The 144,179-nt window shown below is 37.6% G+C and overlaps 7 protein-coding genes, 1 long non-coding RNA gene, 1 other non-coding gene and 2 pseudogenes across 10 annotated transcripts; 3 read left to right on the top strand and 8 right to left on the bottom strand.

Annotated features, from left to right (window-relative positions):
- Positions 1–10,668: 10,668 nt before the first annotated feature.
- LOC143545057 (homeobox-leucine zipper protein HAT14-like) lies at positions 10,669–13,334 on the bottom strand. Its single transcript, XM_077037007.1, has 4 exons — positions 12,905–13,334; positions 12,298–12,599; positions 11,592–11,671; positions 10,669–11,223 (listed from the first exon to the last, which is right to left on the bottom strand). The coding sequence occupies exons 1-4, from the start codon at positions 13,248–13,250 to the stop codon at positions 10,941–10,943; spliced, it is 1,011 nt and encodes a 336-aa protein (XP_076893122.1). The 5' UTR covers positions 13,251–13,334; the 3' UTR covers positions 10,669–10,940.
- Positions 13,335–48,080: 34,746 nt separating this feature from the next.
- On the bottom strand, positions 48,081–48,659 carry LOC143545056 (uncharacterized). Its single transcript, XR_013137359.1, has 3 exons — positions 48,623–48,659; positions 48,483–48,564; positions 48,081–48,442 (listed from the first exon to the last, which is right to left on the bottom strand). It is a non-coding gene; the product is annotated as an uncharacterized LOC143545056 (long non-coding RNA).
- Positions 48,660–48,956: 297 nt separating this feature from the next.
- On the bottom strand, positions 48,957–49,802 carry LOC143545034 (uncharacterized). The gene has a single exon (XM_077036990.1). The coding sequence runs from the start codon at positions 49,800–49,802 to the stop codon at positions 48,957–48,959; it is 846 nt and encodes a 281-aa protein (XP_076893105.1).
- Positions 49,803–74,700: 24,898 nt separating this feature from the next.
- Positions 74,701–77,036, bottom strand: LOC143545055 (metacaspase-6-like). The gene is made up of 2 exons (XM_077037005.1): positions 76,649–77,036; positions 74,701–75,738 (listed from the first exon to the last, which is right to left on the bottom strand). The coding sequence occupies exons 1-2, from the start codon at positions 76,992–76,994 to the stop codon at positions 74,792–74,794; spliced, it is 1,293 nt and encodes a 430-aa protein (XP_076893120.1). The 5' UTR covers positions 76,995–77,036; the 3' UTR covers positions 74,701–74,791.
- A 2,717-nt stretch (positions 77,037–79,753) lies between these two features.
- LOC143545053 (aspartic proteinase CDR1-like) lies at positions 79,754–81,473 on the top strand (annotated as a pseudogene).
- Positions 81,474–82,116: 643 nt separating this feature from the next.
- Positions 82,117–82,680, top strand: LOC143545054 (kiwellin-1-like). The gene has a single exon (XM_077037004.1). It carries the CDS (start codon positions 82,117–82,119, stop codon positions 82,678–82,680), a length of 564 nt encoding a protein of 187 aa, XP_076893119.1.
- Positions 82,681–84,039: 1,359 nt separating this feature from the next.
- Positions 84,040–99,009, bottom strand: LOC143545074 (callose synthase 2-like). The gene is made up of 43 exons (XM_077037022.1): positions 98,778–99,009; positions 97,872–98,110; positions 97,680–97,780; positions 97,448–97,566; positions 97,277–97,370; positions 97,084–97,194; positions 96,892–97,008; positions 96,550–96,642; positions 96,332–96,423; positions 96,119–96,245; positions 95,906–96,043; positions 95,750–95,826; positions 95,581–95,665; positions 95,167–95,289; positions 94,597–94,714; positions 94,180–94,514; positions 93,526–93,578; positions 93,378–93,438; positions 93,208–93,289; positions 93,052–93,101; positions 92,866–92,952; positions 92,201–92,338; positions 92,017–92,108; positions 91,838–91,922; positions 91,598–91,758; positions 91,397–91,520; positions 90,977–91,077; positions 90,773–90,896; positions 90,522–90,673; positions 89,311–89,420; positions 89,098–89,223; positions 88,943–89,011; positions 88,658–88,850; positions 88,418–88,571; positions 87,606–87,725; positions 87,419–87,534; positions 87,161–87,244; positions 86,667–86,779; positions 86,361–86,590; positions 85,484–86,278; positions 85,361–85,411; positions 84,484–84,669; positions 84,040–84,408 (listed from the first exon to the last, which is right to left on the bottom strand). The coding sequence occupies exons 2-43, from the start codon at positions 98,059–98,061 to the stop codon at positions 84,157–84,159; spliced, it is 5,829 nt and encodes a 1,942-aa protein (XP_076893137.1). The 5' UTR covers positions 98,062–98,110; positions 98,778–99,009; the 3' UTR covers positions 84,040–84,156.
- Positions 99,010–106,892: 7,883 nt separating this feature from the next.
- LOC143545075 (citrate synthase, mitochondrial-like) lies at positions 106,893–113,610 on the bottom strand. The gene is made up of 19 exons (XM_077037023.1): positions 113,436–113,610; positions 112,887–112,949; positions 111,597–111,638; positions 111,456–111,521; positions 111,300–111,365; positions 111,100–111,213; positions 110,242–110,305; positions 110,081–110,163; positions 109,909–109,958; positions 109,758–109,835; positions 109,550–109,678; positions 109,423–109,465; positions 109,218–109,304; positions 108,555–108,656; positions 108,348–108,455; positions 108,207–108,257; positions 107,993–108,066; positions 107,109–107,160; positions 106,893–107,020 (listed from the first exon to the last, which is right to left on the bottom strand). The coding sequence occupies exons 1-19, from the start codon at positions 113,484–113,486 to the stop codon at positions 106,928–106,930; spliced, it is 1,416 nt and encodes a 471-aa protein (XP_076893138.1). The 5' UTR covers positions 113,487–113,610; the 3' UTR covers positions 106,893–106,927.
- A 2,955-nt stretch (positions 113,611–116,565) lies between these two features.
- LOC143545051 (E3 ubiquitin-protein ligase RDUF2-like) lies at positions 116,566–118,137 on the bottom strand. The gene is made up of 2 exons (XM_077037003.1): positions 117,146–118,137; positions 116,566–116,845 (listed from the first exon to the last, which is right to left on the bottom strand). Exon 1 carries the CDS (start codon positions 118,063–118,065, stop codon positions 117,175–117,177), a length of 891 nt encoding a protein of 296 aa, XP_076893118.1. The 5' UTR covers positions 118,066–118,137; the 3' UTR covers positions 116,566–116,845; positions 117,146–117,174.
- A 9,919-nt stretch (positions 118,138–128,056) lies between these two features.
- LOC143545050 (protein PIN-LIKES 7-like) lies at positions 128,057–132,271 on the bottom strand (annotated as a pseudogene). The gene is made up of 10 exons (XR_013137358.1): positions 132,123–132,271; positions 131,985–132,064; positions 131,789–131,913; positions 131,605–131,726; positions 129,549–129,767; positions 129,357–129,476; positions 128,730–128,830; positions 128,584–128,636; positions 128,323–128,508; positions 128,057–128,243 (listed from the first exon to the last, which is right to left on the bottom strand). The product of XR_013137358.1 is annotated as a protein PIN-LIKES 7-like (transcript).
- A 2,275-nt stretch (positions 132,272–134,546) lies between these two features.
- On the top strand, positions 134,547–134,630 carry LOC143545079 (small nucleolar RNA snoR116). The gene has a single exon (XR_013137362.1). It is a non-coding gene; the product is annotated as a small nucleolar RNA snoR116 (small nucleolar RNA).
- The last annotated feature ends 9,549 nt before the right edge of the window (positions 134,631–144,179 follow it).

The raw sequence follows: 144,179 nt of genomic DNA, 5'->3' as shown, positions 1-144,179 counted from the left end.
TCGGGATGTTACACCACGAGAAGAGCACTTGCTGTTAGCAAAAAGAATATTAAGGTATGTGAAGGAAACCTATGATTTTGGCTTGTTATATCAGAAAGGTGTTAGAACTAAGCTGCAGGTGTACACGGATAGTGATTATGCATGAGATACAGAAGACCGAAAATGTACATCTGGGTATGCATGCATTCTTAGCGGGGCAGCCATTTGTTGGAGTTCAAAGAAACAAGATATAGTAACACTCTCGTCGACTGAGGCCGAATACGTGGCTGCAACAGCATGTGCTTGTCATACTGTTTGGTTAAAAGGTTTATTGGAAGAGTTAAGTGAGGAACATATCGGTGCAGTGGAGATTTATTGTGACAATAATTCTGCAATCAAGTTGTCAAAGAATCCGGTGTTACATCGAAGAACTAAGCATATCGATGTTCGTTTTCACTACATAAGAGATCTAGTAAATGAAGAAAAGGTGTTGCTGAAGTATTGCTCAACTGCTCAACAGGTTGCTGATGTTATGACTAAACCAGTTAAGCTTGAAGTGTTTGAAAGGATGAGGAGTTTGCTGGGAGTTCAAGTCTTGAAGTATTAAACTGATGTGCCCACTTTCAGTTTAAGGGGAAGATATGTAATGTGGCCTTTGTTCTTTTCTTTGGGTTAAATAAGGTCCAGTCCAGCTCTAAGCTTTGGGAGGTCCACTTGTTCAACTTTGTTTGTTGCATGTGCAGTGCACGGTTGCATGCACACGATTTACTTTTTCTTTGGCTTATTCCGTACTTTATGGTTTGTTTCTAATTGATAGGAGTTAGTTGTTTACGTGGGTTCATGTGACTTTATCGGTTTCTTTTGTAAGCTATTTATAGCACTTTAGTTCATGAATAACATTACCAGAAATTTGAGTGATTCAATTGTGTTCTCTAGTATACCATTACAAATACAAATCACAAATTATAACCTGTCAAAAATTAAAAAAAAATCAAAATAAATTATAACAAATAATTTAGTCTTATGTCAATCATTCATACCAAGTAGGCAGTGGACAGAAAAATTCAAGTTTTCATAAGTTCTTCAACATCTTCATCATTAGTTACACAAGTAATGATGGTGATGTTGATATTAATAAGGTTGTAACTAAATTTAACAACACATGATTCCTATTTTCTGACATGATTTAGTATCCTAGCCAATCAACATAAAAGTTGACAAGCCTTACACATGAGGATAAAACATTTCAAAACACTTTTGAAGGATTTTATATCCAACTTAATGACGGTGATGTTGATATTAATAAGGTTGTAACTAAATTTAACAACACATGATTCCTATTTTCTGACATGATTTAGTATCCTAGCCAATCAACATAAAAATTGACAAGCCTTACACATGAGGATAAAACATTTCAAAACACTTTTGAAGGATTTTATATCCAACTTACTTTTAAAGTAACCATAACTTTGTTATTAATAACAGTAAGATAGTTCTTCATAAAGAGGCGGTTTGCTTGGAGAATAAAACTCAAGGCTATAAAAAAAAAAATAGGGTTTCTTTGTAAGTGTTGGTCATTGTGTGAGCCACCATCCGAGGGGGTTCACCCGGGGCGGAAAGAAGTTATGTAATTTATGTTCGTATTTTATGAAAGTCTTAGCTTTCGATCTACTATTGTTTATCTTCATGTTTGTGATTGTCTATTTTTTATCGTTTTTTTTAATCAAATATTCAACTGAAACGAAATTTCAAATGGTGGCACTCTTAGTTTCTCTGGCAACACTCAAACAAGTTCAAATAACGACACTAGTGAAGACACTGCTTGGTGTCACGACACCACTGGCAACACTGCCAGTGACGCTATCCAATTATTCTTATAAGAAAGGTATTTTGGAGACAATTTCTTGGATGAATTTTTAGAAGACATTGCGAAGACAAGGGAAGTATTGTCAAAATAAATAAATTTGGAATAAACGTTTTTTTAATTTTTTAGTTTGTCTTCAGACACTGGCAAAGATTACTTAGGGACCGGGGTGGCCCTGCCCCCCTGTTTTTTTTACGCGGTAGTGTAAATTTACCCGTTTTCGTCCGAAATTTTTATACGTAGTGCATATTTAGCTTTTTTTGGCCGAAATCTTTTATGCGTAGTGTAAAATTTAGTCGTTTTCGGCCGAAGATTTTTATACTTAGTGTAAAATTTAGCCCTTTTCGGCCCAAAATGTTTTATACGTAGTGTAATTTTAGCCGTTTTCGACTGAAAATTTGAGTCCGGCCCACTTTGGTTGTGAATTTTTGTGTACATTTTGAGTCCGGCCCACTTTGGTTGTGAATTTTTGTGTACATTTTGAGTCCGGCCCACTTTGTTTGTGAATTTTGTGTACATTTTGAGTCCGGCCTTCCAATGTTTTGGTCCAAGTTTCGCCACCGTCTTCAGAAATGGTGGATCTGGGGGCTAATTAGTATCTTTAAAGATGGGTTTTTGTTGTTTTTAAAAGTTGGGTATTAGATTGTTATATAATGAAGTCTCATCCAAATACAAAATGATTGGATCATGTGATTTGATTTAAAGTCAGTTAGGTTTGAATTCTCATTTTATGCCGTAAAGAGGGTGTCACAATGTAGGAGAACCGGCTTGACGAAAATTAAATTTTTTGATCACAATTGAGCTTGTTTGATCAAGTTATCTTTTTTTGTGAAGAACCACTTATTTGATATTGATTAGTGGAAGTTCAAACCTTCATCTTTATCTATAAGGTAAAAAGTCACTTTGAGGGGACGAATCAAAATGAAAGACTTCAGGTTATCGGTTGATTTTCGAAGACGAAAGACAACATCAAACAAAATATGATCATACTAAGCACGTTTGACCGCATGGAGTATTAAACTTCTTGATGGTGAAGCTGGTTATTTAGTTTTAACTCTTGGTAGTTCAAACCTTTATCATATGCGTATTACAATAGTATCATCAATGGAATGATATATGAGGCGTTGACCGATAAAAAATAGGACTTACATTTAACAAGAGATCGTCAATGAAAGACATTGGGTCATCAATGAATTCATGAAGATGGCTATTAGAAATACCAAACAATCAAATACATATAAAATAACATATAATTTATTAACATTTGAGTTTCTTTTTCATAACTGCCTATTAAATTTAAACATTCATGTAAATTATCATCGAAAACTTTTAAAATAGAAATAAATTTATACAAAATTTTAGTATCTTTGTAAAACATGAAACTAATAACAAGTTTTGTTAATTACTAATGATGTTGCAAGCACTAATCCAATCCAGAAGACTCCATAGAAACTTTTAATTAAGTAATAGAAGGCGGTGGCTAAAGAGTAGTTGACTAATTAAATTTAAGCATATTTTATTTGACTTTTATTATTTTTTGTTTAATTATTCAAGCGATTATGATAAGAAGCTCATTCACGACAAAGCATAAAAGATGAAGTAGCCACCTCCAATCATTTAGTCATTTTTAATAAAGCTACAAGGGTCATGTGTCTTGTCACATGTTATTAAATCAAACCTAAAATTAAACTTTGATTTTAGTAAACCCTTAATATACACACACCGGACAATTCAAGTAATTTTTAACTTTAAATGCTAAAATATATATAAAAACGTATAAATATATGTTCTATTCGTTGAACATAATTAATGGAATCATTACAATCGCTATCTTGTTAACATAATTAATCAAATCATAATAACTGAAAATATTAAAAATACAATGATTTTTTTGTTTATGAATTGAGTTGCATGATCTTTTTCATATATGATTTATTATATGATAAAATTTGTGTGTAGGAACTTCGCTTAAACAATTTTTTTTGTAAACTATAGTTTGTGTGTATGATTTTGTTAAGTTTTGAAATACACATGTATAAGTTATATGTATTTCGATGTAGGTTTTACACACACACACATACTTATTGATGCTAAAATACACGGGCACGTAATTTGATTTTTTTTGTCTATATGCTATTTATCATGTAGGAAATACTTTTTATGTAGAATACACAGTAGATTACGCAAAAACACAAATGTTGTGTATAAAGAAATTATAGTTATGTATGATGAAATCAAGATATAGGACTAATAAATCATAAACACAATTTTTTGTTTTTTGTTTTAATATTTTGGTTATAATGGTTTGATTAATTATGTTAATCAAATAGAAAATTATTATAGTTTGATTTGTTATATTAATTGGAGAGAAAATATATATTTAATGTCACTTTAATATCATCTTTATTTATTTTAATTATTTAAAATGTTAAGAATTAAATGAATGATTTTTATTGATTTCTTGCAATTTATTTTGGTAACTTGATTTTCTCGTATATATATTACATTATTACCTCTGTTACATATGTATGATTTATATGAAAGGAAACTAAGCACGTCAACAAAAACCTATTGAAACAAAAACATATTATTCAACCTTGGTGTTCCTAGAAAACTATATTATCTTTCTAATCAGCATTGTATCCTTAGAAGGGGAAAGAGCAGATTATGATGATGATCATTATTATAATATTAAAAAAGTTATTCTGATAATTTCTTCTATTAAAATAGTTTTATTAGAAAATGATTGTCTAAGGAATGAGATGACTTGGCAAAGTAGCACCAAACCATTGGAGGACATCAGTTCTACATTGCACTCTTGAAATAAATTAATTATTTAAATTTGTCACAATACTTTATTCGTTTAGTTATACATCAGTTCTCCACCGCCATCTCTATCCATGATTAAAAAAATAAATAAACAAACTAATAAATAAACAAGAAGCAAATCGAAACTGAAATACCTTATAAAAGGAAGGTTAGATTATAGGGGTGAACAATATTTAAAGTTTGATTTAAACTTTCATGATCACTTCAATAATGTTTTGATTTTTTTTTTGGTCTTTTTAGTGTTTTATTCTTAAATTTTTTAAGCATAATCCAAGGAGTTAAAATAATGTGTAAAATGTTAGATGTTTGATGAAATTTAAGAATAAGCTTTTTGTTCTACATTAAATACAAGTTGTGTGGAAAATGTGCTTTACCTCTTCTGGCGTTGGAATGTAAAATGAGAATTAGGTTGGAAACCGGAATGTCTTAACTTTGAATCTGATACTATTGGGTTTGACCACAATTGGCCTTCAGGCAACGAGTTTTTCTAGGAAGAGGAGATGTTGAGCCACTCAACGTTGTCTGCAGTCACGGATGTACAGTGTCACCTTTTGTCATTGAAAAAAAAAATAAAAAAAATACAAATAGTGTGTGGCGGGCAGGTTTTATAACAACGATGCACCAAATCTTTAGAACTCATTATTTCTTCGTGAATCATTTTAGCACATTATATTCTGATGCATTGATTTTAGAACTCGGATGCATCAAAATTTTACACAAATCTATAGTGAGTATAACTAACAAACATAATTTAAGTACTAGAAAACATGGGTATCACCAACGAACGTATTCATTAGCAATCCGTTGATGACTGGGATTATAGACAAGATTCCTCAGACACCTGATTAATTTCATTGAAAGTTTACAGACAGAAACTTTACCAACGGACTATCGACGCTAAGGTTTAACCACCTAGGCACCTATTATGGGATAGATATCAGTGCTTCGTTAGCAAGTACGTTTTATAAAAAATAAAATTATGAAATTTATATTGTTTTAATTTGCTGCAATAATATTGTAAATAAATACAAAATTTTATATTTTTAATTTGCGCGCAATAAGACTGCAAATAAATCTGCACCTTACATAGATTTACTCGAATCAATTTGGTGCCTTGGTGGCTAGCCGGCTGTACTAGAGTTTTTGACATGGTTATGTTCAAACTTTTGTGGTGCCTACAACCTCCCTGTCTAGTATCGACTTGGGTTTTCCTTCTAAAGCAAACATTCACAAACATCAAACATTATACAAATAATATATATTTTTTGATGATTAAAATTAATAACCTCGTATGAAAACACATTTACGCAAAAAGATTGGTCCAAAACTTGAATAGGTGTCCATTCTTCCAACCTCTAAGGCTCCAACACCCTTCCCATAAATAGTTCAGATTCTATGCCATATTTCTCACTTTAGTGGGATGATAAGGTGATTAGGATACATAATAGGAGATCAAGATTTAATGGATTGTAACATTTAGCCGGTAAAAAAAGTAGTCCTATCACTTGTCTTAAGAGTCAACATGTCTCTTAAGATAAAGACAATTATCCACTTGTTTGCCCAACATGAGTGAAAACTCATACAAACTAATGTTATGGTCTTATGGGTAACATTGAAAATGTAACATAAGTTACAAAAGTTATAGTCAATCTCGCCTTTGAGTTAGGACTCCGGAGGATCTTAGAGATGTGTAAAAACCTCCCCTTCTCGATGCCTCCTTTGTGTAGCGGGTCCTCCCAATTACCATTAAAAAAGTGGGGGAACATCCAAATGCCTCATTCAAATAAATACAAATGCCAGACCAACTTAAGAAAACTTTTAGTTGTAGTCGATGTTGTGAAACGCTAATATATGTCGTGGTGTGCCTCCCTTGACAATACCACCTTACAGGCGGTTGCCTAATTGGCCACCGAAAAATCTAGAAACGGGTGTATAAAGACCTAAAAAGGGCTGATGATTATCAATATTTGGTTAAGACTAGTTTTTTTTAAACACTTAGGTGAATTATGAAAATATTTATCTAAGCGAAAGTATGGGTTGTGTGTGAACAATTCAGTTTCGCCCAAAAGGTTTGTTTCACGTCAATACTTTCATCTGGTTTGCTAAGTTGTTTAATTCATTCAAGGGTATAAATAGATGTGTGTTCATGTAATAGATATCAATTATCACATTTCCAAACTTGTATGAATACTTTCATGAATGAATTAGCACTATTTATATTTACTTTGATAATATTCTTGCTTGTTCATCTCTCTATTATCGAGTCTATCAAATTGAAGTTATACCTGCTCAATTTACTTGGTTTTGTCACGTTAATTGAGTTTACGTATCTAACATTCCTTGTTTGATCCTAAACAAGGACCTTACAAGTGGTATCAGAGAACATTTAAGCTCAATTGTGAAAGTTCGCTCAGTTTCAAAAGGGTTTGGTTCAAATTATGATGAATCAACATCAGTTTTCTTTGATTTGATTCGGTTTTGATATATGAATATTGTGGATTGATTTTGTGTTGAAATCGGTAATTCATTATTAATTGCTTAAATTTGGTGATTTTGTGCTTCGTTTTTGTCAGAGTAAATCGTGCTGTGATTAGGTGAATCGAAGTTCTATTTTGGTGTAAGATCAAAATTATACCCAGGGTTTGTTTGTGAAGTGATTATTGTTCGATTGCATCATAATTATTATAATTTAATAAGGAATTATGATGGAATTGGATTGATTAAGGCGAGCGTGTGTTTCATCATAGGTAATAGTTTCAACATAGATTTATATGTTGATCTAATGACTTGTCGTATGCTTAATGTGATGTGACTTGTTAGAGTAGGAGGAATGTGATGTGACTCTTCAAGAGTCTGGGGATGTTTGGCATGATCGTGTAAATAGGGTTGCGTGATGTGAGGCGTACATTGTTTTGAGATGACCTAATTCTTACATCCACAGGGGACGGTGCTATGTGAGGATAGCCATAAGTCCAACGATGACGTAATAGTCGTGACTACTGTTTGAATGATGGATACCTGTTCTTGATCACGTCTTTGTGATGTGATCAAGTATGTGTTAGAAATCTAATTATGTGCAAATAATAACACTGAGTTATTGCGCGTTTAATGATGTGTATCGTGTTGAGTACTGTATGTACGGTCTTATTTGCTTAAAGATACTTGTGCTAATCTTAGAAGTGTAATCAGTCTAGCGGGTGAAAGTGTTGGGAATTATGTGTTACCGGTCTTGGTAGGAACACATATGTCAAAAAACTGGTTGGTTGTCTGTGGGCTGGTTAGGGTGGTCTTTCCCTAAACATTGATGTCTCCTAATTAAAAGGGTTTTGCTTAAACTGAATGCTTTAATGATGTAAACGACTAATGAAATTAAAATACCTTTTTAAAAGATACTGATAAAACTCACTAAGCGCGGTTGACTTTTACATGTATTTTTGACTGTATGCAAGTCAGTGTTTGAAGGTTGGGAAGCTCTTGGCTTAGGCGGAGGATCTCGTGGGTATGGCATGAACGTTTGTTTGTAAAGATGATGATACGTGTAATTTAACGTATGTTTTAGAAAATAATGATGAGCTTATGTAATGTATTTTGTTACATGTTTGAATGAAATAAATCGTGTTTTTAAGTATAATCGATGTGACGATAACTTGCTTAGGGCGCATGCTTTAAGGCCTTACAATTAATCTTGATGAGAAGATATATTCTTACATGAAGCCAAAGAACAGAAATACTTTCTTTAGAATGTGATTGCCTTCAACAATATCAAGGTGCACAACATAATCAAGATATTGAGAATGTTGATGATGTAGGTGGAGCTGAAGAGAATGATGAAGAAGAAGCAGAAATTACTGATCTATAAATATCTTGAGTAGTGACATATTTCATTACAATATTTCTTTGTTCATTTGCCAATTACTGACGGATTGAGTATTTACCGTAAAACAAATATTTCTGTTTTATTTAGGTCCTCATTAGAAATTGGCAGTGACTCTCGTGGATTATTGGCATGTTTTTTTAAACTAAAGCCTTTTTTGCATATGTTTTCTATTATTGTAGTAGAGTGAGTATTATACAAATAGTTTTTTAGAAGAATATCATCATTTCACACATTGACTTTTTATATAGGAAATTATAAAGGGTTAATTTGATTATAGAAAACTCATATCACACATTTCTTGATTTTGAGAAGGACAAAGGGATCAAGTTGGACATGAAGATGCATGTGAACTTGAATATTGACTTTGAAATGCAGTTGGACGCATGGAAAAATTTTCAAATTTTACCAAGAAAGAAAAAGTCGGCAGAAAAGGGGGATCGATACTTATGGTATGACCATGATCAATTTTTAATTTATATGGATTATGGACATATCTATCTAAATGTTTACCAAAAAAATAATATATAGTCACTTTTTGGCTGTTTATCACCCTCTCTCAAGCCATAAGATTAGTTGATTTGTGATTTGAGTTTTCTCATGCATTTGACCCGAATTCACGGGTATGAGTTTCATCAAACCCGGATAGTTCTTAAATGTGTTATAACATCTCACTTATTTAAGCAACAATTTCATAATAATAATATTTTTCACAGGTGACGGTCTCACCAAACCCGGATAACCATTAAATGAGTTATAACATCTCATTTATTTGTTAAATAACCCTAACTCATCAAACAATAATTTTCACGGGTTATGAGTCTCACCAAACCCGGATAGCCCATAAACGAGTTATAACATCTCATTTATTTGTAAAGATCTTTCATTATCAAACCCTAATTTAACTGTTCACCTCTACAATTCTTCGTCGCCGGTCTATCCTCTCAATCACCGGTTAACTTTCGATTACCAACCGCCATCATCAACCTACCCTCTCATGTCTCAACCACCATCGTCACCTACATTTACCGCCTCCTTTTCATAAGACAAATATTTGTGTTCATGTTTATTTGTTTGAAAAAAATTAGCATGTTCGTGTTCGTTTAGTTTCGTTCGTTAATGGTATAAAATCCATTATCTTATTTTCAATGTGAACTCAAAGATTGTGTACTTAGTATATAAAATTTAAATATCAAAACTTTTCTTAAAAATCACGTTTTAAAGCAAATCTTAATTAGAATAGTTTAGGGATTATGAATAAAATAAAAACATGATAAATGATAAAACTACATATTTATAGATAAACTAAAATAGAAATATGAACATGGAACTTGTGACAAAAAATAAAAATGAATGCCGAAGGGTTAGTCTCGTGAGAGGCAACGTGACAAAGAAAGGTTAAAATTGGAAATAATGAAGTGTTTGTACTTTCCTTGTGTGTCCTCATAATTGGTGGTCCTCGTAGGGTACCACCTTTACCAGACATTTTTCATAAATTTGACATTCTTGTCCCTACCTTCTCTTTCACACACCAAAACACATTTCAACTATGTGTTCTTGTTGAAATCATTAAACAAATAAGATGGTCGCCACCATCCCCCTCTTTTCTTAAAGCAAACCCAAGCATGCCTTAAAACAATAAAACATGCTTCTACACCTATAAAAATATATTTCCACACTCAGAAAAATAATATAAACTTCTAGAAAATAATATTATATATATATAAAGTTTTCAAAAATATAAAGACAAGATTTTCTAAATTTAATAAAATGATTAATTAATTTACCAAAACTTTTGAAAAATAATAATATATTTGTCTAATTTTTAACTATTATCAAACTATTTTGAACAAATTAATCTATATTTTTAGTAGCTATATGAAAAAAAAACAGAGCATTAGTAAAAGTATTATCAAACTATTTTGAATTTCTTTATTTTACTTTAATTAATATTTAATCACGTACGTTAGTATCGTTATAATTAGATGACAAAAGAACAATTATATATGATAAAAAGAAGATATTATAAAAACCAAATATATAAATAAAAGTGAAAAGAGAAAAATTAAAAACTAACAAGTATATGATTACTTGCAAAAAACAAGATTATAATTTTGTCCCTTAGTACAAATTCTATATTGCACCAAAATAAATTCATATAAAGAAAAAAAAAATCATCTTTTTTTCCTTAAAAATCTTATATAAAATCATCCTAGTCCACATTATACTTTTTTCTTCTTTTTGTATCTTTAAATATCTATATCACCAATATCACCAAATTAAATCAACAAGATTCACATCACAAAATTTAAAGCTTGGAGCGTATGTACATAAATTGATATCTACTGTCTCTCTCTTATTCATGAGGGTGCAGCAGGCTGGTGGTGAGAGTTACTAGACGGTGGCGCGTGTGACACCGGGAACATTCTTTGAGTTTTGTTCCACTGGCTTGGTGGAGGTTGGCGAAGGGATAGCAGCGGAGGTGGTTGCTACACGCTCACATGACGGACACATGGTCAGGGTTGTGGCTGGAAGTTGCATGTAAAATGGATTGGAACTAGTCTTTAATGCTCTTAGTTCTTGAAGCTCTTTGTGTAGCCTTCTGTTTTCATCTGTTAGGGTTTCACAACACCTCTTCAAGTACTCAAAGTCCACCTCAGTTTGCTTCAGTTTCGTCCTATATTTATATAAGTCGGTTTTCAGAACAAATAATATGTTGAAAAAGATTTATAAACTTTGTTAAGCTATATAATGCATAAAAGTTCAGTATATAAAAGATACAACACATTAATTTGTTGTTTTTATGGTTCGCAACATATTATTATTGGTTGTGAAATTAATATTTGTCTCTATATATGTATCATACATGCAATATATAGAAAACGTTTATTTCTAAACCAATAATATGTTAAGAACCAAATAAAGTGCATAACTTTTTCTAAACTACTTTGAATGTGAAATGTTAGACGAGTCTTCATAATTTGTGTCTATCAATAGTAAATCTGATAACATTAAACAAGTGTATTATATTACATATGGTTATACCTTGCTCTTCTATTCTGAAACCAGACTTCTACTTGTCTAGGTCTAAGATGAAGCTGTTCTGCAAGTGCAAGCTTCTGTTTCTGCTCCAACAAAAAGTAAATTAGAAGAATAAAACAAATAATATTTCAGTTTCAATGATGTCTATGTACATAGTTTATAAATCTTTAATTATTCGTCAAAACATTAAAGTAACTTTTGCTAAAGACAAATTCTGTATTTTTACGGACCCAGAATAAATATAACAGATATGAATATTAAACTTTTACAAAGATCTGTAAAATCTAAATGGATATCGTCATAATAAGCTTTCAATGAGTGGGTCAGTAGGAAAAGCATATGAAAATAGTTTTTTACAATAAGTTCAAAATACAATAAACAAATATTAAAATGAAAAAGAAAATATTCTTATATAAAAGAGCAATATTATATTTTAGGTAAAAATCTATTGGAAAAGATGACTTGTTCATGCCCACAAAATTAGTTAAGTTCTAACATAAATTCACCAAAAAAGAAATATATATACTGTGTAAATATTGCATGTAATACATATATATAGTTACATAAATTATAGCCCTCATGGTTAGAATTATTGTAAATTATTTGAAATATAAATAACAAAACACTTTGATGATTTAAACACACTTGTCAGGAAAACAAACACAAGACCACACTTGTCACAAACACACACATGAAGATATTAACTTACTAGATTTAAGGTATTATGTTCTTTGAAGCTTTCTTCTAAATAAGCAGATTGTTCCTTAGACAATCTCAATTTCTTTCTTGACAATCCATGGTGATCATCTTCATCACTTGCCCTAGAAGAAGCTCGTTCCACCGCAACGGCATCGTTTCCTATCTCAAAGCCACCCCTCTTATGATTCCCACTTCCAGTCCTTCCGCCGTAACTCATGAACTCCAACCGAAATGATGACGTTGCTTCCTCCGTCCCCACCATCCGCTTCACACCGCCTGCCGCATTTCCTGAAGAACCACCCTCTGAACTCCCTGATCAGCCATGACCAATATTAATTTTTTTTTATTTTTATATAAAGATTGCAACTTAATATACCCTTCTCATATTTTATGTCAACAAACATACATATTGTGTTTTTGTGCATGTATAGGGCCACGGAGGACCCTGATATGCACACAGTCTTACCCTACACTTTATGCAGGAACATATTTCCTAAGGCTTGAACGCATGACTAATGACTATGGTAAAATAAAAAGCAACCTTACCAGTTGCTCCTAGACTAGCTAGCCCTTTTGCATAGATACATATATATAAGACAGAGAGAGATAGATCGAACCGTTAGGAGACCATGGAAAAGATGTATGAAGACGAAGAACCGGTGCCGAAGGAAGTAGATCAAGTTGAACCGGTGGATTCATCAAAGAAAGTCTTTGACTACTAACAGTTACATCTTGGAACCGTTTATTTTCTTTCAATATATGTTCATCATGATGTTCTTCATCAATATTATTATCATCATCATCGTCATCATATTTATCACCATCATCATTATCATCATCATCATCATGAGGGTTCATCCCTAGGGCCATGCAAGACCCTAGACTCTTATTTACTCCTTCGGTGGTAGTAACGGCTGCAGCGGTGGTGGTGGTGGCATCACCTAAGCTCAAACTCAATTCCATATCTCATGAAATTTATTGTTTACAAATTGAGAGAGAAAAAGAAAAGAGAGAAGAAATGAAAAGTTAAAAAACTAAAGATTTAGAATTGAAAGCACTAGAAAGAGTCTTGAATGGAGACTTTAAACCACGCTTGTTTAAATTATTAATTCTTGATATAATAAAATGAGAAGAATGTTATTTAAATAAGGTTTCATATTTCTTTTTTGTAATAAGCTGTTTGTAAAATAATAATATTCAGTTGGACGAATTGGTATAAGTCCACGGCAATAATTAATAAAAAGAAATGTTGATCGAGTAGTAGGGGAAGGGGTGGACCAACCGTTCGTCTTGTTGGAACTAGTGAATATTTATACCAATAAATACTTTTCTATTTTTGAGAGACTATACCAATAAATACTACGTGCCATCTATGGAGAGAGATTAAACATATTAGGTTTAATTAAACATATTAAATTTAAATCGGTGCTTCTCTAGTTTACCCGTGTATTATTTTTCCCTATTCAAAGTCCCGAGTAAAGTGGTAGAAAATTTAGAAAGAATTATGAAGAGATTCTTATTCACTACAAGAAAAGTGCGTATTAGCGGCGACACCTTTAGCGGCGACACCTCCGGATCCGTGCCAAGATTTATCCTGGCCGTCGATATGAGATGAATCTAACGAGCAGGGTTTCATCATACATAATATTTCCCTCCATCTCCTCCTTAACTTTTCATTTATCCCTCCAATTACACTCTCCAAATCGACGACCTCACACCACCGTATACACTCTCCAAATCGACGCAGCCGGTACACCAAGGTGGGCTCAATATTGAGGGAGGGGGGTCGAGTAATATTAGGAAGATTCATTAGGTTGCTTGGGAGAAAGTGACAATCCCGAAAAAAAAAGGTGGGCTCGGTATCTCGAGCCTTAAAGACATCAACTACTCTTTATTGGCTAAATGGGGCTGGAGACTTAAAACGCATGAAGATGGGTTGTAGAAACGTATTATCTTGGCTGTAAGGGCTCCAGTTGGGAGGCAGTTCCTTTTAAAAGTGGAAACGTTGGGGTGTGGATGAATATAGCTAAAGCAGTGAATAAGCTAAGGTTTAATGGTAGCAATACGGGTGATTTGATAAAAGGAAACTTGGGAGATGGTAAGAAACTTAGTTTCTGGACCGATAATAGGGTCGGGAATTCGAGTTTAAAGGAGGTGTGTCCTAACTTATTTAAACTTGAAAAAAAACAAGTTTTGTTAAGTTACTGATCGGTTTTGGAGGCAAGGGTGTGGGCTATTAGCTAGAGGTGGGAATGGTCGAGAAATCTAATGTCGGAGCAAGAAATAGAAGAATGGGAGAAATGCTTCAAATTGTTAAGTGCAACATATAGGAAGGGGGTTCGGATTATTGGGAATGGTTGGGAGATAAGGATGGTGAGTTCTCGGTAAAGTTGGTTATCACACCCCCATCTTGGGCCTAGGCGTGTGACTCGCAGTTGATACCGTTTTTGTAATAAATCAGAGTTATGGTTAATTAGCGGAAATATTGGCGTGGATTAAAATATTAATATATAAAATATGGGATTATAAAATATCCGTTTAATGTTTACAAAAGATTACTTATTCATTAAACCATCATTTACGTATTTATTATTTAACAAAATGATCTGAGCCATCAGATCGCCTAGTGGTCACTTCGATTCTTCAAGCTCATATTCTTCATTACCTGTCTCGATTTAACAAGTTATAAAAGTTTGAGACGTATTCACCTTTAAAATTGATCATCTTCACTTCACTATTTAAGTTGTCTTTTCTTGTTATCTCGGACCTATAGTACGAGTATAACAATTTGTTATTACTAGATCAATGATCTAGCTTTAAACCTTTAGTCTATTTTGTATAATCTTTACCTCGATTATATTTTCTTTTCGAACATTTAGTTCAAAATGTCTTTTCTTTATTTAATAAGTTCGACTTGTTTACTTTTCTAACACTATGTTTCTTCTTCTCGAAGAAACGCATATTTAATTTCTTTACTTATTATTTAAGAATCTTAAATAATATTTTCAAAACAAATAATTACTTTTTTTCTTTTATTTATTTAATAAACTTAAATAATATTTTTATTAATAAAGAGTTACTTTATTAATTTATGCTTTTATTTGTTTATTCTTGAGATATTGAGTATACCTCGACTAGGATCTAAGCATATTTTAATATTATAATAATAATATTTTACTTGGGCATAACCCCTACCTTGTTTGGATTATAATTTGCTAGATTTTTAGGTAGCACTTTCACGCTTGCACGTTTATCGATGAAATCTTTATCAATACTTTTCTTGCACGAAAATTGAGACATGGCGGTCCTCGAGCTTTGTTGGCAAGCACTTCGAGGCGGAACTTCGATTCGTATTGTGATGGCATGTACTTCGAGGAAACGTCAAGTCGGTATACGCTTTACGAGGTATGAGTGTCGGGTCGGTGGCACGCTTTACAAGGTAGAGAGAGTGAGATGAGTGTGATGTAAATGGAATGACTGGCTGACCTATTTATAGGTGTTGCACAGTTGACCCATCGCGATACGCGATGGGTCTTTGAAAGGATCCATCGCGTATCGCAATGGATCTCCGACCACTTTAATATTATTATACCCCATCGCAATACGTGATGGAGTTTCAGGGTGTTCATCGCGTTCGCGATGCCGCCCAGTAGCCGTGAATCATCACCACTAGCTTTTCCACATGGCGTGACACACATCATCACTTGTCAGACCACGTTATCGCGATATGTAATGACGAGTTGGCTTTGGTGGATCGCGTATCGCGACGCCGCCTATTTTGGGTTTCTATGACATACCCATCGCGATACGCGATGGGTTGTCTTCTGATCCATCTACTTATTGTGTTTTAGTCATTGTGCTCAACATTCATTTAATTTGAGAAAAATAGTATTATGTTCATTGTGTATTACGTTCAAGTCATTGTATAATATGTAGATTCTATTGTGTTTTACGTTTCAGGTTATTGTGTTATATGTATTTATCATTGTGTCTTACGTTTCAAACCATTGTGTTATATGTATTTATTATTGTGTTTTACGTTTTAGGTTGTTATGTAATATGTAATCATCATTACGTTTTATGTATTAGATAACTTGTTGGTATTTTTCATTATATTCACATATTATTACACAACGGTGTTATTGGTATTTAGAAAAAAACACAATGATCAGTTGACACACAATGGCGAAAAAAACGCATTGACAAACAGGAAGACACAATGACGAAAAAAGACACAATGATGTAATTTTTTTTATTTTTATATAACAAAATCATACTCATATTAAAGATAAAAAACGCTTGTTATTATGATGAATTTTATTTTAAATAAAAATATCAAATGAAAAAGTTATAGACGTTTACAACTGATTGGGGAATTAACATGTGACTTGCATGTAGAAAGACAATATGTGCATTATTACTTTTATATCATTTTTTCTTCCGGCTCTACTTGGCACATGTCAATTAATTATGGTTTCTCACACTTCTTATTTTTATTGGCATTTGTATAATAACTCAACCTTATAAATATAAAAAATATTTTTCTATAACGATATTATTTAAAAGCACCTTTTTGGAGTATGCAAAACTAAAGTTGCAAAAGGTTACAATTTGGTGAATAACGTATTCCACTTTTAGTTAGTATGGTTGGGCGGTTTTTTTTTATCTGAAATGGAAATAAAGATGTTAGGTCACACCCTCATTGCTTTGGGTAATTACGATCAATCGGTCCTAGAATAATGTAACTCTTTGTTATAGAACAATCGAATGTGTTTCATACCTAAGAGCATCTGTAACAAATTCAAATCCCCTCGTCCAGACGAGATGGATTTGGGCTGACAAGCATGGCTTGAACCAAGCTTGAGATGGAGCTCAAGTCCGCAGAAAAGATCTTCAAACGGATATGGTGAGGCCATGAGCATTAACCGGCTTCTTTTTTTAAAAAGAAAAATTATTAAAAATACAAAAAGCTTTTAACTATCAGTTGTCTTTTCAAAAATTATAAATAACTAACTTATATCAAATAATAAAATCTATATGTTAACATTTGTACACTTCATAATTCACACCATCAAATCTACTGTTAGTCTAAAACACAAACACTTTCAACCAAATAAAATGGATAATAAAACTATGTTTCAACGATTTGTACACGATGCTACAAATCCAAACCTCAGACAAAACCATTTTAGAAGTCATCTAGGGATTTTGGTCAATTTCAACACACCACTTATCTACCATTCCAACACCTGAACTAAATGCTGCAAAGTTATCAAAGCGTCCAAAATCTTCAACAAGTTCAATTTCTACCACAGTTTCATTCTATCTTTACACATTGTGTCCATCATCTTCGTCTACTCAATCATCAGGAGCATCGTCCCCATCCCTGGTTGCTCTTGTTATTAGAAAGGAAAAGGAGAACCCCACTGCCAAGTCATCTTCTAAGCCAAGAGTTATAATGCATGTATGGAGTGTTGATGAAGAAGTACTTCTAGCATGTGTGTACATTGGCAATACTTCTCATAGTAGCTATCTGGAACTGGTTATACTCATGGAGTGGTGTTTTTCACTCATATCCGGTTAACAAGTGTCAGACCTTCTTCCCATGCTTGAAACTAAATGGTACATCAAAGCTTAAAAAAGTCATACCAAGACTAGGCGTGCCTTAATCTATACGGTTATCTGGTTGATTTTGAAAGCAATGAACGTGCAAGTCTTTAGAAAGGATACTTGTTTCCTTTTGAATATTGCAGATGAAATTAAATTTCTTCATTTAACATGACTAAAAAAAGGGATTAAACAAATAGGTTGACTTGGTTTGACTGGTGTGGTACACCGTTTTCTTTATCAAATTGTAATTTTTATTGAGTTTGCTAGCTTTTTTCTAGTTTGTTTTTGTTTCATGCTAGAGCGATTGTTTAACGTAAGTTGACTAACACATGTTTAAACAAACATCCCTAGAGAATGTTGCAAAACGCTTATACCTCATGTGGTGGTCACGCCCATAGCGTCCCCACCTTTCCTCTCAGTGGTAGGGACAAATACAAAAAACATATGGGTGATATGGTGATAACGGTGTTCCGGGCACCGTAGGGGCGTTATGAGATGGAAATGCCCCACTATCAAGTCTGAGGACAATGTTGACACAATTAGAGAGCCACGACATAATTATGTGAAGGAAATAGGACAATAGAAAAACTCGGTTTATGATTCAAATTTTAAAATTAAGGAACATCCATTGTCAAGTTATATTCCTCTTCAATTTCACTTCAGATAATTTAAGTGTGTATTAAACTCAAGTTTGAAATTCCTATAAATTACACTTGTAGTCTTGAATTGTTTGACCTAAGGCTATCCAAGACTACCACCTTTTTAATTATTATTTTATATACATTAGTTATTATTTATTAATACATATTAATAAATCAATTTCAATGTTATCATGCCTTTGGTATGCTATTTTGGGGTTTTTCTATAAGAGGTTTTCTATTTGAGAGGTCCTAGGTTGAATAATTGATGGTTGAAATTTGTTCTCATGACTTGAACTAGAGAATTGGTACGTGATTGGTAGGCTTAATAGCTTACCCCGGAATCGAAACAATAAAAAATGAACGGTTAAAATTATTTTTGACTACCAAAAGTATGGTTTTTGATAAACATGTCGTATTAATCAAGATTAATTCAACAATGATTTTGTGAATTGGAAGGCGAAATGTTCACAATAGTTTTATCTTTTAGTTGAACTTATCACTGAAATCTTTATGTTGAATCTGAACTATATATTTTGAAGGTTTTAGAAACAAATGGTCCGGTCAATTTTAAACTTAGCACTTTAAGCTTAAATATACTCTTGGTTGTTCAAACACGACCAAATAAATATCAACATTTGATTTTGAGCAATTAGATTTGCATTTTGACGGAATAAAACATTCTTATTAATATTCAGATGAACTTATACAAAGAAAATTAACCTAACATGATATGCACCAAAATGTCTACTTTAAGTATATGTGTAAATATTTTTATGTAAGGTTATGTGTAGTGGAGGGGCTACAAATTGGGTGAATTGCGACACGTGGCGTCCAGTCAGCAAATGGTAGAAATTTGTTTTTTGGGTGTAATGGTGTTGTAGCCCCTCCAGTACCACGTTACCATTTTTATTATTTTCTTTTAATAATTAAACAAAATAAATAAAAACCCATTAAATTAAATAATTAAATAAAAATACATAAAAAAATAAAAAAAAGAAACATTAAAAAATACATAACAAAAAAAAATTCATATCCATTGCATGTTTACGTCCAGTTGGTTTTGCGAACCATGGAATTGACCGAAAGGAGAGAATGGGTGGTTCGGTTGGTTCGGGTTGTTTCTAGGATTCATTTTTGTTGTAGTTTTGAAGAATTTGGTTATGTGTAGGGTATGAAATGGATATGAGTTTGTAGAAGAAGGGGTGTTTGTATATATATATATATATATATATATATATATATATATATATATTGTTTAAATTAATTTTGTTTGTTTTTTTAGTTTGACCATTAATTCAACGGTTATATTTATTATTATATTATTATTTTCTGAACCACAACGGCGATAAATACCCCCCCCCCCCTATCTCCTCTAAATTCGCCGGAGGGGGGTTCTCGCCCGTCTTCGCCCATCATCGCCCAACCCTTGCGCCTACTACAAGTGGCCTAAGTGATCAGTCTGGTAGTTTAGTAGGGTGGTAAAGATCATTATATATATGGATAAAGATCAAATGTTGGTGCTATAACTTTTTTTTTTGAAATCTATTGTTTTAGATTTATAATTTTAGTTTCATTATTGAAACAAGTTTGGTAGTGATAGTGTGTTGGCTAAAGTATGTCTTGCTAACTTTCTTTGTGGTGAGTTGCTTGGGTTTAAACCTTGGCTCCTTCATATGAATGATTTTGTTTATAACTTTCTATACTTATTGTTATAATTTTGGTGGGCTATAACATCACTTTTTTTGCCTTTCAATTTATATAAATTTTTTTTAAAAAAAAATTAAGTACAATAATTTGAGGGAATTTTGTTTTAGATTTAACTTCGGTATCGTAACAAATTTAAGCGCTGCAAACTAAAAACACAATGTCTCGTATAAGATAAATATTGAACGATTGTGCCATGAAATTTACCTTTGCAATCTTACATGCACTTAAAATGCAATAATACCTTACCTAAAACAATGACAGATCGCTTATACTGATGGTTATTGCTATTAAAGATAAACATTACCTATTCGGTATAGTAACGAACATAACTAAACCAACCGAATTCGCGTCACAACTCCCGGTTTTACCGACCAAATTACCCTTGTTTCAAGTATGTTTATTTATGGTTTTTTTTCAGTATCATAACGAACATAACAAAAAACAATGACCAATGAATCATAAGTTTTTTAAATTTTGTAAATTTAGTGCTCTTGGTATTTAGATTTTTTAGTAAGTTAATGTCCTTTTGCTTTATATATGTAAAAATTTTATCTTTCTTTTCATTTTAGTTCCGGCGCCGTAACAAAAAAAAGAATTAAACGACCTAATTTGTGTTATCTCGCCGTCACCAAACACGGGTTTTACCGCTCGAATAAATATCGTTTTAAATATGTTATTATTTTGTATCAAAAGTTATACGAGTATCATGGTCGTTTACTAACTTAATTTTTAGGTTTAGTGTCAGTACTATAACGAAGCAAACCGATACAAACTGAATTGTATCTTTGATCATAATTGTACGTGTGACGATACTGTTTTGGGCGCACACAGATGTAATTTTGGATTTATTGTTGTTGCCTTTACGAACTTAAATGATACCAACCGAACTTCTAAAATTGTTCGGTCGTCGCAACGCGGCGGTACTCAACTAGTTTGTTTTAATTGAATGTAGCATAATCACAAGGTACTTACAATAAAGACTTCTAAAATAAAAAAGTTAATTGAAAGGTATATGATTCTTTTAATTTGAAACTTATTTTCCTGAAGTTGTGATTGAGACGACTAAAACATCATCGAAATAAGGACCCAGTTTCACAAGTAAAATCATTAACCCGCACCAACTTGACAAATTAACATGTCTACAAAATGAAAGTTTCCTCGGTTGATGCAAAATAACCCAAAACTTTAACCTCATTTAAAAAACTTGCCGCAAAGGCTAGAATTCCATTGAAAACTAATATTTAATCGTTTTACCCTTACCAAGTTAATCCCATACTAATACTTCACAAATATTTTTGTAATAACGTAAAGTGTAAAAGAAGGTAGTGTAAGCGGTAATTCTAATGGCTTGTTAGTGTAGATGAAAAACTAGGAATAAGTTGACTTTCAACAATAATGGATCTCATCTCCGTGTAGAGAATGAAGGAGCACATAAGAAATTTTAGCTTCCTTCGGGCTTCGGGTGAAAATTAGAGATAGCATAGCCAGATTACAAATTTTGCTATATGAAGAAACACTAATCGACCCCGGGCAGATTACGGATAATCTGGGGGTTAAATAGATGTTTCTCACGAGGGGTTAGATCCGGCAAAGATGGTTCTTCTGATAACCTGCAAAACAGACACCGTGAGCTCGTCACTGAGAAGGGGGGGGGGTACCTCCTTGTGACCACCCTCCGGCGTGAGAATCAGACTAGATTGCTCTTGAATATAAATGTATATTAAGAGATTGCTAGAGCAGATATCAGGTATATGATATAAGATATCAGATACAAGATAATATAAGATGATCATACCATTTGGGGTATTTATAGCCGAAGGTAGGTTTCAAAGAAGGTATAGCCGGCTGAATAGTATTCCTGTTCTACCAACTGTGGCCTACGCACGTGCCAAGCTGGTAGTTGGTGGGTAGGCAGCGGCTGACAGTGACCAGGCCTGATGTGTACTATTCCTTTTCCACAAACTGCAGGCTATGCACGTGGTATGACAGGAGTTGGTGAGTAGGCAGCGGCTAATAGTGACATACAGTACAAGAGCATGCTGCTCGCCATACTGTTGTCAATGAGCTGTCGTATCTCTGGTCAGATCTTTTGCCCATACCTCGTCAGGTACAGTACAAAAGATCCTCCGGTATCGTACGGACTGGCTCATTTGGGCGGGAGTATTCCCCCTCCCGCCTTTGTGCGGGATTGTTCCCGGCTTTGCTCATTCCTTCTTCAGGTGACATTACTGAATTATTTTGAGAGCTAAGTGCCTTGTGCGTGTAGCCTTGCTGCGCGGGTGGCCTTCCCTGATGGCTTGTATCCGCAGCTGCGGGAACAGGCGGAGTACTTCACCATTGGGAGGCATTTCCTGCGGGAACAGCTTGCGTATTGCGCGTAAGGACGTCACGTCTCTGAGCATGGTGGGTCCTGCGGATCCAGTTGGTTTCCGCGCAGACGTCTCTCTTCAAGGTGAGTCCTGCGGGTCCAACTGGGCTCTGCTGGGACCTACCTCTTCAAAACCTGATATCTTATGATCATCTTATCTTATCTTGTATCTGATATCTTATATCATATACCTGATATCTCCTCTAGCAATCTCTTAATATACACTTATATTCAAAAGCAATCTAGTCTGATTCTCACGCCGGAGGGTGGTCACAAGGAGGTACCCCCCCTTCTCAGTGACGAGCTCACGGTGTCTGTTTTGCAGGTTATCAGAAGAACCATCTTTGCCGGATCTAACCCCTCGTGGGAAACACCTATTTAACCCCCAGATTATCCGTAATCTGCCCGGGGTCGATTAGTGTTTCTTCATTGGCGCAATCCGTGCATAAAAGCTAGAACTTAATTCTTTTTCAGTTTTCTCAAAACTTCTGGAAAGATGGTTAAAGAAACCCCGGTAACCACAACCCCAGCTACTGGGGGGAATACCGGCGACTACACAGTTTTTACGAACACTACCCCGGTTACCCAAGCCGGGGCAAGTGCAGTAAATTTTACGAACACTACCCCAATTACCCGAGTTGGGGCAAGTGCAGTAAATAATCGCTCACTGGGATTCACCGATACCCAGTTAGAGAGACAACGAACGAGGCTCCCCCGCCAAACACTCGATGAAGTTAAAGCGTGGGCGGAAGCACGTCAAAAAGAATTCCAAGCTGAGTTGGATGAACGCTTACGTTCACTCCAACAGGCTGATGAATTCGTAGAGTACTCGGACGATGATTCGGAGGAATCCGATAGTGACGCAAACCCTCGTCATAGGGCGAAAGGGAAGCGTAAAGAAACGGACTCCCAACCGAGAAGGCATTTTGGAGAAACCTTCAAACCAAAAAACGCGGGTGGAAACCCACGTGACTTCTCCAAAGCATTTAGACCAACTGCGGCAAATGCGGGAACGTCCAAATTTGCAAGGGACATTGCGGAAGCAATCGCCCCGAAAAGTGCCAAACAGATGTCCAACATCGGCACTTACGATGGTATATCTGATCCGGACGATCATTTGAACAGATTCATAGCGGGGGCAACCGTCAGTAATTGGACGGAACCTACGTGGTGTTATATGTTCCAAATGTCGCTTGTTGGGCCAGCTAGAGCGTGGTTCGATCTTCTACCGGTCAACCACATCTACGATTGGGCAGACTTCCAACAGAAGTTTAGCCAACACTTCAGCCAACAAAGAAAGTATACCGAAGAGCAATGGACAATCCTCAATTGCATTCGAGAAAAAGATGAATCTTTGCCAGACTTCATCACTCGCTTCAACTCAAATAAGCTAAGTTTGGGTAATATTAGCGAAGATCTTGTTCGCGCTGCTTTTATCCAGGGCGCGAACGACCCAGAGCTCATCCGCACCTTAACGGGTAAAGATGGCATGCTATCCACATGGGATGCCATCATGACAGCAGCTAAACGCTTTGCGGAAACGGAGAAGCAACTGGGTAGCGATCTCCCCCAGAGCACAAACCTCTACACCCAGAAAACAAGAGAAGACAACGTCCTTACCGCCCGACTAAACAAAAAGCGGAAGCTAGGCATTTGGCAGTCATGGGTAAACTTTGACACCTCATCCGGCTTGCAACATCGGTTAGGCGGAAGGGATAACGTACAGTCGAACCAGAACTCCAGATGGACGCCACTCACCAAAAGCGTTACCGAGATATTCGCCACTGAGGAGCTCCCATGGCCAAAGGCTCCAATAATCCGACATCGTCACAATGCTGATCGGAGCAAATACTGTGACTTTCACAGGACAAAAGGCCACAACACTGAAGAATGCACAGACGTGAAGGACATTGTCGAAGCATTTGTTAGAGATGGGACGCTCGCGCACCTCGTGGCGTAACGAACGCTGAGCAGGCTGATGCGTGTAGAATCCCAGTTTGGGAAAACACGAATAAAACTGTAGCTTCAATGTTGGAGACTACATACTGCGTAAACGAGATCCCGAACCAGGTGCATATCGGCTCGATGGCACTCCCATCCCAACAACATGGAAGGGAGCTCAATTACACAGTGCATGTAGATCAATTCAAAACTTGTAAAGAAAAGGCCCAGAGCCACTTCTAATGGAAATGATTCTCCTTAGAACATCGATGCTGATGATCTTACATTTATACTTATGAACTTTCCACACTGATATGCCGGTCTTCACCGCATACATAAGTGGGGAAGTCGTTGCTTGTGGAAGGCGGCAAAACCCGCATAAACACAAAAAACGGCAAACCTTCACGCAGGTCAGTCATAGGTAAAGTTGGGTCATCCCACTAAATGAAAGTGCCGGTCCTAACCGCACAAATCATGATGGAGGAAACCGAACTAACCTATTGACAACCGCGCGTCGAACGGTTAATTTATTCAGAACACTGATGCCGGTTTTCACCGCATAAATAAGTGTAAAGAAATCGTTGCTTGTGGAAGGCGGCAAAACCCGCATAAAAACAAAAAACGGCAAACCTTCACGCAGGTCAGTCATAGGTAAAGTTTGGTGATCCCACTAAATGAAAGTGCCGGTCTTAACCGCACAAATCATGATAGAAGAAACCGAACTAACCTATTGACAACCACGCGTCGAACGGTTACCCTATTCAAAATACTTAGAAAATTTCTAACAGAAGGATGAGGAAAACCTCCACGCAGGTCAGATATAGGTGAAGTTTAGCCATCCTACCAAGTGCAAGTGACGGTTTCACCCGCACAATCACGAAGGGGGAAGCAAAACTTCAACCTATTATCTACCACGTTCAAAGGTTAACTTATTCTAAACACTTAGAAAATTTCTAACAAAAAGATGAGGAAAACCTCCACGCAGGTCAGATATAGGTAAAGTTTAGTCATCCTACTAAGTGCAAGTGACGGTCCTACCCGCACAATCACGAAGGAGGAAGCAAAACTTCAACCTATTATCTACCGCGTTCAAAGGTTAACTTATTCTAAACACTTGGAAAATTGCTAATTTAAACTAAAGTATGCATGAGCAAGTCATATAACGTTTATAAAGCAAGTCATCCAGTGAAAGTAGCGGTCTTACCCGCACAAAGATTTATATTTCATAATAATTCATTACAAGAATGGCCGGGTAACTACCCGCCTACAAGAATATAAATCTATAGAAGCTAAACCTATCCTAACAGTGGGAAGGGATCTTAAGGTTCAAGCTTCAGGACCACTCCCTCCAAACCCACTTGTACCCGCACCATCAGTTGGCTGTGGCGGTTCAAGGAAGGTCTTTAGAATGGCTAGCCCATCATCAGCAGCAGCAACTTCGTTCACCTTCTCCACCACCGGATGCGGGAAGGCGGCATACTGATTCACTGCTTGGTCATATACAGCTTCAGTATCAACATCATATAAAGGGAAGTTGGAAGGCGGGATGCCTTTCTCAACGAACCCTAGACCAAGCAGGAAGCCGGCCTTTTCCCCATCCTCGTGAGAAGCGTTGAGGGCTGCGCTCATGGCATCGTCGTATGATGTGTCCGTGAAGACTCGATACACAACCTACAAGAAAAAATACAAGTATCAAAACCTTTTCTATTTACAAAGAAAAGCGTGAAGACATTATGAAGCTAAGCTTACCTGCGACAACGCTTCTCGAAGAAGCCATTCCTTGGTAACCAGAGCTTCCTGGAGGGCAGCTTGAGCTTGGTTACGGGCGCGTTCGGCATCACTTTTGTTGAGGTTGGCAAGCAACACTTCTTTAGCCGCAGCCTCTTCAACGCCCTTTAGCTTCCGCTCAGTGTGGTCAAGCACCCCCCTCTGGTCCAAGATCTCTTGGAGCTTCTTGGCGTCTTCCATCGCCAAGGCATCATGAGCCTGTTGGAGCGCCTCTAGTTTGGCTTTAAGTTTCTCATTCTCGAGGCGTAGAGGCTCAGCAACAGCTTCAGCCTTGGTGGCCCTCTCAGTTGCGTTCCGTGCAGTTTCCTTAGCCAGCCGAAGCTGTTCGTTAACAGCTTGGGCAGCCTTGGAACGGGCCTCGAGCCGGGCCTGAACTTCAACCTCGAGGGCCTTGAAGGCCTTCTCCTTTTCCGCAGCCACTGCGGTAAGCCTCTTGTTCTCCTCCCGGACAGCCCGCGGCTGAGCTACTTCTTGAATACGAGCTGCTTTTAACTTGTCGTTTTCACGACAGAGCAGCTCGACGCGCGGCTGCATCCGGGCCAGGAGAATCCGAAGCTCGTTGGTTAGCCTACCCTCCTGGTAGCTAGCCATTGCTTCCCCCAACGCACCACTGGGAGCTGCGTGACGAGCCCACTCCACGCACTCCACAGGCGTGCGAAGGGTTGTTCCTCGGCGGATGTTCCATCGTGGAACATACACTTCATTGGAATCCGACACTGCAAAAAACAAAAAGCAGTTAGGAAAAGATAATATATATATAAAAAAAAGGCCAAAAGAACCCTACGCACCTGTAGGGTCGACAACAGGCCGATAGCCGCCAAACCCATCACCTGAACCCAAGGGAAATCCATCCAAGAGGTCAGGCAGATGGGAAGGAGGCAGAGGTTGGCGAGAAGCCCCAAGCATACCTGAAGGATCGGCCGTAGCTGCCGACGTCGGAGGAAGCATGGAGGCCGCCGCGGTAGAAACCAACGGAGGTGAACTCACCAGAGGTGAACTCACAACCGTGGTCGCCGCTGCGGAAGTACCCGCAGAAATAGTCACCGCCGGCTCAGTGAAAGATTCAGTAAATATTGCACTGACAGCCGGCGGAGATGTCATCACAGTTGGAACAGTTGGCTCAACTGGGTGAGCAACTGAACCAACAACTGAAGCAGGCGCAGCCGCCTGGGTCATCGCCTCAGGTAGGTTGACCAAGCCTACCATCATGGGTCCGGAGGTGCTCCTCCCCGCTCCACCCTGGAATGCGGTAGCATCCACGCTTGCACAAAGAAGATATAAGTATAATGGCGGAAAGATATGAAGTTAAAAAGTAAAGGAAGTTTGTACTTACGGGTTTTCTTGAGCCTAAAAGTGCGAACAGGCGGGGATGAACCCGATGGAGCCGGCCTCTTCACGTCGCTCACCGTCGTTGTCCTGGGCTGCTCGGAGGTGACGGTCGTCTCAGCCTCCGGAGCAGTGGTCTTATCACCACCAGGGTTCCCCGCCACCTCCTCGCTTTCGGTCTCTGAATCAGACCGATGCATCGGATCGGCAGTGGAGGCAACCTTCGCCTTCCCCTTCCCGTCGGCAGCCTTCTTTTTCCGCACCAACGGAGGACCATCTGCGGATTCCTCAGAAGACAAGATTAGAGGAATTCCAGCAGAGGTTTCAGCATTGAGAGGTCGAGTGTTGAATAACTCCTTACCTGGCCACCTGGCGCTCAGGATCTCGTGGCCTGGCGGGTAGACCTCCACGAACTGATCCGCCGACTGTTCAAGGATGGGCAACTCGTTCTCATCTAGAGCACGAGTACCCATCCGAGCGGGACCATCACTCTCCCGCGGCTGCAGGAGAGACTGCAAGTCGTTCCCCTCTGAAATAAAAAAGAAACAGTTAGAAGAAAAACCTATATCAACAAAGAAAACAGAGCATACCGTAAGGGACAGAGTTCAAACCGTATTCGAGGACGATGGGAATCTGGGATGCCTCCTTCCACACCCGGCTCATCCCAAGCATCACCATCCCAGACTCCGCAAAGCGGTACACCGGAGTCTGGATCCGGGAGATCTTGGCGAACCATTCCGCCTCCTGGTAGTTTGGGGCGTGAAGGGCGGGGAGTGCTCTCCCATTCTTAAACGTCATCGCTATCGGGACGACGCGAGCGGAGATATAAAAGAACTTCCGCTTCCACGAACGAAGACTGCGCTCGTGTAACATCCCGAAATTTCAAGATAATATTAATTATATTACTTAATAATAGAGGGAAAGTTTACTCGGGTTATCAGGAAATAAATAAAAGAGTAGGAGTTGGTATGGGTCGGGCTAGTGTCGGGTAATGGACGTTGGTTATGGATTTGGATTAATTGAGATGGGTTAAATGAGAATGGGATTTCAGAGATATAAATACCCCCCAAAATCCCAAGATATCTTTCATTTTACATCTATTTCTTCACACACTCAAAACACACACATTCTAACCGATCAAGATTCGAAGCCGAGACCCGAGATTTTGTTGATAGATCTGAGTTGGTAAGGTAAGAACAAATCCAACAAAGCTAATATTACTGAAAATGGTTAGGATTGGATGGGTTAACCGGACCCGAAACCCAAACTGCCCAAATCGGACCCCTAAAACGTCGATTTTAGGCCGATTTGATGGTTGGGATTTGTAGGCGCCGATCATACGATTCCGTGGGTACCAAAATCGAGTTATTTGGCTAAGAAACGAAGGATTTATGGGCAAACAGATCTGCAGCGCGATAACTTCGCCTGCAAGATTAAGTTCGCCTGATGAACTTCGCCTTCAAGCGTAACTTCGCCTTCAAGCGTAACTTCGCCTAAGGATAACTTCGCCTGAAGCCAAGTTCGCCTAAGGATAACTTCGCCTGAAGCCAAGTTCGCCTAAGGATAACTTCGCCTGAAGCCAAGTTCGCCTAAGGATAACTTCGCCTGAAGCCAAGTTCGCCTAAGGTTTAACTTCGCCTGAAGCCAAGTTCGCCTAAGGATAACTTCGCCTGAAGCCAAGTTCGCCTAAGGTTTAACTTCGCCTGAAGCCAAGTTCGCCCGAGGTTTAACTTCGCCTGAAGCCAGCTCGACCCCAGCCAGGGGCTCTGCCCCTTGGACCCTGCTAGGGGCTGCCGCCCCTAGACCCCGCTGCCAGGGGCGCTGCCCCCGGACCCCCGTTCGTTGTGGGTCATATAAAGATAGAAATACATTATGAGAGGTGATAGTTAATTGATACGTGTAACTTGTTCAGTCAGCCGAGCTCAATTAAAGAAGGGATTTACAGCTATCAGAAAAAGAAGCAGAATTCAGGTGAGTTTCTAGCCCCACTTATGTGTTACGTTTTCGGGGCTGTGTGCATACTCAATGTGATAGTTAATACACTTACCTTAAATGCTAAGTGTATGCCGTGTATGATATATGTGATAGATATGATTGATTGCATGACGGTACGTGAACGATCTTCGGATATTGCACGTACTGTCAGGATGTAAATAAAGATATTAATATTGTATGTAATGTGAGGATGATGTATAAACATTATGAATGGAAGCTTGTCGGTACGTGAACGATCTTCGGATATTGCACGTATCGTCAAAGGAAGTGATTAGCTCCTTACATGGATATTAAATAATAACTTATAGATAGTGTTCCTTATATGGATATATATAGAGTTCCTTCTATGGAAAGTATAGTGTTCCTTCTATGGAAAGTATAGTGTTCCTTCTATGGAAAGTATAATGTTCCTTCTATGGAAAGTATAATGTTCCTTCTATGGAAAGTATAGTTTTCCTTCTATGGAAAGTATAGTGTTCCTTCTATGGAAAGTATAATGTTCCTTCTATGGAAAGTATAGTGTTCATTCTATGGAAAGTATAGGGTTCCTCCTATGGAAAGTATAGGGTTCCTTCTATGGATAGTAAAGTGTTCCTTCTATGGAAAGTATACAGAGTGTTCCTCCTATGGAAATTCTATATAGTATGGTAATGGTAAAGGTTCTTTTAATAGATATTACGTGATGATCCTCCTATGGATATTTATACGAGGTTAAGGTAGAAATATGTGTCTTCGGATACGTTAAGAAATATATGAGAATAAAATTGTATGTTGCCTGATTAACTAGAACTCACTCAGCGTAGCTGACTTTTAGTATGCACGCAGGTGAGCTGATTATAGAGTTAGCATGAGGATGACACACGGCATGGATTGAAAGGCTGGCATCTGAAGAAAGAAGTAAAGATGTTTTAAATATAAAGTTTTGTGTTATGGTATCAAAGAAAAGATTTAATGTTTTGTAACAAATGATTGATGTTTTATATTCCGCGAAAAGTTTTAATAAACTCTGATTTGAAGAACTGTGTTTATGAGTAAATCCGACGCTAAAGTAGGGTCACCGGGTTCGGGGCCTTACAGCTCGGTTGCGCAGATCTTCAACCCCTTGATCCGATTGACCAAGGTATACCACCCCTGGATGCACCTCCAAGAATAGAAGGTCATCAGGCGGTCAACATGGGGCTCCACGCCCAGAATGAGGCACACCCACTCAAAGTGGCGGATCTTGGCGATCGCCATCGGGTGTACCTCCGTCAGATGCACACCGTGCCTCTCCAAGACACGGTATACAAACTTCGTCAATGGGAACCTGAGATTCCCATAAACGAAGAATGCAGCGTACACCCCTATCTTGCCCTTCGGGGCATTGTACACCGTCTGGTGTGGCTCCGGAAACTCAGGCTCGAACGGCTCGAGCATGAACTTCTGGACGATGTACTGAAAAAGCTCGGCAGGAAGAGCGCACTGGCACTCGCCAGCAGTGCTCTTGTTGTCCTTATCAGAAGTGGACGACGGATTCTCGACGAACACGTCAGACTCCTCAGCAAAAGAAGACATGTTTGGATGAACAGAAACGATTTCAGAAGAATGCTCGACGGAATAGTGAGTATTCGCCGGAAATCGTTTAGAAGATGAAGAGAGAAGTGAAAGTGTGGATTGCAAAGGACCCTCTCCCCCTTTATATACTCATCGCAATTAATGCGATGAATTTAATGCGGAAGAGAGAGAAATCGCAGGTGCAATGAAACTATGACACGTGGCAAAGAGCAAGCTGACAACAGCTGTTGAAAGGACACGTGCCATTAATTTCGCGGCCACGCGCCCAAAAAATCGCGCCCACGCGCCTAAAAAAGCGTCTGGAATGACCATGTACTGTCACGTCACCATAACTTCCTGCACGTCCTGACACAGTCAGAAGAAACCGTCGGACGACGTTTCAACAGTTTGGACTGTTCTTATCCTTTCACCAACTCTTCGAATTTCAAAATTTCAAAAAGATTCAAAAGAAAGCGGGAATATACCCCTTACCTTGGCAACCAAGTAACTATAAGACAGGTGCGAGTACAGTGTTAAGGCAAAACCCTTCACATACTTAGCACCTGCAGGGAATTGAAGCCAATAATACCTCGGCAACCAAGTAACTATAAGACAGGTGCGAGTACAGTGTTAAGGCAAAACCTTTCACATACTTAGCACCTGCAGGGAATTGGAGCCAATAATACCTCGGCAACCAAGTAACTATAAGACAGGTGCGAGTACAGTGTTAAGGCAAAACCTTTCACATACTTAGCACCTGCAGGGAATTGAAGCCAATAATACCTCGGCAACCAAGTAACCATAAGACGGGTGCGGGTACAGTGTCAAGGCAAAACCCTTCACATAATGAGCACCCGCAGGGAATTGACGCCAGGAATACCTTGGAAGTAAAGTAACCGTAAGACGAGTGCGGGTACAGTGTCAAGGCAAAACCCTTCACATACCTAGCGCTCCGCAGGGAATTGAAACCAAGAAGGATCTTCTGGGCCATGCTTGCGGAAACGGGAATAACATCCCCGCATAGCGGGAACGTCGAGAACTACATTGTTTGAAGCTCCAAGATGGAATTGGTGGTTTTAACATAATTGATCACTATGTTCAAAACTACCAAAACCTCATGGAGAATCTACACAAGTGGGACTCAACGTTCCTGACTTGCGAGTAGGTTACAGACCTACCCGCATCATACCCAAAGATCAAGCAGGAAAGTCGGGAATTTCTGCAAGTGACATTAGGACTTCCGCGGAAGAATCCCCATGGAAAACCTTAAAACTAAACCCTTTTCAAAACCCTTTGCTTAAGTCCAAAAGTTCACCTCACTTATTAAACATTCATGAGAAGAACATTGGACTGGGGGGACTTGAAGAGGTAGGTCCCAGCAGAGCCCAGTTGGACCCGCAGGACTCACCTTGAAGAGAGACGTCTGAGCGGAAACCAACTGGATCAGCAGGACCCACCATGCTCAGAGACGTGACGTCCTTACGCGCAGTACGCAAGCTGTTCCCGCAGGAAATGCCTCCCAATGGTGAAGTACTCCGCCTGTTCCCGCAGCTGCGGATACAAGCCATCAGGGAAGGCCACCCGCGCAGCAAGGCTACACGCACAAGGCACTTAGCTCTCAAAATAATTCAGTAATGTCACCTGAAGAAGGAATGAGCAAAGCCGGGAACAATCCCGCACAAAGGCGGGAGGGGGAATACTCCCGCCCAAATGAGCCAGTCCGTACGATACTGGAGGATCTTTTGTACTGTACCTGACGAGGTATGGGCAAAAGATCTGACCAGAGATACGACAGCTCATTGACAACAGTATGGCGAGCAGCATGCTCTTGTACTGTATGTCACTATTAGCCGCGCCTGTTTTTCTGCGGAAGAAAAACTGGTTGGTTGCAACCTGGACCATACAGAGTTCTGCTTGCCTCTCTTTTCTTTGCTGCGCGGTGACTCAGCTTGATGCGCTCTTTCTCTTGCCCTATCTTGGGCAATTTGTTTTTCATTTCTCGCGAAGAGTCGCGAGGCTTCCATTAACTTGGCCCACGTGGTGGGCATGCCCTCTCTGCTTACGAGAGCTCGGCGTAGTTGATCACTGCGCGCGCCTTGTATAAAGGCCACGCGCAAAAGTTGCTCAGTGATCCCTCCGATTGCTAGAGACTCCTGATTGAAACGAGTGATGTAGTCTTCAATCGTTTCATCATTCCTGCGCACGCAGTGCATGATGTCATCAGGGTCGCGCGTGTGTCTGCTCTGCTGTACGAAGTGGGCTTGGAACTTTTCCAAAAGTTCCTCGAACCCATCGATTTGCCCAGTCGGCAAGCTCTCGAACCATACACGTGCCGCGCCCGTGAGGCAGCGAGCAAACATGTGACACCATGTTGGCATCGTCCAGCTCTCTAGGTTTCCCGTGTTGTAAAAACCTTGCAAGAAATTGTCTGGATCTGTTGTGCCGTCATATTTACCCAAACCACTTGGCATCTTGGTTTTGTGCTGGATGGGAGCCTGCGCGATGCGCGCAGTGAACTTTGAATGTTTCACCAAGATGGCTGGTCTATACGGTGTGGTTACGTCCACTTGCCCTCTGACTGGTGGGCTGTACGGCATGTGCAGATCCAGATCGGCTCTGGCTCCAGGCGCCATGTTCACAGGCGCGCGGAGCTGTGAGCCTCCTGCATGAGTATCTCGCGTCTTCCTCATGCTATGCACTTCTTCATCACTGAACTCAGTATGTGCAGTGTGAACAGAATGTCCTTCTTCCGGCGCGCGCGGCCTTTTTGTTCCATGAACAGTTTGCTTATCAAGCGCTTGCCTTTGTGTTAAGTCGGCTAGCTTTTTCTGCTTGACCATCTCATTATACTTGTCCATTAGACGCCGTTGCTCGTTTATGAGCCATTCTTTAGGATCATTTGTTTCCTCTTCTGGACCCATTGGTCCTTTTGTTTCGCGCCGGCAAGATTTTGTAACGTAAGATCGTCTGGAGGAGTTTCAGTCTGGCCGTGGGGAGTTGTGATGAAGGGACGGTTACTGGTGGTGCGCGTAGAATCACGCGGCACCCTCAGAAACTGTTGTCCCTCATTAACATCCTCACGTTCAATATCCTCCAGAACTTGATCAACGTTATGAACGCCAGAAACCATGGTGATTTTTTTTTTATATATAGATCTGATGAGATCTGATTGCCGTTGTAACAGCGGATGGCGCCTATGAAGAGACGTGGATCGACTCACTGGTAGACGATCTACTTTCCTCGGGTGTGATTATACTATTTCACCGATGGTTTCTCTTGGATCTGGGTTCTTCCACCTACAAAATGAACAGCACCGTCAACTTACCCCTCAGAAAGGGACAGAGGGGTCCTCTTTGGGGTAACCCTCCGGTGTGAGAATAAGTATTTGTGGAGAAGATAATAATATGAGAGTAAGGAAATCTCGGGAGTATTGCTTGATAGCTGAATACTCTGTGATTGTATGTTATCAGGTGATATGTGATGATGTTTCCTTGTGGAGTTGATGCTGTATTTATAGTGCTAGGGTTTCCACTGATTGGGCTCAGACCCAATTAGGGTTTTGCTGGCCTCCTCCAATTGCTCTGCGCCACGTGTCCTCTGGGACACCTGGTGCTTTCTCATTGGTTGTAATCACGTGGTAGCACATGTGTCATGCTGAGTTGTCCACCTTTCATTTGGCAGCTGTCAACATCAGCATATTCTTATTCCTTAAAAAGATACCTTCTGGAAGGTTGTCTGACGTGCACAATCACGGTTGCCCTAATCCTGATTTGGATAAGGACGAAGTTGATTATGTGCATGTGTGATATGCGCCAATCCTGAGGATGCGCGAGGTCTTCTCTTTATTCTCACGCGCAGATGTGATATGCGCCGCGCGCTGATGCGCCACGCGCATATGTGTGCCTGGGCATATGATGCCTGAGCATGTGTGGTGCCTGGGCATGTGGTGCCTGGGCATGTGATGCCTGAGCATGCGTGGTGCTTGGGCATATGATGCCTGAGCATGTGTGGTGCCTGGGCATATGATGCCTGAGCATATATGATATGCGCCATGCGCATAGGTTTTGGCTTTGTGCCTTTATAATGTCTTGATTTCAAGCCTGTTGTCTATATCTTGTGGGTTGACCCGCCTTGCTCCGTGTTGAGGCGGGTACATACCTCTTCAAGCCCCCCCAGTCTAATGTGTGTCTTGTCTCGCGCGAGCGAGGTAAGATAGATGTTAGACTAAATAGTTTGTTCTTTTGGTAGGGGTTTTGTCTTTTTCTTCTTATTATTCCTCATTGCGCGAAATTCTATCCTTTTGGTTGAAAACGAATCGTCTATGTACGTGATGGTTGCTGACGTAGGTCAGTGATGGAGACGTGTCAGGCCTTTCGTGTGCTCGAGGTGCTACAGTTGCCTTTCGTGTCCCCTCACATGCTGTCAGGGACACGTGTCGCGCTCGCGTTGGTCCGTTCCTGCGAGTGGCGGCGCGTGAACTCTGGCAGCAGCCGTATTGTTTCCTTTCATGTCCCCTCTCACAGTGTCAGGGACACGTGTCGCGCTCGCAGTGGCTTAATCCTGCGAGTGGGGGCGCGTGAAGTCCGTTCAGCACCAAAATTTCTCTCTCCTGGGCCTATAAAAGCCAGCCCTTGGATTTTTTTTTTTTTTATCCTTCATCTTCTTGTTCATTCTTCTGAGCTTTTCTTTCTTTGTCTTCTGATTACCGTTTTTCTGCTTCCAGCTATCTGTTGTTCAGAAGTTTCCCTTGCTTGATTTTACAGTTGTATGTCTGATAGTTCAGACAATACAATCTCCTCCATCCATTGCCGTAGAAAATCGTTAGTAATGTCTACATTGAAGAAGACCGGCAAGGGGAAGAAGGCTGCTGAGGGCTCATCGGAGGAGGTAAGGAGGACCAAGGTGGTGAAGAGGTGGAATGAAATCCCCTGCAAATTGAGGCAGGCTGATCTTGACAGCCTTATCGCCTCTCAGGGGTTTCCCACCCTGTTTGGCTGCATGTTGCCTGGGGCCGGGCAAACGGCGGCGAACCCGCCTACCGGCTATATTTCCCTATATAGCCATTTTTTCACCCACTGCAACCTTCGTCTCCCGATGACAAGGTTTGTGGGTGCACTGCTTCAGTTTTATGGGATTTATATATCCCAAGTCCATCCGTTTGGACTTGTGCGCATGACTCACTTTGAGTTCATGTGCAAATCCCAGCGCGAGGAGCCCACCCCTCGGCGCTTTCAGTTTTTTTACAAGCCCAAGATCCAAGACAATTGGTTCTCTTTTATTCCTCGCAGTCAGAAGGTGAAGTGCTCCACTGTTTCCTTCAAGAGCCTTCATGACTGGTCTGAGAGGTTCTTTTACATAAGGGCTGGTGTGATCCCCATCCGCATGACCATGCGCGCGATTTCTTCTGCGCCTGCGGATGTGGGTGTCCTCAAGAACCCAACTGGCGCCTGGGTTAATAAGCTGGCCGCTGAACCATCCCCCGCCAAGAACATTTGTGAGGAGGCGCTGGTGGGGGTTGGTATGAGCAAGAGGTGGGCGGACAGCGCGCTTGAGCCCGTTATCCAAGTCGACGGGTTATGTAAGTTTTATCTTATTGCTTTACTTCTGCGCGAATATAATTCTTTTTGCTGAACTCATTTGACTTGATTTGTGCAGTCACCAAGGAGTATATCCATGCTGCCTATGATGAGCACATGGAGGGTGGCTCCGTCGCGCTTGGCGCTGGGGAGGTTGGTTTCCCGGATCGCTTTGATGACATGTTCATCCCTGTTGATCTGGGATTTGTCTTCGACAGCGATGCGCCTGGTAAGCCTTTGTACTTATGCATTTTCCTTTACAATACCAAATTTTGCTAACACTTCTGTTGCATGTATTGTAGATGCGCTCGAAAACTACGAGCTGGAGCTCGCGGAAGAGGAGGAGGAGGAGGAGGCGCCCCAACTAAAGCGTAAAGCTAAGGGGAAAACTGGCGCAGGGGCCAGTAAGAAACAGAAAAAAGATGCTGCCCCTGTTGTTCAGGACCCTCCTACTCAGGCGGGGGGATTTGGGAAAACCCAGGAGTTTACTACCAAGGTTTCCTTGTCTTCCCTGCCTATAAAAGTGGGCAGACCTCCTGTCCACCTGAGGCATGGTGCCACTACCTCTTCCCTTCGCGCGGCGGAAACGCCCGCGACAGGTAAACTTTGCTTTATCCTTTATGGTTCTATGAGCGCGATTCTGGTTGAAGTACTAATGAATCTTGCTCACTCAAATGTTTGTAGAGCCGGCGACAGCGCAAGAAGATACCGAGGCTGCGCCGGCGGTCGCATCGAAGTCCCCTGTTTTACCCTCAAAGAAGGGTAGAATGGACTTCATGGCGATGTTTGCTTCGCGAACGGAGTTGCGCCAAGGTACGTATTGCGCTCTTGTTTTCTGACTTTCTTTTAGATCAAGTCCTTAACCATTTCTTTTTGTTGATATTTTCACAGAAGCCGTAGCTGGCGCACAAGCTTCTGGCGGCACTCCTGGCGCCGTTGCCAGCGCCGTTGGCTCTGCTCCTGCTCCTGCAAGCGATGAATCTCCACTCATCGGGATTACTAAGGAGCAGGAGGCCGTTTTGCGCGCCGACCTTGCGGCGCCGAGACCTACCTCACCTCCTCCTGCGCACAGTCCTCCTCGCGAGACCGATTTTGATTCTAGGTCGCAGGAGAAGAGGCCTATTTCAGAGGAGGATGAGGAGGTTCATGCTGAAGACTCCTACGACGCCCGCGCCAGCCTTACAGCGCCACGAGGTTTCGCGGCGGAACCATCTCATGGGGCTGGCGCTGACTTTTCTGCTTCGTCCCCGCAGGTATAGTTTCTTTTTTGCTCCGCTGCGCGGACCTCCATCTTAATGTATTAATGACTTAGATAATTTCTTTGTTTTTGCAGGAAGCCGATCACACTTACCGCCCGAGATGGAATATTACTGAAGATAGCACATTTCAGTCCATGGGGGTGTGTGCGGAATTCTGGGCTCATGCTGTGCCTCCATCTGAAAGGAGGTTCCAGGAGGACCGCGCTCGCGACGACCTGCTCAACGACCATATGTTTGCTGGGTCGGCCTTCTTTGCTGCCTCCCAAGAGCTTCGCTCTGATTACGTAAAAGTACGTGATGCTCTTGCGGAAGCCAAGCAAGAGGCTAAGGTGTCTGCTTGGCATCTTTCTGATGCTCGCGAAAGAGCTAATAAGCTCCAAGCAGAGCTCAGTGAGAACCGAGCCAGTGCCAACAGCGCCTTCGTGAAGCGCGGGCATGAGCTCCAGGCGGCGCAGGAGAAGCTGCAGGCTGCGGAGGCGGATGCTGCCAAGTTCGCGCGCAGGGCGCGCGACTTGGAGCTCGAGGCGGAGGCGCGTGACCAGGCTCTTGTCCAGTCTGTCACTGAAAAATCTTCACTGGTGAGTGAGGTTGCGCGCCTGAAGAGGGAGCTGGCGGCCGCGCAGGCCGATAAATATGAAGCCCAGGCGACGGCTGCGTCTAGCCAGGAAGCACTTGATGCTGCGCGAGCGGAGAAAGAAGAAATCTTGGCGGCAGCAGCGTCTGACAAAGAGGAGCTGAAAAAGACTAAGGAAACTGTTGAGTTATTAAACTCTCAGGTTCCTTCCCTCGAGACGTCTGTTGCTAGCCTCGCGCAGGATCGCCACTGGCTCATCTCACAGGGCATGACTCGTTGCGCTTTCGCGATGAAATATTCAGACGAGTTTCAGGCCCTTGTGATGGACTGCAATGCTGCCGCGCGCTTGGTGGGCCGAGCTGAAGGGTTCACGGATGGTTACGAATATGGCATGTTAAAGAAGAACCCATCCGAGTACCCTTATCAGAGCAACGCTGCCTGCGCGGAAATGGCCGCGATGGGGGAGAAATATATGAACACTCCCATTCCCATCCTTGCGCAAGTATTTTAACTTTAATGAGATTACCTTGACTTATTTTCTAAGTCTTTTTGTACTCATGTTTTTGCTTATGATTTGCAGATATCCGCGCTTGCTGACCAGCCCGATCTCGTCGCGCTAAAGAAATTACTTGACGAGTGCGAGGGGGCTGGCGGCGGCGATGATGGCGCGGCGAATGCTGGCGTTGCTAGCGGCTCTGGCGTGGCCAAAGGATCCGCTCCTGACACTGTCATGATAGAAGACTCCATTCAAGATGAAGAACTTGACTATGGTCAGTTTGGAGACGACGAGGAGCAGGCTGCGCCAGATGCCGAGGGCGAGGATGAGGATGATGAAGAGGCTGATGTCAACGTGGAGACTTGAGAAGCCCTTCATGTTTTTTTTTTTTTTTTTTTTTTGTAGTTTGTATCTCATCTTGTAAACTTGTAAATTTCAATGCTTTTGAATGAAATTCTGTTTTTCCCTTCTTCGCATCTTGCTCATTCCCATTCATCTCTTTATATCGCATGTTTGCTTGTTGAATATAAGATATGCTTGCGCGTTGGAATAAGAACAAGGTTGTAAGGAATTTATTATACTTAACCCTTGTCATATTGTAAGTGATTCTGCCATATCTTGATTATGTTGACACGTGTCTTGGCGCTTTCATTATTCCTCTTTTGCGCGACGTTATCGTGCGTTTATGGAATTATGAGTTTTTTAGCCTTACGCGTCAGTGTGTTACTCAGATATCCATTACAATTTTATGCGCGACCTCGACCTGAGACCTTAACAACTATGTTTTGGCGCTTGCTCTGCCTTAGTTGTGTTTAGGTATTTTATGGTCAGGCTGCGCAGCATGCAGGATGGATGTTGTGAGTTGTTTGAGCTAAGACTCACATTTTTGGGCTAAGGCCCTGACGTTTTAGAGTTAAGACTCTTTAACGCGTTTGAGCTTGAAGCTCGCGCATGTATGTTTTACTTCGTTTTATTTCATTTTGATGTCAATACAATGTTATCATATTGCTCAAAATTAATAAAGGGAAGTGTGAAACATGTATGCAAAAGATAATAGAATTGGGCTAAGGCCCTGACGTTTTAGAGTTAAGACTCGTTAACGCGTTTGTTGCTCGCGCATGTATGTTTTACTTCGTCTTATTTTGTTTTGATGTCAATACGATGTTGTCATATTGCTCAAAAGTAATAAAGGGAAGTGTGAAACATGTATGCAAAAGGGGTAATAGAATCCACATTAAGAGAAGATAACGCATATCATTATTCATAATGGCTTAAAAAGCCTTGATTACAAACTTGACATTTACATGAAACATTTTCTAAGCTGTGCTGCGTTCCATGCGCGCGGGATCTTCTTTCCATTCAAATCTTTTAAAGCATATGCGCCTTTCCCCAATTCTTCTGAGATTTGATAAGGTCCCTCCCAATTGGGGGACATTTTTCCCGGGGGTATCGCGCGGCTAGCTTCGTTGTTTCGAAGGACAAAATCATTTTTCTTGAAGTGGCATTCTTTCACACGCTGGTTGTAGTATTTTTCCAGTTTTTTCTTGTACTTGGCTTCACTGATGATAGCTGCCTCTCTGCGCCCTTCAAGTAAGTTGAGATCCAACCTTCGTTCGCGCTCGTTATCAATCTTCCTCATCATGAGCACTCTATGGGATGGGCATCCAATTTCCGCTGGAATCATTGCCTCTGTTCCATAGGTTAGGCTGAACGGGGATTCGCCGTTGCTGGTTTTACTTAATGTCCTGTGTGCCCACAGGACATTAGGTAGCTCTTCAACCCAAGAATGGGATTCTCCCTCTAACCTTTTCTTCAGCCCATTCAGCAAGCTTTGATTAGCGCGTTCCACTTGTCCATTCCCCTGAGGGTGATAAACTGAAGTGAAAATTTGGTTGATGCGCAATTCCTTGAGCCAGCTGGATATCTTCTTGTCAGTGAATTGCTTGCCATTATCGCTCACAATTTCCATGGGCAAGCCAAAACGGCATATGATGTGGCTCCAGATAAACTGCTTCATCACTTCGGCTGTGATTTTTGCTAGTGGTTTGGCTTCAACCCATTTTGTGAAATAGTCTATTGCCACTACCAAAAATTTTACTCGCCCAGGCGCTTGCGGTAGGGGACCCACAATATCGATTGCCCATTTGTGGAAAGGCCATGCTGAGGTTACTGGAATCAAGTTGTTCTTTGGCCGCATGGTGTTCGGCGCATAGCTCTGACATGCTTTGCATTTTTGGAACTCCTTTAGAGCGTCCAAGTACATGCCAGGCCAATAGTAACCTGCGCTCATTGCCTTGGCAACCACCATGCGCGGGCCAGCATGTATTCCACAGATTCCTTCATGTATCTCTCTGATCACATAGCTTGCCTCCTCAGCATCTAGGCATTTCATGAGCGGCCCAAGATAAGAGCGTCGGTATAATGTACCATCAAGCAGCTCATAGTTCTGCGCCTTGTGTCTTATCTTCCTTGCTTGTGCGCGATCATCTGGTACCTTTCCCTCCTTCAAGAATTCCATTATTGGAGTTATCCATGATGAAGGGGTTGTATGAGTTACCAGGACAGATTTCGCAACCACCGACGGGTTGCTCATAACTTCTACCCTGACATCTTTGCCAAAGTGATCAAAACTGGTTGATGCCATCTTACTCAGCGCGTCTGCAGATTTGTTTTCACTGCGCGGAATATGAATGATTCTGAAGCAGTCAAATTGCTCGATGAGCTTTTTCGCCTGCTCTAGATATAGAGGCATGGTGTTCTCCTTGGCATCATAAAGGCCATTGACCCGTGATGCTACCAAGTATGAATCAACATGGGCCTCTAGCTTTTTAACCCCGAATTTGTGCGCGATGCGCAGGCCTGCCAGCAGGGCTTCATACTCAGCCTCATTGTTGGTGCTCTTGAAGTCCAACCTGATGGCGTAAGTATATTCATGATTCTCTGGATCCACCAGTTTGAGCCTTGCGCCGGACCCTTCATTGTTTGAAGTTCCGTCAGTGAACAATCTCCAAACATTTTCTTCATCATTGGCTCGCGGAGGGTCTACCTCGCGCTGAGCCTCTTCAACTCTTCCTTCGGGGACCTCAGCTATGAAATCAGCCAAGACTTGTCCCTTTATTGCTGGACGGGGCTTATAGGCGATCGTGTGCTCGCCTAATTCCAGCGCCCACTTTGTCAGTCTTCCTGAGAGCGCGGGGCGCCGCAAAACTTGTTGGATGTTGTAACCAGTCAGAACTTCAATGGGATGACCATTGAAATATCTATGAAGCTTGCGCGACGCGTGTGTTAGTGATAAAACTAACTTTTCCATGATGGAGTACCGCGTCTCAGGATCTGTCAGCACCCGACTCACATAGTATATTGGCGTTTGGATTCCCTTGCGATCCACCAATAATACTGCGCAGATGGCTCGCTCTCCTGCTGATAGGTATAATGTCAAAGTTTCACCAGGAAGTGGAGCTGTGAGCGCGGGCAGATTTATCAAACATTCTTTAATCTCACTGAAAGCTTGCTCGGCCTCAGGAGTCCATTTGAACTGACTTTTCTTTAAGCAGTTTCTCAATGTGTTGACAAATGGGGTAGATTTGGTTGCATGGTTCGCTAGGAACCTGTTGATTGAGACCAATCTACCATTCAGCTTATGTACTTCCTTCATGGTGGATGGCGAGGGCATGTCAAGGATGGCTTCCACCTTCTCAGGGTTCACCTTGAAACCATCCTTGGTGACCATTACACCTAGAAATTTTCCCTCTAGTACGCCGAAAGTACATTTGCTCGGATTGAGCTTCATGTTAACTTCCTTTAGGCGCCCAAGGGTTTCTTCGATGTCTTTGAGCATTTGCTTTTCCTCCCTGCTCTTGATCACCAAATCATCCACATAGACTTCTAGGTTTCTTCCGATTTGCTCGCTGAAAACGGCATCCATAAGTCTTTGATAGGTGGCGCCCGCATTCTTCAAACCAAAGGGCATTTTTGTGTAGCAAAAAACACCCTTGTCGGTTCTAAATGCGGTTTTGTCCTCATCTTGTGGTGCCATTTGAATCTGGTGATAGCCTTTGTAGGCATCCAGGAAACATTTGAGCTTGAATGGCGCCACGGAGTCCACCTTTGCGTCGATGTTTGGGAGAGGGTAACAATCTTTTGGGCACGCTTTGTTGAGGTCCTTGAAGTCAATGCACATCCTCCACGACCCGTTACTTTTCTTTACCATCACAGGATTGGCTACCCATGTCTGGTATCGTATCGGGCGGATGATGTTTGCGCGCAATAGATCCTCAACCTGCTCATTCATGGCCCTCGCTTTCTCATCCCCCATGACTCTCTTCTTTTGAGCAATTGGCTCTACAGACTTGAACGTGTTGAGGGCGTGTTGTGCCAGGTCTCGCGGAACCCCAGTCATATCAGAGTGTTGCCACGCGAAGACCGACATGTTTGCTGTGAGCAATCTTTTCATTCTCACCCTCGTGTCGTCTGATAACGTAGCGCCAATTGTGATCTTCTGCTCCGGGAATTTTGGGTTGAGAATCCATTCCTCTGGCGCGTTGTCTGCCATTGGAAGTTTCATTCTCCCCTCCCGCGGAGTACTTGCCACTGCGCACAAATGATCTCGGTATACAAAAGTTACACCTGTTGGTGTTGGGAACCCCAATGCGCCGTGCGCTGGCGACGGTATGGCGTTGAATTGGGCAATCGTTTCCCTACCCAAGATCATGTTGTGGCAAGAAGTGGTGGGCAAGACCAAGAAGTTGACAACTTCGGCTCGCTTGTGTTTCTCATCCCCCATAGTTAGCTCAAATTGTATTTGACCTAGGGGATGAATGATTTCATTGGAAACACCAGAGATCGGTGCATTCACAATTTCAAGCCTTGCTTGGTCTGCCGGATCCAGTTTCCTGAAACACTGCTCATACATTATGTCTGACTCGCTGCCAGTGTCCACCAGGACTTTTGACACTTCGTAATGAGCAATGTGTGTAGTGATAACAAGAGGACTGCTGATGGAAGGGCCTCCCCTGATTCTTGGGAAGATGACTTGCTGCTCGCGCCAATCTCCTTGGATTTGCGCGCTTCTCTTTCTTGAGGTCTGCCCTTGCCTTCCTCCCTCGGCTACACAGATTCTTTTGTACTTTTTGCTGGCTGAGGCTCCTGATTGTTCATCTTCTGGTCTTGAATTTTTCACCAGGTGAGCCAGCTTGCCTGATTTCACGTCCTTTTCAATTGCATCCTTCAAGTGGTGGCATGCATCAGTGTTGTGCCCTGTGGACTTGTGAAATTCACAGTACTTGCCACTGTCTGATGGTCCCTTGTAGTGTAGTGGCTTGGGGCTCTTGAATTGGACATTCTCAGTGCTTAACACCTGTGAAGGAGTTTTAGTGAGGGGAGTCCATATTCTTGGCAGAGGTCTGCTAGGATCTCTGCCGCCCTCCCTCTTGTCACCCTCCCCGCGATTACGAACATCTTTTTGGGGCTGGGGTGAGCTTGGTTGCGCCTGTTTTTCTGCGGAAGAAAAACTGGTTGGTTGCAACCTGGACCATACAGAGTTCTGCTTGCCTCTCTTTTCTTTGTTGCGCGGTGACTCAGCTTGATGCGCTCTTTCTCTTGCCCTATCTTGGGCAATTTGTTTTTCATTTCTCGCGAAGACTCGCGAGGCTTCCATTAACTTGGCCCACGTGGTGGGCATGCCCTCTCTGCTTACGAGAGCTCGGCGTAGTTGATCACTGCGCGCGCCTTGTATAAAGGCCACGCGCAAAAGTTGCTCAGTGATCCCTCCGATTGCCAGAGACTCCTGGTTGAAACGAGTGATGTAGTCTTCAATCGTTTCATCATTCCTGCGCACGCAGTGCATGATGTCATCAGGGTCGCGCGTGTGTCTGCGCTGCTGTACGAAGTGGGCTTGGAACTTTTCCAAAAGTTCCTCGAACCCATCGATTTGCCCAGTCGGCAAGCTCTCGAACCATACACGCGCCGCGCCCGTGAGGCAGCGAGCAAACATGTGACACCATGTTGGCATCGTCCAGCTCTCTAGGTTTCCCGTGTTGTAAAAACCTTGCAAGAAATCGTCTGGATCTGTTGTGCCGTCATATTTACCCAAACCACTTGGCATCTTGGTTTTGTGCTGGATGGGAGCCTGCGCGATGCGCGCAGTGAACTTTGAATGTTTCACCAAGATGGCTGGTCTATACGGTGTGGTTACGTCCACTTGCCCTCTGACTGGTGGGCTGTACGGCATGTGCAGATCCAGATCGGCTCTGGCTCCAGGCGCCATGTTCACAGGTGCGCGGAGCTGTGAGCCTCCTGCATGAGTATCTCGCGCCTTCCTCATGCTATGCACTTCTTCATCACTGAACTCAGTATGTGCAGTGTGAACAGAATGTCCTTCTTCCGGCGCGCGCGGCCTTTTTGTTCCATGAACAGTTTGCTTATCAAGCGCTTGCCTTTGTGTTAAGTCGGCTAGCTTTTTCTGCTTGACCATCTCATTATACTTGTCCATTAGACGCCGTTGCTCGTTTATGAGCCATTCTTTAGGATCATTTGTTTCCTCTTCTGGACCCATTGGTCCTTTTTGTTTCGCGCCGGCAAGATTTTGTAACGTAAGATCGTCTGGAGGAGTTTCAGTCTGGCCGTGGGGAGTTGTGATGAAGGGACGGTTACTGGTGGTGCGCGTAGAATCACGCGGCACCCTCAGAAACTGTTGTCCCTCATTAACATCCTCACGTTCAATATCCTCCAGAACTTGATCAACGTTATGAACGCCAGAAACCATGGTGATTTTTTTTTTATATATAGATCTGATGAGATCTGATTGCCGTTGTAACAGCGGATGGCGCCTATGAAGAGACGTGGATCGACTCACTGGTAGACGATCTACTTTCCTCGGGTGTGATTATACTATTTCACCGATGGTTTCTCTTGGATCTGGGTTCTTCCACCTACAAAATGAACAGCACCGTCAACTTACCCCTCAGAAAGGGACAGAGGGGTCCTCTTTGGGGTAACCCTCCGGTGTGAGAATAAGTATTTGTGGAGAAGATAATAATATGAGAGTAAGGAAATCTCGGGAGTATTGCTTGATAGCTGAATACTCTGTGATTGTATGTTATCAGGTGATATGTGATGATGTTTCCTTGTGGAGTTGATGCTGTATTTATAGTGCTAGGGTTTCCACTGATTGGGCTCAGACCCAATTAGGGTTTTGCTGGCCTCCTCCAATTGCTCTGCGCCACGTGTCCTCTGGGACACCTGGTGCTTTCTCATTGGTTGTAATCACGTGGTAGCACATGTGTCATGCTGAGTTGTCCACCTTTCATTTGGCAGCTGTCAACATCAGCATATTCTTATTCCTTAAAAAGATACCTTCTGGAAGGTTGTCTGACGTGCACAATCACGGTTGCCCTAATCCTGATTTGGATAAGGACGAAGTTGATTATGTGCATGTGTGATATGCGCCAATCCTGAGGATGCGCGAGGTCTTCTCTTTATTCTCACGCGCAGATGTGATATGCGCCGCGCGCTGATGCGCCACACGCATATGTGTGCCTGGGCATATGATGCCTGAGCATGTGTGGTGCCTGGGCATGTGATGCCTGAGCATGCGTGGTGCTTGGGCATATGATGCCTGAGCATGTGTGGTGCCTGGGCATATGATGCCTGAGCATATATGATATGCGCCATGCGCATAGGTTTTGGCTTTGTGCCTTTATAATGTCTTGATTTCAAGCCTGTTGTCTATATCTTGTGGGTTGACCCGCCTTGCTCCGTGTTGAGGCGGGTACATACCTCTTCAGAAAGTAAAACATTAAAGGAGTGAATAGTACTAAAATTTAAAGCTAATGAGCTTTAGCTCAACTAATATTTGAGGGGAAATGAAGATTTGGATTGGAGGCTGCAATGCTTTAAGTTTGAATTCGTTTTTTAACAAGATCTATTGAAGTGGGCCTTCAAGTGACGGGCTTTTTCAGAAATAGCAGATGATGGGTTTGGCTACCCAACATTGTTTTTTGTTGTGAACGTATAAGATCGTTTTTTTTTGTCATTGAGTTATCTGGTAGCCGGGTTTTTATTCAAAGAATAAAATTTGAAAGCAATTTCAACGTACAATGAATGAACCTAGTAAACACTTGTCACGGATTCAGGGGAATTGCAATTTTTGGGGGGAAGAACTTGAATTAAATGATACGTTATTGAGGTGGTTGAAACATATGACTATAATTATGGCCTTTGACCGTTGGAAACATTTTATTTCATTTCTATTTTTCAACAAGCGACGGAGAAACTCATCCAAGATCACAAATTCCACGTTTGACCAGTCGGGGGCACCACTTTGTTAGTTGAACCGGTTTATTGTTTATTAAAATATTAAGTAAATTGACTATATATAAGATGAATGGGTGACTTTAATTATAAGGCAGGGGCCCATAAATTTTTCATTGGGCTTAACTTTGAATATCTATACGACTATGCATGGAAAACCTAGCAGAATTGTAATCAATTTTCATCTTTTCTCGTTTACACTCTTTATTTTTGTAACGGAAACTTTCATTAAAAAATTAGCGAGAGTAAGAAAAACAAACAAAACAAAGTGAAAGTTAAAACAAAAAGTTACACCAATCTTTTCGTAACACACTCTTCCAGAGTTCCAGGAGATAAGAATATGATCACTTGTTACTTATGCTCGCTACATGTCCTACATAACAATGATCCCACATCAACATTTCTTTTACCAAGAGCCGATAACATAGACAACCTATCCATTTTCGCCTTCCAAACAAAAATGTTAGTTTTCTTTTTTGGAACCTAACTATTCCAATTCACAACGAAAAGAGAACGATAATTAGAAGCATTGAACAAGATCTTTCTATGGAGGCAACCTATAAACTAAAGACCCGGCTTATTTTTTAGCCAAACCCATGTATAGATCCTGTTGATGGTTTAAAGAGACGTTCCAACAAAATTAAACAATAAACTAACATCGTTTCTCGTAACAAGACCACACCAAACAACGTTTCTCCTTTTCTACGAGGCAAAGACTTGGAAAAGACAACCGCAAATGTTCATGAAAAATCCACCGGACGATCCAAAAATGGGTTTTGTCTCCACTACACATTCCCCTTTAATATGGCTCGGCAACTCAAGATTGGCTTGCTAAAAAACTCGAATGATTGGCTTGCTAAAAAACTCGAATTCAGCCAACATGAGCTACTGATGATTGGCTTGCTAAAGAACTCGAATTCAGCCAAACCAAGACGGGCTCGAGCCCAAGCTTGAGCCTTTATTGAAGCTCACTTATTTAACAAGCTTGACCCCATGCTTCACTTTTGAGCTTTACTAGGCTCGCGGCTAAACTGTTATTAATATAGAATATGATAAATAATCATATAACACATGATCAATGACTGAAAGAGCCCTAATTGAGTGGCGACGAAGTCGAACAGTGGTGAGAGGTGGTATTCTCGATGTTCTTAAACTAAACGACTTAATAAGTATACTAATAACAATAGCATACAAATATATGCATGCCATACTTACATATATCAAAAGGTACTACTCGAAAACCTCCATATAAGCTCCCCTAATGGAGACTACGAATCATGTTTCAGGTCAATATATGCGCGCTAATGCAGCACGAATCATCCTGAATGTCGCATAAAATCACTTCAACTATGCATCTATGCGACAATCTAGTAAACCAACAAGGCAACAACCAGACATTCCAACCTTCAATGCTCAAAATCATATCATTAAAAACCAAAAAACAAATAGACCTTCTATGTCAATGAAATATATATCATTCTCATAATCTAAAATCCAGTTCAGATTCTACTTATACGCATCCATATTAACACTACAGCATCAACATCACCTTAATCGACGTCTCCTCCTCCCGGTGCTAGTCACAGCCATGTCCATCTCAACCGAACCAGCATATCTTTCATCCCGCGGTTGAATATTAACACTAGCATGAACAACCGAATTCGCATCTCTATTCCTCAAATTAATCCTAAGGTTTCTAATCGCGTCCGCCACTGGACTAATACTATTATCCAAACATCGCGGTTCCACACTCTCCACTCTGCGCGCCTTCGGTCTAGGCGGAATTATCACTCCGAAATCAGACTCCAACCCCTCCAAACTCCTCCCATTCCCATTCCCATTCCCATTCCCGTAAACGGGTATAACATTAGCATCGGTAACTTCCCCGTTGCAAACCGGACACTCTTTCGAAAGCGAATCAACATACGGAACATTATAAAAACACCCCCAACAAAACAAGTGACCACAACATGTCAAAATCGGATCTTTAGCCATCCCCAAACATATATTACAATCAAAGAAACCACCTTTATGCTCACCATCACTCTTATTATTATCATCAACATCCATTTCCAACGCTTTCGCCAACCGGGTTTTATCCCTTTTGCAATTCCATAAGCTCTCACCATCAACACCCACAATTGGATTATCTAATTGCATAATATTTAACGCCGTTGATTGGGGTTGTCTTAAACTCGCGCAAATTGCAAGTCTAATTCGATCTTCAATTGGGCGACGTGGGTTTTGATGCTCATCGAAAAAAGACTCAAACCCAGGTGGCGATTGTGACGGCGGTGACGGTGGCGGTGGTGATTGGTTCAAATCAAGATTCATGAGCGAATCACCGATATGGGTTAATTCTTGATTGGATGGGGTGAATTGAAACTGCATTGGATAGAATTGAAAACCCTAGTTAAGATTACAGAAAGCCCAAACTGGATTATCCCCAAATGTAACGAGTCTTGGTTGTGTATTTAGTTATGAAACCAAGTATCAATGAGTTTACATTCACCGTACGAGATTAGATTTTCTTTTTAAAACGTGTTTGAAGTTGAGAAAATGATTTAATAAATTTTCGAGTGTATTGCATAAATGGTACCAATGTTTGATCCTATTGCAAGTTTAGTTTTCAGGTTTTAAAATGTGTAAACTTAGTCTAAATGTTTGTGAAAGAGTGGCACGTTTAGTCCTTACAGTTACTCGTGGTACTTTTTTAATGAAAAAGTGATGGTGTGAGTATTTTGTGTAAGGGCAATTGTGTTTTTCCTTTCCAGATTTGGATCTCACTAAAAATATAGTTTTCTCAAACCTTAAAACTCGTACGTTGACTTATCAATACAAAATCAAAGGTTCGGTGTGTAATTAAAGGTGATGATGTTGACCCTATAAGTTCTAGAGTTTGAAAAAAAGTATTTTATTGGGATTCTAGATTTGAAAAATTACAATTAACCTCATTTGGATGACAAGTGGTATTACTTTTCGTTAAACTGATTGGGATAGACGGTGTCACGGTGAGGACTAAACATGTAACCTTCCCACAATTTGTTTGGATTAAGTTTGCACCTTTTTAGAATATGGGGATCAAACTTATAATATATTCAAACCAAAAGGACCTTTTGTGCAATTATACGTAAAACTTTTAACTGTATTAGTTTTTATTTGTATAGATATTTTTTTTTCGAACGATTAACTTTTATAAACACAAACACAGACAAAAAACCCATCGGGAGCCCCCACAACCCGGAGGACAGCCGCAAAAAGAAAATGAGTTACATGAAATCGAAATTACACCAACTCAACCAATCTATAGTTCTTTGCTTACACCTATATTTATACCAAAGGAAGCCCTTTGCCTTAATATCCCCCATGATCTCTTTCAAATTAATCTCCTTTCCTTCAAAAACTTTTGCGTTTCTCGCCTTCCAAAGTCTCCAACAAGTGATTATGATAATTCCATGGAACACCTCTTTTTTATTAGCTCAAAGGTTACTGTTATTATGAAGCTCTAAAAGGTCTCTGACCGAGAAACCAAAAATAGGCGGAACCTTGCACCAACGACTTGTATGGTTCCACACCACCGAAATAGCTCCACACTCTGTCAAAATATGTTCCACTGTCTCCTCCCCTATATCACATAAAGGGCACACAATATCATTCACCCGGATATTCCTTCGAAGGAGGGCTCTTCGGGTTGGAATTCTATCCATTTCCGCTCTCCACGCGTGAATATTGCACTTGTTCGTAACCCATTTACTCCACTTCATTATGTAATTATTTCCATCAGTTTTATCTCTCATGTTTAACCTTTTAACCGAAATAACGGAGAACACACCATCTTTTTCCGCTAACCATTTCCACCGATCTGGCCCATTAACCCAAACTGCTGCATTCATAAGTTGGAAGCACTTTTCCCATTCTTCTAATTCAACACCTGCTTTTGGTCTTCTTTTCCAGCACCAAGTCCACCCAAACTCACCTCCTGATCTCCAAAACCTCTCATTAACTTTGCATCTTTTGTGTTTTATCCAACTTAAAAAGAGAAGGGCAACAATCCTTAAGACTGTTAGGATCCCCCCAATTATCCAACCAAATACTCAGCTTCCTACCATCACCAACTGACCCTTTTATTAAATCGACTAATTTGCCACTTTCCCACTTGAGCTTATTTATAGTTTTAGCCAGGTTGGCCCAAACACCAGAAATACCTTTTTTTAACCAGAACCACCTCACGATCTTTTGGATGGTTATGAATAGAGTCAATTACCCTTTTCCACAGCCCAGACTCCCCCGTTTTGTATCTCCAGCCCCATTTTGAAAGCAAAGCGTTATTGACATCTTTTATTCTCGAGATCCCCTAGCCCACCCTTATTTTTCGGCATCGTGACCCTCTCCCAAGCCACCCAATGAGTCTTCCGGGACTCACTTATCCCTCCCCATAGGAAGCTCTTCATAATCCTTTCAAGACTCTCTGCCACTTTGCTCGGAACTTTGAACAAAGACAAATAATATACCGGTAAACTTTCCAACACCGCTTTAATAAGAACTACCCTACTAGCAATCGATAAAGAGTGGGCTCTCCAATTCGCCAATCTTTTTTCAAAAATATCCATTATTCCATTCCAATTATTAATCTTATTCATGTTAGCTCCGACCGGAATACCTAGATGCGAGAAGGGCAATATCCCCGGTTTACACCCAAACACACTTGCCATCTCATCGATCTCAGCTGCATTAACGTTGCACCCAAACAGGCTGTATTTATTGAAATTAATCTTTAGGCCCGAGCACAAATGATACCATCTTAGTATTCTATTCACATTTTCCGCATTCCTTTTAGTCCATTCTCCTATAAACATTGCATCGTCGGCATATAAGAGATAGGACACAGTCGAACCCTGATTTGGATTTTGGAACCCCTTTATAATGCCTGCTTCTTCAGCCAAACTAACCACTTGAGAGAGCCTCATAACCACCAAAAATAAAAATGGAGATATAGGATCGCCTTGTCGCATACCTTTGAAACACTGAAACTCGAACGTAGGAGACCCATTTACGAGCACCGAGGATCTAGCTGAAGAAAGAATCCCAAAAATCCACTCGCACCAAACCGAAGGGAAACCCATTTGAGCCAAAACCGACACAAGGAAGTTCCAGTTAACATTATCGTAGGCTTTCTCGAAATCAATTTTCAAAAGGAAAGCTTGATATTTAGCTTTATTAGCCCAGGCGAAGAGCTCATTCACAATCAAAGGACCATCAAGAATCACCTTACCACCTAGAAATGCCGATTGGGAATCGGAGATGACAGTCCCCAACACCTTTTTTAGCCGGTTGGCCAAAACCTTTGAGATCACTTTATTTATAACCCCCACTAAATTTATAGGCCTGTAATCATTTAAGCTTACCGGGTTAAATAGGCCTGTAATTTATAGGTCTGTATAGATATTTGAATTTAGAATGCAAAGAAAAATAAATAATTAGGGTGTGCGTAGTGCAGTTCGGTGCGATTTTTAGGTAAAACCAAAAATTCGATTTTTGGAGTCTTTAAACCGTTTGGTTTCGGTTATTGCCATTTGAGCTTGAAAATTTTAGGCTATAAAAAACTTGTCAAAAAATAATGAATTTAGTTATAAATTACTTTATATAAAATATAAAAAAGTAAAATTTTAGAAATTCGGTTCGGTTTTTCAGTTTTTATTATATGCAAAACCAAAACCGAACAGTTAGTCCGGTTTTTACAAAAACATAAAACCAAACTATCGGTTTTTGTTTCGGTTCGAATTTTTCAGTTTTTTCGGTTTTAGATCGGTATTTTCGGTTTCTTGCACACCCCTATAAATAATAAAAGGAATTCTAAGCTTAAGAAATAGTTATATAAATATAAATGTTATATACCAATTTTATGACAAGGAAAGGAATAAAATCATTCATTTGTGAAGGTGTTTATGACTATCATTAATTACTTGAACTCAGAGGTGAAGGACCCCTTTACGCTAGTCTGTCTGAAGACACATGTTTTCAACTGTCTATCATGTTTTTCTCTCAATTCTCTCTAACTAAGATCGACTTCCTCCTGACTCTCGTTAAACAACTTATGGCCGTGAACCACAACCTTTCTCTCTCGTAGACACATCTTCAACAATCATGTCATGTCTCTTCTGCGTTTGTCTTCCGTGAAGCTTAAAAACCTCAACTGCATATGGTATAAGAATAATAAGATTGCGTAAGTATCATTAGCAAAAGGTATATGGAGAAGTTCGCTTTGATGACGAAGCTTCTAAATCAGTGGGTGTGGGCGACTTGGAGCAATCTAAAGAAGGGTTGCTTCTGAACAAACAGAAATGATACACTCATACACTTGAAAACAAAAGTCATTTATGCTTTAGAAGTTAGAAGAAAAGGGATGCTCATATAAACATTTTATGCCTATAAACTTTAGAGTTTAATGGAGAGAAGGTTATGATGAAAATCTAACATTTGTGCTCATGATGGAATGCGACTATGCCATCTAAATCTGAAACTCTTTTTTGGTGGGGCGTTGTCCACTATATCAAAATTGGGATATCAATATTTTTTGTAAACTCTACATGTAACATTATTCATTAAATTATAAACATTTCACAAAAACGTGAACAATTTTAAAGAATTTACCTTTACACTAATCTTGCTAGTTGTTCATATCTATAATTTTCTTATCAGAACACTGTGAAAACTATGACCAAAACATGGTCTAAAAAATCTTATTAAATAAGTAAATACAAAACATGAGCCTTGATATCTAAATTGATACATTACAACGCAGTTTAAACTTTCCATGTATTGTGGTGTACCTTACTTGCAAATATACACAATAAACATATTAGCAGAACTAAATAAATACATATGATGTTAGACTAAAAATCAAAGAGAACATACTTGAGAACAAAACATTACGATGACAACCGAGAGAAACGGCTGTGTGAAATGTGGTTGTATAGGCGTGCAATTTTTTTGTGAAAAATTAAGGTATTTCAGTAAACACATGGCTGTGTGAAATTCATTGACATAACCGTAAGACTTTCTTGTGATATTCTGATTCCTGAACGAGAAAATCAGCTATACAAAATAAGTTTTGCATAGTTATGTGTCATCCTGTTAGCTATAGAGTATAGCCAAATATCATTTTTACAAAAATGCAAGTTTGGTTCCCAAACTTAATTGCCTAATGCGCATATATATGTTAAGATCATTAAAATGCGTTAAACAAATTCAAAGCACGTAACTCGTTAGAAAGCTCAAAGTACAATAATTGACTAACAAAACTGTGCATTTGTTAGGCACACCATTATTAAATAGTTATATTTAATCCATCCATATTGTGTCATTGTTCACAATGAAAAACAATGAGGACAGACGTCCTCGATCAATCGTTATCTTACATTGAGGATACAAAATTTAATGCAACAACAAATTTTTTCTTCAAAAAAAATTACATAGAATTTCTTGTCACGTACCAATAACTGATTTTTGTGAAGCCTATTCTCTGAATAATGCTTAAACCATCCGTAATGGCTCGTTATCGCCGGCGTTTTGGAGCATAACGCCGGGGGCACACGCCCCTCCCTCCCCCGACGTTTTGGGGTTTTTATTTTTTTGAGCGTTTTGTATATAACGCAAGGATATGGCTCAAAAATCAAAAAAACTATCCGTTAGGGGGGGGGGGGGGGGGTTGTTACCGTTGGGAGCCATTGACACCGGCGGTGAGTAACTCCGGCGGCGGAGGTGGAAGGAGACCTTATTTTCTGATTTGGCTTCGAGCTTGCGGTGGAAGGAGACCTTGTTTTCTGATTTGGCATCGGGCTTGCGGCGGAGGAGGAGCGGCTGCGGCAGTAGAATTTTGGTGGGTGTTGGGTTGGTGTGTGTTCCCAGGAGGAGGATGCTTCATATGGTTAATGTTAGGTCACGATTTTTATACTGAAGATCCTTTATCCTTGACTGTCTTATGGATAGTTTATCCTTGAAATATATATTAGGATATAAAGGATCGACGATCCTCGGTATTGTTTGTTTACTAATGATTGCGTTTAGTATGGTGATGTGTTAGACAGGTATATCAACTTTAAGACGAACTTGCATCAATTATCCTCATGGGACATCCTATAGCTGGAACATGGATCTAGGATCCTAATTCGACATAGCTGATTATGGACGAACTCTCTAGAAGATTGACGTTTAAACAATAACAACGGTATCTAGACCTGGTCTACCGCTTTGTTCGCTAGTGAGTGGCTATCAGCACGTGGTCAAAGAGCACGTTGGTGAGGAATGGAAGACTAGCGGATTTATAGGATGAAGTTGTTAAGTTTGTTAATTACTTTTTCCTTATATATTTGGGTATGATCGAATAGGAAAACACATGTACTTACACACACACTAGAGCAGAAATTAATACTCTCTACACACTAGCATACTCTGTAACCTCGATCGTATTCTCCACTACATTTGTAACCACCTTTCGTTCTATTAATATAATCGACGGTGATAGTTTTCACCGTTCGGGGGGTTTTTTGTGCCGAAGACCACGATAATCATATACTCATCGACCAAAGGTTACCTTGTTGATCATTGACTAAAGTAATCCGACCAAAAATTATCTTATTAATTCTTGACCAGAGTTATTTTACCAAAGATTACCTTGATAAATTTTGACCGAAGTAAGACTATTTTGGTTAAGGGCTTTTTCCCTCGTGATCAAACCTTTGTGTTCACTAATATTCTAATTACACACTAGTCATTATCAAGTTAGCACCTTACATCACTTAACAGATTTGGATACTTGATCCTTAATAGATTTTTATCCAAAACAATTTGGCGCCCACCGTGGGGCAGTTGGTGCTATAATCCATATTATTCTTATCATTCTCAACTTTTTTATACCCATATCACTATCAATGGCCTCTCAATCAACCTCTGCTTCATCAACCATTCCGACTACGGTTCCTCTCTCATCGAGGACTTTGCCACCGATGCCTCCGCCAATCACGGGAACGCAACGGCCTGCTGCTGCTGGAAGCAAGACGCAATTACCAGTCTTCCAGAGCTCAAAAAATGCTGCTGCCCCGGTGGTTAATACTAACAGTGATGTTTCATCTATGTTTTCGCAGGTTAAAGCATACATGGAGCAGCAGAACAAGACCAACCAGGGGATCCTTCGTGAGATAGAAGATCTCAAGAAGAACAAGAGGCCAGCAGAGGATCTCACCCCCCTGATGCCAAAGATGCTGGATTTCACCAGTCCAGAATCCATGGCTTAGTTCTCTCAAGGATCATCTATCCTTCAACAGGGGTCCATGGGTCAACAGACTCAAGGATCCTCGCTATTTCAGCCAGGATCATCTATCCTTCAACAAGGATCCATGGGTCAGCAGAATCAAGGATCCTCATATTATCGGCAAGGATCGGTCATCCTTCCACAAGGATCCTAAAGTACCCAACCTCAAGGATCCTTCACCCCGAATCAAGGATCCTTCTTTCCGAATCAAGGATCCTTGGGCTTCCAACATCAACGATCCTCTGAAGTCCATGAAGGAGATATAATCCCCATGCAGACCATAGCTTCTGGGGGACCTACTCCGATTGCTAACTCCTCTTATCCCAGATACTCGTATGGAATACCAAACTCCACCCAGCAGAGAGGTAACTGGTACGATCCTATATCTTTAGATACTAACCATGTTCCAATGCAGGATTCAGGTATCAACCAGGCCATGGCCAGAGAATTACAGAAGCTAAAGGATATGATATACAGTGTCCCGGGAGTGATACGTCCAATCCCTGAAATACCGGAGGGGAGTCACAAATTATCCAGATTCGCTCCACCCATATGTGATGCTGAAATCCCGAAGCGATTTCAAACTCCCAACATGAAGACGTATGATGGGAGCACCGATCCTGAGGAACATGTAGCCCAATATCGGGAGAGAATGGAAATTAATCTTGTTCCTGAGAGACTCAAAGAGGCTTGCCTTTGTAAAGGATTTGGAGCCACACTAACGGGAGCTGCACTAAAATGGTTGCTAAGTCTTCCCCCTTTCTCGGTTACATCTTTCTCTCATTTAGTTAATTTGTTTAACACTCAATTTTCCTGTAGTCGGAAATTTAAGAGGTTAACCAGTGATTTATATCGTGTTATCCAGCCTAGTGATGAATCCCTTAGGGATTTCGTTGCCAGGTTCGGAAAGGAAACTCTTGAAATCCCAAACTTTGATATGACTACTGCTGTTGAAGCATTCAAGATGGGAATTCAAAAGAGCTCCCCCTTTTTTGATGATTTAATGATGACTCCATGCAGGACATTAGATGAAGTCAGAAGCTGGGCATTAAGATACATCCGCTTAGAAGAAGATAAAAAGATCCAGGATCCTCGACAAGACAAGCCAGATATGCGAGCAGTTAACTTCATCTCGAGAGGTTCAGACATATGTGGAACTTCCTTCTCTGCCGCAAAAAGATTCTCCAAGGAGATCAAGATGGATAACGGAGATCGTCCAATAGTGTCAACCACATTAACAACAGACAAGAGAATCTTCTTCGATGAGGAAGACAAGCTGAACATTCAGGATCCTCATCATGACGGTTTGATTATTACTTTATTTATCTCTAACCATTATGTACGCAGGATCCTAGTAGACGGCGGCAGCTCGGTCAACATTATCCAACATGATGTCCTTAAGAAAATGAATATCTCGGATTCAGAAATCATCCCCAGAACATCGGTGCTAGTTGGCTTCAGTGGCGAAACCAAGAAGACACTGGGGGACATCAACCTCCCAATTTTTATCGAAGGGTTAAATTCATACCAAAAATTTTGTGTTATAGATAACCTTTCCTGTTGCAATGTTATTTTAGGTAGGCCGTGGCTCCATGGAATGGAGGTTGTAGCCTAAACTTATCACCAGTGCATCAAGCTACCTACTCATTGGGGAGTTGTAAAGATAGTAGGTGACCAAGAGGAGGCCAATAACTATTATTCATCATCGATGAAGCCAACAGCCAAGCCAACCATAGAATATCAACTACAACAACATCCTAGGGACGTGATGGAAGCTCGGGAGAAAGACCTTAAAGAAGTATCATTGGACCCCGAGGATCCTGAAATAAAAGTGTTCCTAGGATCCAGTATCCCAAGTAAGATTGAGAAGGATATAATATCCTTCTTAGGGCGAAGAAGATCTACCTTTGCCTTCAAGCACTCGGACATGACAGGTATTTCAAAAGAGGTAATCACTCATAAACTCGGCCTTGATTTATCTGTTAAACCCGTCCATCAGAAGCGAAGAAAATTCGCTCCTGAGAGGAACAAGATCATACAAGAAGAAGTTGACAAACTTCTTAAGGCCGGTATGATCAGAGAGGTTCAATATCCTCGATGGCTAGATAATGTGGTCGTTGTTTCAAAAAAGAATGGAAAGTGGAGGGTGTGTGTCGATTTTACTGATTTAAACAAGGCATGCCCCAAGGATCCTTTCCCATTACCATATATAGATTCCATGGTGGATGCAACGGCAGGACATGAAATGCTTACCTTTATGGATGCTTCCTCTGGATTTCAACAAATTCAGATGTAACCATCTAATCAAGAGGATACAACATTCATGACTCCTACCGGCATATATTGTTATACTGCTATGTCGTTCGGACTAAGAAATGCAGGGGCAACATACCAAAGATTAGTCAACATGATGTTCAAGGATCAGTTGGGTAAGACTATAGAGGTCTACATAGATGATATGGTGGTGAAATCAAAGAAAGCTGAGGATCACCTTAGAGACCTCTAGGAAGCATTCAATATCCTCGACCAATATAACATGAAATTGAATCCATCAAAATGCCACTTTGGTGTTAAGGCTGGAAAATTTCTGGGATATATGGTGACTAAGAGAGGAATTGAAGCAAGCCCCGAACAAATTGAAGCCATCCTCAATTTGAAATCTTCTGCAAACACAAAGGATGTCCAAAGGCTTACAGGAAGAATAGCTGCTCTCAACCGATTCATCTCAAGATCCTCCAAGAAATGCAAAGACTTCTACGATATTCTTAGAAAGAATAAGAAGTTTGAATGGACAGAAAAGCATGAGGCAGCACTTAAGTCGTTGAAGGATTACTTATCCTCAGCACCATCCTTAATAAAGCCTGTAGATGGAGAATCCTTATATTTATACCTAGCAGTTTCAGGTAATGCAGTAAGTGTTGTTCTCGTTAAGGATCATGAAGGTGAAAAACACCCCGTATATTATGTAAGTAAGAGTCTGTTAGATGCAGAAGTCAGGTACTCTCATCTTGAAAAATTAATTCTTGCTTTAATTATGGCTTCTACTAAATTGAGACATTATTTTGAAACTCGCCCTATTATTTTGAGAACTAATTATCCTGTGAAGAATGTTCTTAGAAAACCAGAGTTATCAGGTAGAATGGCCAAGTGGGCTGTGAAATTAAGTGCATTTGATATCCAATATGAGCCAAGAACAGCAATCAAATCTCAAGCATTAGCAGACTTTGTGGCTGATTTCACTAGTGATCTACAAAAAGAAGCTGACTTAGAGGTCCAACAACTGGAAAAGACCAAGGATCCTTGGATACTCTTCACAGATGGAGCATCCAACGTAAGGGGAACAGGATTAGGGATCCTACTGAAATCGCCACAGGGGGACATAATACCCCAATCCATATCTTGTGAGTTCCAAGCAACAAACAATGAAGCAGAGTATGAGGCTCTGATCGCAGGTTTGCAATTAGCCAAAAGCATGGAGATCAGGTATCTTCAAGTTTATGTAGATTCTTTATTGATAACTAACCACTTTAATGGCTCGTATGCTGTTAAAGGTGAGAAACTAAATATTTAGATGTTGTGAAGGAGTTATCGAAATCCTTCGAAATATTTAGTATTACACAGGTACCGAGGGAAGAAAACGCTGGGGCAGACGCCTTGGCAAACTTAGCCTCATCTCTGAAGATTCCTGAGGATTTGAAAATCCCAATAATCCACATACTCTCGCCAGCAATAGGAGAGCAAGAAGTTGGGGAAATAACAAATGATAAGCAGATTGTGCTTTGGGATCCACTATCCTTGGACAATCAAGGATCCTGGATCTTCCCGATCAAAAAGTACATACAAACAGGAGAAATTCCAACAACAGAGAATCCCAAATCCTTCAAACTCAAGGTATCACAGTACATTTTATTAAATGATATACTATATAGAAAATCTCTTGCAGGTCCATATTTGAGATGCATTGAGGATCCTGAGATCAAAGAAGTACTAAAGGATTTTCATGAAGGAGATTGCGGCAATCACACGGGTGGAAGAGCATTATTTTCTAGAATACTTAGAACCGGATTCTTCTGGCCAACAATGAAGAAGGATGCAGTGGAGTATTCATGGAAATGTGATGCTTGTCAAAGACATGCAAACATCCATCATCAGCCAGCGGAGCCTTTATATCCTATATCCTCCTCATGGCCTTTCATGAAATGGGGTATGGATATTGTAGGCAAGTTACCAAAAGCACCCGGTGGAAAAGTCTTTATGCTTGCCATGACTGACTACTTCTCCAAATGGATTGAGGCAGAAGCATTTGTACAAGTCCGAGAAAGGGAAGTAATATCTTTTATTAAACGAAATATTATAACTAGATTTGGTATTCCTGCTGAAATTATTTGTGACAATGGTTCCCAGTTTATCGGGAATAGAACCACTAAATTTTGTGACAGTTGGGGCATCAAAATGATTACTTCCACTCCGGTTCATCCTCAAGCCAATGGTCAAGCTGAGTCTAGCAACAAGATCATCATCAACAATCTAAAGAAGAAGCTAGGATCCAAGAAGGGAAAATGGGCTGAAGAACTTCCTTACGTTCTTTGGGCAGACAGGACAACTCCAAATAATGAAACAGGTCAAACATTCTTTTCACTGGTGTTTGGATCCGAAGCAGTAATTCCCACAGAAATGGTGGTTCCTACTGTGAGAACGAGTATCCGTGATCCTCAAGCCAATGAGGATATCCTTCTTGAAGACTTGGATACTATAGAAGAACTCAGAGACCTAGCAAAGATCAGAATGACAGCTTATCAACAAAGGGTAGCTGGGGCATACAACAAAAATATCAGAATCAGAAGATTTCAATAAGGAGATTTGGTGTTAAGGAAAGCCTTCCAAAACACAACGAATCCGGCTGATGGGAAGCTAGCGCCCAAATGGGAAGGACCTTATCAGATTGAGTCGGAAGCAGGAAAGGGGGCATATCATTTGCTTACAATGGAAGGCAATAGACTACCAAGAGCATGGAATGATATCCACCTAAAGAAATATTGTTTTCTAATTAGGATCCAATATCCTGAGAGGATATATTATCCTTAAAGGATCAAGGATCCTAAAATCTAATATCTATCTGATTACTTATTCATTTTGTATTCTTGTTATTCTAAGGATAATATATTTTTAACGTTTATCTCTTCCAAGATTTTAAGTAACAATGCAGATTCTAATGAGAAGTTCAATGTCTAGGAGGTTGGCCACCTCTCCTTTACATATAAGGTACTTTACTATTTCTCTTGGCTTTGCCCACGATTGGGTATGACCCCCGATGGTCATACCCCCCTAAGGTTTAAAGGTTTTCACCTTTCTCACGATCGCCAGTTGCGCACGATATCCGATGTATAGTCCGGGGCAGCGGGACCAGTACACGTTTAGTGGCTGATAATTTCGTTGTTGCCGGCTATATGGAGGATCCTACGATATATGGTAGACGTACCATTTCCTAAGGTTTAAGGGGTTTTCACCTCTTCTCAAGGGCCATGTCGCCAGTTTAATCCTAAGGTTTAAGGGGTTTCCACCTCTTCTCAAGGGCCATGTCGCCAGTTAACACCAGTTTATTGGGTTTGTCCCCAGAATATTTGTTGGGCTTGTCACCAGTTTATTGGGCTTGTCCCCAGAATATTTGTTGGGCTTGTCTCCAGTTTATTGGGCTTGTCCCCAGAATATTTGTTGGGCTTGTCCCCAGAATATTTGTTGGGCTTATCCCCAGTTTATTTTATGGGTTTGTCCCCAGTTGCACGGGCGTGTCCCCAGAATATTTGTTGGGCTTGTTCCCATTTTATTTTATCAGCTTGTCCCCAGCTTAACGGCTTTGATCCCAATTAATAATATGAATTATTTGCAGCGAATTTTCTAAGTTATTGCTGAAGATCGAGAAACTAAGGATCCCGGATCCTAAAACTACTCTTGTAAGGAACATTAAGAGTTCAATACTTCTGGTAACTTAGGTCTATCTAGACCTTCTGGTATGATCTTTATCGTTAAACTTAGACTTGTTATTCATTGCGATAAATTTGGATATTCCGATTGGAAAGACTATTTTCTTAAAGTTATTTGAATACTAAAAATTTGTCTATCTTAAGGATACTTTATCCTAAAATTTATGATTTAAGGATATTCTTTTCTAAATATTTTCTTCTTTAAGGATATTTTATTCTAAACAACTTTTAAGGATCTTTTATCCTAAAAAGCTTTTACTTAAGAATATTTGTCAAATTATTAATAATGCTAAAAGTTATATCTAACAAATTTTTGAAGATAAATAATATGTAAATAGTCAAAAGATTTATATATTAATTAAGATAAGCCCCGAGGACTTATCCAAAATTACCTAACCCGGACTTCACCATACGAAAAGATGGACCATCCATCGGGGTTAAGTGAAAGTTGCTAATTGTTCATAAAGTGCAGGAAATTAAAAACAGGGGCAACAAAGGCTTCATCCCCACAAACAGAGGATCCCTCCACCTTTGTCACCCCCGTCGATTGTCTTAAGGATTATAGATCCTTTACCCTAAATACTATTGTTTAATACAGACCATAATACTTGTTCATAAAAACATCTTAAAAGCAAAATAAAACAGGCCGGGCCTTATCTTTTGTATCCTTCATTGCCCATCTTTGCCTCATTTCTACCTTCAGTTTCATCCAGACCCTTCACCCCGCTGGTTCCTGCTTCACCCACATCAACCATCACAACCTCGGTTTCCTCCTCGCCTCCACCTAAGTCGATCAAGGCCTGCTTCCATTCTTTGATTTCCCATGAAGACTTATCAAAGGATGGATCATTGGCTTCGGTAACTTATTTGATTCTAGCCTCTAAGATCGACTTAGCTGCCCATACCTTCGCCTCTTCGGCTACCCGGTTGATTTTGTCCTGCATCGGCCAGGGCAGCAGTGTGACACTCGTCAATTTCAGGTTAACTCCGTTAACTCAAACTCCGTCAATTCAAACTTAAGATCACTGGATCTATAACGCACATCTCATTACATTTAAACTAAGGTTTTAAATGACGCTTGACAACTACTACATGTGTAGTCTTTCGGGAATTGCACCGAAACGCAAACGAGTTGACGCAAACCATTGGTGAATAAACGAAAAACATCAAAACAATAATTATGTGATAATTATGTGTTAGACTTATGTGTTATGTGATAACATTGTATGAAACGTTAACTCAAGGTGCAAACAAGTTAATTTAAGCTAGAAAAATAATATTTAGAAGTTGAGGGGCCTTGATGTAACATGTTATTATTAATAATATCAAAACCCTAACTCTTTCCCTCTCCCCACACAACCCGATCGGCCTCCCTTCTCCCTCCCCTTGCTCTTGGCTGCCGTCAATCACACACACACATACACACAAGATCTTTCAAGTTTGGTTGAAGATTAAGGTGCTAGGAAGGTATAAACAACTATCCTATGTATTTTACATGTTTAATTTTGATCTTGAATGGGTTAATCTAAAACCCTAGGTCACAAAAATTATGAATAAGTGTTCTTATGTTTGATTTATGCTAGATAATGATTGATTATGTGTTAGTTATTGATATTGATGATCATATGTGATTTTGAACGGTGAAAGATCATTGAATCATTGATTGTTTGTAAACCCTAGGGGGTTACTACTGATTTCTATGATTAATTATGTGTATTACATGCTTTGAGTTATGTCGTATGCTTAGGATGCATGTTAGATGATTGTTTATGCTTGCTGAGTTTTGACAGCAGTAATTGTTAAACTTGAACGACATGTAACTTGTTAAATATAAAAGAAAACTGAGCTAATTATGAGTCTACAAGGTAGTACTCTGAGTCTAGTTTTCAGAAAGTCCAACCACGCCTAATTTGGAGGTGTTTTGGTTGGTCAAACGATTTAAATGTGATTAAAGGTCAAAACTGGTACTGGACAGATTGTAAGTTATGTTTAGACAACTGTAACTATTGTTAATGTGGAAATTGGTTGAGGTTGTTAACACTACAGGGTGCTATGTTGAGTCTAGTTTCTATAAAGTCCAAGTTTGTAATTTTTGGACGAGTAAAAGTTAATCTTTATGATTTTACAAAACTGAAGTGCAAATCTGAATTGTGAGACCTGCTGTTAATTTGTTTTATAAATATCATATCTCATGAACCACGAGACCAAATGGGTTGGTTCCACTTCTGGAAGTTAACTTGTTGAGATAAGAACCTAACCCAATTGGTCTTGCATTAATTAGATTTTTCATTTAACGAGACTAACAAATAACATTCTGTTGCGCATGAATTTGACTGTTGTGAGTTTGCTGTAATGTTTTGATCATTGTGAGAAATCTATGTGGAATAAAAATACAATAAAATATGTTCTGGAAACCTAACACATGTGTGCTTTTGTGACGATTTTTGGTGAATTAATTGAGATACTATGATCTGTTGAATAGAGTAGTCTTTCAAGTAGAATTCTGTCGTGATGAAACTAGCTGCTGAACTTTGTGAAAATACATGAAACGTGCTTGTTGCTAGATAATTGTTATGTTTTGACCAAATTGCCCTTGCGGGGAATAATTACTAGATAATTGTTATGTTTTGACCAAATTGCCCTTGCGGGGAATAATTGTTAGTAATGTACACTATTAACACGTGACACGTAGATAGTTCTTCACAAGATGTAACGTATCACAAATGTGCTTGTTAAGTCACACACGATTCACAAACGAAACACGAAACGTATTTTGTGCATAGGTGTTATGTGCCGAGTCTAGAGACTCGATAATAGTTCCGACACTTAGAAAATCTCCTTGTTGTTTTAGAACGCTAGTGAGAGTTTTCTGCGACGCGCATCACTTGGGTGACTTGTTTTTGGAATTCTTCGCAAACAGTGAGTTTCACGTTCCCCTTTTAACTCTTTTAAACGCTTTTCACTTGGGGGAGAATACATACTCCGAAACGCTTTTAGATTTTGTTATGAAATTATATATCACTTGTAAAGGCTAAGTGGCAAACGAAACAACTGAAGTCCTACACATCGAACCGTTTAGTATTGGATAATAGCGAGTCATTGTTGAGTAGTACTACTGAGTTTGACAAACCCCACCCAACGCTAAGCTCGACTGGAGGTCGAGTGGGTGTGATTTTGGCTAACACATTACCATGGTCGGGATAGACCTGGTGGCAAGGCACATGATAAACAGTCAGCTTCGGTGTCGAACACTTAGTAATACTTGCTTTATAGGCTAGCTACCAATAGATATATAATCGATTTAACACTATCTGGTAATGCTAAACGCAAAATGCTAAACGCAAAACGCTAAACGCTTTATTTTATATAAACTTGTGAACTCACCAACCTCGTGTTGACACTTTTAGTATGTTATTCTTAGGTAGCCGAGGCGGGCGCGCGGTATAGGATCATGCATTATTTGATACGCTATTGTTTATGCAAACTTGTTTTAAACTGTTATCAATTGGGTTTTAAGTCGTCCTGCGTGACGCAACGCTTGGCTTATGGTTTTTACGCTTCCGCATTTATTTACACTTAAACGTTTTCGTGGCTTGAAAAACTTTATTTATGGTTGATTATAACTAATGATTCCGATCCTGTTAGTTCACACCCTCTGACGGTAAAACTCCGTTAGTGGATTTTGAGGGTGTTACAAGCAGCATGCGCCTCTATTTCTCTTTTCTCTTTGGTCATCTTAGCGAGGGTCTTCTCATTAGCAGCAGCTGTTAATCTCAGTATAGCGAGGGTCTTATCGTGTTCTGCGACAGTCTTCTCATAATGATGTCGGGCAGAATCAATGGCCTATAAATGAAAGCAGAATAAGCCTAGGAAAAAAGTTTGAGATAATGCAAATTGGTAAAGATAAAGGATCCTTACAGAAGAAAGCATGTCCAGGATCTGCTTTTCGACATCAAAGGGGTTCTCTGTGTCTGAGCTTTTCTTTCTCTTGGACCCAGACTTTGTTTGGGTTGTGATTGGATGAGGCTCGGAAGTTGGAGTCGAGTTCGAAGTCTTTTTCTTGTTAAGCATGCAGTCGATATCCTTAAGGGAGAACTTGGAAGCAGACTTTCCTGATTTTGGGGCACCAATGAATAGCAGATAGCAGATAAGTTTTCAACTTTTAACACTTTTTATTGAAAATTATTATTCTTACTTGACATGGTTGATTCTGGCTTTGGTCTTTGAAAGGCTTCAACAGTCTTTGTCTGAAAAGTTTTGATTGCAGGATCCAATGACAAAAACCTCCTTACTATGTCTTCAACTCCAGGAAGATCTGTCAGCAGATCAAAATTTTCAACTACACAAATAATAGAAGTGGTTAGCGAAAGAAGAAAGTATCCTATTTATGTTATCTAAGGATCCTGGATCCTACCCTTTGGTATCCACTTTTTGGGAAGATTAGTTCCACCCGGGATAGAGTCTCGTCTTACGAAGAAAAATTGATTTTTCCAGAGGGTACTCTTAAGGGTGACTTTAAAAATGGGGTTCTCTTGATTTGGTTTCGATTTAAAGATGACACGTTTGGAACCATGGGTAATGATGTGCTTGAAGTATTCAAATAATTATTAACTAAAAATAAGCTAATCTAGACACTAAGTAATAATTCTAGACTCTTAAACTTAACTTAAACTACTAACCGGCAAGTGTACCGGTCGACTCTAGTACAGCTAAGTAAGTCCGGATATCGAACCCACAAGACTCTATAAATTACGTATACTAGCTAATTAGACTCAACTACAAGACGTGACTATTTAATAATAATGTTTGAAGGGGGGTTTTAAACTAATTATTAATTAACTAAACCTAAACCTAATTAAATAAAATATAATAAACTATTAAAACACTTAAATTAACTCAGATGATGAAAATAACTACCTAGGCTAGAATCCCCGATGTCACGACAATCAATCAAATGAGAAACTTAAGTTATGAAACTGGGATCGTAAAATAGACCCTTGACAGAAAACCCGAACAGGACCCTTGACCTTCAAGAAGACACCTATGGATTTCTAACAAGTTTTAAGACTCACCAGTTTTATGAATTAAACTTCCTTACGGTTATTTAATAATTTATGTCTAAGTATCTTTATGACGAAATCCTACCTTACAGCGCGGAAATCAAAGATAGTTAAGAAGACTCGATTGACTTAATAGACTAAGCTGACAATCAAACCTAGACGGACTCCTTACGAAGAACTAAATCTAGCAATCCTGACCAACAAAGATCTATCAATAACCTATCACCTTACAGCTTTCTAGGCTAGCAGCTCACTTTTATCTATTTAATTGATTTTATTGTTTCTATGATTTTAATGCATATCAATCATAAACTAGTCAAGAACACACAGTAAATGACCTAACAAAACCCTATCCTATGAAACAATCACCAAGGGTAATGTGAAACAATAAATCCAAGTAAATAAAACCAAGCAATCATACGCATCAATTAATTCAAACTCAACACTTTACTTAGAACATAAAATCCATAACGAAAAGAAATCCCAATCAAAATCAAACCGAACAAAGGTTCATCAGGACCTAGGTAGTTTATGAATTTTAGCCTAGCATCATATAATCTAAATCAAACAAAGCAAATAAAACTGAAAACATGGTGAAATAATGAGAAACAAAAGATTAAAGGCGATAAAACCCGTAGTCTTCGATCTTGAACGTAAAGCTCTTCACCGGCTGTTCTCGTGCCTTCAAAATCACCACAAGACTCGAAAGTATGCTCCAAGAAACTCTAAAATCGTCTGGTGGCTTCCAGGTTGTGTCAGGTTTAAGTTAAAGGTGTTTAAATAGCGAAAACAAGGCCCGACAATAAGCAAAAACGAAATAATTTTAGCCCAGTTGTGCCTAGGCGCCGCGCCTAGGCCTTTTTGCCTTCCCCTAGGCGCAGCGCCGCGTGCTCCACCAAGGGGGGCGGTCAGACCGGCCAGACCGGCCCCGGTCTGACCGGTTCTCTGTCCGGTCCCTTCCTGATGCGTTCCGGATCTCCGTTTCGGCTCGTTGTAGCTCGTTTTTCACCCTTTTTAATCACGATCAAATCCCGGAACCTACGAAACATAAAAACGTTAGTAGTATACAAATCTCGACTAAAAACGAACAAAAACTATTAAAATATTAATTAAAATATACACGGAAAACATAAATATTTAGCATTATATCAGGTAACAAGGTTGTACAGGTATGCTAATTCCGCTAAGCCAAACTCGATTCCTTCCTCCACGGTAATCCTTTCTATGGTATGAAGTACTCTCCACAACATTGGCATGGCCTGAATGTAAAAAATTCCCGCCAAGTTGAAAAACCTTTGAGTAAAATTGGGGAATGGATACTTATAACCTATGAGAAACGGTTGGGCTGGAAAGCAAACCCAGGTTTTCGAGATGCTGTCACTACGAGCTGTGGAATCGAAAGGTCGGAAAACCGTATTGATTGGAAAACATGATCTAATTTCATCAATTTCCGAGTCTGTGAATTTACAGACTTCGGAAGAAGGTGATTGAAGGATATTTTGTGAGTAAAGTTCATCATGAAGGAAAAAAGAGGAGGAATAAGATGTGGAAACAGTAGACATATCGGATAAAGATGAATAAAAAAGATGAAAGAATACCTGAGAGACGCTTAGATGTGTGATTATAAAAGGATTATAATTATCACATATATAGGCGACTTGTAATTATGGTTTGTGAATATCAACCGCCCGGCACACGTCTAATCATCTACTATTTTGCAGGATTTTGAAATTCAAAATGACAGTTGTGCTCCACTGTCACCCGCCATTTTGGGGGCAATTGTTAGGTCACGATTTTTATACTGAGGATCCTTTATCCTTGACTGTCTTATGGATAGTTTATCCTTGAAATATACATCAGGATATAAAGGATCGACGATCCTCGGTATTGTTTGTTTACTAATGATTGCGTTTAGTATGGTGATGTGTTAGACAGGTATATCAACTTTAAGACGAACTTGCATCAATTATCCTCATGGGACATCCTATAGCTGGAACATGGATCTAGGATCCTAATTCAACATAGCTGATTATGGACGAACTCTCTAGAAGATTGACGTTTAAACAATAAAAACGGTATCTAGACCTGGTCTACCGCTTTGTTCGCTAGTGAGTGGCTATCAGCACGTGGTCAAAGAGCACGTTGGTGAGGAATGGAAGACTAGCGGATTTATAGGATGAAGTTGTTAAGTTTGTTAGTTACTTTTTCCTTATATATTTGAGTATGATCGAGTAGGAAAACACATGTACTTACACACACACTAGAGCATAAATTAATACTCTCTACACACTAGCATACTCTGTAACCTCGATCGTATTCTCCACTACATTTGTAACCACCTTTCGTTCTATTAATATAATCGACGGTGACAGTTTTCACCGTCCGGGGTTTTTTGTGCCGGAGACCACGATAATCATATACTCATCGACCAAAGGTTACCTTGTTGATCATTGACTAAAGTAATCCGACCAAAGATTATCTTATTAATCCTTGACCGGAGTTATTTTACCAAATATTACCTTTATAAGTTTTGACCGAAGTAAGACTATTTTGGTTAAGGGCTTTTTCCCTCGTGATCAAACATTTGTGTTCACTAATATTCCGATTACACACTTGTCATTATCAAGTTAGCACCTTACCTCACTTAACATATTTGGATACTTGATCCTTAACAGATTTTTATCCAAAACAGTTAATATTTGGGTGGGGTGGGTGTTGGGTTTGTGTCTTGGTGGGTGTTGGGTTGGTGTCTTGGTGGTTAACGAAAACCCGATCGAATGTCAATTTTGTTTTTGTTTCGATACCGTAACAAACGTGTCAGAGACCAATCAAATGCCAATTTTGCTTCTGTTTTGTTTTGTTTTAGTTTCGGTACCGCAATGAAACCTATTGAGTTGAATAGACTCACCATCTTGACGCTCAGTTGAAACCGATTGTTTTTATTTGTGAGTTTAATGTATTTTTTTAATTTTATATTTAATTATGTAAATGAATTATTATTTAAAAAAACAAATAAAATTAATAGTGACTGGACGTCACGTGGCGCATAATGCCTGGGGCGGGGCTTTATGACTACACCCTGTTTTTGTAAAAAGTAAAAAAACTATAACTCTGATTGGGCGTCACGTAGCGCATAATGTCTGGTGCACGGGCTTTATGACTACTCATGATTTTAGTCTGTAAATGTTTATGGAGGGTAACTCCGTCACCCCTTTCTTTTGAGGGTTTTATTTACATGAAAAATGAATTTAAACTTTCATTGTTTAATTATTACGTGTATATAATTTTTTATCTGAAAACCTCGTGCAATATACAAGTCTCACCATAAGGTATATAATAAAGTAAAATATGTCAAAGGTCAACTAGAGGTGCTTATACGTTTTGTGAACGGTCAACATTTAACTTCACTAAATATGGCCGCTACACTCGAACGTGAAACCCCTAGGAGGACGGAACGGCCACAGACCATGACGCCTAATGCATATTTAATTATTCAACTAGTATTATTCAATTATGATACTACTCAAATATCAATAGATCCTCGTGACAATTCTTCATATAAAGGATAGCCACTAAAAGTCATTTTTTACGGATTCAGTCTATAATTTGTAATAGTTTAGAAAACAACAATTATAATTTAATTTAAACAATCAAATCGTTAGTCATTTTTCAAGTTTAAGAAGCCCGATTTTGTTTTTTAAATAAGCCTAGCTATGTTACTAACCAAAAAGTTCATTATGTTATTTTCCCAGTTGTTATAAGAATATGTTGATTGCATTATTGAACTTGATCAGCGAGCGAACTCAGATCTGTGACCTTCGTTTATGTCATTTTACTATAACATTGTTCTTTTATTAAAGTGTGTCTTTTATCTTATGATCCTACCCGCATCAAAAATTTTGATATCTAGTTATTAGAAATTCAAGCACCGTAAATTCTAAAATTATAGGGAAATTATCCTAGTTGCGCCACCAACAGAGATATTCTCTATGACGTCTTCTACAAATTGGGGTTTAATAAGTAATTTACGTAAGATATTAACATAAACTTTAAAGATTAATAATCAAATTTTGTAGCATATATATATTTATTTTTTAAATAAACTTTTTTGTCACGTGTCGGTCTTCATATTTTTCTTACCATTTTCCCCCGGTACTCTATCTTGTTAAATAAACCACTTTTTATATCTTTTTTTTTTTATTTTTAACAAAATAATAATTATTTTAGTAAAGCACATTTTTTTTTAAATTATCCAAGCTTTCCTTTTTTTTCAGGCTTCGTCACTACGCATAATACCGGGTTTTTCAAGCTAGTTTAGTTGATATTCAAAATATAAATAACCGACCTTCTACTTTCATTAGCTAAGAGAGGACCGGCTCGGCCACTCAGCTATTGACGCCCTGACCCGCAATTAAGTTAGACTGTGGGTAGTGGCTCGCGAAGGACGGGGCGTGGTCCAGGTGGCCAATGATGTGGTTCGCGAACAAATGTAATGGTGAATATGAATACTATGTAAATTTGTGACATAAATTTCCCTGTAACAAAATGTGTATATGTCTAAAAGTTGATGATACGCTTGTTTGGGTATATAATTATAATAAAATCATTTGTTTAATCATAAATCATTATCACAAATGAAATTATTTGGTTTGGTCTATTATGGACATTATCTAGCTATTCTTCGCATAATCTAAACGCACCATCTGTGTTGTGTGTTAATCATGTCTACAATCAAGAATCCGTGGACCACTTAGTTGTTACATATGTTTCCATAACCTCATGTATCATGTGCTTGTATACTATAGTTACACTTTGGCGTTCTAGACAAATACATTAAACAACTAGAACATCTTTTAGTTCATATGTTACATCATACATGTTCCTATCTACACCACATGATGCTTTTTCCTTTGATATATACACGCGACACACACTTATCACATTAGTTTTATGCATTGGTTTGAAGTGCTCGATGGTCTTTTAGGCCCCCACTTGTCTTTGGCTCTATCATACAACTCTTAAGGATAAGCTTATTGTTTAAACCATCGTCTAAATTTTGTTCTAAAAATAATTTTTTGTTTCTTATTGTTAGTCTGAAACCAAACGAAAGAAAAGGGGTTTGTAATAAATTTGAGATAAAGCCCCGTATTTTATTTTAATTTGGGATCTTAAAATCGTTGAGCGCTAATACTTGTCTGTCTCGATTTAGACCGAATAATGGGGGATGTTTGTTGGTAATTCCGGACCGTATTCACAAGTCGGTGAATATATATGGAAGAATCTAAGTTGACAAGTTTGTCAAGTTGGTTTAGTTTCCTAATTGTAATATGATTATTATGATAATGTCAACTTGGTCACCAAGTTAGGGTTATATTATAAAATATAAATATATGGCTTGATTAGAAGCTTTAGATGTGTGATCAATAGAGAATTGTTGTAACAAGTTTTTGATTAATTTTTTTATTACAATAATAAAGTGTTTGATCGATCATATGCTTTAGACGTTTGTTATTAAAACTTGATTACTATTAAGTGAATTTAAGTTTCATTTTAGACCAAAGGACACTTTGGGCCGTTTCTGATTATGCCATGATAAAATGATCTAAAGGCTAATATTTGTTGGATGGTCACAATGTTTTGGTTATTCTTTTCTAAACTAGAGAATGCTATGGAAAGTTAAGTTTGGTTTAAGTTATGGCAGCCTTTTTTGTTATAACGCCGGGGGCACACCGCCCCCCCTGGCGTTTTTGGGTTTTTTTTCCGGCGTTTTCTACAAAACGCTTGAATGGCACGCATATCAACAAATCTGACCGGTTTCTATATAACCGTTTGAGAGTTGGCTGTCTATGCTGAAGGTACCGGATGATTTGGTGAGTGGATTGGAGGTACAGATCGGAGAAGAAGGAGTTACATATCAGTTTATTTTTATGATCGGTGGTGGTGGTGGGTGAGTTATGGTGGTGGTGGTGGTGGTTTATTGTTATGGTGGTGGTGGTGGTGGTGGTGAGTGGGTGGGTTACAGAGAAGAAGGAGGAGTTAGAAGGAGTTACAGAGAAAGGAGTTAGATGGGTGTACCTAAATATACTTAAATCAATACCATACTTATATCAAATATTCATTGTAAAAATAATAAAAATATTAGATTGTGAAGCAATAAAGATTAAAAAAACAAAAAAATAAAAAAGTAAAAGTCATTGGGCGTTACGTGGCGCATAACACCTAGGGGTAGAAAGTTATGACTACACCCTCTTTTTACAAAAAATCATAACTCTGACTGGGTGTTACGTGACACATAATGTCTAAAGAAGGAACATTATGACTAGACATGGTCTTTATCTCTTTGAAAGCTTGTTTGAGCAAAGTGTTTTGACCGTTGACTCTTCAACATGCTTTCCCATGTCAATTCTTAAGCTTCACACATATTATTTTGACCTTTCTATTTTGTTGAATTAAATGTACCGAGGAATACAAAGCACTTGGAGACCAGCACAACATATTTGACCTACCATAGAATTCCACAAAGCTAATTTCTTGGGTCATAGTGTGAAACGGTTTCCTTGAACCAACATGCATATATGCACTTCCCATGCCATTAACCACATTGCTAAAAATATCAAACACGAGATCTATGGAGTAAGCGGTTCATATTTCGCTGATTCACAAGACATTGATTACAAGAAGGGAACGAGAACTAGAATCCTATCACGGAGAAGATCGAGATGGGAAATTAGAGGACACAACCATCGATTCTTGCTTATAATCCCGAACGTTTGACTTGTTTAGGCTTGTACTAACTCTTGGAGGGCTCTTCGGTTGGACCCATTGGGTTAGATTAATAGTGATCATAACAAATAGTCTTTAATTATTTGAACATAACATGCCATCATTGTATACATATAATGCCATCATTGTATATATATAATTTGATTAATTTCCTTTCAAAAATTACCAAAAGTAGTTAGAAACAACCTCAACATAAACAACAAAATCAGAAACAACAACATTGTATCACATGAACAATAACCTTAGTTAGCAGATAAAAGGAGAATCAACATGTTTATCCTCACAATAAAGCCCTGGTTGCTGCTTAAACCCTTCTTTCTTTAACATACTCCTAGCCTTCAAAACAATCTCCTTATTACTTATACTCTTCCCATCCAACTCCTCAATAATACCCTGAATCGCATGGCTAAGAGCCCCATAAGATACATCCGACTTAGTTGCATCAGCGGATGTCTGGTCCGTCTGACATCCACTAATCAAAATCCCATTTTCAGGCAACTTCTTTTGCTTTGAACCCGCATATACATCCCGCTTCTCACCAACCTCCGTTTCCAAGGCGGGTTTCCCATAATCCGCGTTAGTCTCCAGCTTGTGCTTCAAAAATTGTTGACCCAAACCATTAACCATCCCCATAAAACCACCACTATTATTATTATTATTATTATTATTATTATTATTATTATTATTATTATTATTATTATTATTATCACCACCATCATTACCATCACCACCAACATCGCCACCGGTGTCACCACCACCGTCGCCGCCAATGCTTTTGAAGCTATTCAAAAGGACCTTCATAAACTTCTTGACTTTAGGAGTTGAGTCTTCACCAAACAGGTCAAACAAAGTTGGTCTAACATTGCCTACACTAATATCATTATTGCCGGTTTTTTGCTTTAGGATATTCACTAGGGTGTCAAGAGACAATGCTCGGTTTCCGATGGTGGTGTCTTCAACCTTGTTGTCGTCATCATCGCGGTTGAATGCAGACTTTAGTGCGTCTCCGGTTTTTTGCATGATGTTTCCGACGAAACCTGGTTCGGTACTCTCCTTGTTTCCGGGGTCTTCATAGCTCTCACCGATTTGCTCTTTAGCTTGATCAATGAGTCCGCCGCTGTGGCATGAATCGGATACGATTGTTATTGTGCAACCTTCAGGTACTTTGTCCACTAGCTCCCTAAAATCATCATCTGGAAACATACAACATGAGTGTGTCACTAAAAATTGGCATTTGCAATCGAAATTTGCCTCTCAAAAACAACAGTTGGTATTTTCGTAAAATATATGGTTGCAAGTTTTGCAATTGTTATTTGCATTGCCAATTTAGTTTCAAAATCATAAAAATAAAAATTTAATCAAACTTAAATTATAATTACTTGTCAGATGCGGTTTAAGAACTGTTTGGAAAACATTATATATATAATTATATGTGGGGTTTGGATCAAATACAAATGAAATTAACGTGGGAATCAAGCAGAGTAAGTATATAATTACTCTACTTGTATATATAATTACTCTGCTTGATTCTTACGTTTAGCATGTTAATTTCGTTTATACGCTAACCTTCCACTAATATGTGTTATATATAGTATTATTTTGTTTGTAAATTAGAAAAATAAGTAAATAAAAAAAGGAAATAGGTTTTGTTGGAAAGTTGTATGAACTTTGAAACAACACTTTGTAGCAATATTGTAGGAAAAGTTAATTGTTGGAAAATAATGATATTTTCAACATGTGTTTTTTCCACACAGCTTTTTTAGGAAAATTCAAAATCGTTAGAAAATTGGTTTCCTGTCAAATTTTTCAACGAAAACCGTCGTAAGAAAATGAGTCATTTTTTAGTAGTAATATTCCGATTGAAAGAAGTCCCAAATGCGTAGTTTTCTAGCATTGGTTGCAAGAGGATATATTATTGAACAAAAACCAAATAAAGAAAATGAGAAAGAAACATGATCGAAGAGGTGCATTTGCTATGCATCGAATAGAAATGAACCAAATGCATGATTAATTTTACAAATTGTACATTTAGATCCTAAACTCGTACCAATTTAAAATCACCAAGATATATAACCTATAAATAAAAATATATCAATAGCGTACCCGTAATAAGATTCATATCACAAGGGACAATGCACTCATCATAACCGGTATCATCATTTTCACCGGTCTCAGCCGGAAGCCGGGTGCCATGGCCACTATAATGCACAAAAAGGATGTCCCCTGAGTCCGCCGAGCCGATAAGATCAGCAATCGCTTTGCGGATGTTCTTGCCGGTGGGCTGAGTATACGACTCGTCCGCATCAATAAGGACCTTAATATCACCTTCTGCAAAACCATAACGATCGATTAAAGAACGATGAATTCTCTTGACATCGTTGACACATCCTTTGAGTTCCGCCTTTGTTCCTGTGTAATTACATCCGATCAACACTGCCTTCTTCCCCATTGTTTTTGAGGATTGAAAACGTTGGATTATTGTGTGTAGGTCCGATCACCTTGGTCAAATGTTGTGAACAAACAACGTTGTTTTGAGGTTGGTAATTAACTGTATTGGTTGTTACCATATTTGGATGATGAGTACCGATTATATCTGTGTTTGAAAATGTCTAATGTCCGAATTTACTCTTGTTAAAATAATATAGTTATTCTTAGATTGGATAAAACTGTATGCAATCGCTAGTGTATAATGTATAGGATAACCTTTTGACATTATATTACCCTCATAGCTTGTATTTATTCGTTAGTCGTTAAAAATATTAAATTGTTGGATAATAAAACTAGCTAGTGTTATATTATACGCGTTGGTTATTTAAGAAGTGGCACATTAACTTATGAACCAATGATTTCTTTAGTCCACGGCTGATATGGGATCGATTTGCCTAAGATGTAAAAAGACACGAGATTTATTCCCGTTATCATCTTTCTACTTGGATCCACCATCTTCATCCTTTTTCTTCCTCTTTAAGTTTGATTTTCTTTTTAAGCTTGGATAAAGGATAAAGATGGTTCTTGTGTAGATCCTTTAAGGATATAGGTTTATATCATCATTTTCTTCAAAACATCCCTAGCAACTCCTTTATCTGACCTTTAGTCATCTTGTCTAGGTCATGTTCATCATCTCTCTCTCTAGCAAGGAATTTCTTGGACTCATTAGTTAGTTTATCTGTGAGTTCAAACTTAGTTTCTTTCACCGTCTTCTTCTTTTTCAGGTTTTACAGACTTCTTTTCAGGTTTCTTGGTTTCTGATTCGTCATTCTTTTCAACCTTGTCTTTAGTACCTTTTTTGAGTTAGGCATTCTATTTTTTGCTTGTAAATACTAAAATCTTTACCAAACTTCTTGTTTTCCTTGATTTTAAAAGGTTTCTCATTCTTATACCAACATCTATCAGTATGATGCTCATAAATTCCACAACCTTGATTCATGTTTAGATGGTAGACGTAAAACATGCACCCCCCCCCCCCCCTTTTTGGAAATGGCTTCCTTCATGTTGAGTTCATACAAGTTCCCATTTCTTGGTGCTGTCATCATGATCAAATCAGTTTTTAATCACAAATTCATGCTTCAAGATGTAACTATTGTTGTCATCAAATGCAACCTTGTAGCTCATGTTATATACTTCAAAAACACTTAGTAAGTTATATTGGAGTCCTTCATTGTGCCTTTTGACATCCATTTGTGCCTGTTAGGCTTCGTTTGTGCCTTTTGGACCCCATATATGCTTTATGACAACCATTTATGCGTTTTGATTTCTATTTGTGCTTGCCAGGCTCCAATTGTGTCTTTTGGGCTTTGTTCTGTCTTTTAGGCTCCATTTGTGCCTTTTGACATCCATTTGTGCCTTTTGGGGTCCAATAGTGCCTTTTGGGCTCCGTTCATGCCTTTTGGGTTTCGTTTGTGCCTTTTGGGCTCCCTTGTGCTTGTTGACATCGTTTATGCCTTTTGGGCCCCATTTATTTCTTTTGAGTTCCATTTGTGCCTTTTGGGCTTTGTTTGTGCCTTTTGACGTTGGTTTGTTTTTGTGCATTTTGGTTTTAATTTGTGCCTTTGGGTTTCGTTTGTGCCTTTTTGGCTCCATGATTGCCTTTTGGGCTCCGTTTGTGTCTTTTAACGTCTGTTTGTGCTTTGTGGGCATTGTCTGTGCCTTTTGGTGTCCCTTTTGTGCATTTTAGGCTCTGTTTGTGCATTTTGACATTCATTTGTGTCTTTTGAGCTCCGTTTGTGCTTTTTTACTACCATTTGTATGTTTTGATTTCCATTTGTGCCTTTTAAGCTTCAATTGTGCCTTTTCGGCTTCGCTGTACATTTTAAGCTCCATTTGTGCCTTTTGACGTCCATTTATGCATTTTGGGCTTCGTTTATGCCTTTTGGGATCCGTTAGTGCATTTTGGGCTTCGTTTATGTTTGGGCTTTTGGCATATGTTGTTATATTAAAAATGCATCAAAAAATATAATTATTATTAAATTTGTAAGTATATTATATGTCAAAATTAGGAGCGTATATTTTGATTTTGAAATTTAAAATAAGATAGTTGTAAAGCAGTTATCAACCCCTAATCCTAATAACCATCACTTGATTATACGAAATAACTTCTGGTTCATCCTACTCTCTCAAAAATCCATACTCAATTTCTTGCTCAATCAATCTGAGTTTTATCCCATCAAAACATTCGAGAACCACAAATATTTTTTATCTGAAAGTGTAAATCACGATTTTAAGATTTCCTAAGATATACGATTTGCAAAATCCACACCCCTATATCTCCCCAAACTCGAGAGACTGCTCAACATTCTTAGATCGGGCCCTAAAGCCCACCCATAGAGAAGTCATGTTTGTTGGTCTTAATTACCGAAAGTTTCCCATTCTTAATCATGAAAAGAAAGTTTGTGTTTGTTAAGTACTACTCCGACGGTGACAAAAACACTCTTAAAACCAATATATAGTTACTTCACACATACACACTAGAAACACTTAAGTTGTTTTACCGACCAAGATTCATTCATGAAACATAAGACCAATCGTGAGTTTTGCTTGGTAGTTTGGTATTTAAATAAAAATAAATAAATAATTCAGTGAAAGAAGGAAAGAAAAGTAGTTCAACAATAAACAATGTCTCTATAATAATATATATATTTATATGTATTATGTATATATAATATCCAACATCGTTGGAATCAAATATCCTAGATTTGTCATAACAAAAACATGAAAACAAATATGTTATCCAACACACATATCTTAGCAGATTTGATAATACATTTATTATATATCTCAAGTTTGATTATCCTTGTAAACCTGATCCATCGTGACTCACCAATATCTCCTTTCTATGATCCTTCTCTTACCCTTTCACTGCGGGTGGTTGCCGCCATGAACCGCTCTTTTGATCGCACTAGGGTTTTTAGTTCCATGCGGTCCGGTGTGACAAATATCTTTCCAAACCCGCAATTAGCTAACTATCTTATGAAGATATCGATCGGCACTCCCCCTCAAGACATCATAGGCGTTGCTGACACGGGGAGTGACATAATATGGACACAATGTTAACCGTGTTCATATTGTTTTAACCAAACGCGTCCTGTTTATAAGCCAAGGGTTTCCTCGACCTATAACACGACGACATGTGGTTCCACAACGTGTATGTTGGTTCCCTTGAGATCCTGCACAACGTCCGACAAAACTTGTTTGTATCTGGTCCAGTATGGAGACCTGTCGTACAGTTCTGGAGAACTTGTGACAGAGACAGTTACAGTGGATTCCACTACAACTGGCGCCTCGTTTGCCTTTACAAATGTGGTTTTTGGATGTGGGCATAGAAATGCTGGCATGTTTACCGAAGATCAAAGTGGCATAATATGGCTTGGAGGCGGGCCGTTCTCGCTCGTTACACAAATGGGGTCATCGATTAACGGAAGGTTTTCATATTGCCTAGTTCAAATGTTTTCACATACAGAAAGGTCAAGTAAAATGTACTTTGGTGATGCTGCCAGGGTTTATGGAGACAGGGTTGTTTCAACCACGTTATTTTCTGGAAACCCCGACACCTTTTACTATCTAAATTTTCAAGGGATCACCGTGGGTCGTAAACGTGTGGACTTTTACACTACAAAACCTACATTGGTCGAGGGTAATATTATCATCGACTCGGGAACATCGTTAACACTGCTTCCTGAAAGCTTCTATAATCGAGTTCAATTGGCGGTGAGACGTTCAATGCAAGATACTGTACCTATTCGTCCTGACCCACAAAATAACCTACGATTGTGTTACAACCCGTTAGAAGTGATGGATCTTCCGGTTATGGTGGCCCACTTCAACGGCGCTGATTTGGAGTTGGACCCGATGAATGTTGGACTTAATTTCCGTCCTCGAGTCAATGAGGCCGGTTGGGCCGACTCATCGAGCCTATGATGAGTTGGTGTCTTGTTTATCAAGTTGAGCACATGACTTGGTTTATATGGAATAAATTACTTGGTGAACAAGTCGAGCAAATGACTTGGACAACAAGGAATTTATTTATTAATTATTGTTTAAATATGTTTTTACTAATTAGTGTTTGAGTATGATAAGGAGTTTGTATTCTAGTCTAATTAGGTTTTCATGTTTAAACTAGTATATATACCCGAGCTTGTGGGTTATATCGATAAGAGAGTTAAGAGATTTTAGTATTGTAATTTTCGAGCTAATGAGAATTACAAAGATCGAGCTTATGATCTAAACTATTGTCTTTGTGTTTATCGATCCTGGCCACCAAACTTCAATGAATACCTTTGTTCGATTGGGTAATGATTCGATTTGCTTGGCCTTTGCTCCCGTAGATGGGGTGGTGATCTTTGGAAATCTAGCACAAATGAACTTCTTAGTTGGTTATGACCTTAATAAAAAGACAGTTTCATTTAAACGAACAGACTGTATGAAGTTATGATCTCATATAAAACAAATAACTTATATTAATTTCTAGCTAGCAAATTGGCATTTTGTGAAATGATGAATAAAATCGGATATTTTCTGGCAGTTGTATAATTTTTAACATTACAATTATTATTACTATATATGAAGACATGATTTTGGCGTCGCAAAGCCCTAATTCGAAATCCATTTTCATGAGATGTAAAAAACATGAAAAAGTAAAGTTGGGATGTTGTGAGGATTCAAACCTACATCCCCAAGAGAAAACGTAGAGTTCGTACGGGTATACTAGCATTATATTTTGGTTTATAACTTTTAAAGTGAACCTAATATACATTAAATACGTATTTATATATTTTTAAAATGGGGGCCTTATTCAAGTGGAGGCCTAAAACCATAGTTTGTTTATAGTGGCCCTTGAGCCGGCCCTGTTAATAAATAAATGCGTTGCAGAATTACAGAAAAGATGGTCCTAGTTTCTGGATGAATGAATACGTTGTAAAAAAGTCATCATATCATAATCACAAATTAATGTCTCTGGATGAATGAACACGTTGTAGAAAAATCATCATCACAATTCACACACATGCCATTTTTCCACAAGACAAGACCTATAATTATATACTACTCATTTTCCATGATACTAAATAAAACAAAATATGAACATCTTTAGCATTAGTGCAATCCTTGTTGCATTGTTGGTTCTTGTTGCATGCTCCCAACATACTGATGCTCAAACCTGCAAGCCAAGTGGCAGCCTAAGGGGACGAAAACCCCCACCGGGACAATGCAACACCGAAAATGACTCGGAGTGTTGTGTCCAAGGTAAGTATTACACAACCTACAAATGTTCACCACCAGTTTCCGCTAGAACAAAGGCGACCTTAACATTGAACAGTTTCGAAGAAGGAGGTGATGGAGGTGGTCCATCCGAATGTGACAACAGTTACCACTCGGATGACACGCCGGTAGTAGCACTATCAACAGGATGGTACAAAGGAGGTAGTAGGTGTAATAAGTATATTACCATCAATGGTAATGGACGAAGCGTAAGAGCCATGGTTGTAGACGAGTGTGACTCGACGGTGGGCTGTGATGCGGAGCATGACTATCAACCACCATGTCCTAATAACATTGTTGATGGCTCTAAAGCTGTTTGGGAGGCCTTGGGTGTATCAGAGGATAACTGGGGAGATTTGAATATTACTTGGTCAGATATATAGTTGATCTATATATGGTCAACCATGTCTTGTTGTTCTTGACTTATGTAATATATGCTGATCTATCATCATCAGAATAAAATAGGAGAGTGCTTATGTTTAAAAATGTAATGGTTGCACTAATAATGTATTGTATGAAAAACTAGCCAAGTACTAATATCAACAAGGTATAAAATCTATTATTGGTTGTCTATGTGTAGATGTGCTAGTACTTTTGTTTGATGGCTTTTCTACTTCTAAATACAAATGTCTACAACAACATTATGTTTTAACTTTTAACTTAAGGCATATAAAATAGTCAGGATCACATAAAAATGCATTTTATTTAACTTGTATATGTAAATAAACGAGTCAATGTGTGAACCCACCCGCCATGTTAACCCGGACCCGTCTCTATAACTTGCATTGCGCCAAAATAGAGAATAACTGAAAACGAAAAAAGTATTATTCTTCTAAGATATAGAGCTGTAACTTGTGGATTCAGTTATTTTTAAGATATTTTATTTTACTGAATGCGTTTGAAAATAATACGATTAAATTATTTTACTGAAATAGTCGTTTATCAATGAGAAACGGCTATATACCTCAAATCCCACTCACAGCCACAACGTGATCCAAGGGTCACTGTTTTTCGCTCATGAGTCAACCAATGGTGAGCCCACTCACAGCCACCCGTGTGTCGTCCTGCGCCCTGGTGCATAGGTGCCCCCTCTTTACACAATAAAAGACATAATAATCTAATTGATCAACTCACAACCACACATGTACGTGTATGGTCAAATAAAACTACTTAGGCCATTCATAAAGTTAAATACTTTAAATGCTCAAAGGTTGTCATTACTCAGCTTTAATGATATTATAATGTATTATTAAATAACACCAAACATAATTTAAACAAGTCACATGCTTGCCTCTCTGTCTTCTCTTGATCATTAATTAAAAGCCAAGATAAAAGATGTCCGATGTATTTAAAAATGTGTAATAATTGTTCTAATGTAAACGTTAGTTACACCTATGTTAAAAGTCAATTCAATGTGGAACGTAATGTAATATATGGAAAATAAGTTTTAAAAAGAATTTTGTTGCATTGAGTTCTTTCAACTTCTTAAAATTCAAAGTGGTTCTCAAATCTAAATAAGATTTTGTGATGATAGAGAGGAGATGATGCTCGTAACTTGTCTACGACTGCACAATTCATGGAAACCTTAACACATATTTAAGCGTCGGTGTTACGCTTCTAGAGCTAACATGTCCAAAACGTCTCAACTTTCAAGATGTGTTTTGGTTGTTGGATGAGAATCGCAATGCAAAACGTTCAAATTTCAAGATGTGTTTTGTGCTATGATAGCTTAAAAGAGTTAAGATTACTATGAAGAAAAATTTATAATTACATACTATTCACATGTGTATCCAAGCATTTTACATACACATGGCAACATAATAATCAAGTATAAACACCATGAGGTCTGAGATAGAACATCACTCTTTGCTATTGGAAGACTTGTCTTTCTTTTGTCCACCACCAAGAATACGCGATATTTGCAGACCTCTACTAAACGCCTGGTTAAACAACATACGCGTTTGGAATTCTGAAACAAATGGGAACCAAGCAAGAAATGCAACCGGTGTGAACAAAAGTAATCCCATAATTATTTCATAGTATTGCGCCAAGGTTCTGATCGATGACCACATTCCAGATTTCTTCAGAAACGGCCTCAAAGCTTGTGCAATCTAAAAAAACATAAAATAACACTCGTTAACATTGATATCAACATTAACTAATGTTGTTGACAAATGATGACTCACCAGAAGTAGTCCCCATCCGGTCGGGAGGAACGCGAGAATGCATACGATTATATCCTTTAATGTCATATGTGGCAGTGCAATTAATGTTATTAAAGTCGAGGCGAAAGCAACGACAATAAATCCATTAATTAATCTGAAAAAAAGCTGAAAATCAGCACTTAGTGTTTTCCTCCAATATGACATGACCTGGAATCAAGCAGCAAAACTCAAATTGATTAGATATAATTATGAGTCATGGAATTTATATTAAATATTGTACTTTAGGATTGAGCCCATAAATCTCACCAAAAAAGAAAATCATCTTTAAAGATTTTTAATAGTCTATTCTAGACTAATACTGATACTTATAAATATAAATATTTGAAAGTTGTGATTACAATGGAGGGGGAAACCTCAGTAAGCCAGCAGGACAAAACCAACATTCAGTGAACAGTCCGTGAACCGTTCGGTGGGAAGTATGTTTACGCTCGTTAACTTAATAAACAAACGAACATAAACACATGTCTCGTTCGTTCATCTATGTTCGTGAAAGTTTGTTCATTTACATTCGTTTATGTTCGTATTTGTTCGTGAGTTTACTTTGTTTAAGATCGTGAGTTTACTTTCGTTAATTATATTCATTTAAAGTTTTTGGCCCACTATAATTTAGTCTAGCTTTACAACTTTTTAAGCCATACAGATTACTTTTAACTAGTTTTAGCTTAATTATATTCGTTCACATACGTTCAATTATGTTTGTTCGTCTACATCCGTGAACTGTTCATTTATACCGTGAAATGAACAAACATAAACGAACATGAAATCTTCATTTTCTTAACAAACGAACATGAACAAGAGGAACCTAAATATTAATGTTACTCTAACCAATGTAACGCACCTTCATTACAAGAAGTGCACCAATGATAACAAGCCATGAAATTCCATAAACCTGCAACCAGAAGGCAAATATTATTACATCTAAAAGTCAAAAAGTCAAACCCGTACAACACACGAAACGTACCAGAAAACTTTTGCTCTCGGTTAAGCTAAGATGATACACAAGTCCAAACTGATAAATAAAAAACCGAAGAGCCAAAACAATCTCTGTAATAGTACCACGTACACCAGAAGATATAAGATGCTCCTGTTCTTTTTCCCACCACGACTCCCAACTTTTATCAACGGCAACACCGATCCCACCTCGATTACTTATCCACTTACTCCAATCAGTCCAATCATCAACAATCTTTTGCCACTCAAAACCCGAGGGGTTAAACAGAAAGGGAGCAAAAAGCCATGATCCCACCATAAACCACATTGATACAGTAATTAATATGTATGCAATTGAACCTCTATAAGATTGACCAAATATTTCATACACAACAAGTAGTATCAAAAGTTCAAGCCCCTTAACAAAGTGACTTCGCGAGTAAAGTCGGTAATTATCAGCAAACTTGGCGTGAAACACGACGAACCCACGGCCCGTGGCTCGATACTGTGCACCACCGTGAAGCAAAGTTCTTCCATAATAATGTGTTTTTGTCCCGAGTGAAAATGTGAAGAATACAGAAGCTAGTTGCAGTTGCATGAGGACAAAATCTGTAAACGCTTTATGAAACCCACGTTCGAGACCAATTTCCATCATCATTGGTAATGCCATTAAAAACCCGATTTGGAAAATGGATTGTGAAGCGAGAGCAACTTGAAGCGGTTTGTTGTTAACGACTGCTCGGTTTGTGGTCAGCTCTCGTTCCAGTCCACTGAGGACGAGATAAAGTCGGCCGTAGAGGAAGACATATACGATAAGCACTGTCAGCTGTTGTAAAACAAGAAGTGTTGGTCAAAAAGTCAAAGGTGTTGAGAATTGAAACTTGGAAGAAAATGTTTAAACATCTTACGAGTGTGTTGAAGTAGAATCCAACAGTGGTGAAGTAGCAAGAAAGCATACGGAAGAAGTCGAAACGGTGTCCAAGTCGGTATATGTCACGGCTCATTGTTTGTTCACCGTTACCGTTGGCAATTTTGGCCTCGAATAGTGAGATTTGGTTGAGACCGACATCTCTTCCTTTACCGACTTGTATGTATTCGTGATGAGTAACGTTTCCTCCGCGTAATGTGGAATTGAAACCTGAGAATTTGAAATTGTAAATAGAAGACAAGCAAGCAATAGAGATAATTATGATATACACATAGCAAATACTTGCCTGCAAATATATCCTCACTCAGGTTAACAATTTTAGAAGCCTTGCTGACACCGCCTCTGGTTAAATGAAACAGTCTTTCAAACACATCTGGATGCCCATAATGAAATCTGACTCTGAATGAGCAAAGGGTATAGGAACAAGATAATGAGTTCAGAGATAACAAAAAAAAAAGACAAACAAAATATATGTTAATTTGCCAATATATAATGAGAAGCTTCACTTCATGCAGTTTTCTACTATATATTGATGTTTCTATTCAAATAGCCATCATCTTAAACACCGTTACCTGTAGATTTTTTTTTCTTTTTAATAGCAAAACTGTGTTGAGCATTATTTTAAAGATGCAAAGAAGATAATCATATGATATAAAGAGCGCCAATACACACGAAAACATAAATTAATTATTCTGGAAGATGATAAAATCTCTCTGACATGAGCCAAAACCATATAATAATAGATGAATATTTACAATACGACAATATCATAAAACTTACTTCAACGGATTGGCCAACAATCTTTGCCCAATGGTTACAAAACTTGTCTCCTGATTTGACATGAACCATGCAAGAGAAGAAACACTGAAACCAGAAATCATATACAAAGAAATGCTATTAACCACAAAGAGGAGTATTGCAAAAACATGTTCAAACAATTAAGAAAGGATAACTTAGACGCTTGTATAATCTTCACCATTCTTAGAAAACTATATGTAAAATGAAAAAACAATAAAAAGAAACGGGTTGTTGGTGTACCTGCCAGTGAATATATGCTCTCTAAGCCCTAATATGGTTGGGGTCCGCACGCCATGCGTGACAAGAAACTCTTGAAGTAAATTCCTCATTTTAAAAGCTTCTTCCATGTAGTTATCCTGTTGATTTCACAATAAACATACTAAAACACTGTATTTAATAAACTTTAAGGTGTAAAACACAAATATACCTGGTTCATATCTATTGTTTGTAGGCCCTCCCCACGTGTAAAAATTATTGCATGATTTTGGTTTTCTGGCTTTCCCTCTCCCAATTTGGCAGGCCCGGGAAGTTTTATACGATATATAACCTGGACAATTAAATTGTATAAGTATTATTAACATGCTTTTCTACAAGAATAATAATAACGGTCAAAAATAATACTCTGTTTACAACTTCAAAGAATGATGCATGTTACCTTTATAATAGTTCATTTACCTTCAGAAATAGTTAATTTATTTCTTCTATAACAAGAATAACTACCAAATACATTTTACACCAACATGTTCATTGTTAGGATTAAACTCACATGAACAGAGCATGAAAGCAATAAACGAACACGGGGATTTAGGTTCGGTCTAAACTGACCTACGACCACGGGTGGCAACTAGGTATTCTTTGTTTCAGTAATGAATGATTACAAGTACGTAAGATATATTTACAGATGCAGAAGCTTGATGGGGCATACTAGACAGTTTATACTTTGAACACACGTACAAGGATATAAGTCTTTTTGTATATTGTTTGTTATGGTTGCTATAGAGTTGTTAGTAACTTAGGACCACTTGTATCTATCATTCCTTGAGGCTCCATATATACATGGAGGCCTAATATTGTATCTATTGAGTAAATGCATTAGATTTTATTACCTCATAATTTCTTTTCAGATACACTAATTACTCTAATAAATATAAAAGTGGACTCCGCCCATTTGACCCACGACCCAAATAAATCTTTGAATATGAACTGATTGAGTTTCTACAATATAACTGAAAGTTGTACCTGATCTTCATTTTGAACCGGGCCAGGGTCACTGGACCTTGGTACAGCTTTCACAAGAACCGAATAATAAGAAACACGATCAACCACTTTTTTTAGTTTGTCTTCACTAGTTTCTTCAACTTCATCAATATATGCAACACGAAGAGAAGGATACCTGCTCATGAATAAAAAAGAGGGCATTTTAGTGAATACAATAACAAACTTCACGCAAAACCAAACACTCTATATTACAAGTCATACGTTGTCATGAGCCTTAGAATATCATGAGCACATGGATCAGCTGATCGTTTTTGAATACCATATTGTTGGCAAGATACAATAAATGAAAACTTCATATCCACCACTGCGTGACATTGTGTCATTAACGATCGATCATCGTTGTTTAGTAACTCTTCGGTATTAGATGAAGCAGCCTTATAACCTTTCATCAACTCTGCAACAAGAATATAGATTATATAAAATGTTAATGTTATATATCACAAAAAAGTTAAATAAAAGGGTGATACTATATGTATATATGCATACCATCATCTTTTGCCATGTCAAGGAAAGCCTGAAGTACCAATGCTTGTCGATAATACATCATGCCGCGTACTAGTTTACAAACAATATAGAATTGTTTATAAAATATAAAAATAAGTTAATAATATAAACATCTTGATTACAAATTAATCACGCACCGGTTTTAGTCAATGTTTGACCTCTATATGATGCCCAATGTCGAAGATGATCTTCATAGCCTGGAAGATTTTTCAGTTCATCTTCGTTTTTGCACTTCACCCGTTGAAGAAAATTTTCCCATTCGTCTATATAATACATTATATATCACATATATGTATATAATTTGTGTTATATATGTTTAGAAAAGGAAAAACCTATGAAAACAAACTGACCAGGGTAGATTTTCTGCAAGTAAAAGAGGATGGAAACCCCATCTTCATTTGGCTTTTCTAAAGCATCCATAGAGAAAAGGACATCCTCATTGAAGTAAGGTGTAAGAACCCTTAACAAGTAATATAAAAATCAATATCAAGTGTTAAAATGGATTTTTAATGATGTTAAGTTTTCTATGCCATCATTTACAATAAAACCAGCACTATCTGCCCATATCAACATTATCCTCACACTATCTAGGGCCCACAAATGATCAGGACCATAGTTATCAAATAACTGCACTTAAATAAAAAATTAAAAATATATTATATATATGAAAAATAATACTGTTCTTCAAATAAAATAAATAAAAGCTATTATATAGTATCTAATTACTAATTAGTACCAAAAGTTCTAAACTAGTCAAGATTCAAATGTAATTCCTAAACTTGAATAACAAAATCTATCAATATAATGCCTTTGACTTCTCCTTTATCTAACATCCCTTGCAGTTCTTTTGCTCGGCTTTTATGTTCTCATGTTCTTGGCATAGATAATGCCGAAGTGCTCGCCTATAAACTAGAAGCGCATTTATTGAGACTCGCTTGAAAAATGGGCCTGGGCGCTAGAGGCGAGGGTTTTTAATAACTATGATTCAGGACATGAAACTTTTAAATAAAATGTTATTCTTTAAATAAATGTCATAAAAAGTGTAGGCCTGTAAACAGACCGGGTGTTTAATGAATAGTCCGTGAACCGCTTGGTGAAATATTCATTTATGTTCTCATTTATTTAATAAACGAACAAACATGAACACGTGTGTCGTACATTCATTCACGTCCGTGAACGTTCCTTCAATTAAATTCGTTTATGTTTGTCATCTATATCCGTTAGTTTACATTCCTTAATATATTCATTTAAAATTTTTGGGTTCATTACAACTGAATCTGGTTTTAATAACCTTTTAAGCCCAACACATTGTGTTTCACATTAAATTTAACTAGTTTTAGCTCATTTATGTTTGTTCATCTATGTTCAGTTATGTTCGTCCGTGAACCATTCGTTTATACTATTAACGAACGAAGATAAACAAACACAAAAAAAAACCCGTTTGTTCAATTGTACATGTTCGATCATTTGTTTGGTTAAAGTTAAACGAACCAACACGCTTTGTTCATGTTCGTGTTCGTTTACAAGCCTAAAGAAGTGTGTAAAAATGATGCAAACTTACGAGAACGATATCATGTTTCTAACTTTAGGTGCTGCAGGCATTTCCATAAACAATGAATTTGAGAAAAAAGATATACGCCTTCTGGCTTCTATGTTTGATGGCACATCCATTGCAGATTCTTTTTCAGTCAGCAAAAGATGAAGCCTTGTTATCTAAAAACAAAAAGAATCATGATTTAACTACTCAAAACAAGTTTAAAAAATATAGTCATAATAAAATTAAGATTGGGAGTCAAAAGACCATGAACTTACTTTCTCTCTCCAAGCTTCTTCATCTATTGTAACGGGAAAATTAAGAACTGCAAAGAATTTATATCGTTTATCAAGTGGTGCTTCATCGTTTCCATAAGCACCACCATGAGTTGATTCCATCAAACTGTATGTGTGAAGCAAAAAGAAATCAATTAGAGAATGTTAATTAAGAAATCAATAATACTAATCCATATTTCATTGTACCTAGAAATTGACTCGTCTATTATTATGTCTCGTGTCACCACCTCCAACATGTTAAGTAACACAATCACAACATCATCCTTGTCACTTTCTTCATTCTTCATCTGTAAGAAACAAAAATCATGAAATTAGTTTGAGAAGTGTTAAAAGGTCAAACTACTTGCTTTAAAATGTAGGCTTGTAGACAAACCGGATGTTCAGTGAACCGTTCGTTTATGTTCATTTATTTAATAAACGAATGAACATGAACACAATATTTCATTAATGTTCGTGAACATCGTTCGTTTGCATTCATTTATGTTCGTTACTTTTAATTGGTTTTAAAACGAGCAAGAAAACTCTGTTTAAGGGTTAAGGTTTGTGTTCGATCGTTTGTTCAGTTTACAAGCCAATTAAATTGGTTTGAAAGAAAATAATATTTACCAAGAACTCAATAAGTTTAACAAACTGATCAGTGAGGCTAGGAAGTTCACTCATATTAAGCTTGGATAACACAGTTTTCTCCTCTATGTGTTTGTCCACTATATCAAATATCTCGCTCAAAACACTGAAAAAAAGTTGTTCACATAATATAAATATATGAATTATGAAACGACTCAGATTATTAAAAATTAAATTGCATACGCCTTCTCTCGATCACCCGAAACCAAGAAATTCATAATATTTCTGCATGAAGCATAGCATTCGCGAACTGCGTAGACCATATACGCGTCTGAATCCAGCCTCTTTTTCAGTTCAGAATCCCTTCCAGTACTATCTTTTGCCATATCCAATGCTATAGGAAGCTAAAGTTTGATCATCAAAAAGTCAACATATATGTACAGGTAAAATTCAAGAAAGAATATCATTCAGGATGTAAGAAACCTTGCTAGCAAGTAAAAAAGGAGGCCACTGAATGAGATCCAAATCCAGATCAGCAGAGTATGGCATGAGTAATAGGTCCATTTCCCTGGTAAAGATAAAAAAAACCAGTACATAATAAAATCAATGGTGCATTTTTTAACGATATGTGCGCGTAAAAATATAAAATCATCTTCAAGCACCTGTTAGTAATCAAATCTTCATCTCTGAAACTTGTGATTATTCTATTCCACATCTGGGCGAACCTTGCTGCTTCCTCTTTCTTAGCAGAGACCTGAAATAGATATAAACCGAATAATTAATTATAATAAAATGAGACAAAACTTTGTACTGTGTAGTTAGTAATGACAATAATAATATTAAAACCTTAGGACTGTATCTACTTGATAGAGTGGCCTTGAGTCCCTTTTTAGTCCTTTCGCTTCTTTCTGCTGGAATTAAGCAACTATTAAAAGCAATTGGCAGTTGCTCAAATCGGCTTCTCAACATTTCCAGCGTTCGTATCTGAAAAACAGAAATATTTGAGAATAAAATTAATAATAATAATAATAATAATCACTGCAACAATAATAGCTATAAAAATAATAAGAACAATAACAATAATAGTGAGAGTTCTATGCACAGGTGCGCCCTGTGGATTCAGCAAAGTAACAGGTTTCAATGGCAAAGCTTGGACAAATACCCTTGAACATTAGAAAACAAAAAAAGTAAACAGTAAAACTCAGTGGTTGGTAGTTGCGTAAAGCACAGGTGTTGACACAAAGGGAAAGCGTATGAGTTTTACTTTTTATACTCTGTTTTTTAAATGTTCAAGGGTATTGTGGTCATTTTATCTACACTTTACAGAAATTAACTAAAGTTGGCTTTAATACCCAAAATGGTTACAAAATTAGAATCGCGAACCCCAAACACCACATTTCAAAGTTAGTACCCACACCTGCTACTTTGCTGAAACCACATGGACCATCTGTGTAATTAACTCTTGTAATAGTAACAATTATAATAAAAAAATCATACTGGAGAGAACCAACCTCTCCAAGACGCCGAAACGCACCATAAAAGCCACCAAATATTGTGGAGAAAATGGCATACCAAATTTGAGTATCCATGAAATACACCTATAGAAAACAAAGAAAGAAATCCAACTTACAAACCAACTTAAAGGGAATGAAATGTGGTATATAGAATAAAAAGAAATCAGATAAAAAAACACATACAAGAATAATAGGAGCCCAGATTGCAATGACAACACCAAGATTGTTGCTAGCTGAAATAACAAAATAAAAATGTGAAATCAATTTCATTTTTGGTGTAACTTATGTACTTGTGTTTATGGGTAGAAATAACTGAATACAACTACTAAACTTGATTACCTTGGGGGAAGAACTCATGCCATTGGTAACGTGTAATGTGAATTCTCATTATTGTTTTTGTAGGACCCACTAGAGGCTTTATCTGCAATATTAGATGTAATGACTGTTATGTTAAGATTTGGTATGCAAATATTTGTTACAAGAAAAAAGATAAAGAATAAAAATAACACCTCTAAGTAGTAACTGAAAGCTAACTTTGCTACTATGAGGACAACCCAGAAGAATGTGTACCTAGAAAAGAACATTTATGGCTACACATAAAGCAAAAGATAACTAATTTAATCGATACACACATGTGTTTCTAACAGAATGTCTTACTTAATTAGGGAAAGTGGGTCCTCGTGCATTCCCCTCCCGACGTACAGTGGAAGCTGCAAATGTTCATTAATTATCAAAAATAAACTCTAAATGACAATTCAAAAACCTTAAAAAGACTTCTTAATATGAAGATTTCTGCAAATTTTCCCATATTACCCCTGATAAAAACTGCTATCACAAAACTGAAAGAGCACATTTTTATATATAACTTGTAATTAGTTACACTTTTCATGAACGGTATGTTTTTCCCATTTTACCCCCAATGAAAACTACCATCACAAAACTCAAAGAGAGCGTTCTTAAATAAAACTTGAAATAGGCTACGCTCCTTGATCGGTATGTTTTTCCCATTTTACACCTGATGAAAACTATTATCACAAAACTCAGAGAGAGCATTTTAAAATAAAAACTTGTAACAAGTTACACTTTTCTTGAAATCTATGTTTTTCCCATACTACCCTTGATGAAGCTACTATCACAAATCTCAAAGAAAGCATTTTCAAATAAAAATTGCAATAAATTACACTATTTTTGAACAGTGTGTTTTTCCCATATTACCCCTGATGAAAACTACTATCACAAAATTATAATATTCTAAAAATATATTAAAGTTTTGGCATGTAATGACTTAAGAGGTTTCATGTACCAATGTACCTGTGACCACCACATGATGAACCGCACAATTCTGTAATCGGATCTCTCCAAATACCGGCGGACAAACGGAAACAGAAACAACAATGCAGAAAGCATGTTTGGAGACAAATAAACAACAATCGCCAAAATGAACAAAGATGGTGAACCTGATCCACTACCAAACCAATTTTTCATAGTTTCTCCAAATCCAGAAGGATTATCCAAACTATAAGAATATGTTACTGGTAAAACAATAACCCAAACTGCTGCTGAAACAGCCTTCAAAACATATCGAAGCTTGACATGAAATGACATGCTAAATCTTGCTTTCCACATCATCACAAGATCAATGACAGCTGAAAAAGAAGCAGTAATCGGATTGGTGGAAACTATTAACATTTAAGCTTTGACAAACAAAAGTCAAAAGTAAATGTTCACCTTGTGCGAGTTTCAAAATAGCTGCTGTAATGAAGATGCTCAAAACTCGCTTGAACACTTTTCCCTCAAAGATGGAACTTAGATTGCCAGATCCGTTCCATGCTATGATAATCATTGCCTAGAGTCAGCTGTTAATGTTAGTACTTACAATAATATAAACAAAAAAACAAAGCTAAAAAAATTAGAAAGAAGATTTTATGTTTTTGTAAAAACCGAACTGTCGGTTCGATTTCAGTTTTGCATGTATTTAATACCGAATCAAATATATGAATTTTCATTTTTAAATTATGGATGTTAAGTATTGTATAAAAACTTTATAAATAGTGTAACCCAAATATATTAGCCCAAATGATAGTAATCAATTAATTATTAATTAACAAAAAAAATTACCCCAAATTCATTATATTGGGACAATTATTTTTGGCCAAAAATTTACAAGCCCAAATGGCAAAACTCTGAACCGAAAAACTGAAACAGAATGATTTTGAAAAACTCAAAACCCGAAATTTCGGTTTTCTGTTCGGTTTGAGCCCAAAACCGACCCACGCACACCCCTAAAGAAAATATTACCTGTAAACATAAGATGAAAAAGCTCCACATCCTATCAAAACTCCTAAATATATGCCAATATGAATCTATTTCAACGAAATTAATCTTCCCGACCCAACGACCCCTCGTGGCAGGTTTTTCAACCTGAAAATAGAGAACAAACATATTAACTATTTAAATGTTACATGTATTCTCATACACAATGAGTACTATGAACACTCTGAGTCTCTGACTTGCAAATAATATTGAAATTTCCAAAATTTGGATAACTATTTTCATATATCAATATGCTAACTAGTAACTACGATATGTGAATACCAATCAAGCTGATGGGATGTAATGCTTCTTCACATATGCATGTAGTCAAACATGAAGATTCCCAAAAAAGTCGAAAAGTAGAGAACTTGTAGGAATGAAGAATCATAAAATACTCACGTCATTATCTCTGTGTTCTTCAGGCACGTGAAAGAAATCAGCATCAGCACGCATCGGCCATCCAATACGGAAACAGTCAACTGACCTACAATTTTATACATAATGCATTAGATATGATTACAAGAACAATAATATTGTTAAAATTACAACACAAATCTTTGAATAATACCAGAAGTACTCATTTAGATCGTCATAATTTCTCCATTGAGAATGCTTTGTCTTTCCTCCTTTGCTTTTTTGAGCTTCCTGTAAAAAACAACAATCAAATTATGAAAAAAAAAATACAAAAAAGAGTTGCAAAACATATCCGTTTTATTAACTACACCTTTGCAATTGTGTTATATATAGGTGTCACAACTTTCCTCAAAAACGCCTCCTTTTCACCCCCGTAAGCAGGCTTAACATTTTCACCAGTCACAGAATTCACGCTACCAGCCAGCATACCATAAAGTTCAAATGCCATCTGGCAAGCATATATTTATTCAAAACCCGCATTATAATATAAGTGAAAGGGTTGAAAATATGTCATAATACATACATGGTGATAGATATAGCAAAGGCATTCTGGCATAAATCTCAAGTTTGCAGCTTCGCCCCATATGAGAAGATACAAACCCATATATAGCAGTTTTCTTTGTTGAACTTCTTTTTGAATATTTGGGAACCTGTAAATGATAATTATCAGACTCAATACATTGCAACTACATTTTTCATCAAAAATATTTTATACAAATTTAAGGAGGACACTCACCAAAGACTATGCTTGCGACCCAAATACTCGCACCACTTCTGATAATTTTTGAACATTTTGTTCATAACTTCATCAACAGCACCGTCATCCAACTACAAAAGATTAATATCCAAGAATTTCATCACCAAGATTTATGTTTATGCGCACATTAAGACTAGTCCAAATAGGTGTATATATGAACAACAGGAACTATTTTACGGCACAAAATAGTATAATACCTTAGGTTGTTGACCAGGCTTTGGGAATTGTCGAATATGAATATTTGCCAATAACAAGATCAAGTGCTCCCTTTGATTCGAAACATTATCTTTCTGCAATTTACATATTATTAGATGTAGCAATTTCAACAAATTTTGTTAAAATGAAACAGGTGATAACTCCCATAAGTGAACTTTTAATGCCTAAGAGTGACTCAAAAACTAAATTATTATCAAAACAGTACAATTTTTGTAATCATACTTGACACATCAACCACTTATAAACTTTTGGAAAAACGTGTTTCGGGTCAACTGTACCGGATATTATCCAGTTTGACTTGTTATCATGCCACCTCAGCATACCTGAAAACCAAACATAGCTTGTAGCCAATCCAAAATGTCTTCATCCACTTTCTTCTTGTGACCTTTTGGCCAAGGTAAACCTCTGGTGTTACGAAGAGCTGAGACTGAAGCTTGTATCTAAATATAAACAAGTGAAAGTGTCAAAATACCACACTATATGAAAAACTGGCATGCAAAAGTTCTTTAACAAACCTCTGGATATTGCATAATTGCTTGATTTGAACTATCAGAATCAAGTGGAAGTATGTTATAAGGAGCATACATTTCTGTCTTCTCAGCAACCTTCTTGTGTACTTCCACATCCTATGAAAACATGTCTGTTAATAACTCATCAATTTACAGACATTTAAATGATTTTTAAAAGAAAAAAAGGTCAAGCATTTACCTCATCTGCCACCTCAACAGCTTCATGGAGATTGACAGCCCTCAATACCTCAAACAGAACAGCAGCTGTTTGATAAGCTTTTGTAAGACGTGTACTGATATTGAAGACAAATTTGTATCAGAAAATGAAAAAAAAAATGATGCCAAAAAGACTAGAAGAAAAGATGATAACCGGTCAGCTTTATCAGCATTTTGCAAAGCTTTAATGTATTTTCCATAATAATCTCGATAAAAGCTCTGCATTTCACGAGCATCACTCTTTTTTCGGCCTGCTAATGTTGTTTGATCTTCCTGTATATAGTAAAAAGTTGCAGTTCATATGACAAGTAAAAGAAAGCAATTAATGTAGTTACATGAAACTTTAATAATAAAATACTGTCATTTGCATTGAAACAAACGCATACCCTTTCTAGGCGTTGAAGTAGGGCAGTTTTGAATTGACGAACCCCACGACCACTTGATGTTGGATCGAGTCTGTGAGCTTTCTCAAACGCATAGAACCGACCTAATTATGCAAACAATAAATATGGATTACCGATGATAACAAGCAATTAAACCAATAGCTCCAAAAACCAAAACAGAAACACCAGACTTACAAAGATAAGCAACCCTTGGATTACTAGGTTCAACTTCATTAGCAACACGAAGAATAGGTGCAATTTCAACTAGAGATGAAGGCACCACTTCACTATCCATCATAGCCTCCCCACCCAAATTACCAGCTGTTTGAGTCCGCAGCAGCCTGCCAGGTGGCGGCTGATTGGACCCTCTTCGATTGTACGCCATTGTTTCTTCAGATTCTAATCCACAAAAGCTTCAGCTCACTATAAATCTCCTGCTGGTACACATAATCAGCACCTTATATAACAATATTATAATATCCTAAAAGCAAGATCACTTTATCAACAATCAAACAGTGAAACAAATTCTTCAATTATTCAAATCCTCTGCGTTATCTGTCGCCATTTCACGAAATTAATCAAAACACCATGATTACATAATCCATAAAACATCTCAAATCAGTAAAAACCCCAAAATTCAACTCGATTTAATCGAAACAAGTTGAAATTCAAAAGACTGAAAACCTTGCGATCGCTTCACCTCAATCGAACAGTGAATATACATAACATAACTATACGATCATTCAAACAGATGCCGATGATGACCTTACCTACCTGCTGGCATACATAATCAGCACCTTATGTAGTAATAATATTATTACATGATAAAAGTAAGATCAACAATCAAACAGTGAACCAAACACTTCAAATTCTCACAATTATCATAAACAAAAGCTACAATATATCGCTATTTCACGTAATTAACTAACAAGTGATAAAAACCTAATTCATAAAACATCTCAAATAAGCAAAACCCCTAAAATAACTAACAAGCTGAAATTGAAAAACCTGAGCCCTTGCGATCAGTTCAGCACGATGAAACAGTGAATAATCATAAGATAAGTAGAGGATCATAGAAATATAAGCTTATTATGAAGTTACCGAGTGAGTTATTACTGATCAACGTTTCATTTTGCGGAGGAGTTGAAATTAAACTCTGATCGGTATACTGATTAATATTATTATTATTATTATTGGTTGGTTAATTGATTCCGAGTGGATAAGGAAACAATTGATTGATCGAAGCAGAAAGAAAAGAAAAAAAAGAGTGATGATTGGATTGAAGACGGAACTAAAAAGCTTCAGTGACAAGTGAAAGAGAGAGAGAGAGAGAGAAAGAGAGAGAGACAGCTTTACTGCTTTACTTTAGTTTACAATAATAATATTATTATATTATTATTATTCACGACTTCACTTCCCTAATGCGACGCTCAATTGTGTGAGTGACAGACAGAGTATCCACAAGTATTTGCACTTTGGGGATGTTTGGCATAGCTTTTTTAACCAAGCTTATAGCTTTTTTAGCATTTTTTTATAAAATAAGCTTAATAAATGTTTGGTTTAGCTTTTTAAGCTTATGCTTATGAGCTTATATAAGTTCATTTAAAGAAGCTTATGTCAAGATGGTTTTTTAGCTTATTTAAAGAAACTTATTTGTTTAAGGTTGTATGTTACTCATTTTCCCTTCAAATGGTGATGGATTAGTAATTATTGAAGCAACTTATTACTCTTAACAAATTAAAGAATGGTGGTTTAACAACTTATTAAGACACGTAATTAACTTGTAGAATATAAGCTAATCCAAACACTTAAAAGTAGCTTATCAAATAATAGAAAATAAGCTATAAGCTACTTTAAAATATAAGCATAAGCCAAAATAAAAAAGCTAGGCCAAACACCCCCTTAAATGAGTGAATATGAACAGAGGTTGTTGTGTTCCTAAACATTCAGTAATGTATTTATTTTTGTTTGCTAGTAATATTCTTTTTTGTGATAATCAATCTAACATTTGAATTTTATAATTTTATTGTTTATGTTCACTTAATTTCGTTAATGGATTGTTTTATAAGATTCTGTTCGTTTATGTCTGTTTACAACGTTGCTTCTTTTGTTTATATATGCAGTAATTCTTTTTTTAATAGCTAAATATTACATTCTACAGGGCTTGAACCCTTAAGATCCTATGCTACACCTAACTATCTTACCACCACATTCTAAACGTACATGATGTCGTGTGTTAACCTGACAATATTATTATTTTTATTTATTTTTCTGTAAATACGGTTAGAGGTGTTACTAATCTTAATCAATACGGAGATAATTTTGTAGTTGGTTTAACATATGATTGGGTGATTTGTTTAATAATAAGTTATACGGTGTTCATCGTTTGAACGACCGAACCATTGAAACTGTATCAAGTGTCGATTTGAGATCCAAATGGTTTGTTTTTTATGGTTTTAACTTTTTAGTTTGGTTTGTAACTTGGAACTGGTCATGTAAACCGAACCGAGACCATTATCTTTATTATCAGAGAAAAATCAGTTGTACACCTAATTACCCATGCATTCACATCAAATGAAATTTCATTGAAACCTACAATATATAAATACCTAGTCTTTATCAACGTAATTTCATTGAAAAATAAAACCGAAAAAATATATTTATATTATTTTTAAGGTAAACGTCAACGTTAAAATAATATTTTGAAGACAGAATTACATAAATTGTTTTTTATGTTTACATCAAATTTCAGTGGTTATCCTTTATCTTTAAAAATAATATAAATTGTCCTTTACATTTCCAAATGTTACACCGTTTGTCCTTTAGCCCTAACTCAGTTAGTTTTTATCGTTAAATCTGGTCATGTGCCTTAATTGGTCATTTTACCCGCTTATTAAAAAAACATTTTAAAAAATAAAAGAATGCATCTCTCTCTCTTCCATTCATACACCACCACCAACCCATCACCACCACCACCATCTTCTCCGGTGAACCACCCCTACCATCTTCTCCGGCGAGCAACCACAACTACCAACCAACCCACCGTTTTTTCTCTCTCTTTCTCTCTCTAAAAACATTAAACATAGCACTTTCTCTTTCTTTGAAACTCTCTCTCTCTTTCCCTCTTTATCCATACCTGCAAATCATCAACCACCAACAAAACCGTGACACATCCTTCGCAGCAAAATCAAACGGAATCCTCGATCTCTTTTAGTTTTCTTTATGGAAATCGGAAGTTGGAAGCTTTAGGTTGTTGAAATTGGGGTCGGGTAATCGAAGCTCCAATTGAATCGAAAACGAACTGTCTATTCAATAAGGTGTTGATGTTGTTGTGAAGGTGGGATTTGTTACTGTTCCCCTATGTTACCAGAGAACATATTAAGCGAATTAAAGACGGGATTTGGTACCACCTGCCATGCCATCTGCTTCCCTTATGTGACCAGAGCCGCCGCCAGATCTGCTGACACAAACCCTAGAATTTGGGGGTTTGTTTTGAGATTACTTATTCGAGGCTCCGGCGAACGTGCCGGAGCTGTGGGCTTGCGACTAGCTGCAATGTGGCGCCCGAGGTTGGTGGTGGCAGAGGTGGTGTGAGGTGATAGGCGTGGTGGTGGTGTTTATAGGCGGTTATGGAGGTTGCTGGAGGTCGATGGTGGCCGGCGGTTATGGCGACGTGGGTTTGTGGCAGAAAGATAGAGAGAGAGAGAGAGAGAGAGAGAGAGAGAGAGAAAGATATATCTTATATATATATTATTTTAGTTTATTTATTAATTTTGTTAAGTAAATAGGTTGATTGACAATTTTGCCCTCATGTGCAAGACACGTTACTTGAATTAACGAGAAATACTAACTGGGTTAGGGCTAGAGGACAAACGGTGTAACATTTGAAAACGTAAAGAACAATTTATGTTACTTTTAAAGATAAAGGATAACCACTGAAATTTGGTGTAAAAATAATAGACAATTTTTGTAATTCTGTCTGGAAGGACAAAACCAAAAAGTTGCAAAACATTATGTTGAGTAAATTAATAGCAACACACATGCCACCCACTCCAATTGTATTGTCATTTATTAATGCGTTACACATTTTATATTGACTATGATTTACTAATTTCGACATCGCCTTTGGTCGTGAGTTATTTTTTTATTATATCACTAACTCTCATGATTTTCAAAGTTTAATTCAATATAATTATTTTGGTCACATCTCACATGCATGTAATTTAATAATACACATCTACTTTTTGGATTTAACTGAATTATACATATAGATAAAGATGGTGTCACAAGTTTTTTTAAAAAAATCCGCTATTTTAATATATGTTATTTTAGTTTAACTTCTGGACAAATTTATTAGCAACTAGTTTAAGTCCCGTGTAATACACGGAGAATTGATGAAAATTATAAACTTTAAACGTTAACCAAAATACAATTAACAACACAGTTATCATATATTGTTAATACAATTACAAATTATATTGAAATTACAAAACAAACATTACACAAAAATTTTACAAATAAGCAAAAAAATTCATTGTGCACGACATTTGTGGTTGTATTGGTCAAACAAAACCTAAATGTTATTTTGTTGTCTGTTGGATTCAATGGTGTTCTATGGATCAAAACCTTAAAGTAGAATTCAAAACATTGATCCGCATCACTAACTTGGTTTATAAAGAAATAAACTATTCATACTCTTTTTTTAGTAACCACCAAAAGGGAAATACAAAAGTTAAGGATGTATGACAGGTTCTATCCAAGCTTCGTCGTCTCGCACCTTCTAGGCATGATATTTATCTAAAAGAAAACCAACATAAATGTTAGTATAATGGCTATACATTAACATACTTAAAACATTCTTGAAACACCATTCAAATTTAACTATTTTGATCTCGAGCACCCCAAACGTGTATTTTAACGTTCTTAATCATCAAATTATATTTTTCTCACGAACGTGAGGCCATTTTAATGCGCAAGACATATTTATAAATCCTCTGAATCGAATCGAAAGAAATTTGAAATCCCAGGCATTGTTCATGGAAAGTCACTTTTCTATGTCAAATACCCAACATGCCCAACTTAATTGAATCACTTCATGGAAAGTCATCATGTTTAGTTTTAAGATCCACACCAATCCTTGTGTTTGTTTCAAAATTAAACATTCTAATTTCACATCTTTAAAAGTTGCATACTTCTCAGTATTGATTCAAATCCTTTTCATAATCGAATCAAATCCTTATTGTAATCAAATAAAAATCTTTTCAGAATTGAATCAAAATCTCTTTTGGGAGTTTGTACATCTGTTAGATGCACTATGCTTTGGTAAATTCTTTTTCATTCACTATACGTTCATATGAACTTATGGCCCGTTATGATAATAAATATCAATAAATAATCTCAATTTTCTCATATCTTCATCTAGCAAATGGGCTACTAAATGTAAACTAAAGGATATATACACTCCCCTTTACTCGGAACGTGCTTGGTGTCTTTGGTTACTTGGTCCTTTTGTTGTCCTCCTGACCATCAAACATAGACCAAGTACAATTCTATTTACCATCAAATCTTTAAACATAATGCATATTTGTTGGACAAAACTTTGCAAATAATAGCATTACCACGTTATAGTAATCATGGCGACTCATTTGATCATACACAAATCTATACAGACCATGAAACTTATACATATTAGTTTTACTCGCTATATGAATTATCCTAAACTTTCGTGTATTCGTTGGTTTTTTCATAAAAATTTAGTTGAGACATTTCATCGAGCACCTTATGTGCATGTAATCTAAGACATCTAATGTTACTGGTAAAAACACAGGTTTAATCCTCCAAACTCAATTCTTTCAATCCATGTAATACAAGTATGTTCTCAAAATAATAAGGTAACTAAATTCACATAAATCGTCAATTTCACAAAACCAAATCAAAAGACCTATATATTAAACAGATTTTTGTAATGAAAAAAATAATTAAATGAAGCTAACTACTAACCATGATGTGCTGGAATTATCTAAATCAGCAGCAGGCGTGTAATCGGGTTCTGCAACAAAGATGACGACCTAGGGCTTGTAATAGGTGACATGTTGATCCAAATCTGCAGTGGCGGTGGGAATGACACGTAATGATCTAAGGCTGAGGGGTGTGGGGGGCGCGAGAGGGGGCGCGAGTGGGGGCTCCAGCCAATAATATTGTGACGTGTGGCAGAGAGAGAAACTTGATAAGATGGGTGTTGGTTGTGGTGCTTGCGCCCCGGGCCCTGGTGTGGAGGGCGCGAGAGGGGGCGCGAGCGGTTTTTTTTTTATTTTTTTATAAATGTATTAAAAAAACGTATTATTAAAAAAACTCATAAATTATTTAAAAAAACACACATTAATTAAAAAAACACATTAATATCTAAAAAAAAATTAAAGTACTAAAAAAAAACATTATTCTTATTCTTCGGCTTGGTCTTCTTCGATCAACCTCTTCCGGATACGTTCCTTTTGTTTTTCCATCAGCATTTGGTCGACCGGATTTAGGTTACTGAAGTCTCTTGTAAGGAAGTCCAAATCTCTCATTCTTTATTTTTTCCTTTTTGTCATTAGAGACCACCTCCATGGAAGATGGGGTGATTTTGGGTTTTGGGTGTGGTATGTGATATTGGTATGTGATATTGGTTTTGGGTGGTATGTGATATTGGTTTTATAGAGAAAAAAAATTTTTTTTTTAATAAAAATAAAGAGCCAACGGCTCTATTTCTAAGCCCCAACGGCTCTTCACGCATTCCCAGGCCAACTTTACGCCCATTTTCACCCGCCAGCCCTCTTGCGCCTGCCTTGGTCTGCGTGCTCGCGCCCCTCTCGCGCCTCTCTCGCGCCTCGGTGGTGTGGTGCTCGCGCCCCGGATGGGCTCACGCGCCCCCTCTCGCGCTCCACACCCCTCAGCCTAAGCAAGACAAATCGAATGAATGTGAAGGATGATGATGCCTTGTAAACGTTCAGAGAGAGAGTGCGCTAGGGTTATGACCATTAACATTTGGGCTGTTGATCTTATTTGGGTCGGGTAAAGACCAAGTCAGGATCCGATAACATATTGAAAACGGGTAAATTTATGAGAAGCTCTAGGAGAGTGACACGTGACTAAAGATGGTATTCTTTTATTATAGAGTAGATTATAAGTTGGTCAAAGTTAGTTTTGCTAAATTCTTTGTGATCACGTTCACGTTCACGTTCACGTTCACGTAGCCTGGGTTTAAGTCTTTGCAGTTTATAAGAATCACTTTTTTATCTAATACAGGCCCGGCTTCAAGAAAGCAAAAAAAGTATTGGACCGAAGGCGAAATTTTTTTTGTGCCTTAATTTAAAAGGTGTATTTTATTGGTTTAAACAATTAAATTTTTATATGGGTTTACTTGGTTATAATTTAGGTTGTGTAAAATTTTTTTGTATAAAATTAGAATTAAGAATATCTCAAATGAGACTAGAACTCACAAACTTTTGGTTAGGGGTGTTCACAGTCCGGTTTGGCCAGTTTTTAGGTCAAACCGTGAACCAAACCATTAGTAACGGTTTTTGATAATTAGAAACCGAAACCGAACCGTTGTTATGTAAAACCGAACCGTTACCAACGGTTTGGTTCCACGGTTTGAGTTTTTGTAGTAGACCGCTTTAAAACAATGACTAGCATCTAATATACATCGAGTTGTTTATGTCTTTCCTTGGTAAAAGTTGATTTGCCATTCAAATTTGATATTCCCTTCGTCCCATTATAAGTGTCCATATTTCTATTTTTGTTTGTCCCATTATATGTTCAACTTTTAAAGTTTATTAGACAATTTCCAAATTTACTCGTAAACACGCATAACTAACATTAATAAATAATATTGATGGACCCCCTTTTCAAGGGCATATTGTCATTTAATAAGAAAAAAAAATAACCATTTAATTCACCTTAAACTTTGTGTTTTTCAAACCATGACACTTGTAATGGGACGGAGGGAGTATTAATTTGCTTATGTTTATATCACAGGAGTAAAACTTCATTTTTACAAATAACATATATATTGCAGAAAAAATAAAATTTAATAAAACAGTAACATATAACATATTGAGAAAATGAGAAGAACCTTATGTTGTGAAACTAAGAACTACAAGTCATTTCAAAAACCTTCTCATTATACACACAAAACATTTAAAAATTCTGAATAGCACAATCTTACGGTTCGGTCCGGTTTTATACGGCCGGTTCTCTGGTGTAAACCGCAAACCAAACCGTTCACTACGGTTTTAAATTTTTGAAACCGACCAACCGATAGCTGAAAGGAAAAACCAACCGCGAAACCAAACCGATGACTTGTTTGGGCGGTTTCACGGTTTTAAACCGAACCGTGAACACCCCTACTTTTGGTTGAGAGTGATACCCCTTTACCACTAGACCAAGTTAGTGGTCATGTAATTGAGTTTAAACATTAAATATACATGATTTTTTTAATATAAAAAAATATAATTTTTTTTAACAAAAATAATTTGGGCCTAACGGGGTGTCAGGTCTTTGGCCGTCGACCACCCCGCCACCCCTATGGGTCGGCCCTGATCTATTAATTATTGTTTTAATTTTGTGGGTTTATGACATCACATTACTAAAGGTCTTTGAATTTATTTTTATTTTTAAAGATTTTTTCTTTATAAGTATAATAGTTTGAGGAAATTATGTTATAGATTTAGCTTTGGTATCGTAACAAACTTAAACGATACCAAGTTATTACCAACTAAATATGCAACACCCGTGTTTTTGTTTATTTAGTTTTAGTACCGTAACGAACCTAGCCAATAACGAAATTATTTTTTATGTTTACTTCTATTATGATAACAAACCGTTACTGCAACGCCAAAGTGTTGTTTGTTTTAAATATTATTATTTTACTTTAGATAAAATGATTTAGAACATTGTAAGCATTTTAAATCATATTAAACCACTTTCAAGTCTTCTAATTTGTTCAACCATAAACACAAGAATGCCAGAATCCAGCCTCGCCAAAATGGAACATTCCAAAACAAAACCAATAATCAACCGATCACACAAACAGTAAAACACATAACCAGCCACGTAACCAAAACAATTGTCAAATACACAAACTCGCTGGCTGCTCTGTCCAAATTCTAGTGCCACTGCTTTTCATACGACTACCGCGTATCTACAAGCCATTATTATTACTTAACTTTTTGTAAAAAAATTGAAAATTTGGATCTTTTGTGTTTATAAAGTTATGCAGACTTCTTGCAGTGTTGTTCAAGCCATTCCATTGTAACACTTTTTGGCCTCTCCAATGGTAACCCGAGAGCTCGATCCCATATGAGCTGAAATAAAAATTGATGGCAAAAATTTTATTTAAGACATTTGCATATAATATATAAAAACTAAATACATTAAAATTAATTGGCTAACCTGAGAACAGATTCCAATTGCCCTCGACACACCAAAGAGAACGGTGAAATATCTGAAACGTGTGAAAAGTTCAAATAATCAAAATGTTATAAAATATTATTCTTGTATTAAAAAATTATAAAATAATCATTTACTTGGATATGTTATACATGTGTATATACAAAATGTCATAAACAAATCACTCATTTAGCCAATAGATGCAAGACTAAGAATATCACGTGTAATACCACCAATAGGCCTCTAAAAGAACCGAACATTAAGTGAACAGTTCATAAACCGTTTGGCGCGAAGTTCGCTTATTTAATGCACGAATGAACATGAACAAAACTTTTTGCTCATATAGTTAACGTACGAAGATGAACATATTCTTTCTTTTACATACGTTAATATATTCATTTAATGTTTTTAGACCCATTACAACTTAGTCTAGTTTTAAAAATTAAAATATTACCCAATAAAATTTAGTTTTAAACTTTTAATATTAGCTCAATTATGTTTGCTCATGAACCATTCATTTATGTTATTAACAAGCGAACATGAACATGCTGGTAATAGGAACGAACACAGACAAGAAAACTCTGTCCATTTAAGTTCATGTTCGATCGTTTATTCTGTTAAAGTTAAACGAATGAACACGGCCGTTCATTTTCGTTTGGATCGTTTACATGCCTACCCACCAGTAATGACTTAAACCAGTTGAATAGGATTTAGGAAAGTAAAGGCCAATATGCGACCAAAGGTTCATGTAGTTTCATGGCTATATGCGTGAAACTGTTTTGACATGGTCTTAATGTTTTCAACACATTCACAAAAATAGTTACTTTCGTGATTTCTTTTCATTAGAAATCCACAATTAATATTTAATAAGAATATATAATGCATACCTTGCTTCGGTCAAACCATAGTAGTTGAGCAACACACCGCTATGAGCATCAACATTAGGCCAAGGGTTTTTCACCTACAAGAACAATTCCAAATAAAAATTAATGGAACTCAAGTTTTAGTTAATGGCATTTATAATAAATTATTTTACATTAAAAGAGGTCATGTCATTGACCATAAATTTGCGAGATCAGAAATAATATAAAAACAACTTACCTTTCCAAGTTCTGTTAGTATTGGAGGCACCACATCATAAAGCTTTGAAACCTAAAAAATAACAAAAAACAAAAAGAATAAACAGTCAGAGAAACGTAGCCTAGAAATAATAATAAGAACGAAAAGTTGTTATGCACTAACCAGCTGGAACAGAGGATCGTTAGGCAAATGTTTCAATGCAAATTCGCGTTGACACATATATCTGGGATCGGTTTTTCGTAGAACACCGTGTCCAAATCCAGGAACAACCTGCGTTTCAGAATTGATGAAAATTTATAAACATATGTTAATATGAACAGAAATATTGGCGCAATTAAAGAAAAAAATACTTATAATTTATAACATTACCTTGCCACTATTTAAGGTTTTCCAGACATACTCCTTCAGTTGATCTGTGGTTATGTTCTCTCCGCATTCATCAACCACCGACTTTATCCACAACAGAACTTCCTGCACAGTACAAAAATTTACATAAAGAAATTTAATTATACAAGTTAAAAAAAAGTAATTTACAGTTTTAGTCCTTGTGGTTTGCCCAAAAATAACCCTTTTAAAACAATAAGTTCATGAACCATTCAGTGGAAAGTTCATTTATTTAAATAAACGAACGAATATAAACAAAAAAGTTTTGTTTATTTAATTTAACGAACGAACTTGAACACATGTCTTTGCTCATTTATGTTCTTGAATGTTCATTAATTTTAATTTGTTTATGTTTGTTTGTTTACATATATTTATGTTCGTTGGGTTACGTTGGTTAAGTTCGTTCGTAAACATTTAATAACTTTTTAGGCCCAACACATTGTTCTTCACATTGCTTTAACTAGTTTTATCCCAGTAATCTATGTTTAAATATGTTCGTTTGTTTAGATTCGTGAACCGTTCGATCGTTTCTTCGGTTAAAGTTTCATGTCCGTTCGATCCGTTTACAAGCCTAGTCATTCTGGCCAAACGACAGGGACTAAAGTGTTATTTACTCATAAAAAAAAGTTAGTGACAGCAAAAGTACACCTGATTAGCCAGCCCATGAAGCGGTCCAGCTAGACCATTTAACGCAGCAGCAAATGAAAGATATGGATCCGAAAGTGCGCTAGCAACCTAAACAAGCCATAAAAAATAGTTATATAATATATATAAACAAGAACTTAAATAATAATAATAATAATAATAATAATAATAATAATAATAAAAGTGAGGAAGGGGTTTAAAAGCTTACAAGATGACCAGTATGTGCACTGACATTTCCACCTTCGTGGTCACTGCAACAATTCATAAACCAGGTAAAAAAATATTTTAAATTTTGTTTAAACGTACGCTCAAATATTACAAACACATAATCTCACCTGTGGATGGTGACATAAAGCCTCATAAGCTCTTGCATTTCAGGACCATCAAATCCAAGCATGTGTGCAAAATTTGCACCATAATCTAGTGAGTCATCCATTGGTATTCTTTCTCCATTTTTATACATCCTATAAAATATAATTGAAGTGAATTCAGACTTGGTACAGAACAGCATGAATATTTAACTAAAAACAAAGATATGGATACCTGCGGTAGACGTATGCAGCAACAGCTGGCACTTGAGCAATCAATGAAAGTGAGTCCTCGTATGTCGGCTCCCAGTATCTATAATAAGTAAAGTCAACATTTCAATTATTCAAAAATATAACTTATAAATTGATATCCCAAAAATACTCACTTGGATTTATGGATTCCTTTCTCATAGGCTTTTGAAAATTCACTTTGTACCTGAAACAAGAAAGAGTAGTTAAAAATGTTAAGTGGGTTCCATAGATAACCGTATTATGTTAAACGATTGATCATAATTCTCTGAACAACTTGCAATTTAACAGGTAAAGTTTCAAATGAACCTGAAGAGCCATAACACCAGTTGTAAACCGAGTCATTGGATGAGCTGTAACAGGTAAGGCGTCGATTGCTTTGTACACATGATCTGCAACAACAAATGAAAAAAAAAATACACCTGGTTATAGTAAATGCTAAATAGGTTTAAACTAGGACTGAAGTTGACCTGGAATAGTGGCGCGACTGCGAAGGTCCTTTGATAAAGCATCCACTTGTTCTTTAGTTGGTACCTTATTTTGAGAAAAATGGTCATAAAGAAAATTAGGTCAAAGCATAAATAAAAATGGTCTGTATATGCATATACATAAACAGATATACATATATAGGATTAGGATCATTTCAGAACTTCCCGATTATTCAAGAACTTTAAGAACTCTTAACAACCAATAATTTATTGAATATATTTAATGTCATTTGATGGTAGTTTGTCATTTATTATATGTAACTTTATGATTACATAAATTTCAATCAATCATACCCAGTGAAGTCCCACCAATAGCATAGCTATAAGTAGGGTCTGGGGAGGGTGGGATGTAGGCACACCTTACCTCTATCCACATGGATAAAGAGGTGGCTTCCAGAGAGACCCTCAGCTCTAAAATATGTGAACTTATGTGAACTTGTGATTACATATGTGTAATTACAAAATTACATATAATAAACGACAAAACTACCCTCAAATTATATTACATGCACATATATATACATATATATAATAAAGAGATACAATGATTAGTTGTTAGGAGCTCTTGAAGTCCTTAGATCTTTTGGAGTTTTCAAGAGATCCGAATTCCAAACCCTGCATATGCATACGCATATATGTATATGTACACAGACAAATACATATACATGCACATATATATACATGCATGCATGCATGCATACATATACATATATAGCTAGCAGTTAGCAAACACAAAAAGTTACCACAGAATCCGGATCTCCACAAACATTTAATGATAATAAAAATATTACTAACAATAATAATAATAATAATAAGGATAATATATGGATAGCTGTCTACCTTTCCGGTCAAAAGAAGCCAAAGAAGACCCTCAGGCAATGGCTCACCACCAGGCTTTGCTGCTGGTAATACCTTCTGGCATTCGGGTATAGATAGACCCCGGAAGCGAATTCCCTAATTAATAAAAAAAAGAAACCCATTATATATATTTTGCATTTTAAAAAGTTGCAGCAATTCCCACACTGGACCTGAGTTTATACCTCATCTGGGTCAAGTAACGACGTTTCCCAAAGCAGACCTGTCATCCCTCGCATGCCACCAATTACCTTCAAAGGTGTAACAAAAGCATAAAAGCATAAGTAAATATTGAAAACAACCAAAAACTGGAAAAAAAAACACAAAAGAAGTTTATTTACCATATCAACAGTAATGTTACCCAACTGAACTTTTCCATATTCTGATTTGATCTTTTTTAGGCGCTCCTGCACAAGATTGAAATCGTTAATAACAAATATAATCAAGATTGACACCAATAAGCATATATGTGGGAAATGTACCTGCTGTTCTGGAATCAATTCCTTAAGCTGAGAATGAAGATCCTACATTGAACTAAACGTATTAAGGCATCGAAACCAAATTCTCAAATTGAAGAATTAAGAATAGAATATAAATATAACATGTGCGTATCAATGTGCTTGATAAATCTCTATTGGACAAGTTGGAGTATACACTAGCAGGGCAATGAATCTTCAGTTGTAAGTGAATACATAAAATGAAAACTAGAAAGGAAATAGTATTCTGCACATAGGTTAATTCTTTGGCATTTTAAGCATAGTTATTTATTTGTTTCTTTCTTTTTTTGTTTCATAGGTACTCGATATTGCAGTCATATCATATAGTCAACAAAAATTGCTTTTTAAAGGAACATTAACTTGCATAAATGTTAGATTATAGCCTCTTATGCAATGGCTTTTTCAAACTAGTGTTGCGTTATTCTTTTCACTGTCCCATGTTTTCTGTGTAAACCACGTAAAGAAGTAAAAAAAAAGTTTGTGCTCTATACTCTATAGGCTACCACCTGTAACAAGCCTCGTCAGCATGTCAAAAAGTTTTGGAAATCTAAATATAAAAAAAAAAGATATTAACTTTTGAGTTAGAACAACACATCTAGCAATTTATACGCTATCAAAGGAAAGCCCTTATATATACCATCACATCTCATATATCAGTTTCCACTTTCCAGAATATGAGCACATGCCAGGTATACAATATGCTACATGAGTTTTTTACTTGTTAAACCAGAAGCATGCTAAATTTACTGTAACGGACTACATTTCTGCTTCAGTTCGAAGGTGCTATATAAATGCTTAAACATTTACAGTTAAACCAGAAAAAGGTTTTTTTTTAATTATCCTCTAACATGCTTTCCATGACCACATCCAACATGTATGGTGCATAGGTGATTATATATGTCTGGTCGTCAATTGACTAATGCAGTAACTTAATTTGTAGACTTTCTTTATTGCTTGAAGAAAACAGTTTCTAGAACATAATCAACTATCAACATAAGAACATACACTCATGCATGTCCACTTTTATTACACATGGCATCTTATAGAAAAAGTTATCAAGCATTATTGACCCACTTAAAGTTGTATACTCAAACACTATGAAATCTTAGTCTATTGGTTTTTTTTAGCAAATAGCCAGGATTTGGCTTTTGTGGTCAATAAGCCTGAACTAAAAAGTCCATAAATCCAGCAATTAAAACTTTGTAACCTTTGCTGTATACATAAGGTTAATAGTATTTTATAATTTCATAGAATGGTATAACTAAGACAACTTACAAGGTCAGAGGAGGTCTGGATTTGCAGCCACCTTACTGAACTGGTCAAACTAGGCTGTTGAACCTGTTACAAAAACACAAACATAAATCATCAAACCATAACATATTTATCAGCCACCAAATTAATACCCTAACTAAATGCCTAAAAACAATCATTCACTAAATAACGTGCTACCGCTCACAATTGCACACTGTATATCTAACATATAATCAATCCTCATTACAAATTGCAGTGGATTCTAAACTATTTAAAATCATAAGATACATATCAGCCACAAATTAGTACTTACTAAATAACCTGCTACTACTGCTCTCAATAAACTGCATACTATATTTTTTTTAAAGGCCAATTTAAAAAAACTGAAATCAAATAAATAACTTCTCAGTAGTTTATTAATCAAATGATTTGAAATCAAAACTACATTGTGTACCATTTCAATTCCTGTATCAACCATCAATCAATACCTAATTACCTAAAATCAACTACTATCAATCAATATAACAACTACAAGTGCGAAATTAAAAATCAAATCAGATAACAATAACTTACAACGCGATTTCTAAGCTTCGAAAGAAGCGAAACGCTCCTGTAGAACACCATCGCTGTAAAACAAAACAAATTTCACTGCAAAATTAACAAAATCAGTCGTCAAATAGGCGCCAAAATACAGATCTGACGACTCAAAATCATAAGAAATGAATCGATCGATCGATTGATTGATTCCGGTGTGTGTGGATAGGAAATTGAGATTGATTGAAAATGATTGATTGATTTGAAGTGTGTGTGTGTGTGTACCTGAATGATGAGAGAATACTGGAATGAATGAGAGATGAGTGTGTTTGTTAAACGTGAATGAATAATAATAAAAATTATAAGTCGTCAAGGGTAGAATGGTCAATCGGCAGCCACCTTTGACCGTTTTTTGGGTTCAACCGGGGTGATATTGTTCTAGAATTTGGAAAATTATTAGGGTTTTAAATTAAGATCGAATGTTTAGTCAAATCATTTTAGATGGGGATAAAAACTAGCCGCTTAGAGTATAAATGAGCCAAGCTGTTAACGAGTTATTCGAGCTCGCTCAAAAAAATTTGTTTTGCTATTGAGCTTGTAGGTTAGTTCGTATACTTTGAGATTTGTACGGTTTGACAGTTTAGTTCAATTGATGGTACGAGCTTTAAACCAACCATGTAAATTGTGGTTATTCACGTTGATATTTGGAGGTCATGATGAGAGGAGGTCATCGAATGTTATGGTGAAACTAAAAGTTTTTCGTTTGAGGTCTAAGATTTTTTTATGTCCGTTTCAACTATTATGTTGATGAACTTTTGTATAGTCGAGCTAAAAAAAAGGTTCAAGCTGGATGTTGGTGTTTAGGATAATTTGGCTTATCAAGGGTCGACATACACCGGCTCCTTAGGTTTCACTGATAAGGTTTATGATAATTGCTTTGAAATAACAAGAAAAATAACAAAAACAAGTAAATAATATATAAATATTCAATTTACAATTTTCCTTTGTAGAAAATGCCTCTAGTCATATCTATTAAAAAAGTAACTCGAGAAAAAGGTGTTGCGATTTGCTATACTATCACTTTTAGAAAAGAATTAAATAATCACTAAAAGCTAATTAAAAATCGTCATTCGACGCCTCTTTCCCATGGGGGAGCGGTGAGCCCATCAGATTATTATTTGTTTGTACTAGTTTCTATTTTTTATCATTACAAAAATACGAATACTCTAAGAGGTTTTGACATTTAAAATTTATTAAAAAAAAAAATACTTGGGAGACATTATTTTTATTTTGGGTCACAATAAATTATAAGCCGTAAATTATGAACCATCATTTTGGTTAGGGTTATTTTGGGTTTAGTGAGTAACTAGGTTATTGTCCCGCGTGCGTCACGAGTGGAAATATAGAAATAGTTGAATAAGCATATAACATTTGAAACTACAAAATATATTATATAATATGTTACTGACCCGCATACGACACATGCGAAAAATATAGAAATCAAGTAAAAACATATATAATTTCAAACGAAAAGTTATTTTTAATATATTTTTTATATATCAACATGATTTTTAATTGCAATTCGTATTCACATGCAAACAAAGTATTGAAATACATAAACTTACAAAAAAAAATGACTTTACATGGCATAATGTAGAAAATTTAAAATTTTAAAACATAAACTTGATAAACTTTAAAAAATAATATTAATAACAATATTAATATAAAGACAAAATGACAAAACTAGTCCTTTATGTTTGCACGTTTTTTCAATGGTTGTCATTTAGCAAACTTAATGACAGAAAACATCATTTATATTCAAAAAACGTTGCACGGTTCGTCCTTTTCACTAACGAGGGTTAGTTTTTCTCGTTAAATCCAGTCATGTGCACCTCATGTGAGGGCAATTTAGTTTTTTTACCCCCTCAAGGGTTATTTGTGTAATTGACTTAATATTTTGAACTTTAAATAAATAAAAATATTTTTTTCTTTTTAACCATATCTTCTTCCCCAAACACCATTAAGACCATAACCAAACACCAGTGACCAGCCACCACTCATCATCATCATCATCATCATCATCATCTCAGATCCGACCCTTTTCAAAACCAAACCCGATGACGGAAGGTAGATTCGATGACGGCGGCGACATGGGTTTCCGGCGCCGGCGGTTTGAAGGTAGATCCGATGACGGTATCTCAACCCCACCCCACTGTCGTCGCCGTCGGTGAAAATGAAAGCGGAATTAAAGGACGACGGTTCGCTAAAGGAGGGAATCTCAACCCCACCCCACCATATAATGATTGATGATTGTTAGTGATCTAGATCATTCGGATCCATCAATTACGCTGTGAAATTGCTGGTCGCAACAGCAGGTGATGGGTGGTGATGGCGGCGAAAAATGATGGTGCTGGCGATGGTGGTGGTGGTTGGTTGGTGATGGTGGTAGTTCTATGTTAGAGTGAGAGAGAAAGAGAGAGGATGTGAAGATTATGAATGTTAAAGAGAGAGAGAGAGAGATTGAAGATGGCGGGTGAAAAGATAATTGTTTTTTAATAAATAGATAAAAATGACCAAATTACCCTCATGTGCAAGGTACATGACCAGATTTAACAAGAAAAATTAACTCTGTTAGTGACAAAGAACGTAACATGATAGGGATTTGAAACTTAAAGATGTTCTTTGTCATTAAGTTTGCTAAAGGACGACCATTGAAAAAACGTGCAAACATAAAGGACTAGTATTGCCATTTTATCTAATATAAAACAAACAAACTTCAGTAACATTAGTTGGGAAAGCAAGCAAATCAGAAATGAATATTAATATAAAATGCGTTAAGTGGTTCTTTTCATGTTTTCCTTTCCTATATGTTGCTTCTGCTTGATATACATAATTACATTGTCAGCTATTTAGAACATCTTTGAATGAATATATACACACAAACTACAAATATGCTCCAAGACTTAAGAGTGTTCATTTAGTTCATGGTTCTCATTTAAACATCTCTCTATACATAGCCATATAGCAAGTCATGAATCACCTCATCCAATCCATGATCAAAGCGTTCTTTTTTGTTCCTTAAATATTTGTAGTTGTATATGTATATATATAATGTAAAGTACCAACACTGGATATGTAGTTGCACCAGCATTCCAGGAAACCCCCACAATTCACAATGATAACAATAACACCAACAAAACTACTACTGCATCAAATGTTATTTGCAAACTCAACACAGGAAAACATAGGCCCATCATTAAAACAGAAACCAAAAATGTAAAAAGATAAAATCGGCATAACAGTATCATGGGCCACTGAATCTTTATTAGGGTTTAGGATCTAGGATATAGGCGCAGAAGGTAAAACATAATACCCGCAACCAATTTACACTTGGTTAAATTTGCAGGCTCGGGAGGTACCTTGTAACCATAAGAACCACTATACATCATCTGCATACAAATAAAAAGATCCAATTAGGTTATTTAAAATTATTAAATTACACAGTTAAATGGGCTAAATGAACATAAACAAGCGAACTTAAACAAACGAACAAAACATAGTTTCATGTTTGTTTGTTTGTTTAATTAAACGAACATAAACGAACTTCCTACTGAACTAATTCAACGAACGTTCGGTTCATTTACATGCCTAACAAAAAAAACAAATATGTGTTTCATATGCTACGCAATCACAATCATCAAATGCTGGTAACCGGAATCAACAAACAATCAAACACACCTTCAAATTACCTGTAACCGAGTCCTCATCCGCAAAATTATCAAGACATGACAACATCATCATCATCATTAACTCTAGTATCAATTGCACCCCCATCAACGGGCCAGCTCGGCCAACTCGACACCGTCTCAACACTATTCGTCCGTCCCGAACCCGTCACCACATCCATATCCACCTGCACCTCCTCCCCAATCTGAGTCGGCGAAAACAAACCCTCCGCCCCACCGCGCTGATCCCTACCCGGAAACACCAACCGATGCCTCCGCGCAAGGTGCCTCAATCCAAACCCCAACAACTCCCCATCATCCTCCTCATCAACCAAATCCCCCAATCTCAATACCCGAGACCTCGACCGGCGTCTAATCTTCGAATCACCGTCTACGGGGTCAATCGGGAGCTGAAACCGGCACACGGGGCACGAATTACGCTGCGAAAGCCACGGGAGGATGCAATCCGAGTGGTATAAGTGTTTACACGGTAACTCTTTCGTTAAATCATCGATCACAAACTGGTCTTTGCACACGGCACATATGACAATTGGGTCAATTTGAAGAAACCCGGGTGTGATTTTGACAGATGGGATTGATTCAATTGCTGATTTGGACGCCGGAGAGTGGTGGCGGGAGGTGGTCGGATTGTGGTGGTCGGAGTTGAAGAGGTGGGTGATTACACGGTGGAAAAATGGGTTACCGGCTTCCGGAATTGATGGGTCGTCGAGAAATGAAGGAAACAGTAATTGATTGTTATTATTAATATTATTATTAGGGTTTGTATTGTTGAAGGTAATTGGGGAATCTAATTCTTCAATGAAATCGGAGTTGCAGTGAGGACAGAGGGAGGTGGTGGGGATGAGGGTGATGCTCATGTCACACTCGTGGCACCAGTAGGTACGTCGGTCCATGACGGTGGTGGTGGTGGTGGTGGCGGACATTATTATGGGTTAATGGAAGGTGTTGGTTGGTGTGAGAGGGGTTGGATATTATTGTGTGGATGAGAGTGTGTTTGTGTGAGTGGGTGGGACAAGATTGGTTGGTTAGGTTAGGTGCTGTTTGTTTTTGCAGACATAAACTGTCTGCAAGCTGATTTCATCTGTTTTCATGTCTGCAACTGAAGATGTGGTCTGAAGATCTGCAAGCTGAAAATATAAGACTGTTTGTTTTTATAAGCTGATACTGTCTGCATAACTGTCAAACTTATCTCACAAGATAGAAGTCATTTATTCAAGTTACATCTAGTTTTTAGTCTTTGCTTGCCATGCCGATTTGGTTTTGGTGGGTGGTGGAAGGTGGTGGTGGTGGATGGTGGTAGTGGCGGCGGACGGTGGGTAGTGGCGGTGGATGGTGGTGGTGGACAATGGGTGGTGGTGATGGATGGTTTTGGTTGGTGGTGGACGGTGGTGGTGATGGATGGTGGTGGTGGTGGGTGATGGATGGTGGTGGTGGTGATGGATGGTGGTGGTGGTGATGGATGTTGGTGGTGATGGATGGTGGGTGGTGGACGGTGGTGGTGATGGATGGTGGTGGTGGTGGCGGACGGTGGTGGTGATGGATGGTGGGTGGTGGACGGTGGTGGTGATGGATGGTGGGTGGTGGACGGTGGTGGTGGCGGTGATGGATGGTGGTGGTGGTAGCGGTGATGGATGGTGGTGGTGGTGGGTGATGGATGGTGGTGGTGGCGGTGATGGATGGTGGTGGTGGTGGCGGACGGTGGTGGTGATGGATGGTGGGTGGTGGACGGTGGTGGTGATGGATGGTGGGTGGTGGACGGTGGTGGTGGCGGTGGATGGTGGTGGACGGTGGCGGCGGGGTACGGGGGTGGTGGTGGCGGCGTACGGTGGGTGGTGGTGTTGGCGGACGGTGGTAGGAGCAGTGGATGAGAGGGTGGCTGCAAAGGGAGAAGAGTAGGGTTTTTTTGTGAAGATGTTTTAAGCAAGATTTCCTTGCTTTTCTTTTAAGATGAAAGAAGATAACTTCAGATCTGTTTTAAGAAAAAAAACAAACAGTCTTCAAGGGTAATGTCTGCGCGCCTGCAGACATTAGCTCCCTTGAAGATGTTTGAAGAAAAAACAAACACCCCCTTAGTGTGGTTATGGTAATAATGTTTTAAGTTGTTAATGTTGTTATTTGGTTTACTGGCTAAAGCTTGTGTTGATGACATACTTACGTCTTGAGTTTTTTAACCAAGTTAAGAAAAGGAAATGAGAAGGAAGAATAAGAAAGTGAAGGGAATGAAATTTATTTTAATCAGGTATGTTCTTGAGTTGGAAGGAAATTAGAGGAAATGAAAGGATAACTATTTTTATGTTAAAAAATAGTTATCCTTAGTAATCATCCTATTTTTGAGAGAATAACTTATTGGAAAAATACATTAATTTAATCCCTCCTAACTCCTTCTACTCTTTTCATTTTCATCCTAAAAGAAACTCAAGAACACCCATTTTCTAACTATCCTTAATTTTCAATTTTTTTCCCTCCTTTAAAAAAACTCATGAACAGGACGTTAGTGTGTAACATGAGTGTTTTAATGTTGATATAAGTGTCGTGTATATTTTAATGTTGAATTGACCATGTCAAACTCCCATGCAAAAACAGACACATGAATATCTACTCTAACCCATCAAGAATGAATAAACTTTTGATATAAACAAATTTTTGTTGAAGCATTGATTTCAACTCACGGTATAGTTATTAGGCTTTTATGATTCGGTTTGACTTGTTTTGATGAAAAATTTAGGTTGAACTATTAAACTATGGTTTCATGAAACAACAAACAAGACTAAGGGGGCTGTTTGGCAAATCTTGAATCATTAAGTGATGAATCAGTGACAGTGTTGGCTAGTTAAGAGGATTTAAACCAGTGCTAGTGTTGTTTGATTGTACCTCTGAACCGTATGTTTTTTCTCACTTCTAAGTTCTAACTAATTCATGCATTTTATCAAACACCTTATGTGCAAACTCAAATTTGTGGCCATTGTTGTTAATTTCAATCTTGTTGTAATTAATCATCAGAATCACATCCATTAGCACTTGAATCTAGGGATGGCAAAAAAGCTTGAGCTTAATGGGTATACCTGAAACCCGATGGGTATGGGCCGGGTATGAAATTAGGATTTAAAAATTTTTGCGGGTACCAACCGGATATGGGATTAGATGATATCCGGCCCGATTACTCGATAACACATAACCGTTACCCCGAACCATATACCTGAAAAATCTTTGTTTTTCGTAGGTTGTGAAGCATATATAGAGCAAGGTTAAAATAAAAAGATTTAAATTCATGAGAAGTGTAGGAAACAATATGGACCCTTAAATTACATTTAACATATAAGGGTAAGATAGTCACATTGTCTTTCTTTATTTTAGGTAATTTTTGAATTAATTATCAATTTTGCTAATTTTGTGAATCAATTGTAGCTAAAATCTTCTTTCATTATTCTTGCAAGTATACGATCCAAACATGTTTATGTCATGCTCGTTTGAAACATTGAAACATTTTCCTAAATCATCATAGAGGTGCTCTCCAAATCAATCAAATGGTCTTTGGTGACATCAATTCCAATCCTTTTTTATTTTTATTTTCCTCAAATTTGTCTCACAATAACTTATAGTTAATTATAATATTTAGATATGAATATGGTTGCTAATATTCATTTTATATGTACAGGACAAGTGATGTTGAATACACGGCACTAATAATCTTCATTCATTTGTGAAAAATGGCTTAGCAAACATTTAGAGCCCATGGTAGGACATGGTTTTATTTTTTAAATATGAATAGCATCAATTGTAAAAAAAAAATAAATAAAGAAAAACCTTTTTTATATATAAGAAAGATGTATTATATCATTTTTTTCATTGTAATTACGTTATTCATGGTATTCTTGTTCTTTGTAATTATGGTTAGATGAATTTTAGTTATTATGAAAGTTAATTACTTTATAAAGATTGTTGGTGTGTTTATGTTATTGTGATCAATTAATCTTCTTAACACTTTGAATTTATAGTTATTGTGTTTTAATTATATGTGTGTGTCATTTATCGGTGTTATGTCAAAAACAATATGTTGGTGTTTGTTATTGGTGTCTTTCTGTTATTGGTGTTATGTCAAAAATAAAATATAACACAATGATCATTATGAATAAATCGGAAAAAAATAAAGTATAACACAGCGATCGGTATAGTGTTTTATTGTTCATCTTCATGTAGAGTGGGTCATTGTTCTTTTTGAAATATTTCAGTGTGTTTTCAGATAATTCAGCTATATTCTTTTTTAAATATTTCAGTTTCTGGGGATTCGGCTAGTGTGTTTTAGTTCATCAGCGTGTAAGGTTTCTGTGTAGTGTGTATTTATGTTACTTTGTTTTAATTATAGATTTTTTATTGGTTTGAATAAATAAAATAAATTAATTTGTTGAGCATATTTTGGAAGTTCAAGAGATAAATAGCATAAAACTAGAAGTTTCCTAGTTTATTAAGTTGGCAATCTACATGTTACCAAAACTTATATGACAAAAATACCCTTTAACACACCACTCTAAGCCTTAAAAATATAACACACCTCTAATTACTCCATCTTTCTATCTCAGCCATTGATTACCAAGGCCAACCATCCAGATTTCTTCCTACACTTTTTAGACACACTCATCTTTTTACAATAACCCTTCCATATATATATATATAATATTATTTTTTGTCATGCTTCTAAATATGATGTGCATTATATTTAAATTTTTAATAATTGTTGTATAGATAAAATGTGTAAAATAATTATAATTATTAAAAAAACTTACTTGAAAGTCCCAGCGGGTATACCCTAATTACCCGACAAATACCCGATGGGTAATGGGTCGGGTATGGGACATGGTTTAATAAACGGCTATGGGATTACCAATACTCGGCCTGAACCCGACCCATTGTCATCCCTACTAAATTTCCATAAACTAGATTATAGCATAAGTGACCAGAGCCTAACCCTAATAAATTTCCGTTCACATGGGTCTTCCTCATATTCTTCGAGCACCCAAAATAGAATGAGCCACGTCCTTGATGCGGGCAAAAGAAACACCTCCTCATAATCTCCTCATAAATGGGAGATTATGCTCACTTTTATACATAGTTACATTATTTTTGCCTCACCACCCTTCCGCCCTTCGGAGTCCGGCCAGTCAGCCACCGCCGCCCGCCAGCCCGTCGGCCACCTCCCACCTCCCACCTGAGTCCCAACTAACCCTAACTGTTTCTTCTCTGGTTCTTCGTCAAACCTCCGCGCCCACAAGGTGTTCGATGAAATGCTCATTTTCATTACAGAATTCTGCAACAACTTTGACAGAAGGATGAAGATGTAGTCATGTAGAAGACTAGCAACAGTGTTCACTCCTTCCATCCGCCATGTTTGCACTTTCATCCGTTCAGTTGTTTCGTTTTCTGAAGTGCCCACAAGGTGTTCGATGAAATGCTCAGTGTAAGTATTTCTATGAGCTTCGGTTCAAAAAGCTGTTGAACCGTCGGGTAGCTCTTGTTTTTGTTTTTTTTTTCCTTCTCGTTTTGAGGTGGAGACATTGTCTAAGTGTCTCGGTTGAAGTTGTTCTCAATTCGGTGGTTTTTTTTGGCCATGTCTAATGGTTTTTGGCCTTGCCCCTTTAAGGGGTTCCATTTTTGCCCCGATGGTGTTGTTGGGTCTAAGGGGATCCGAAGGCTTATGCCTCATATTAGAAGTCACCATTTTGGTTCGGATGATAGAAAGATACTTTTAGGCGTGCTATTGCTAAAGACCCTTATCTTTTTACATCTGTTTGCGAAGCCCTTAGGTTGTCTGAACAATGGTTGTGTTGGGAGTGCATGCGTCTTCGTTCCTTCCGTTGGGCGTGTCACCATGAAGATCGGGTTATTCGGTTTATGCCAAGGGAAGGGGATGAGGAGAGTTTTATTTGTGGGAGTCCCTAGACCGTGTGTCACAACGGAGCCTTCCTCGTCTGGAGAGGTAATGTTGCTCTCCTTGACCGGGTTTTTTCTCTTCCTATTAAAACTGTTAAGAGCATCCCTTTTAGTTGTCGCATGGCGTTTGCCCAAGCCTTGACCACAGCTTTGGACAACGTGGTGGCTATGCCTGATTCGGTTGATGCATGGATTCGTCTGCTACTTTTACCTCGGTGTACGCTGCGTGTGTTTACGCCAGTCAGCCACCAGGATAAGAGGTCAGGCAACAGAAAAACCGGTCAATGCCTCAGTATACAGTGGGCGCTAGCCCAATGGGGGGGACCGTGAAGGGTTTGGCACTCTCATTCAGTCTTTGTTTGCTCAACCTGCGATGGAGGGCCCAAACGGTTTTAAGAAAGGGTCTGATAAAAAAAGCGAGGATAGGGGTTCTAACGTCAAGCAATGCTTACGTAAGGTTGCCGATGGTCATTTTACCACTGCAGTTAAGGTTCTATGTTCTTCTGGGGTCGCACCACTTGATAAGAAAACTTTGAAGGCCCTCGAGGATAAACACTTGTGTATGCCTCCCCCTACCATGTCCGCTTTCTTACCAGCAGAGCCTCCCCTTGTAGCATAGACTGACAGTGTACTGGTGTGCATCAAATCCTTCCCTAAAGGGACGTCGTGTGGGAGAGATGGTTTGAGGGCTCAGCACCTTTTGGACGCCCTTTGTTGGGAAGGGTCCGTGATTGCGGCTAGTCAGCTTAGGGCGACTGCAGCTATGGTTAACTTATGTTTGAGGGGTGGGTGCCCTAGGAGTTTGGCGGGGTTCGTTGCATCTGCTCCCCTTACGCCTCTTCTCAAGCCCGATAATGGGATTAGACCTATTGCAGTGGGTTCAATCTGGAGGAGAGTAGTCTCCAAGGTGGCTATGAAGGGGGTGGGGAAGGATATGGCCAAATACCTTGGCGACTTTCAGTTTGGGGTCGGGGTTCCAAACGGGGCTGAGGCAATTCTTCATAGTGCAAATAGGTTTGTAAATGCGCACCACCGAGACGGGTCGTTGGCTATACTTACCGTCGATTTTTCGAATGCCTTTTAACCTTGTGGATAGAACTGCTCTTTTAAATGAGGTAAGGAAAATGTGTCCATCCATCTCTGCTTGGGTTGATTTTTTATACGGGCAGCCAGCTAGGCTTTATGTGGGAAATGATAATATTTGGTCTTCCACAGGGGTTCAGCAAGGGGATCCCTTAGGGCCTCTCCTGTTTGCCCTTGTTTTACACCCCCTTGTCCACCGGATCAGAGATCGCTGTAAGCTTCTTTTTCACGCCTGGTACCTGGATGATGGGACCCTTATTGAGATGCTACTCAGGTTGCCAAGGCTTTAGACATCATCAGAGTGGAGGGCCCCTCTTTGGGCCTCCTTCTCAACATCAAAAAAACTGAAGTTTTTTGGCCTACATGTGATGGGGCGAAGACTCAAGAAGGTTTATTTCCACGGGATATTGGTAGGCCAGTGCATGGTGTGAAACTTTTGGGTGGTCCTGTCAGTAGAAACGAGGAGTTTATTAGTGGTTTGGCCCTCAAAAGAGCAAAACGTGCGGTTGAGCTGATGGAATGCATCAAAGGCCTTCGTGACCCTCAAAGTGAACTCCTCCTGCTTCGTTCGTGTATGGGGGTCGCTAAACTTCTGTTTGGGCTTAGGACGTGTCAGCCTTCCTATGTCGGAGGAGCCGTCTCTGTTATTGACACGGGTCTTCGGAAAGCGATCGAGGACATTGTTGTTTGTGGTGGTGCCTTTTTTGGGGACTTCCAATGGAGGTTAGCTTCCCTCCCAACCCGTTTTGGGGGTCTTGGGATTTGCTCGGCTGAGGATGCCTCTTCCTACGCTTTTGTGGCTTCAAGGGCCCAATCTTGGGTTCTTCAAGACCACATCCTACGGGAGTGTGGGGGTGGGCTGTTTGACTCTGATTATAGGGGTGCGTTGGATACCCTGCATAATTCTCTTCCTGATCATGATCTTGGCGGTTTCGACTTTAAAGACACCGCCCCTCCTAAAGCCTAGAAAATTTTGGCGAATGCCTTATATGGTGAAATCGTCAAGACAGTTGAAGAGAAGTTCGCTTTGTCCCCGCGGCAGCGAGCCGTGTTTGAGTGTTTACGTGCCCCTCACGCTCAGGATTTCCTGTCAGTTGTTCCCATTGAAGGTTTAGGGCAATGTATGTCGCCGGTGGAATATCAGGCCATCCTAAAATACCGGTTGATGGTACCCCTTTTCCCGGTGGATGACCCGTGCCCCATATGCCGAAAGGCTTGTTTGTATTCTTTTGGGGAGCATGTAGTCCATTGCAAAGAATTACCAGGCTTTAAATATCGACATGATCTAGTTCGAGATGTGCTTTACGACTTCCTTAAGCGGGCTGGGATCTCGGCAAAAAAGAAAGCCCTGGTGAACCTCTTAACCGACCCTTTAGATGGGAGATCAACCCTACGACCCGCTGACATTCTTGTTTTTGGATGGGAAAAAGGGAAGCACGCGTGCGTTGATTTGACAGGTGTGCCCCCCCTCGTTGGGCTACGGGACCATGGGTTTGTGGTGGGTCATGCGATAAACAAGGCAGAGGCGGGTAAAGTAGCAAAGCACGAGAAAGCTTGCCTTGAGAATCAGCACGTGTTCATACCGTTTGCTTTCGACACCTTTGGCGCTCTCGGCCCTGACGCAGTTCAGTTCCTTAAGCGGGTTCAGTAGGTGGTCAGCAGTAACTCCGCCCATGCTAAAGGGAACGTTGTGTTTAGTAGGGTAGAGTTTGCTATTCAGAAGGGGGTAGCGGCGCAGCTTGTTGCTCGTCTATCTGCCGTTAGTCTGTAATTGCCCCGGTGTAAATTTTAATTAATTTATGTATCCCTACTTGAATCCATTTATTTCATATCTAATTTCACTGCCATTGTCACTTACATCCATGATTAGTTATTTACTTTCAATCCTCTTTAAAAATCACCACATTTGACCGAGTACATGAAGACTCGAGAATCGTTATCTATGGCGTTCGCTCGGTGTGTAGAGATGGTGTCGGCGGTGGGAAGGTGAATAATGGCGACGAAAAACAGTGGTGAAGATTGGTGGCGAAAAATAGTGGTGGTCGATGGTGATAATGTGAAGAACAATGGTGGATATATTGTGATAGCGACAAAGAATGATGGTGAAGATATGTGATGGATGTGTTAAACCATTCAACAATGTTTTGAAGCTGAATCATTCATATTTGTGTTGAACCATTCAGATGTGAATTGTTAATGAAACAAACAATTTGAAGTTTGACCGAATCAGACTTCAGAGCCATTAAGACCCATTCATATCTTAAAACAAAAAAACCTTAATTTGGTAGGATTTAGTAGTTTGGCTATTTAACGATTTAAACTAACACTTCTATTTGCATCATTAGTGACACAATGACAATGATTGAGACATCCAGATCACCAATGAAGGACATGTTGTTTCACAGTCAACCAGGTTTAGATATTTAGGATTGTTTGTGCATAGCGACACACGCATAGATAGTGATACAACAACAAGTGTATTTTGTGACAAGAGGTTTCTAAGTAGACTAAAAAAAAAATTCTATAGGGTCGCAACTCAACCATTATCTTCTACTGATCAAATTTTTGGACTATCGGGAAGACACGTGTGTAACATGGACATAACAGACATGAGGACATCGAGGTGGATGTGTGTTTGCACAAAGTTGAACAGGACAAGAAACAAAGTTTTTCAGAAAAGATTAAGGGTGACTATTACGAGAGATAATATAAGAGAGGGTATATTGTTAAGGTTTGGGGCATGTGAAGAGTAAACAAACTACGACACTTGTTAATAGTTGAAACTCTAATTTTGGAGGGGAGAATGAGTAGAAGCAGACTAAATAGTTGAAACTCTAATTTTGAAGGGGAGAATGAGTGGAGGAAAACCCAAACGGACCAGAGATGAGCATAATATACATAACTAGTATCATTACCCGCGCTTCGCGGTTGGGTTTAGTTGGTTATTGATAATAATATTTTATTTATTGTAAAATATGTTTTTGACATTAGCCTTCAACTGATGAACTAATATTTACACAATTATAAAAAGTTAAACTCAAATAATATGTCTTTGCTGCTTTAGTTTTACACACACACAACATGCCTTGCTTCATGTAAGCTCCAAACGCAATCCTGCAAAGTTATTTTTGGTAACTGTAAGCCTAAATGAAGAACAAGTTAATCAGTTTAATGCCTTCTATTCCATATGATCTCTTCACCGAATCAATTCAGGCCATTTTAAACTTCTTATTTTCATAATTACTTTCACTATTACAATAATGAATAGTTAAATTAATAAACAAAGATAAAAAATATTTTGTAACATTTGAAATGTCATTAGAGAAGTTACTTTTGCAAATAAAGTAATAAATATACCATCAATCCATGTACTAACAAATCCACAAAGTATCCTGTGTCCCCTAAGTTGAGGTATTAATTTAGATACATAACTTTTTTGTCTATGTTTCTAAACTAAACGCAAACATCATAGGTTCTGCTACACTACTGAAGATTAGAGGTGGACACCACATGCATGAAATGAAGAAATATAATCAAAATATGATAAAAACCAAAAGGGGTATTTCACTAAACTCAGTTTCCCATCATCAAATTAATAAATTGAACAAATCATGTCATTTCAACACAACAAAGTGAATAAAATCAATTATATTCAACAAAAACCTTTCGGTATTACCATTTCATCATACAGCTTCATCGAACAACAACATGATTTTCATCAAGCACCTAGCAGGCACCAAAAAACACACACACACATACAAATAAGATAAGATTTTCGTCAAAACCGAACCAGACAGTACCATGCTTAATCAAGTTTTCATAAAATTCTTAATTAAAACAAATGCTGAGGTTTTACTTGTTCTCCATGTTGATAGATTAACAATCCAGGTTTGGCCTTTTGGACATCAACTCATTTTGTAAAAGAATTTAAATGAAATATCTTGTGGTAACATATATTTATAACAGTTTTCATGACAAGATCCACATATAAACAGTTGACCAAGCTGTAAGAGCAAAAGCAGCAGCCAAATAAGTCCACATCATAAGCATTGCACACTCCTCTTGCCCAACATAAACAACTGCGCCATTGTACCTGTGCATATTCCATTCAGACTAAACTTGTTTCGACTTTCAAAAGTCATTGTTTGGCTTCCAAAGTCAAAGGTCCTTACTTATATTCACACCAGGTGGCAGAGCAAACATAATCAACAACACAAATCTAAAGAGCGGATCCGGTGGAAGCAACCCCATCGTTCCTGCCACGTTAATCACACCAATCCCAATCACGGGAAGAATCAAGTAACGCACGGTGATAACCGTGATGATGATTGTGGGCCTCACACTTGCCTTTCTTAAACCTATAAAAAAATAGCATTTACAAACTTAGAATCGAACTCGGTTTTTGAACATTATAATATTGACCTCATTTGTACCTTGTGTGAGGTTGCCTCCTAGTATAAGAGTGAGACAAGGTATGGTTCCATCCCTATGACAACATAAATAAACATATTGATAATAAAGATTAGAAATATTAATTTTGTAAAGATTTTAAAGCTACCAAAATTGTAATTATGGTTACCCGAGTAATGTCATGGAGTCTTGGACCACCCGTAAAGGAGCTTTTTCACCGATTAAAAGGTTTTTTACCAACGGAATAGCCCCAAACACAAGCCCTGCAAACTAATCAACGGTTATCATAGTGTTTTGTTGCTGAGTACAACATCATATGTTTGATATGAGTTGGTTTTCAGCTCAACCCAAAAATTTGGTTTGAGGCTTTTGAAAAGCGTTTGCTTTCAGTTTTTCGATATTCGGTTGTCACAATGGATTCAGTTCGGTTTTTATTTTTCAGTTTTGCCAATTGGGCTTTAAACTATTGAGCCGAAAAAATTAGGCCCAAAATAATGAAATTGGTGCTGCAACTTTGGGCCTAAATTTTTTTAATTGATTATTACACATTTAGGCAATTAAGCCTAAAATTTAAACTAACTATTTAACATTTAAAAATTAAACTATATTCCATAAATTCAAAAACAAAAGTTAGTTTTTGGGTTTATAGTTCGCTTCGGTTTTTTCGGTTTCTGGTGCATGCAAAACCAAAACCGAACCATAAATTCAGTCTTTAAAAATACATAAAATCAAGCCTGCTTTGGGTTGGGTTCAGCTATGTCAGTTATGGATCAGTTATTTTGGTTGTTATACTTACAGAGCCAAGAGTCGGGGGAGCTAGTAGTTGCTCTAGAATTTTCTTTAACATTTCTATTAACCGATCTGAAACCGACTCGTCTTTATTCTCATCATTCTCTTCAAACCCTTTATACACAATCTACAAATCATGAACACAAAAACGAATTAGAAACAAAAACATACACGAAAAAATTCAAAAGCGGATGCTTACACAGTGGTTTTCCGTATCATCATTGATCAAGTTTGATGAAGGCATGATTGTATCAATATGATCATAATATTCATTATTTAAAAGAGGCGTGTTTTGATTTGCATCCAAGTCTTTATTTGCTTCATTCGATAGTTTCTTGATTTCTTTCGATGCGTTAGACCTCAAAGCCGAGCCTTGGATCATTTGGTAAGTACATGTCCACGTGTAAAAACTACCCAACTGCACAAAATCATTTCATAATAATCAATTAAGCTTGTAAACGAACACGAAAGAAGCATGTTTGTGTACGACCTTTTAACTGTGATTGAACAAATGATCGAACACAAACAATTAAACAAATGAGAATTTCTTGTTTGTAGCTGTTCGTTAACAAAATGAAAATGTTTGTGTTGGTTTATGTTCACTCGATGATAGTATAAATGGACGGCTTACGAACGTAAAGAAACAAACATAACTTAGCTAAAACCAATTAAAAGTAATATGAAAAACAATGTATCAAGACTAAGAATTATTGCTAAACTAAGTCGTAATGAGCCAAAAGAATTCAAATGAATATATATATATATATATATATATATATATATATATATATTTTTGAAAATATTTCATAGAAACATCCAAACGATTTACAATGAAGTGGCAGGTAAGCGGGCAACAAGCTGCGCCGCAACCCCCTTTTGGATAGCAAACCCAATCCGACTAAAAACAAAGTTTTGATTCTTATGGGCTGATACGTTACTATACACAACTTTCTGAACCCTATTCAAAAGGTCCACGGCATCCGGAGCAAAGAAACCAAAAGTGTCAAAGGCGAAGGGGATAAACATGTGTTGATTCTCCAAACAAGCTCTCTCGTGTTTAGCAACCTTGCCCGATGCCGCCTTCAATGCTGCCTGGCCTGCTACAAATCCAGTGTCCCTAATCCCAACAAGAGGGGACACTCCTGTGAGGTCGACACAAGCGTGTTATCCCCCTACCCACCCAAAAACAAGTATATCGGCCGGTCGTAATGTAGATCTTCCTTCTTGAGGATCCGTAAGAAAGTTTACGGGGGCCTCCTTTTTAGCCAAAATTCCGGTTCGTTTAAGAACATCGCATAGAACATCCTCACCAAATAATGCCTGTACTTAAACCCATGCAACTCTTTGCAGTGAACCGCATGCTCGCCAAAAGAATCCAAACAAACCTTACGGCAAACCGGGCACGGCTCATCTACCGGAAACAAAGGGATCATTAACCGATACTTCAGGATGGCCCGGTACTCCAAAGCCGACATATGTTGGCCCAATCCTTCAATAGGGAGAACACTTAAGAAATCTTGAGCCCGAGGAGCCTGAAGACACTCAAACACCGCTTTCTGACGAGGGGATAAATCAAACTTCATTTCCAAACTCTTGATGATTCCACTATAAAGGGCACTCGCCAAAGCATGTTGGGCTTTAGGGGGGCGGTGTCTTTATATTAACGAACATAAACGAATGAACTTAAACAAACATAAATGAACGAACATAAACAAATTTAAATTAACAAACGCTCAAAAACATAAATGAATGTAAATGAACGAACATAAACGAATTTAAATCAGTGTATGTTCACGAACATAAATAAATGAACGAATGTGTGTTTATGTCCGTTCTTTTAACTAAATGAACAAAAAAATTGTTCATGTCTATTCATTTATTAAATAAAAAAACGTCCAGCAAAAGAGTTCATGAAAGATTTACAGACTGTTCACGGAACGTACGTTTAGTTTACGTGCCTATAATCAATGTGTTTTTCTTTATTGATAAATGTTATCTTTGAAGGGTAGTTTAGACATTTGATTGATTTGGGTAGAAAATATTTGCATATAGTTTCATTTGGGTCCATCTCAATTATACAATGGGTCAAATGGCCATTGTTATAAAACTTGCTAATATAAAATGGGTCTAAACGGGCCAGCACCACATCCCGTGAACCCATTTTGATCATTTATTTTCTAAAACGACTCATCACAACCTGAGTCCATTATGCTCATAAACATTTTGACCCGACCCATACTGTGAGGTTCACTTACCGCCATTGAGAATGACGCGTATGAGAGTCCTTTAGCTTTACATACATCTTGGTCCCCAAACGGGCTGCCATCATCGGTGCAGATCGCAGGGACCATAATCAGCAGAAGATTTGCAAAATTACCTGAATTTGTAAACAATATTAAAAATGTTAAATTGTTAAAATAGATATTAGACTGAATTTACCTGTAGAACACATAGCCATTATGAGGCCTTCTAAATGAGGCTTTGGTTTGATAAGTTTGATTGCTACCCATCCCAATATTCCTCCACATAAAAATGTGATTCCAATATTTATTGGCATAAACCACCTGCATAAATAATAACACATTAACTGGATATATATGAAACAAATAAATAAGTGTATTTTTAGAAAAGCTACCATGAGATAATGTCTTCAAAGGTGACAGTCTCAACAAGGCTTGCGAAAATAAGAGAAGGAGTAAATACCACAAACACAATCTGCAAAAATCAATCTTTAAATTGTGGATAGTTTCATAAAAAGAGAATTTAGAGCTACCTTATTGAGAGAGTCGCGGGTGTGGTTGGAAAGAAGATTGAGATAATCAGTAGCCATGAAGGCTCCGATTGCACTGACGATCAACACCTGCAATATCGGCATCGATGCCACCTCCAACAGCCCCCAAATTCCCATTTCACTCAGATTTCCTTCTTCCTGTGACCGTATAAGTGTTATTATTATGCACCTGCAATAAAGTTACAAATTTACTATAATATTATACCCTTTAAGCATAATTATAATAAAAGATACATTTGATAACATTTCTTGGCTACCCTTATTTCCAGTGCAACCATATGACTGATGTGTGTTAGTTGAATTCAACAAGAAATTAGCATTCACTTAAGCATTAAAAACTTGATTCTAACATGATTATGAACTGAAAATTAATTTAATTGCATTCATTTTCTTTGAGATGCTGAAAACTAATTCAATGCAGCTGCAGTTTATTTCCGAAGTGTTATCTAACAGCAAGTTTGTTTGGACGCCTAGCTCCCGAGGCGGTTCTCTTCTTGGAGCGGGTGCATAAGGTGGTCCACAGTGACTCGCAGAGCCCGAGGAACCAAGGATTTATATTTAGTAGAATAGGCTTTGCGATTCAAAAGGGGATAGCGGCGCAGCTTGTTGCTCGCTTACCTATTATCCAGATGTAGCTCGGTTTGTGTTATATAAAATAACAAAAATTAAAACTAAAAAAAAAAAATTAACCAAAACTTGTGGGTCGGTTACAGTTATGGTGTTTGTCATAACCGAAACGAATGGCATAAATTTAAAATATTTCCTACATAGGTGGTTAAAAGAAAATATTTTTAAATGGGATTCCAAATAAAAAGTTTGTCATGACTAACTCCAAAAAAGGAAAACAAAGTCAAACGTAATGCAATAGCAGTCATTTTCCTTTGATAGAAGTTATTTCAATAGCATATATCTATCTATATATATCAATTACTCTTCCATAATCCAAGTGTAATAAGAATTTGCATACTTATTAATTATTCAATTTCTATAATATAATAGAGAACTAGAATCCTAATCTTAAATAAAGTGCATAAACTCAAATAAGAGTACCCGGGGCCTTCAGATTGGAGTTGCAGGTGGTGATGGACGGCAATTTGATTTACAGTTACTAAAACAACGAAGCTTAATAAGGAAGAGTAACTTTGGAATCTAACTTAGGTTGACTTAGGAACAGAGTGTGAAGGTACATAGAAAGAAACAAACGTAACCCAAAAATCACAAGAATATTTGTAACCGTTATATAAACGACTTTATGTACCGTTTTGGACCAGAGATGCACAGCTTAACTCATTAATACCCGATTCTCTAACCGGTTTATACCCGGAAAAAGCGCACCAAAACCGGTTAATTGAAACTGAAATTATTGGTTTTTTTTTAAACCAGTTTTTTCCTGGGTATATATCGGTAATTAGTTTTTTTTATACTCTAAACTGGTTATAACGGTTAGAGTTTTTGTTCTTAAAAACAAGGTACTACCCGACCTAATTTACCGGTCTAACCAGTTAGTTGACTATCGACCATTAATCAGTATTAAGTTAACCCGTTTTCGAATAATCAGTTAACCGGGCCGTGCATGTCTAGTTTAGAGTAAAAACTAGGGTCGTCCAAACCGCTTATTGCTCGAACTCGCTCGGAAATTACTCAGAAAATGCTCGCTCGTTTTTTCGCTCGATTGTAAACGAGCAGCTCTGCTCGGCTCGAATATTTTCAATTTATTTTAGATATAACTATATATGAACAAGTATATAAATATATAAACAAAACACATAAATATAAGCTTACAATTTTTTAAACCCTTTAAATTTTTTCCTATTACGTCAATTTTATAGTTTTATTTGTTCGCTTCAAGTTCTTAGAAAACCAAAAGTTTTTTACATGATCATTATATCTCACTTCAAACTTATTTTTAATAAAAATTTACAATCTATTACACGTTTGCCTAAACTAATAATTTATTAATAATATATATAATTTACAACATTCAAACTTGTTTTTTATTGAAAATTTTAAAGTAAAACAGAATTAAATAATGCTCGAAATCGCTCGATGTTCGATCGAAAAATGCTCGATTCGATTTTGACTCGTTTTGGTTTTCGCTCGGTTCAAATTTCAGCCGCTCGGTTCGGTTCAGTATTAAACGAGCCAAGCAACGAGCAAGCCTTCGCTCGGTGCGGCTCGTGAACAACCCTAGTAAAAACCCGATTTTGGCATTTTGCCACTATTTAGCTGATTTCAAAATAGCCATGGTCCGGCCCAACAATAAATGGGCTTTTTTGGTAACCGTAAATTAGGGTTTCATGATTTCATGTATCGCTATATAACCGATTCACAACATTTTTCATTTTCATCCTCATCTTATTCTCAGGTCAGATCTATCTGTGTTTTTTTTTTAATTCTTCTTTTTCAAGGCAATGATGATTTAACATTTATACCATCAAACTCTGAAAGCTTCACGCTAACTTTGATGATTTCAAACACTAAACTGAGCCTTCATTTTTTTTTATTAAGGCAACAAATTAGAGTCTCTGATGTGCTTTTTAGTAGCATATTTAGCGCTGTACGTTGCCCATAACAACCTGCAACTGAGATTCTGGCATTTGTCTGTATAATCGGACTTTTGCATTCAGATGTTTCAACATTTTCAAACTAGTCAGTTATTTTATAAATATCGTTTTTTATAATTAGTTTATGCGTATTGAATTATTAACGGCAACATTTTAGAGTCGCTAAAGCGTTTATTTGTAGCGTTTATGTGCTGTTCGTTGCCTATATAGACCGTAGTGGACTGGGTTTTGGATCAAACTGATTTAGTATTTATTTCCTAACATACACTTCAACATTTATGTAATCCTTGAAATAGTGCCGGTTAATTGTTAATTGGTGTGGTGGTGTTGGGCTGGGTTTTTACCGTATTGATTAGTTGCAAATTTATCACTATTTTTGTATTGGTTAAAACAAAAAAATGTATTTATAAAATTTGGGATGTATGTATATTCTTGATATATATAGTGTTTATATGTTTTTGGGTATTGGCTAATTTTATAAATCCGTTGGCAATTACTATTTTTTGTTGTATTTTTTATTCTTTAATTATTCAAATAGACTAAGGAAAAAAATTTCTATGAAAACAACTAATCCATCTATGATGTTTAGTGTATTATTGTTATTATTATTCATTTGCAAAGTATGCTTGTTTAAAATGTATTGGGTCCGTTTTCGCTACAAACTTTAAGGGGTTTTTATTTGTTGCCTAAACAGAATAATTCAAATGTTTTAAGTGTAATGTTAACCATTAATATTTTGTGTATGTTCAAATTACTAACCTTCATGAAGTGCAAGGCGGCAAGAGTGACTTCCATTGACAAGTTGTCATTTTCATATGTTTGGGATACGTACAATGTTTTCTTGAGATATTCCTTGGACTTTGTCATGCAAAAAACGTAATTTGGTCTAAACTCTTGTAAAAATAATATGTATGTAGATTATTTTCTAATTCTCTTGCCTTACGTTGTGTTCTCGAGTCTTATTTAACGAACGAAGGAGATGGAAGGGTAATTATGATAGAAAAGAAAGCTAGGTGAAGGAAAAGAAAAGAAAAGAAAGATACATTTTCCTATTATTTCCTTTAAGTAAACCATTATATGTTCTTGAGTCTCATTTAAACATTTTAGATGTTTTTGAGTTAAAAAGAAAAGAAAAGAAATATATTTTTCTATAGTATCCTCTAAGTGGTGTTAGATATAAGGTTAATTTAGGAATTGTAAAAGTTTATAATTAAACATAAATACTTTCTCTCTTAGTCTCTCCAATTTGGAGGACGATAACATGTTTATATGTTTATATATCAACATAAATACATGTTTTTTTATTTTTTCCTCTCTTTTCCTTCCCCTTCTTTTGTTAAATCAGACTTGGGAACACAGTGTTAGGGACTATTTGTTTACATCTGATTGGAATTGTTTAGATGTTTTTTTTAAGTCTTATTGTTGTTGCCGAATGGGAAAGAGGTAAATTCAGATCTGAATGAACCAAACAGCTCCTTCGTCTTTTGGTGTTTGAGGTCACTTTGGTAGGTTGATATATCGTAATAGTATAAAAAATGGATACTTTTAATAACTTAATAGAAGTTTGCTCATATTTTGTACATCTGGTGGCATTTTGTGTTTAATTCCGTTCCCATAACCGGCTGGTATACAATCGAGAAACTAATTGAAATAGTTTTGGTTTTGTGTCAGTTTTGCTATCAACCAAAACTGAAACAACTGATTTATAATCGAAAATATAGATTTTAAGTGATTTATAAGGACTTAGTTGGTGTAGAACAAAATTTTTTAAGTCTGAATAATATATATTTTTCTATTGGAGCTTCCCTTATTCTTTTTATCGAGCAAAAGGACTCGGAATTTTAATTGATAAAATATTATGCTCATAGTTTTAGGCTCAAGTTTCTTGTTTTGTGACAAGTTTTTGTTCAGCCCAAATGGTAAAATCGAAACCGATGTTGGTTAACAGGGTATTGACCGGTCCATTGAGATTTTCAATAATGGGTTCTCATAGCTAAAAGTTTTTAAAATTTAGAATAAGTACAATTGTTCTAAGTTAGGTTGAATATTTCTGGTTGGTCTTTCAGATCGGGTTTGGAATGGTTGTTGTACGTGATACCTGCAAACCTGATGAGTAATTAGTAATGATTAACGAATACCTTATGAGTATTTTACCGACATTTGGATATGGTTTTATAATTGGTGTGTGATGAAATTTCCAAAACGCGTCCCATACCCATGTAGGCATTTAGGTGTTGTTTGTTTTTCCTCAAAAGCACTTTTCACCCTTTTTGTCTGCACTGAGAAGAGGGCTCGCAGACGTTGGGCTCTGCAGTGTGTTTGTTTTTCCGAAGACGTTTCATTAAAAAACGTATGCGCGCCCTCTTCTCCTAGAAGTGTTGGTATTGTTAATTCTCACCTCTTCTAACCCATTTCTTTTTCCATCGAGCTTCTACATCAGACTAAACCCTAATCATCTCCTCTCCACTGCTTCTTCTACATCATACTCCCAATCCCTAATCCTCTCCTCCTCTCCACTGCCGCCCAACTCCTCCACTGCTGCAACCCCACCGGCGGCCTCCACACCGCCGCCGCTCCACTGATCCCCGCCGCTCCATTAATTATTACATCAACGTCCTTTCCAGAGGTAACACCTTTTCATATTTTAATCTTTTTTGTGTCCCATTAAAGCCATGTGAGTGGCATTAACAACCTGTAGCCAACTTGTTGGTGGTTAAATATATATATTTATTTCGATCAGATTGCAATCCGATCATTATTTGTCTAATAAAGTTGTAGGCTTAATTTGTCTCTCTTCAATTTGGTCTTATTCATAATACTTTTGTTAATTTTTTTAGATTTGATTAGTTTGTAGAAAGTTTAGATTTGTTGAATATTTTTAATACTTTGTTGTTGAATAAAGGTTGTAATGTTTTGTTAATTGTTAAAGGTTTTTGTTGTTAGATGTTGAGATAACATTGTACCACTACTATGTCAAACATCATCGTATAGAAGTTCATCAATCTCTTGACTACCCATGCCTAGATGTTGCGAAACCAAAGCGACCCGTTTACATCCCCTCGAGGTAATTAATTCAAATCAGATTATGTTAAAAGTTAATAGTGATCTTAAAATTACATTCTAATTTTGTTTTACTTTCTTTTTATGTTGTATGTAGCTTTGTGAATTGGTATTGTTACAACGTTATACCAATGCGTTATCTAGACAAAAGCCAAAAGAGCGGATGAATGCAAACTTTCTTTTTAATGTGTTAAAATATTTTTTATTCAACCCGTGTGTAACTTATAAAATAAAGTTTGAAGACCTTTTTTATTTATATTTCAGTTTATTTAAATTTCAACTTATTTTAACAGTCTGCATATGTTAAAAAACAAACAATCTTCTTGTTGCAGACTGCAGAGTTTTAGTCCACCTCTTCTGCTACAGATGTTGGCAGATGTGGTCCACAGACTGCAGACATTTTACCTCTTAAAAAACAAATAGCACCTTAGTTAATTGAAAGTATCCGTATGATATGGTAATTTATTATTGCAGTTTGAACCTGCTAAACTAAAAACCGGATTTGCATGGTGGATTTAGTTAAGAAATTGGTGGTTTCCCGGAACCTTCTGAGTTTCGAAGTAATAGTGTGTTGGTATATATAAAATAATATAGTGAACCATCTTATAAGTTAGGAGGGAACTATCTTACTTGCATTAAAACTGGTTGGTCAAGTGGACAAGACACCAATTTTTTTAACTAAAGGTTACAAGTTCAATTCCCATCTTCTTAAACTATTTTTAATTACGTTTTAGGGTTTTATAAAACTAAATTGTTACATTTATACAAAGTTATAGACGACGCTCTCTCCTATTATATTTATACTATTTGTTTTTTAATTTCTAATCACGATATCTTTTTATTATTATTTTATGGGATTTTTATTATGTAATGAATTTTGCCCGAACCATCGAACCAACTCGATATTTTTTATTTGACTCCATAAAATTGAAGCATCTAAAATTAGTGCATCATCTGAAAGAAATTCATGGATCCCGCCAGTGCGGATTTGTACTTTCACCTTAGAATTTGCTGTTGCATATTCGAGAATGTAATTTTTCGTTATTTCGTTAGTAGGTTTTTGTGTGTAAGTCTTATGAAAGTTGACCTTGTTTCATATAGGTTTAAAGATGAATATGCATGTGTTTATGGGTTGGTTGATCTACTTTTACAGTTTTCATAATCAATTTGTAGAAATTTGAATCATATGATAAGCTTTTCTTTAAACGTGTCAAACTCGGTGCTTTCACCTTTGAAACCAGTTCAATCTAAAACTGCTAAACTAAAAAGGGTTAAATTGAGTGTTTGCAATTAATATGATGCGTCAATAGACGTGGTGTGTTTGTAGACGTTTGAAACTTCTAGCGTTGAAATGCACTAAAGATAATAGGAAACAAATCTAGATAAATTTTGTGCATAGTAAAGTCCCTTCAAACATTATTTACCGTGTACATAGTATGCAAATTATGTTTATATAAAAAAACATACCAAGGCAAAACCATCATATCGTGTTTTCATCCGTCATCACATGGTAAGCTGAAGAACACGTTTCTTTCTAGAACCACCTTTGATCTTGATCATTTGACCCCACATCTTCGCACAACGACTAACCATTTTCTTAAGACTCACCCCTTCGTGTCCATTTTCACGCTTGACCACCAATTGTCGTTGCTTGTCTTCCTTAGTAAAATGCCCTCCAAGAGAGTTTATGCATTCTTCATCATCATCCTTCCCGCCAAACACGTCTATGAACTTTATCTTTATCTTCTCTTCTTCATTCTCTTCATCACCTTGTTTATCTTCAACTTTCAAAGCACTTACTTTCTCTCCAAAACGTGGTCTTCGGGTTCTTCTTGACAATGTGATGTCATAATGTGGCTTGTTTGGATCGGATTCGCCTCCCATTTGTGCTACAAAACTTTGCTCGATGCGAGCTTGCAAATTGTCATGAGAAAGAGTTATAACAAAGGGTTATAATTGAGGTTATGAAGTGGGATGCTTAGTAATGAATTTAGTCTTTTTGGTGGTCATAACACATTTGGGTTGGTGGCCAATTTTGTGAAGTCTTTTTAAATGGTAAGATGTCTCATTTGAAATAGTGAATGTTAATTACCTAACAAAGTTGATGGATCAACATGAAGTATGACCATATTGTTATACATATTGATAATACACAATTATAAGGTTTAGGCTAATGAACTCAAATACATCATTATAAAAAATCATGGAAAAACAGGTCATAATCCTTTCGATCTAACAAATGTTGTATCCGTCTAATTACACATGTCAATCATCACAATGATTTGTGAGAAAGTGAATCATTCATCCGGATGTATGTCTCATAAGGATGATATAACATTGCTTAAAAACTAAATATTTAAATCGTTGGCATTAATTAATACTTGTAATAAATGGTTGTCAATTGCATAAATGGAAATAACAGGTTACAAGTTGAATAAAATTCGAAAGTGTTTTTTCTAAATAAAGGAAATCCCAATAACCAAACATAATCAGTTTTGACAGTTTAATTATCTGGTTGATGACACTAGGGCTATGTGTAGTGAAGGGGTTACAAAAAGAGGCGTTTTGCGTCATGTGGCGCCGAATCATGAAAGGGTGGTTTTTTGTTTTTGAGGTGTAATGGTGTTGTAGCCCCATATATATATATATATATATATATATATGATCAGGATCATGAGAGAACTTTTTTGAAATTGAGAACTTTGAGAACCATTTTAGACCACAAAAAATCCAAAAATAAAAAAAATCATAAAATAAAAAAAACACAAAAATAAAAAAAGTAAAAAAATCAAAATTCTTATTTTATCATTCCGGTTTCATAAAAAAAACTCGATTTTACTAAATTATATACACATATGTATAATATATACATATATGTACATTTACATGTTTTTTTGTACACATGTGTATAATTTAAGATAAATGATACTGTACATATGTGTATATTACGTAACTAAAGATTATATAAAATTATACATATGTGTATAATACGACGTTTTTTTTTTGTTTTTTTTATTTTTTAATGAAATCGGAATGAAATATAAAAATTTTGGTTTTTTTATTTTTTAAAATTTTTATTATTTTTTGTTTTATGATTTTTTTTAAATATTTTTTTTAAATGTGTTTTTAGTGGTTCAAAATGGTTCTAAAAGTTCTCAATTTGCAAAGGGTTCTCTTAGGATCCTTACCATACACACACACACGCACACACACATAGGGGAAGGTTAACGTACAAATGAAATTAATGTGCTAAACGTGAGAATCAAGTAAAGTAATTATATATACAAGCAGAGTAATTATCATAGAGTAATTACATAATTACTCTACTTGATTCTCACGTTTAGCACGTTAATTTCATTTGTATTTGATCCAAACTCTATATATATATATCTCACAAACAATATAATAATGATATAAACAAAACACAAGCCGCCGATAAATAGTTCTCGCCACCCCCCTTATCGCCTCACAATTCGCCCAGTAGAGGGCGGTGTTCGCGTCCAAAATCGCCTCTAAATTTCGCCCACTACATATAGTCTAACTAGATTCAGAAGGGTTGGTTAGACATTACGCAATAGTTAATGCCTAAGGGGTGACTTGCACATGCATCATAAGTCATTAAACACAACAATATCCCATAAGTATACATATTATCGATTTATGCAAGCACGGCTATACATTTTGCTTAAAAGGGGAGTGATTCCCATCTTGGACTATTACAAAGGAGAGAGCAATAAGCCAATAATTTTATTTACAAAGTTAAGAGAAAAATATATTTTTCACTAAAATTCTTACGATAAAAAATGCGTTATTAGTTATAATTGATTTTCTTTTCTTTTATTTATTGTGCCTTGTGTCATCCGTATCTTCTATTCTAAAGCATGTAAAATTAGATATACCAAATAAAATGTGTTTGCTGATGATGCCGCTTTCTTTTTATTTTATTTATGCGTGTTGTGGTATTGTTGGTCTTTTGGGAAAGCATCATCCTCTTTGTTGAGGTCCACGTTGAGGTGTCACAGGTGGACGTTGGGCTTTCAAAGGCGCTGTGTATGTGTTCAAATCAAATGTATTTCTTTTTCTTTTGTGACGAGTAAAGTCCACACCCATTCCCGCAACGAGAGCCCATTTGTGAACACCCTATTATGCGACACATCCCTATATTTGGATAATGCCGCCATGATTATACCCTTCTTGGATTGACCGCTATGCCGACTTGTCGGCAACTTCCAGTGGTCAATCGGTGGCGTTGGTGGTGGTAGTGGTTAGGTGATGGAGGTGGTGGTGGTTATCAAGTGGTGTTGCCAAATGATAAAGTTGAAAGAGGAATGGAATTAATAAAAAGACGCCTGATGGGAATGAATAATTATGATGGTATAAGATTTCTTCTATAATTGTTAATTTCATTTCATCAACTAACCAAACATACTCTTTTTAATTCTCTCACAATAGCTCATTTTATCCCTCTGCATACCAAACACTATATCAGTTTTGTAGTTACTAAAGGTAAACACGCTACTTTTAAACCATGCTATGTGAACAACTTACACTTAAGGCCACTAATGGGTTGTATCAATTTCAAGCTAAACTTTGTGAATGTTGTGTTTTTTTTGTAAAAGATATGCCCTTTACCATTACACGTGAAAACTTGAAGATTGTTTCAAACTATAAGAAATTATTGGATTATTCTACAAAAAAGTGTTCTAAAATGCGGTGTCAAAACATGGTATAAACGCATGATACGATCTTTTGTTCATCGAGTCTTCATGGGAAGTGTTGGTTGAAATTGATAGGTCGTACCTAATTTTGCTTTCATAGATACATTGAAAGATTTTGGGGGAATTTGTGTGGTTTTTGTAATATATATTAGGTGTACATGTTGTATGTTTCAGTTATTATTATGGTAAGCCACATGTTCCTTGGCTCTCTGTGTTCATCATGTGTTATATGTTTGAGTTATTATTAGTAAGTTACATGTTCCTTGGTCAGTGGCGGACCCAGTATTTTTTGTCAATGGGGTCCCAATTTTTTCGGTTTACAAAATTTTTCGGGTCGGTCGTTATTCGGGTCGGGTCGAGGCGAGGAACATAATAAAACACGGAACTATGGTGTCATTGGAAACGAGTAAGTAGAAAGAATCTAAATTACAAACTAGATGAAACATACACTTTTAATTCATACCCGAAAAACATGAACGTAATCTATATATATGGTCTTACATAATTGACCAAAACATGAAAAAATAAATCTAACACAAATAAATGATTAATTATAATATACATACACAAGGTAAATAATAAAAGAATATGCAAAATCCATGTTAACATTATATATGTTGCATGGTGATAATGACTATATGAGAGAAACTAACAAAAAGCACAAATACCCTAACTGAATAACTAAGACTATGATATTAAAAAAACAACAAAAAAGGAGTACGATGGGGCTTGAACCTACAACCTCTTACAAGTAAAACAAGGGACTTTCCACTGTACCAGTTCAATCTTAATAATATGGGTTCCAAGTATTAATTTTTATGGGGTCCTTACAAAATTTAATATACCGTCTCTAAGTAATTTTTAAAAAACATCGGTATCCCGGGACCCCGATCGAACCTATGTGGGTCCGCCCCTGTCCTTGGCTCTTTTGAGTCTTTTTGTTCATCATGCGTTATATTTTATTCGATTGTTTGTTGGTTTTGAGTGAAGACTATTGTTGTAAAGACAATGGTGGTGTGAAGACACTGACAACGGATTTATAGATCATCGGTTTCCATTTTACATTATGTCAAGGATTTAAGGAAGGGAGAACAACAAGAGAGTGATGTTCAAACTACAAAGTCGGTTGGAATAAATTCACAAACTATAAGCTTGTTCTTCTACCCCATATGACATGACATTAGGCCGTGGGTAATGGGGGTGAAGGAAGGGTGGCGGGTGAGGTGGCTCACGAACACCACTACACCCATCAAGTGGTCAGGGGCGCAGAAGAGTCCCGTGGCTGGGACCGTGGGGGCAAAACTAGCCGTTGGCTAGTTAAATTTTTAAAAAATAGCTGTTGGTGGCTTTAAATGTGATTTTTTTTAATTCAAACCCACTATAAATAACTACCCCATTTTATAACAATAACATACCATTCTCACCACATTTCTCTCTAATAATTTGAAAACCTCTCTAAGTTTCTCAAATTTAAAACCATGTCGGGCTCGGGTTACGGTAATATCAACACACAACCGGAGCCGGCTAAACCAGCAGAACAATCCCAAAAAGGTAAGGAGAAGATAACCGGAGAAGCGGGATTGGTGAAGCTCGAGATAAAATTTAATGAATTGTCAAGTACCCTCCTCTCGATTGGTGAAGCTCAACACACTTTGGTGGGATGGTAAAGGCTTAGGCCTTTGGGTGAGAGGTCCAGG

Source organism: Bidens hawaiensis, unplaced genomic scaffold, assembly GCF_021521415.1.
Source record: "Bidens hawaiensis isolate Kalapana, Puna unplaced genomic scaffold, B.hawaiensis_p1.1 tig00013810_1, whole genome shotgun sequence".
Taxonomy (NCBI): Eukaryota; Viridiplantae; Streptophyta; class Magnoliopsida; order Asterales; family Asteraceae; genus Bidens; species Bidens hawaiensis.
Note: the sequence above shows the minus strand (reverse complement) of the source record. Positions and strands in the feature narration are given on the sequence as shown.

Bases quoted from the DNA above. Each gene is read 5' to 3' on its own strand.
- LOC143545057 (XM_077037007.1), bottom strand. From the start codon at position 13,250: ATGGAATTGAGTTTGAGCTTAGGTGATGCCACCACCACCACCGCTGCA. The intron at 12,600-12,904 runs GTTCGATCTATC...ATGGCTGATCAG, and splicing joins TTTTCCATGGTCTCCTAACG to GGAGTTCAGAGGGTGGTTCT. The intron at 11,224-11,591 runs GTATAACCATAT...ATATAAATATAG, and splicing joins TTTCAGAATAGAAGAGCAAG to GACGAAACTGAAGCAAACTG.
- LOC143545034 (XM_077036990.1), bottom strand. From the start codon at position 49,802: ATGCAGTTTCAATTCACCCCATCCAATCAAGAATTAACCCATATCGGT.
- LOC143545055 (XM_077037005.1), bottom strand. From the start codon at position 76,994: ATGGGGAAGAAGGCAGTGTTGATCGGATGTAATTACACAGGAACAAAG. The intron at 75,739-76,648 runs GTACGCTATTGA...GTATGTTTCCAG, and splicing joins TGATATGAATCTTATTACGG to ATGATGATTTTAGGGAGCTA.
- LOC143545054 (XM_077037004.1), top strand. From the start codon at position 82,117: ATGAACATCTTTAGCATTAGTGCAATCCTTGTTGCATTGTTGGTTCTT.
- LOC143545074 (XM_077037022.1), bottom strand. From the start codon at position 98,061: ATGGCGTACAATCGAAGAGGGTCCAATCAGCCGCCACCTGGCAGGCTG. The intron at 96,643-96,891 runs GTATGCTGAGGT...TGTAAATTGCAG, and splicing joins AAGCTATGTTTGGTTTTCAG to AAAGATAATGTTTCGAATCA. The intron at 90,674-90,772 runs GTAAGTTCATGG...TTTTGTTTTTAG, and splicing joins AAGAAGCTTGGAGAGAGAAA to ATAACAAGGCTTCATCTTTT.
- LOC143545075 (XM_077037023.1), bottom strand. From the start codon at position 113,486: ATGGTGTTCTACAGGAGCGTTTCGCTTCTTTCGAAGCTTAGAAATCGC. The intron at 110,306-111,099 runs GTAGACAGCTAT...TCTCAAAATAAG, and splicing joins GGCTTCTTTTGACCGGAAAG to GTACCAACTAAAGAACAAGT. The intron at 108,258-108,347 runs GTTAGTGCATAA...GTTATTTTTTAG, and splicing joins ACGATCCTCTGTTCCAGCTG to GTTTCAAAGCTTTATGATGT.
- LOC143545051 (XM_077037003.1), bottom strand. From the start codon at position 118,065: ATGTCCGCCACCACCACCACCACCACCGTCATGGACCGACGTACCTAC.